Source organism: Caretta caretta, chromosome 3 (genome assembly GCF_965140235.1).
Source record: "Caretta caretta isolate rCarCar2 chromosome 3, rCarCar1.hap1, whole genome shotgun sequence".
NCBI classification, from domain to species: domain Eukaryota; kingdom Metazoa; phylum Chordata; order Testudines; family Cheloniidae; genus Caretta; species Caretta caretta.
Window position 1 is genome coordinate 101,873,169 of NC_134208.1, and position 128,341 is coordinate 102,001,509.

General features: G+C 41.5%; 1 protein-coding gene across 2 annotated transcripts; it reads right to left on the bottom strand.

Annotated features, from left to right (window-relative positions):
* Positions 1–19,458: 19,458 nt before the first annotated feature.
* On the bottom strand, positions 19,459–106,066 carry MOXD1 (monooxygenase DBH like 1). Of its 2 annotated transcripts, none has more exons than XM_048844536.2 (12): positions 105,933–106,066; positions 85,571–85,717; positions 83,246–83,413; positions 83,034–83,117; positions 57,383–57,562; positions 54,020–54,122; positions 50,395–50,561; positions 48,585–48,776; positions 42,439–42,498; positions 32,481–32,623; positions 26,484–26,652; positions 19,459–19,953 (listed from the first exon to the last, which is right to left on the bottom strand). In XM_048844536.2, exons 2-12 carry the CDS (start codon positions 85,646–85,648, stop codon positions 19,789–19,791), a joined length of 1,509 nt encoding a protein of 502 aa, XP_048700493.1. In that variant the 5' UTR covers positions 85,649–85,717; positions 105,933–106,066; the 3' UTR covers positions 19,459–19,788. The 2 variants fall into 2 exon arrangements, with proteins under 2 accessions (XP_048700493.1, XP_048700492.1); XM_048844535.2 differs by lacking the exon at positions 105,933–106,066 and adding an exon at positions 104,836–105,197.
* Between the last annotated feature and the right edge of the window lie 22,275 nt (positions 106,067–128,341).

Here is a 128,341-nt window from a genome sequence, read left to right on the forward strand (position 1 = left end):
GTTACTCTGTTAGCTCACGGTCTATAGCAGAGACACATGTCTGTGAGGTGGATTTAGGGCAAGTCTACACTACAGCACTACTGTAGTGCAGCTGAGCTGCTCTAGCGCGTGTGGTGAAGACACACTATGCAGATGGGAGAGCACTCTCCCATCGGCATAATTACTCCACCGCGGTGAGAAGTGTAAGCTATGTCCGCGGGAGAGTGTTTCCCACCAACATGGCACTGGTGTGGACAGCCCAAAACTTGCGTCGCTAAGGGAGAGGGCTTTTTCACACCCCTGAGTGATGAAAGTTGGACCGATTTAGCCAGTAGTGTGGCCCTGCCCTAAAGAATCCAAGGCGGAGAGGTCTGTGAGGCAGCTCTAGAGGTTCCAGTCCTGCTGGTAAACCATGTAGGTGTCAATATAATGCCACCTTTTTATGCCACTTTATTTTTAGTTTGCTTTTTTAAAAGCCTAGGAAACGGCACAAACGACGTTAAAAGAACATTAAGGTTACTAAAGCCAAGCACTCAACAGTTAAGAAATGTCAGAATTAAGGTTGCCTGTGCTCACAAGATATAGGTGTAATAGCAGGCACTTTATAAGACATAACTCAAAGGCAGAGAACTTTTAAAAGCTCCCATCAACCAAGTAAAGAACTCCTACAGTATTTAAATCGTTTTACTCTTTCTCCTGCCTCCTCTCCCAATTATTCTCACACTTGGTGCTATCAATGACTTTGAATATTCATAGTAAGTAAATTTTGCCCTATATTCCACTAAGGTTAGAGGGATGGATTTCCCCCCCCACCACCACCCCCTTTTTGGAGCTAATTCAATACCACAGGAGGGCACCCTTCTCTCTAACTTGGACATGTGGAATTGTTGATATAAAGAGAATTGCTCCTGTGCCAACAGAGTGAGCTTAATGTGTTTCTCCAAACAGTTGTGAACCAAAATGTTTCACCAAACCTGCTTATTTGGGACTGAGATGAAGCAGGGAATCTCACAATGATGGATTAGAAATTAACTTCTTGGAATGATCTATCCAACAGTGTGTTGCTCTTTGCTAGGCCGTAATACTCTCCTGATACCATTAGATGGCAGCTCCTTCATTCAAAGCTGTTAGTCATTATCAATTTCTTTCTAAATTTGTTTGGTAAGTTTAAATTCTGATTTTTCCAAGAAATGATCTCTTTCCCAGACCTGAAGAGCTCTGTGGAGCTCAAGAGCTTGTCTCTTTCACTAAGAAAAGTTGGTCCAATAAAAGATATTAATTACCTCACTCACTTTGTCTGATTTCAGTGTCACAACTGAATGTTAATTTTCCACAAGCCAGCAGAGAGCACTATTCACTAAGCTATTATTTGCTAGATTTCCATAAAAGGATGCAGTACAAAGAAAAACTACTACTACAAAAAAAATAATAATCAGTGGACTCTGTCTGTATTGAGTGCCCTCCATCCCCTACCAACCAACCTCTAGTGGCCAGTCAGCATATAGACAGTTATGGGACCTAAAGAGAAACGAACAGCCTTTTAGCTCACTGTGCAGTCTGTGGAGCACGTTTTTCATACCCGAGCAACTACGCTGTGTGCCCAAATCCAGCCAAATGGGCATTTTGACTTCAAGGAACTTTAAATCAAGGTCTATGGGAGTCTTTCCATTGACTTCAACAGGCATTGGATTAGGCCCCTAGTTGCCTGGAAAACCATTTTATGCTTTTACGTGCCCTATTTGAATAAAGGATTTGGGTTTTCCTCTTAGAGAGGCCAATGTGCCGATTAGGCCTCAGGATATAACTACCACCAGAAACCTGCAGAAGAATATGGAGTCAGCCCAATGAGGCTCAGAAAAATCCTCATTTTTAAGTACTTGAGGCATTTTTAGTTACTTTTTTAAACTCTAGTTTTGTAATTTAAAAAAAAAAACATTTAGCTATGGGAAGAGGGGAAAACTGTAGAAGGTGTGGATGGGTGGATAGGGGGTCCAGAGAGAGAATCTAAGGGCAGGGAATCCTCAGAAGAAAGATGAAAAGCTAGAGAGAGCCTGGGGTGGGAGAGAAGCATCAGTTAGTGAAACAGCAGGAGAGGAGAAGTAGCAGTCAGAGGGAGATCAGCAGGATGGCAAGTTAGCTACAGGGTCATCAAGTGGATGGGAACAGTGCAGGTTAGGAGATAGGTCAGGAACACAGCAGGATGGTTGGCTGGGAGGGAAGCACAGCAGGCTAAAAAAGGGAGGGATGAAGTTGCTGGAAGGGAGCAAGCAATCAGCTGTATAAACAAAGCCGATTTTACCAAAGTTAACCCAGAATCCAAGTATTTGAGGGGAGAATTCTCCTTTTCCTGTTTATGATGATTTGGAAGTTTAGTAGCTCTGATGCTAGATATTAGAAAGATGCTGCCCTCTTCTCTGAGAAAGAGGAAACTCTTTCTACCATTCTTCCCCTTACCATCACCAGGATTAGTCAAATCTACATGACATTTATTGTGAATTATCTTTGATAAAGATGGAATATACATCTATGAAATATTCTTTTTCTGCTTTAATTTGTTGCTTTTTTAACCCTGTAAAACTTTAATACCAATGACATTTAAAAATTAAATTTCAAAATGTTGTTAGTAGCAATATTACATTAGCACTTTGCCCCAATGGATTTGAGGGCCCCATTGTGAAAGGGGTTTTGCATACTCATTGCAAGAGGCAGTTCCTGCCCTTAAGAGTTTGCAATCGAAATAGCAAAGGCAGACAAAGAATGGGAGAAGGAAAATATTATAAACCTCATTTTACAGATGGGGAACTGAGGGACAGAGAGGCTAAGTGACTTGTTCAAGGCCACAAAGGAAATCATGAAAGAAATCAAACTCAGATCTCCTGATTCCCAGGCTTGTGCCTTAACTATATCACGAAATTTTCCCTCTATTTTATAGTTTAAAATGTATCCCCTTAGTAAATGTGATTGAGAAGATGACAAAGAAAGCAAAAAAACCATACCAAATTCTGTCCTTGCATGGGCACCTGAAGACAACAAAATGATTTTAAATAAATCATTCCTTTAATATTGAAATGAAAGGCCACTTTCCCCTCTCTGTCACTCCCAACTCTCACTCAGATTCCTTCTCTCCTATGAAGGTTGGGAGAGCACAGGCAAAATATTTTGGGTGAAACAGCAGCACCACTGAAGTCAATGGAAAAACTCCCACTGACCGCAGCAGGGTCAGGATTTCACCCTATGATTTTTATTGAAAAATAATGGTGATATTTTTTTTCCATTTTGCAAAGTCCACCTTTCTGCCATGAAAAGCTGATGCAAACGATCAAGCTGTAGTTTTTTTTTAAATCTGGAGTCAGTGTGACTTTTCATGAAATCTTTCATAAATATCAGCTCTGGTAAACCTATATTCCCCAGAGAAACAAGTCCTGTCACCCAGCTCTGGTGGTGAGTGAAACTCTGGCAGATATACTACAGAAATTAGACAGGGAAGGGACTTATTTAGTCACCTTGCCCATCCTCTTGGCCCATGTGGGATTATTCCATAAAACAGATTTTCTAAGATGTTGTCAAGTCTAACGGTACATATCCCAGGCCATGGAGCTCCCCCAGCTTTCCTTCTGAGACTAGTCAAGAGATCTCACCATCGGGAAATGTTTGTGTAATATTCAGCTTCACTCTTCCATAGTTGTATTTTAAACCAGTGCTCCAACAGCCCCTTCTCCTGCCCCGGTGTTATATTTTATATGCACAGTTTTCTCTGTTTCTCATCACTGTGGAATCCAAATCCCTCACACACATTAGCAGATGTAGCCCCTCCTCCCCAGCCTGTGAGGCAGGGAGATTATCACTCTACCAGCTTTAGAGAGAAAGATGAGCAATTTGCCCAGCACCACACAGGAAGTTTTTAAGTGGAGCTGGGAATTGAAGCAAGAGCTCTTTAGTCGCAGTGCAGGGCCTCAGCTGTAACGCCAGCCTTCCTCTCCTTTACACCTGACAAATGTTTGGAGCCTTAGTTCTGTATCCCCTATCCCTTCCACCCCTTCAAGTCACTGCTTAGCTAAGATATACCCATTTAGCTTTTCAAACCTTTCCTCCAACACTAATTACTCCATCCTCTCTGAGCACCTTCCAACTTGTCTACATCTTGCAGGTGTTGAAGAGCCAAATTCTCTGCAGATGTAAACTGGCACAGCTCCACGGTGCTAATTTACACCAGCAGAGAATTTGACCCGCCATGTCTAAAAATGCATTATGGGTTCAGTATTCCAGTTTCCATCTCACCAGAACTGCAATGTCTGGGAATAGCATCACACAGATTTATTACTTATTACCAAACCTTAACAGCTTTTATGGCCTTGGCACATCGCAAATTTGTAATTGCATCCAATAGCATCTCTAGGTCTCTTGCACTATTACTAACTTACAGGACCTGTCTCACCTATTAGAAAACTACATCCCCAGTAACTTCCCTCAGAGGCACAAGTGTATGCTTTTAAAACAGAATCTCATTTAATTATTTCCTGCCCACCTTTCTAACTTCTCAAAGCCACCACATGATTGGGAGGCCCAGGCTGAAACAGGGAGAGGTACAAATCAGAATTGAAATGCAATTGCTTTGCTTTCACTAGCAGGTTGCTTTTTTTTTGTTTTTTAAAGGTTGCCATGAAGAAGCAGGTACAATTGAAGTCCTGATGACAGAATTAGTGCTGGGAATGAAGAATATGGCGCAACACTCCAACAATAGTATCTCCTGCAAACCATTTGTGACAAAGACAAACATAATGTCAGACAAAGTTTGTTTTTACTGGGTTGCTCAATGCATCAATGTTTAACAGCACTTGAGTCTGAGAGAGCTGTTTTAACAATCATTCTGCATCTGCTAAGGATATCAGCAACCCTTTGCATCATTCCTAAAGGCCTCATCTTTTTCTTTTTAAAAAAAGGTAAGTCGATCAAAACAAATAATGCACATATTTAGTGGGGTGTGCTGCACTCCAGAGATGTTCTGCATTACAGCTAGCAAAGGCTTATGAAGAAGTTTTTAATCACAACCAGATACTGATCTCAAGATTTCTCCTGATAGCAAGACATTTAGATAATCTAGGCTTCGTATAAGCATCCAAATTGCTGAGCGCTTATCTGAGCTGAAATAAGCCTGAGTAGCCTGCAAACCATTTGAAGTTCTCCTGCCACTGATAATGCCTTAGAAAGAGTGAATTGTTCGCTAAATTATATAAAGTTCTACCTCTTTTTTCTCTTCCCATGTCTTTGTTCAGAGTACTGGCACTGGAAGACAGGCTCCTACACAAAGCAGAGAAAAAGATTTGCCTGAGAGGATCATTATCTGGGCTGAGTAAATGTTCATTTCGATAGGATTTAGGATTGCCAGTGAAAAGCACTGTATTAGTCTGAACTGACTTTCCTGTTCTCAGTTATTTTTAACTGAGCGTGTGCTGACAGTCTGAGAGTGTGCTGAGACAATGATTGCTCAAGGTCAATAAAACTACGACCCACAGCTGCATAGTGGGGGAAAAATACTAACTGTGCTGTTCTTTTTAGGTGAATTGGAAAACACCTGGACTGAGGCTGGCTCGTGGTTAATTCATGAAAGAACTAGATTGCAGCTCTTTGTAAAAAGCAGGAGGTCTGTGGTTCCACACCAGATCTAATGTCGGCCTCCCTGGCATGCCCGGTGCAGCTCCTTGGCTTTTACGTGGCAATGGGGCTAGTCCCCGTTTTAGCCCTTCTCCTGCATCCCCTGAGCAATCTGCTTATAGATGTAGGGTTACCGTATTTCAAGTTCCCAAATAGATGACACTACGAGGGGAGAGAAGGGAAAGCTGGGGGTACAGCAGCCGCTGCTCTCCAGCTGCCCAGCTCCGAAGGCAGCACTGCCACCAGACGCAGCGCAGAAGTCAGGGCGGCAATATCATACCATGCCACCCCGACTTCTGCGCTGCCGCCTTCACAGCAGGGCGCCCAGCCAGCAGCTGCGGCTCTTTGGTCACCCGGCTCAAAATCATGGACGTTTGGTCAGATTTCAAAAATCCACCCAGACAGATCAGAGGACCCGGGGAGGTCACGTCTGGGAAAATACAGACATATGGTAGCAGACCGATGTCCGTGTTTCTATGGCTGGATCGGAGCTATGCCCGCACAGCCTCTTCTCCCCACAGACCCAGAAGATCTAACACTACTTTTGTACTCCAGGCAGGAGCGCATCTGTAGCATGTAGCCATGGTCAGCTGGGCAGTTATCAGCTTTCCATTGTTGAGTGTAAGTGTGCTCGCTGAGCTGGGCAACCAGGAAAAGGAATTTCAAAAATTCATGGGGCTTTCTAGGGGAAGGGCAGCTTCCTGTCCACCTGGCCTCTGGGCAGCGAAGTTCACCATGGTAACCAAAGTGGTCAGGTACTGGAGGCCAGTAATAATTGACATGAGAAATGCAGTGTCTACACTGACAGTGTGTCAACCTAACTACATCAACCCTGACTCCGCACTGCTTAGGGAAGTGGTAGTAGGGCAGTTATGTTGGCGGGAGTGAAATTTAATTGTAGACTCATCCACAGCTAGATCAACATATGCTGCCTTGTGTTGACCTACCCATGAAGTGTAGACCACATCTTACTCACTAGGATGGAAGTGGCTGGAAGCATTTACCAGGTGATATACTTAACCCCATGGGGGATATGAAAAGGAGGGAACAGTTAGAAAAAAGGCAATTCACTTTGCAGTAACTCTGAATCCCCAGGGCTATTTTTAAGGGTATTGTATGTGTTTCAGAGTTCTCTCCATCACAGCCCACCTCAGTCCAACAGTGAAACCCTGTGTTCATGAAATCACAATCTGTTGCCATGGAAATGAATGTGATGTCCCAAATTCAGCATTATATGACTTCATGTCAAGGAAAAATGGGCGGGGGAGTGGGGCTGTACAAGACGACATTTGTTTAAGAGCAAACATTGATAACTAACAAAGATGACAAGGAAAGTAATGGAGAAAACACCAAAACAGAAACACAAACATTTAATTAAAGTGTTCCCTGGTACGGAATCCCCCCTTGAAGAACAACTGGCTGTGTTCTGTCCAATCCTCCTCTGCTATAAAGATGGCCGTTACAATACAGAGCCTGAGATGGACTGAAAGTGGGGAGAAAAAAAAAAACACTGGGCCCAATTTCAAGAGATGAGCCCCCACAACATCTAATTGAATTCAATAGGATGTGGAAGTGCACGGCACCTCTGAAAAAAGCAGGCCTACTGTAACTAATATAGTCCTAAATACAAAGATGTGAATTATAAAAGATACCGGAGGGTTAAAATAGAGAAAGCAGCTGCTATTAAAGGATCTGAATGGTAAATATATTCCACATCCAACTTCAAATGGAGAAATGATTAAAATTATTTAAAAAGTATTAAAAGAAGTAATGAGCTACAGCTCACTTCATCGGATGCATTCAGTGGAAAATACAGTGGGGAGATTTATAAACTCAGAGAACATGAAACAATGGGTGTTATCATACACACTGTAAGGAGAGTGATCACTTAAGATGAGCTAATACCGGCAGGAGAGTGGGTGTGGGGAGGGAAGAAAACCTTTTGTAGTGATAATCAAGGTGGGCCATTTCCAGCAGTTGACAAGAACGTCTGAGGAAGGTTGGTGGTGGGGAGCGGGAGGGGGAAATAAACATGGGGAAATAGTTTTACTTTGTGTAATGACCCATCCACTGATTTCAACAATTTCCATCCCACCATCAACCTCAGCCTGGACCAGTCCACACAAGAGATCCACTTCCTGGACACTACAGTGCTAATAAGCGATGGTCACATAAACACCACCCTATACCGGAAACCTACTGACCGCTATTCCTACCTACATGCCTCCAGCTTTCACCCAGATCACACCACATGATCCATTGTCTACAGCCAAGCTCTACGATACAACCGCATTTGCTCCAACCCCTCAGACAGAGACAAACACCTACAAGATCTTTATCAAGCATTCTTACAACTACAATACCCACCTGTTGAAGTGAAGAACCAGATTGACAGAGCCTGAAGAGTACCCAGAAGTCACCTACTACAGGACAGGCCCAACAAAGAAAATAACAGAACGCCACTAGCCATCACCTTCAGCCCCCAACTAAAACCTCTCCAATGCATCATCAAGGATCTACAACCTATCCTGAAGGATGATCCGTCACTCTCACAGATCTTGGGAGACAGGCCAGTCCTTGCTTACAGACAGCCCCCCAACCTGAAGCAAATACTCACCAGCAACCACACACCACACAACAGAACCACTAACCCAGGAACCTATCCTTGCAACAAAGCCCGTTGCCAGCTGTGTCCACATATCTATTCAGGGGACACCATCATAGGGCCTAATCACATCAGCCACACTATCAGAGGCTCATTCACCTGCACATCTACCAATGTGATATATGCCATCATGTGCCAGCAATGCCCCACTGCCAGGTACATTGGTCAAACTGGACAGTCTCTACGTAAAAGAATAAATGGACACAAATCAGATGTCAAGAATTATAACATTCATAAACCAGCCAGAGAACACTTCAATCTCTCTGGTCACTCGATTACAGACCTAAAAGTTGCAATATTACAATAAAAAGACTTCAAAAACAGACTCCAACGAGAGACTGCTGAATTGGAATTAATTTGCAAACTGGATACAATTAACTTAGGCTTGAATAGAGACTGGGAGTGGATGGGTCATTACACAAAGTAAAACTATTTCCCCATGTTTATTCCCCGCCCCCCCCCCCCCAACGTTCCTCAGATGTTCTTGTCAACTGCTGGAAATGGCCCACCTTGATTATCACTACAAAAGGTTTTCTTCCCTCCACCCCTCCCCCGGCTCTCCTGCTGGTAATAGCTCACCTTACCTGATCACTCTCATTACAGTGTGTATGGTAACACCCATTGTTTCATGTTCTCTATGTATATAAATCTCCCCACTGTATTTTCCACTGAATGCATCCAATGAAGTGAGCTGTAGCTCACGAAAGCTCATGCTCAAATAAATTTATTAGACTCTAAGGTGCAACAAGTCCTCCTTTTCTTTTTGCGAATACAGACTAACATGGGTGCCACTCTAAAAGAAGTAATGGTATTTCAATATAGACAGCAGGTGAGGATACCAAAAAGAAAGTATACTTTTGAAAGCTAAGGAAGGCTACATTATTTAGCTATAAGATGCCAGAAAGGCAAGAAAGGCTGGTTGTTACAATATTATCTGATTCAGAATTTAAACAATTAAAAAAACAAAATAAATGGCAAATTAAACAGACATCTTGATTCAAATAAAACTGATGAGCTGAGGGGCTGTTTCCTTTTTTACTATTTGTAAACTGCATCTATTTGTACCCTTTTTGTCTACTCTGAAAACCTCTAGTCAAACAACCAACCCATGAATTCACTGCACAATGGTTTAGTTGAAAATGAAGCTCTATCATGGTTTCCTTACATCTGATTCAGGAGTGTTGCCATTTGACTTTAATTGTCTTGGGATTTATAACCAACACGTCAGAGACTTTGGGCCTGCTCCTTTTAACGTCCTTTATTTATTTAGATTTTTAAAAATAACTAAAAAGACACCTATCTCTGGCTCTAAGTGCCCTGACACACATTACCAATGCAATTCCAAGAAAGCAGCATTAAATAATTACCTCAGCAAGAGTTCAAGCCAGCCAGTCACCTACAAAAACTCCTTTCATCATCATCTAGGAAGCCTAGCCAATGGCAAAATTCCCAATGGCTTCAATGGAAGCAAGATTGTGCCCATAATGCAGCTCTAATAGCCTTCATTATAAAAAGCATTTGATTAGTTTATAATGGGCTGCACAGTACCCTCTTGTATTTCAAAGAAGCCACACAATAGTTTCAGCCATGAAGTTCCCATTAAATTCAATAGGAATCACAGTTAAAATCCTTGCAATACTTTGGCAATGTAGCAATACAATCTGTTTCAGTGTAAAGTCTATGTGGGGTTTTAGAATACAGTCTTTAAAAAACAAAAAGATAATCTGACCTAATTCTTGCCATTTTCATTGAGGAATACAGAAATTTTGCATAGCATCAATGAAAACTGACAAGAATATGGTCAGTTTTAACTCTGTGACCCCTTGGCAAAGTTATAAGCAGCAGCAGCAGCTGTCTGCCTACAGACTTAGGATGACAACACTAGCTTTACATTTAGAAGGTAATCTTCAAAGCCATAAGGACTGGAAACGTAATGTATTTTAAATAACAGCTTGGGTTCTGCGGAAGTTGATGGTAGTGAACCCCACACTTGCCCAAGAAAGCTTTATACTCATGATGGACTAGTGTGTTTTGTCAAGCTGTGAAATGTCGCAGAGAAATATCTGCCAGCGCAACTTATTGCCTTAGATACTCAGAGTCTAATTCACTATTGCCCTGCACCTTCTGTGGTCATTTACACCAGCGCAAATTGGATTTAAACACTGTCAGAATGGTAGCATTTTTCCCACTCACCTTGCACAAGTGTAAAGACTACACAGGAACAGGGCAATAGCGAATAGGGTCCTCCATGAGATTTCACACTTATGCATTGACTATAGATTTATCTTACCTTGAAAAAGACTGGATGGAATGGAGAAGCAATTATGAATCCAGAAGAGAAAAATGTGTATCTATAAATAACTCAGTGAAACGAGAAAGAACTCTAAATACTGAAGCAACAAATAGAATACAAACGAAGGCAGGTAATGGGAAGACCTGAAATTGATTGTGTGGGATATGCCTGTGTGATCCTGGTTAATCCTTGCTCAGTGGCTCAGAAGAAGTGGCATGTCAGCTCTTGGAATTTAATCATGATTTTAGCATGTCTTGATCTTCTCGTAGGCAGGGAGGAAGAGATATGATTTTGTCTAAACTGCAGGCAGGCCAGTGTAAGAGCAGACAGAGTTGCCAACTCTTGCACTATGATTATGAGTCTCATATTTTCAGATGATTATCTAAAGGCTTCTCATGATGTCCTGACACATTCTTGTCAACTAGGGCTGGTCAGCAATCAAGAATGCCACGTAAAAAATTTGATGCAGAATGAAACTGAAACCTTTTGAATTTTTGGTGTGAAAGACATGAGAGGAGAAGAACAGGTAACTGAGAACCCTCCCAAATAATAGCTTGGGTGGTTCTGGTATTCACGTGGGGATGTGGGAGACCCACGTTCAAGTCTGTACTCTACCTCATTTGGAGCAAGCACTTGGACCCAGGTCTCCCACATTCGAGGTGAGTGCATAACCACCAGGTTATACATTCAGTCTCTCTTGCCCAGTGAATATTAAGCCAAAATAGAACAAATCCTGCGGTGGGAAAGACTGACTCTATAGCCAAGTGTTTAGGGCACTCAGCTAGGGTGTGGGAAACCTTCTGACTTTAAAAAAATATATCAGAAACTCCTCACCAGCTCTATTACCAGCATTTGCCCTTATTCACAAGGGCAGCAGAACCCCCTGGCTTGAAATGGTTTCCATCATATACAGGGGTTACATTTTTGTTTAATGGCTTTCAACACCCCCACTATACAAATTGTTTCAATGTCACTGACTGTCAGTGAGACAGAAGACAGGCTGCCCCTTGTGTTTTAGGAGACAGTGAGTGGACAAAGGACTGTTGTGGGGAAAGGGATGAGTTGCAGACTGTGGAAACAGACAAAGATTGTGGGGGAGAGGGAAATGTGAGAGAAGGAAAGATGGAGGCTGATGGAAGTAGAGAAAAAACAGGGAAATGGGGACAGGATGGTTGATTAAGGAGCAGGGAGAGAAAATGAGGGTCAAGAGTCTATGGTGGAAAAGGGAAGGAAAATGAGGCGGACTGGAGTACACAGGGGGAATGTGAGGGACCTAATATTACCAACCCCAAGCATCACAAAAATCTTAGGTCAGGACCCCCCAAATCAAGAAATTGGCTTAAATTTGACTTTAAAATATTTTGGGGATGTTTTAATTTGTCTAAAAATCTTCCAGTTTGTGAGCTTTTAGGGTATACTGGGTCATGTTTTCAAGCTTTTCTGCCAAACCACATGGATTGAAAACTGTTACAATCAAAGTTGAGATTTTCACATACACTCTGATTCCAGAAACCAGAGCTTTTAAAAGCCCACCAAATATTGCAAGACTCACAATAAAAGCATGTGTTTGCAACAGTTGGGGGTGGGGGAGAGAGGAGGAAGAGAGATAATGGAGAACAAAAGATTCCATAGGTTTTGAGGGGCTTCATCTACCTTGGTCTCCTTTGTCATAGTATCTGTGCACACAAAATCTTTAATGCTTCTCTAATACCCATGGAAGATCGGGATGTGCTATTATTCCCATTGGAGGCACACAGAGGCTAAGGGCAAAACTGCGAAAGGTATTAGGCCCCTAAAGATGTATGTAGTGGGATTTTCGAAAGTACTTAAGAAGTTTAGGTACTCATCTTCTAATGAAATTAAATGCCTTTGAAAATCTGGCCCTAAGTGACTTGCCTAGTCATGCAGAGTAAGAAAATAAACCCATTTTGAACACTTCAGCTTGGAAATACTGGCAGCTCTGTTTCAGCATTACCTGACTTGTGGGTATTGCAATCCCATTGCTTGTGGCATGGTGCAATAAAATGAGTACTGAAGAACCTTCCCTGTGAGCACAGGGCTGAGACGTTGCTCAGTTCCTCCCTGTAGCAGTGTAGGACTCACCACTATGGCACCTCCCGATAGCCATTCTGGAATTAACTCAAGTCCTTCTGCAGGGCACCCTCCTCCCGTGGTGTGTCATGCACCATTACTCCCACTTTGCTATCTCTACGACTCTGGGACCTGCATCACTGCCCAGACCGCAACATCCTCTTCTGGGCACAGCCCTGTGGCTGTGCCCTGCTCTGCTGTCTCCCCAACTTTTGGGGAACCCAGTAGCCTGTAGTCCAGCCACTCACCAGGCAAGTCCCTTACTCCAGTGGCAAACTGCAGTCTGTGCTAGACACTTCCATCGGGGAAGTGGGGGCAGCCCTACCACCTTATCTGCCCTTCCTCCAGGGCCTCAGTCTGGCAGCAGTCAACCATACGCTCCTTCCACCCTCTACCCCACACAGCACTACTCAAGCTGCAAATTATGGGTTTTGTACCACCTTCTCGTTTCTGAACTCTCCTGCCTATCTCCCATATGCACCATTTATAAGTGAAAATTCAACCTTAAATGCATAAATTAGGCACACCAAATTGCGGGTCCCTGATCCACAGCCCCACCCCACCTCACCTAGCATCCTCCACACTGCAAGCTCCCACAGCCCTTTGCTCCCCCAGTAGGCCCACCCATCCACAACTCATGGCTGTCTCCAGCCTACAGGAAAGGGTCTTTACCAGGGCTCCTACTATCTTCATTAATCCCCCTTTGTGCACTATGGGGGGAGGGAGGGCAGGGGAAAGAGTATGTGAATCCAGCTGCTGCTGCCAAGCTTGGTGGGGAGGGGGCAGCTCTGCTGTATTACACTTGCCTTTTCAGACCACACAAGGACTGCTGGGAGTCAGACCCCAGTACAGCAGGAAGCTGACACAGCTACCTGCAGCAAAAGGGGCCCCAAGGAGGAAAATTTCCTGTGTGTTGTTGCAGGAGGCCCCGCACGCAGAAATGCCCCCAAATCACAATCCAGTGAGATCTGGGCATAATAGACACCCATAGCACATTAAGGCACTGTTATAATAATACTGACCTCCTTTGAGATTTGCTGATGGAAAGCTCCGCATAAGAGCTAAGGCTTATTAATCATCAGATAGCCTGGTGTTCAGGCAGTCCTCCATCTTGACAGATGAGGAAGCCGGCAGGGACCTAGCCTACTCTTCCTGAGAGCCAGCTCCAGCCTCTCTCTCTCTCTCTCTCTCTCAGCATTTCCTGCTCCCTCTCTATTAAAGAGCTACAACAAACACACAGCCCATCTGACAGGACCTTGCAAGCAATATACTAACATCAAAATGCTCTCATGTGGTGAGCATGGGAAGAGGAATGGAGATTTTCATATGTTCTGCAGTTAATGTCATCAGTTTCAAAGTATGTCTAGTCACATTCTAGGTTATAGGGGAGTGTGGGAGAAAGGAGAGAGGGAATGTTAAAAACAAATAGTGGCCTCAGATTCTGTTATTTGCTAAATATGTTCCCTTTAAGCCTTTTGGACATTTTGATTATAATAGATCATTTCTATTTTAAAAAATGGGAATGTAAAACAGCCAGTCTGGTTAATTTAAAATGGACAACCCTCCCAAGAGAAGGGGGTTTTAGGCCTACCAAATCGTATCAGTTGACTTTAACTAGGGGCCATTCAGGGTCCTCACTCAACACAAGCACTTTGCACAGATGTCACTGTGATTTAATCACAAGTGGATTGCGCCTGTATCACATAACAGGCCCTTGCAATGAAGAAGTAGGAATGAGGAATGACAGATTCCTTAATAGGGGCAAAAATTGAAGTGCTATATAAATACCGAATGCCACCTTTTTTACATCTTTGTATTCTGATAAAGTGAAAAAAAACTTTCAAATAAGAATTCTAGACATCTGTGCATCCGAGTATCCCAGATGTTTAAGATGAGCCACATTTTCATTACTTGCAAGCTTTATTATGATTAAAGAGCATAACAGAAATTGATAATATTTCATTTTGCGGATGCCACTGATATATATTTCACATGGGTTCTGATGAAGGAGAGTGTTTTTATATTCTTTTCCAAAACATAAATGTTTGCACACTAAAGTATTATATACAGAGCTGTTTACAGATACAGAGCTGGCAGAGATTTACAGTCTGCTCCAGAAATTTCTGAAGTTCTCCAATCACTGATTATCACACAGGATTGTTTTGATTATATCCTCTTCACACACGTTTTCCTCTCACAGAGAATGTTTTAAGTTCAGTATTTACTGCATTTCTCATTTAACTACAACTACTATAAAACTTCCAAGTAGCTGTACATTGCAAACATATATGCTGCAGTAGAAGGTAATCGTGCAGCAAACCATAGAAATTAAAACTGTACCTTCCTTTTTGAAAGCTGTTTGTGTACAAGGCCAAAAGATCTTAGCCGCTGCCGCATATGCTTTTCCTACCTTGACCTTCTCAATGCCACGGTGTTCACTTCTGGTACTTTTCGCCCATGTTTTGGTTTTTGGCAGTCTCCATCCTTTTTTTCTCCATTGCAAATCTAGTTTGTAATACATATATACATACATGCAAATCTAGTTGGTAATACATATATACATACATGCATATTTGCTCCCATTTCTTTTCGCCGGAAGCATGCTGAATCTGTGTCGCTTCACCCATGTTTTGTTTACCAGTAAAGCCAACTTTCCATTGCTCTCCCTTCTAGCCACTTAAAAGCAGAGGCAGGCCAAGCAGAAATGATCCATTAGAGAATATGGAAACTCTTGCTGCCTGGTGTATTGGTGGTTACAGCTCACAAACATCCCTTCCTAGCCTGCTTCATTTTACATCATAGCATGACATACTGGATGGCAACAACACTGGTTAAGATATCATTAGGTGAGGTCCCCCTGGAAAAAACCCCTCTCCGATATGAAACTGCATCAAATCAGATAGGAGCCATTTATTTTGCGTGAATGGGAAATAACCATATGTTTGCTTTATTTATTTTTATTCCAAAGCAAGTCCATGTAGGCTTGAAGCCAGAAACGCACATCCACTAGCAAATGCAAGAAAGCACACTGTGTTTAGCAAGATGCACCCGGCGTCCATTTTCTTTTCTCATTTCGTGCTGTATTCTCTTTTCCAAAAGAAAAGGTGAATCAAATACGTTCACCTTTAGTGATTTATGTGGCTGCATGAAAAGTGCAGGGCATTTATGGACTTCCTGTATCACTGCTTCCCAGCTCCAGGATTAGAAATTCCTCGGGCATTTGATGAGGATTCTTTTCTCCTTCTGAGTGCAGGTTGTATCACTGAGAAGTAGCATTAGAGAAGTTCCCTTTGGAATTCTCCCTAGAATGTCTTATTTTAAATGAGGCTGCCTTGTACATTACACCCGATAGGTAGGTCCCTATACACATCCTGAACCCTAAATCAGGCTTTGGTTCACCTGTATACTCTCATCTTCTCACCCATTCTTCAGTGCTTCTCTTCATTTGGAAGTGGTGTTCACAATGGCCATCATTTTGGCTCTTTACACAGGAGACTTAGCAGCACTGCATTGCATTCTTCCTCATTGTCTTATCTTCCTTGCAGAGAAGGTGGTGCTTAGGTCTGGTCCTAATTTCCTCCCAAAAGAGATGTTATCTTTTCACAAGAGACAGGACATCACTCTTTTCAGTATCTGCTCTCATTTTAAGGCAGAAAAAGAAGCTACTCTAACCCCTTTAGGAGTATATCAATCAGCTCCTGGAATGCTGGACTGAGCCTCAAAGGGTGTCTCTACACTGACCTACACATCAGCTGACTTGGAATTGCAGGGCTTGGGCTGCAGGACTATAAAATTGCAGTGTAGGGCTCAGGGCTCAGGCTGGATCCCAGGCTTAGGGACCCTCCCCCATTGTGAAGTCCTGGAGCCCAGGCTTCAGCCCAAGCCAGAACATCTAGTCAGCTGACATAGGCCAGTCGCGGCTCTTTTATTGCCCTGTAGACATATCCTAGGGGCCCTAGCCTATGGACCACAATAAAATTGGCTCCAGAGCCTCTGGACATCATTTTCCAGCATGTTTAGAATCCAGGGCAGGGCAGAGTAAATGGAAAGCTCCTGCATTAGGAAGGCTTTTGAACATGGGGTGATTTATACAGACAGTTTTCTGGGCCAACGAGGAGACAGGACTGCTCAACCCCCTCAGGGGGAGGGGACAGCCTGGTTCAGAGACAAAGGAACAAGGCTTTTTAGGAGCAGTTTTGGCTTTTAACTTTGGAGCAGAGCAAGAAGCAGAACAGCTCAGGGAGTCTCTGCTTAGCTCCCAGTCCCCACAAAGGGTGTGAACTGCTGTGGGATCTAGTGCATGGATCAGGCAGTTCCAGGCTTGTGGAGATCAGTGGCCAGAGAGGCAGTGAACCAGCCTGGTGCCAGCTACCTAGAGCCAGCTGGGATCTCCACAAGGCTCCAGACCAGAGAGAGAACCCTGCCCATTCAAGAGTGAAAATACTGTCAGAGGGGTCCTTTTGTTCTCTAAACTGTCCGTTTGCAGTGCTGCTACTTAAGAACATAAGAATGGCCCTACTGGGTCAGACCAAAGGTCCATCCAGCCCAGTATCCTGTCTGCCGACAGTGGCCAATGCCAGGTGCCCCAGAGGGAGTGAACTTAACAGGAAATGATCAAGTGATCTCTCTCCTGCCATCCATCTCCACCCTCTGACAAACAGAGGCTAGGGATATCATTCCTCTCATCTCCATACACTCATCTCTGGACTCATCCTATGCATTCCGCCTGCCTGGGAAGATGCCAGGGGAGAGCTGAGAGCTGTGGTATATCTGTGAATGTTGAGAGGTGGGGAATTTGTTGTATTATTAATATTTAAGTATATATTATTTAACTATAACACATTATAGGGTCTAGGGACCTAATGGCTAGGCAGCAGTTCTGCAGAAAAGGACCTAGGGGTTACGGTGGACGAGAAGCTGGATATGAGTCAACAGTGTGCCCTTGTTGCCAAGAAGGCCAACGGCATTTTGGGATGTATATGTAGGGGCATTGCCAGCAGATCGAGGGATGTGATCGTTCCCCTCTATTCGACATTGGTGAGGCCTCATCTGGAGTACTGTGTCCCGTTTTGGGCCCCACACTACAAGAAGGATGTGGAAAAATTGGAAAGCGTCCAGCGGAGGGCAACAAAAATTATTAGGGGACTGGAACTGACTTATGAAGAGAGGCTGAGGGAACTGGGATTGTTTAGTCTGCAGAAGAGAAGAATGGGGGGGATTTGATAGCTGCTTTCAACTACCTGAAAGGGGGTTCCAAAGAAGATGGATCTAGACTGTTCTCACTGGTAGCGGATGACAGAACAAGGAATAATGGTGTCAAGTTGCAGGGGGGAGGTTTAGGTTGGATATTAGGAAAAACTTTTTCACTAGGAGGGTGGTGAAGCACTGGAATGCGTTACCTAGGGAGGTGGTGGAATCTCCTTCCTTAGAGGTTTTTAAGGTCAGGCTTGACAAAGCCCTGGCTGGGATGATTTAGTTGGGGATTGGTCCTGCTTTGAGCAGGGGGTTGGACTAGATGATCTCCTGAGGTCCCTTCCAACCCTGATATTCTCTGATTCTATGATTCCCTCCCTAGAGCCTCTGTTTCCTGTCACCAGTCAAGACCCCTTTTTGTTACACTGTTATTTTGGGTGTGGCATTTTATTTGTTGGGATTTGTATGACTGTATTTTGTTTCTTGTGTACTGTGTCATACTCCTTGTTAACAGTATAGTATTAACCTTGGTCTACACTTAAAATTTAGATTGACCTAAGTATGCCATTCAGGAGTGTGAAAAATTCACACCCCAAGCCACAGTTAAGCCAAACTAACCCCCATTGTAGATGTAGCTAGGTCTTGTATCAACCTAATTACCCCCACTCCAGGAGGAGGATTAATTATTTCGATGGAAAAACACCTTCTGTCTGTGTACTATGGCACTATGGCAATATAGCTATAGTGCTACAGCTGTGCCATTGTAGAATCCGTAGTGTTGGTGGAAAATCCAGCCTGGGATCTTTGCCAGTCTTTTAGAGTACCAAGTATAGCAGCCGGGTCACATTGGTCCATCCCAGGTTTTGGTATTGACTGGAGAGGGCAGTAAGCTACAAAGGAAGAAGCCGCATATTGTGTTCTGAAAGTTGCAAGATTAAACCAGTGGTCTGTGGAATCTTACTTTAAAATGATATACGGGGTCTTTGTGATTCATTCCAGAAGCTCCCAATCAGTTAGGAAACAAGTTTAGTGCAGATATCCCTTAGTTGTTTCCCTGAAACAGCACCCTTTGTGTCCCAGGCACAGAGAAGAGTCACCTTGAGTGGAGGCACCAGACATTGCAACAAAGAACTCAGGACCCAATCCGTGCTGGGAGGGAAAAGCCACTCTGATTAACAACATCAGAGAGGCGGCTTGTGCTACACCTCTGAGGAGAAACTACACTCCGTTGCCCGAAGCTGGGATGGAGGGTTCCTGGAGCCAGAGCCCATGCAAAGACAAAGTGTCTCTGCATGGATAGTTCTTGCCTCTACAATGATCCCTGGGGTTCTGCCCTGCACCATTTTCCATGGAGGACAAACTGTGCACCTTACCTCCCCTCAAAGGGACTATGATGGAGAGAGTCTGCAAGGGATTTCCCGCCGAAATTCCTTCCCCAAAAGCTCTCTCTTGGGAATTTTACCGCAGCAGGGGGAGAGCCAGCCCAAGGTGTGTATAGTTACTCAGGTTGATAAGCATTCGCAGGATCAAGCCCTACATTAGTCTCAAGAACCAAGACAAAATAATACAGCACACTCCACGTTGATTAAGGTGAACTACTTAAATTTTAGTTTATTAATATTATCTGGATACAGAGCTGTTTCTAGAAACACTGTGTGAAAAGCCAGGATAAGCTGTAACAAAACTGTAGGGGAAACAATTTTGATAATGTAACGTAGCAGTGTACCTACTGTTCTTTACACATACTGTACATTAAAAAACAAAATAAACAGAGTTTTCAGAAGAAGTCAACATTTTATTTTGGACTAGTACATTTGGTTTATTAATATGTAAAAAAATAAATCTACAATAGCAACAGTGCAAACATATCTGGAGTTGCATGGCATACAGAACATACATGAAAACAATTAAATTATTATACAAAGGGCCAACTGTTCCTAAGGGTATTGACTGTGACACACGCACTGAACAACAGGTTAAGGAATAGACTGCAATGTAAATAGGAAGATGAGATACATATTACTGGCTCTGTCCTGTACGGTCTCTCAATTTCAGGAGGTATAGCTGTCATGCCTTGGATCTACAATTAAAACAATATTGAAAATGATCAGATTTTCTGTCATATAGAAGATAGGGAGTTTCCGTCCAGTGTGTCCATCAGAAACGTTATTATTTCGTATTTATACTGCAGTAGTGCCTCCACCTCCGTAGCTGTCAAACTCAATCAACCCATCCACGTATTCTGGACCAGATTCTCAGCTGGCATAAATCAGCATAACTCCTTTGCAGCCTGTCCATTAAGGGCAACTCCACCCAGAAGGGCTGGGGGCAGGGATATTCCAATGTAGGGCTTTCTCAGTCTCTTCTGTTGAAGTTGTTCCACTTCAATTACATACTAATTGGGCCAGAGAAAGAATAAGAGTCTCTCCATGTAGCCCAATGGTTAAAGCACTCACCTGAGAGGCGGCAGATCCCAGTTTAAACCCCTTCTTCTCATTGGGCAGAGGGGGCACTTGTACTGGGCATCTCCCACATCCTAGGTGAGCACCCTAATCACGGGGCTAACGGTGATGAGGGAGGGGCCTCCTTTACGACTACCCCTCCTCCCCCCCGACTGTTTTGTATAGCGCTAGATAGCCTCTGAGCATGCCTACTGGATTGGTCCCTATAGGCAGAAGGATGTCGATCTTTCACTGATTCGTGGATCAAATTGGGGCTCAGGTGGAAGATACTGCCTTGAGTGAGGCAGCTGTGCGCGTGCCCAGAGGCAGAAACTTAGGTATCTTGGGAACTTCCAAAACAAAAAATTTAGGGCACAAAATGAGTTTAGGCACCTACAGAGTTAGGTGGCAGCTGAGTGGGGGCTTTCTAGATTGGCAGTGGTGCTTAAAACTGGGCTTTAGGTGCCTAAGTCCCCTTGGGGCTCTAGCTCAGGTTTCTTCAGGAGCAGCAGCTTTCATGCTGTCCTCACTTGCAGTTTCCTCTGCACATCCCCCTCAAAGAGTGAAATGGAAGGGACTATTGCACACAATAAAGATGATGGAGTATAATCTTCAGAGAGTCCTCCTTGTCACCTCAATGTCATTGTGATGCAGCTCCCACAACCCCCGTCTGCCCCTGCTTTGACATAAGAGTGGGATGGTGTACACTGTTTGGTTGTGTGTTTCCTGCAGTGGACTCCCCATTAAGATGAGCAACAACTTGAATTAAAAACAAACATGAATATGTTTGAGATAAATAAAGGAGTTCCATGAAAAATGAGACTCCAGCAGCTTAGGGCACACGTTTTTTAGCCTTTGGAAATGCAACAGATGGGTTTGTGGCTTGATGGGCTGGTTTTGAAGTTGCTCTCTCCATAGAGTACTGGAAATAAACAGTCACTTAATCTTAATAAACACAACATTTAAAATTAAGACAGACTGAGATGACAACCCTAAAGAGGGATTAAATATTTTCAATGAACACCCTCAGAATTAAGATTTTCTTCCTTTCTTGTATCAGATCACTGACCTCTTGGCCATTCAGCCCTCATCAGGATTAAGGAATCTGTTGATTTAGACCTAAATGGCACACAGGATCTGGTCCAAGAGGAAACTATAGCTAAACTGCTCAGTAAAGGGGATCATAATGTAAATTCAACATAGTTGTAGGGAGGATAATGCCAAAAAAACACCCCCAACCCCCACCATAGTAACATTTAACTTTACAAAGGGGAACTATACAAAAATGAGGATGCTTGTTAGACAGAAACCAAAAGGAGCTGTCACAAGGGTGAAATGTCTGCAAGCAGCATGGGGAGTATTTACAAACACCATAATAGAGGCTTACACTAAATGTATACCCCAAATCAGAAAAGACAGTAAGAGGACCAAAAGAATGCCATCATTGCTTAACAGCAGAATAATGGAGATTGTTAGAGGAAAAAAAGGCATCATTTAAAATTTAGGAATCAAATCCTTCTAATAGGGATAATAGGATAGGTGCGCAAATTCTGGAAAGTGAAGAGTAAAAGTAAAATAAGGCAGGCCAAGAAAGAATTTAGGAAGCAACTTGCTAAAGATGCAAAAATTAATAGTAAGAATTTTTGTAAGTATATCAGAAGCGGGAAGCCTGCCAAACAGCAGTGGAGCCCTCTGGATGACCAGGGTGTTAAAGGTGCACTCAAGGAAAACAAGGCCTTTGCAGGGAAGCTAAAAGAATTCTTTCCATCGGTCTACACTGCAGAGGATGTGGGGGAGATATCCACATCAGAGCTACCCTGTTTGAGTGAGAAATCTGAAGTATTGTCCCATATTGATGAGTCAATAGAAGAGGTTTTAGAACAAATTGATAAATTAAACTGTAAGAAGTCACCAGGAGCAGATGGCATTCACCTATGAGTTCTGAAGGAACTCAAATATAAAATTGCAGAACTACTAATTGTAGTATGTAACCTATCGCTGAAATGAGCCTCTGTACCACGTGACTGGAAGGTAGCCAATGTAACACCATTTTTTAAAAAAGGGCTCCATACACAATTCTGGCAATTACTGGCTGATAAGCCTAACTTCAGTACTGGGAAAATTGGTAGAAACTATCGTAAAGAACAGAATGATCAGGCACATAGATAACATGATTTGTGGGAAAGAGTCAACACTGCTTTTGTAAAGGGAAATCATGCTTCACCAATCTATTAGAATTCTTTGAGGGAGTCAATGAGTATGTGGATATGGGTGATCCAGTGATACAATATAGTTGGATTTTCAGAAATCTTTGACAAGACTCTTGATGAAACTAAGTAGTCATGGAATAACAGGGAAGGTCCTCTCATGGATCAGTATCTGGTTGAAAGATAGGAAACAATGGGTAGGAACAAATGGTCAGTTTTCACAATGGAGAAAGGTAAACAGCAGGCTCCCTCAAGGATCTGTACCAGGACCTGTGCTGTTCAACAAATTATTTAATGATCTGGAAAAGGGAGCAAACAATTAAAAAAAGTTTGTAGATGATACAAAATTATTCAAGACAGTTAAATCCAAAGATGACTATGAAGAGTTACAGGTGAATCTCACAAAACTGGGTGACCAGGCAATAAAAAGCAGATGAAATTCAACACTGATAAGTGCAAAGTAATGCACATTGGCAAACACAATCCTAACTATACATATATAATGATGGGTTTTAAATTAGCTGTTACCACTCAAGAAAGAGATCTTGGCGTCATCATGGATAGTTCTCTGACAACTTCAGCTCAATGAGCAGCAGTGGTCAAAAAGGCTAACAGAACGTTAGGAACTATTAGGCAGGGGATAGAAAATAAGATAGAAAATATCATAATGCAACTATATAAATCCATAGTACACCAACACCTTAAATACTGTGTCCAGTTCTGGTCACTCCATCTCAAAAAGAATATAGTTAGGAAGGATGTGGACAAATTGGAGAACGTCCAGAGGAGAGCAACAAAAATGATTAAAGGGCTAAAAAACATGACCTATGAAGGAAGATTGAAAACACTGGGTTTGTTTAGTCTGGAGAACAGAAGGGTGGAGGTGAGGACATAACAGTTTTCAAGTACGCCTCTACCCTGATATAACGCGACCTGATATAACATGAATTCGGATATAACGTGGTAAAGCAGCGCTCTGCGGGGGGGAGGAAGGCTGCGCGCTCTGGTGGATCAAAGCCACTTCGATATAACGTGGTTTCACCTATAACACGGTAAGATTTTTTGGCTCCCAAGGACAGTGTTATATCGGGGTAGAGGTGTACATTAAAGGTTGTTATAAGGAGGAGGTGAAAAACTGTTCTTAACTTCTGAGGACAGGATAAGAAGCAATGGGTTAAATTGCAATAAGGGAGGTTTAGGTTTGGACATTAGGAAAAACTTAACCTAACTTCCTAACTGTTAGGGCAGTTAAGCAGTGGAACAAATTGCCTATGTAGGTTTCAGAGTAACAGCCGTGTTAGTCTGTATTCGCAAAAAGAAAAGGAGTACTTGTGGCACCTTAGAGACTAACCAATTTATTTGAGCATAAGCTTTCGTGAGCTACAGCTCACACACACATTTATTATGCTCAAATAAATTGGTTAGTCTCTAAGGTGCCACAAGTACTCCTTTCCTATGTAGGTTGTGGAGGTTTTTAAGAACTGATTAGACAAATACCAGTCAGGAATGGTCTAGTTATTACTTAGCCCTGCCTTGAAGTCAGGGGACTGGATTAGATGACATATTGAGATCCCTTCCAGTCTCACACTTCTATGATTCTATGATCAAGGGTATGGAATGGCTCCATATGAGGAGAAACTAAAAAGATTAGGGCTCTTCATCTTAGAAAATAGATGATTAAGGAGGGATATGATATAAAATCATGAATGGTGTGGAAAAAGTGTACAGAGAAGTGTTATTTACCTTTTCCCACAATACAAAAACCAGGGGTTACCCAATGAAATTAATATGCAGCATGTTTTAATATAAACAAGAGGAAGTATTTTTTCACACACTTCACAATTAACCTGTGGAACTCACTGCCATGCAATGTTGAGATGGCCAAAAGTATAACTGGATTCAAAAAAAGAACTAGAGGTGTTAAATGGCTATTAATCAAGATGGGCATGGCTGCAGCTCCATGCTTGAGGAGACAATAAACCTCTGATTACCAGAAGCCAGGAGAGGAAGAAAGGGATGGATCACTCCAGCTGCCCTGTTCTGTACACTCACCATGAAGTGCAGGTATGGGTTACTGTAGGGGACAAGATACTGGGATAGATGGACCATTGGTCTGACCCAGTATGGAGCTCTTACCTTCATCTTGTTGAAGGATGGCTAACTGCAATACTAGTTATGGAAAAGAAAGAAAGAAAGAAAGAAAGAAAGAAAGAAAGAAAGAAAGAAAGAAAGAAAGAAAGAAAGAAAGATATCCTGCTCTTAGCTTTAATGGATGTAACTTGGTGAAAAAAGAAACTAATGATAAAAATATAGAGTCAATCACCCTCAGATCCTCCTGAGATCATACTGACTTGGGTCTGTAATGCTGCAAATATTGCTGTCCAATAAGTGAAGAGTAGAGAAAATAGAAAATCCTCCCCATATCTGATATAATTTCCATATATGATTTCCAGCCTCTTCGCTAGAACCCCCAAAAAATAAATAATGAAATTATTTTGGCTGTGCATTTTATGTTTACTATTGTTTTAAGTAAATTAAAGCAGCCAAGCTATTTAACCATGAACAGTGAACATTTTGCGTGTAGTGTCTGTAATTACTTTTCATAGAATTTCAGTAGTATAGCAAATATTAGGATGAAATCAGAACTATTTTACAGACGTCTCATAAAAATCTCTCACACACTATACAATTTCAATGAAGGTATCTCATAGTTCTAGTAATATCATACTATGCGTAGTTAGAGCTGTACTGATAATGAACCATGAATTATTTCAGTTCCATCCCAAAGTCACGCCAATCTGATCAATGTTAGATTCTCTTATAATGTATGAATATGATAACTCTAAGAATTCTAGGGACATTGAAGGCCGGATTCTGCATTATACTCCTGCCCTTTTGAAACTCTCAGGAGGTATAAGGGGGTTGGATTTTAGTGAGTAGAGAATTCCCCTGAAGGATGGAAACTCCCCCAATGGCATAAATCTCCTATGCCAGTTGTCCCCACTCTTACTGGAGTGGGAGATGGAGGGAGCTATTCAGGGCTGGGGCGAGAGCACTGCTTTGCCAATCCACCACTGACAGCCGTGTGCTTACAGATCATATCATCAGTGACACAGAACTGCATCTAGGCTTCTCTAACTCATGCCCATGCTGGGTAAGCACAGAATCAAGCACATAACTGGGTCCATGATGCACTCCCCTCTCATGCTCAGCAGAGCTCACATACAGAGAAGAATTGATGCATGAATCTGTTTATAATGGAGTCAGATATGCAATAGAGCACATTTATTTTTGCAATGTCTCCTCCACTGATGCTACATTGGTGTTCTAATGGTACTTTGTCAATGCAAGTTCAGTAGCCATGCCATTCATTTTTTTCCCGGAGGGAGTGTTAAAATGTCAATAGACATTTAGAGCTGCTGTTAACTCAGTGGAGGATTACTTTTTACTTTACATTTCTAAGTGAATTTAGTGCTCAGGGAGAATCAGAAAGGAACATCCTTGGAGACTGAAATCCTGCAACCGGACACAGAGAAAATATGGCAAACAATGTGAATTTCCCTTCCCTGGCCTACTAACACACCTCATCACTGAGCTAGAAGACCAACTCCTAAGGTGAGAGATGTAGACTCCATAACCTATGGCCCAGAGGTGATGAAAGGCTCCTTATTCTATTACTAATTCCATGTACTGACTAGGGTCCCGATTTTTCAGTCATTTAATATCCTGTCAGTGCTCAAGAAAGGAAAATACAGATAGTATATTCCAACTTTTCCAAACTTTTTCAACTGTTTTTCAACAGCCATGAGAAGTGGGGGGAAAGGCATTTAACCAACTTCATATTCCCCATCAATTCAAGCACAGTAACTCCCATATGCTTCGATCAGAGAGAACCCCATTGTATTCATAGTATTGTTACGTCTTCAATAGCACTTGGACAGCTAATGCAGGATTAGACTTACCGACCATTCTGCATTGTCAGTCTTTGAGCATCTCACATTCACTGGCAGTCTAAGAACAAGCTCATTGTAGGAGAGACCTGCTGATCTGGACCATTTAAACTTGTTCATCGCATCCATGAAAGAGAGATTTTTATATTGCTTTGGACTCTTGATAATGAAAGGCCATGTCCTGAATAAAAGAAAAATTCCCTACTAAGTTATTAACATTTATAAGCAAAGGTATATACAATACCCTTTTTACAAAAGCAAATTGATTATTAACCTTTTGTGCTATCATTTTTATTTTTATTTAATTTTTATTTATTTTTATTTAATTTTGAATGTGACTAATACTCAATTTATAGTCAATGGCAGAAAACTACATTAGCACAGAGTTAAGGCTGCTTGCTGGTGTGTCATCCCTCTGCAGAATGTTGAGTTCAGAAAAACTCAAAACTTTTGAAAACCAGGAAACACTCAATTAGGGTTGCCCACACAACCTTAACTCTGCCCTTTTCCAGCAGTGCCCCAGTACAGTACACTGTTAACAAACACACCTTTTACTCTGCCAACCCCCACAGTTGTTGAAATCATAAAATCGTAGAAATGTAGGGATGGAAGGGGCCTCGAGAAGGCATCAAGTCCAGCTCCCTGCACTGAGACAGGACGAAGTAAACCCAGACCATCTCAATTTGGGTCCCCAAAGATCTAGTGGGTGCCATGCACTACACTGGTTAAACTCAACAGATTGAGACCACGTTGTCCTGCATCACATCAAAAGTTTTATCTCTAGTTCTAGGCAACAAAAAACACCTAGAAACGTTTTGAAGAACGGCTGTTTTTTTCAGATCTTACATCTCTGCAGTCTGCTAGCTTTGACCCCTAATTTGGGTCATTAATCTTACTCTGCATCCTCCTCAGGCACACCGAAGTTCAAAGGAATCTGACTAAGAATGTGGATTTTAGAGGACCTAAAAAGGTCAACTTTTAAACAGAAGTCATGATACAACCTTAACTATAGTAGTGCTGCCGCACCACTGTATTATGTTACCTGTAGCCATGTGGAAACAGATCCTCAGATAATGTAAATTCTCATAGCTCCATTGACTTCGCTAGAGCTGTGACAGTTTATAGCAGTTGAGGATCTGCCCCATCAGGCTTTGGTAAAGGGAAGGAATTTTTCTCAAGTAAAAAACAAAAAGAAAATCACCACAGGTTCTAGATAAAATATCTAGAAAAAAGGAGAAAACAAATCCAGTGCAAATCTTTCCCCTCTTAATTCCTCAAAAGACAATGGGTCACATTTTCTGCTGCATGGAGCAGACACTTGGCACAGAGGAGAGGATGTGTGCTGTCAGAAAGCTAGTTACAGCTCCCTGATTCTCATCCTATTCCCAGCCTCAGAGGAAGTTAGAGCTGCATGGGGGCTGATCTAACTTGTGCCAAAGGGCCCAAATGAGGACAGTCAGAGCACAGCAGGTTCTAGACACTTTTCCTTCCCTGCTCCTGATATGTTCCAAGAAGACCCCCAGCACACACTCTGCTCCAAGGACTGTGGGAAAGGATGGCGCAGAAGTTTGCTACGCTGGCTCTATGCCCTCTGAGGACTCTTCCATGCCAGGGGGATCCCCCCCACAGAAGAGAAGGGCCTGATTCTGTCCTCTGTGCACAGTCTGAGATATGCAAAGGTGATAGAGTGGGATAGAAAATTTGGCCCAGTCAAACTGGATCTTCTGTGACTCTTCTAAGGAAGAGAGAGACAGGGTATAAGGAACTAAGAGGTAGGCATAAGGAAAATCTTTTCTATAACTTTAGCCTTCTTTAAAGGGATACGATCCCTGGTGCTGAGACAGAATGAGGGGAATGGAAAGTCATATATGGTGTATGGTATACTTTTAAACGGAAATCTGAATTTTGTTAGTGGAGAATTGATTGTGATTAAACTTTATTTAACACGGATTTATTAGTTCTTTGGATGAAGGCATGATTTCATCTGTTTAAAATATTTTAATCAGACCTATGCCTTCTACAATAAAGCGATATCCCATTTGTTATTAATACTGTACTGCCTCCTCTGCCATACTCGCACCCCACTGCCATAGATGGAAGGTCATGATTCTGCTCTCACACCTCTTTTACAACAGTGTAACAGCTGATTTCACTTGAACTCCTCCTGATTTACACACATTAGGGACAAAGAGTTCTAATCTGAGCCATCAGAGGCTTGATTCTGATCTCAGTTTCACTGGTGTAAATCACTTAACTTAACCAAGTCAGTGGAGTTATACTAGTTAAATACTGGTTGAAGTGAGATCAGCATCAGGCCACATACTCTTAGGCTGGTAATGCTTAATGCAATAAGAACTGTAAATTAGGTTATGAATACTAGGAGCATTAATAATCTCTTCTTTTAATGACTGTTCCATCTCAGGCAGAGAGTCTGCCTACTTACTTTATTCAAAACATCTTTCTTTCCTCAGGCCAAATGCGCATTTTCTTGTTAAGAACAGTGATTATGAATGAACACTCAAGATAACACTTCATTTATTAGAATATTTTGTTCAGGAGATCAGAAAGCTGGTTGTGCTAGCACTAAATTAGAAAATGTGTTTGTTTAGCTGTCAAGGAAGATTGTGAATACTGACAGCATGAGAGCAGCAGCTGGTATTGTATTGTGAGGTTCTTCTTATTCCTGTGCATCTGACAGAGTTTAGAACTGGGATCAGTAATTCTGTACATCAAAGCTCTCTGGAATAATAGTCTTAAAAGCCTTTGTGAGCGTTTACTGGATACTTTATATATAGTGAGATCACAAATTTTAAAATGTAAAGTTAATAGGACACTATTGGGTTATTAATCATATTTTAAAATCCTTACCTGTATCTTAGGTTATTGAAACTATTTTTTAATAATGGAAATTTACTTTTCACCATTTCATTATTTATTTTTCTGTAGTTCACTCAACTTGAGCAGTGTAACTAGACTGGACCATTCTCCCTTTTGGTTTATAATCACTTTCAATTTCTGACCTTCAATTTTGCTTTTCAGATTTACAACACCACAAGGAACACTTAAATGTTAAAAAAACCTGTTTATTAATCTTTTAAAAATCTATTCATAGTAATTCTAGGAACCTTCCTTCCCTCTTCTTTTAATTACCAAAACCTAAAAGTTGTGTTGTGCTGGAAAACATATAACTTTAATTTCTGGAAGCCCAATTCTACCTTACTCCTAGAGAACAATGCTTTATCTTGCAAGTTGTCCCATTGAAATCAAAAGCTGTAGGAGTCAGGTCCAATGGGATTTTTAAAAATAGCTATTTTTATTTCAGTTTAAAAGTAATGTAGAAGTTTAGTCATGATGATGAATGGCTGTTTATAGAGAATTTCTTCCCAACACTAACAATATGCAGTGAAACTTTTTTGTTTTCTCTGATACAATCATAGTGAAGCGGGTAAGGGCCCTGCCATTTTAATGGCCAAACCACAATACATCATTTAACCTTACGAGTGCCACACCCACTGCAAATTCATGGGACAGGTGGTTTACTCTCCCCCACACACACACACACATATTCCAGCTGAATCTTCCAAGGAATGTCAGGATGTTTGACAGAGGTCCTTAGTTGCTAAAAGGGCGACATTTTTCGGAGGGTGTGCTGAATATTTGTAGAGCACCAAAGTGGTTAGAACTGACAATAAAACAAGGTTACCCCTTTTGACCTGAGCAGGTAGCCAATATTTAGGGCCTTGCAGGTTGTTTCTGTTAGGAGGAGAGACAGATTTCAGTTCACGCCAGGTATTTCTTTGGTTCAGTCCTTGTTTATTTACACAGAATATATGCAGAGGCCTGTTTCCCTGAACACAGGAGGAATCAAACATCAGGAAAACAGTTCCTTTGCTCACCGTTACAAGCCTCTTTTAGCCAACACTTTACCCAAAAAGCGCTCTCTCTAGCAGGGCCGTCCCTAGCTATTCTGGGGCCCTACGCAGCCCCCCCCATGGGGGAGGGGGAGTGTGGGGCCCCAGGCCTCTGTGGGTGGGAGTGGGGGGGGGGCAGGCCTGCAGTGGGCGGGGCTGGCTTGGGAGGCATGGGGGAACCACCCCCCAGCATTCACCAGCAGCGCAGCTGGGGCCAGGTGGCTGCACTTCCCGCCACCAGTCAGTGCATCCTCTGCCCTTCTGCAGAGCTCAGGGGAGTGGAGGCAGGGCTGGGGTGGAGCAGGGGCAGGAAGAGGTGGGGCGGGGCGGAGGTCCTGGAAAAGAGCTGGAGCAGGGGCTGGAGCAGCACGCAGCTGCACAGGGCACCCCCTATGCAGCTGCATACTTTGCGTATGGGTAAGGACACGGCCCTGCTTTCTAGGCTTTGTCTCAGGGCTATATTCCCAGTATTTGTTCTTGCTTTCTCCTCGGCTGTCTGCTGTTTCTCTGCTCGCTTCTCTGGTGTTTCTGCTGCTTCTCACCCCACACAGTTCTAATCAAATCAATCCTCCGTCCCTGCATTTGTTATCAGACACCCAGGAAACTCCTTGCGCTGCATGGTTCAGCCACTGCCCAGATTTGCATGCGGTCTAGATCTTGGGTGATGATTTTCCATTGTTTCAAATGCCACTAAACAAAGGGGCATTTAGATGTTCCCTTATTTAGCCTGAATTGAAGGCATTTACTACTTCCAGCAGCTTCAATGTGGTGGTGGTGTACATAACAGTATAACAGTAACAAATTGTGGCTTAGGGGAAACGTTATTGGCAACTTGACAAAAAATAACCTTTTCTTTCCTTTTTTCTTTTTTTTTTTTTTAATCTCTATTTTTTTCCTACAAACATTTTTGCTTTGCAACACTAAGTGTGCATTTTGTTAAATCAAGGCACAGTTTATGCAGCACACACCCAAGCAAGTTTCATTTCAGAAATGGTTTGAAGAGGAACAATGTACACCAGCAACAAAAGGCAAGATTCTTGGAAGCAATATTTTGTCTTACATCACTTGATTTGTCTCCTCCTTTTGCTCCTAAACTTCCTAATCCCTGAGTGGGCTGTTCTAGAGACAGTGCCACTTGGCGGTTTCTCTCAAGAGGCACTTTCTCTACTATGATAAAAAAAATATTGCTTTTTTTGTTTCTACCTCTCCTGTTTGCTGTTTTGTTTCATTCTCTTCCTGCTGTCTTTGATCTCTTTTCCTCTACCCTTTTCATTACTACTTCCCCTGCACTTCCTCTTACTACTTGCTACTGTCCTGCCCTCCTGAGCCTCTACCTTCTCTCCACATCTCTTTCCATCTCCATTTTATCCCCTGCTATGCACCACTCTCCTGTTCTATCACCTTTCTACCTTATTATCTTTTCCATCATCATCCTTTCTTGCCATTATTTTCAAATTGTTCTTAGCTTTTGGATGTAGCAGCAGTTCTAGGGCCTGATTCTCCTCTCTGTCAATGTAACTCAACTGACTTCAGTTTAACTTGACTTCTGATTTAATCCGAGGACAATCAGGTCCCCAATGCCTTACACTAGGGCCCCTAAACACTGTGAAAATGACCTTTGTTTTAATGGTTGTCAGCAAAAGGAGACCCTCAACCCCTTCTCAGCTAGTGTTGAAAACATTTTACCTGCTAGTGTTAACTGACCTTACCATTGAATTAAGTGTAACATGGTTCCATTAGGCTTTTTGTAATGACACTGAAAATGACTGTGTTCTGTCTACACTACCCGACAAACCTTTTTCAATACCAGTGGAGGAGGTGCCTAATGACTGACAAGCATGGTCAGAAATGTGTCATTTTTTCTACTCTAAACATACCTTAGAAGAAGTGCAACAATCATGAGACATCAGATGCTGGAAACACGTAGTAACATTTCTTGTGTTTAGTTCAAGTAGTGCCAGTGATACGAGATGAGACAACATACTGTGTTATTACAAGGGATTAAAAAAAATCATATGCATGTGCAATAATCCCACAGACCAAAATGAATTAATGAATGACTACAAGGTGCACACCCCGTTATATTTCCCCTACTTACCTGACTGGTCTATATATTTCCTTCACTCCAATAAACTGGAGTTGCTCCATTATGTCTGGAATACTTGCACATCGGGTAAGATTGATTCTTGGGTAGTACAGTAGGTAAGACAGGCACATTTCGTTTCTGGTGCTCAGACCCCCCTGAAGATGAAGACGTTTTAGCAATGGAAGTTCATGATTTCTCAGAAAAAGACAGTGATGATAATTAATATGTTAGCTAGTGAACCATCATGAGAAAAGAAATAATGGACCAATATGGCAAGGTTACTCTGCATATTCAGTTATCAAGGAACAAAAGTCAGTAGTCCCTTTGTAACAAAATACATTAAAAGTCCACTCATTGCTCTGATCAGGTATAAAAATAAATGGCAGCAAAAGCAGCTATCAGTATGTTACTGACAGTGAAGTCAGAATAACCTTCCTGCTATTTTACACCTTTGTAGCCTTTCATGAACTCTTGTTTTGACACTATTTTCCAAAGTGAGATAGAAGTGAGGTAGGGTAAATTCACACTGGAGTGCAGTGAACCCTGCTGCACCAGGAAGAAGCAGTTGGCAATGGGGATGATTCAAGTGCAGCTGTGGGTATTTTATATTAACACCCGTCCATTAGTTGCTTTTCCCATTGTCGACCACTTTTAACTCACTGATAATATAAATCACACTTGTTATACTCAACAACTGAATGCCAAGTCAGTGGAACTACCGTTATAGCATCGCATTTGCTTCCTTTTCCTTCCCATACTATTTCTGTGACCAGAAAATCAAGAGAAGTAATCAAGATGTTGAAATAGAGAGTGCATACTGCCTGAATACAGGAAGCAAAATGGAAGGGGTTGAAATCCATCAATATCAGTGAGGGTTACCAGATAATATATCATGAATCAGTAGCAAAGAAGATTGGAGTAGGAATAATGGTAGCAGAAATATTACAGGAGAAGGTACCTAGACATTCTAAAGAAGAGTGACCCGCTAATGAAAGTTAGAATAGCAGTAAGCAGAGAACAAATATTTAATGTTATATGTGGATATGTACCACAGGTTGGTTGTACAATTCCGAGAAGGAGGAATTCCAGGTAGCACTAGATTAAGTGAAGTACCACAAGCTGAGTACTTGATTATTGGAGCGGATCTCAATGAACATGTGTGAGAACGCAGTGATGGCAACAACAGTTGTCTTGGAGGATGAGGCTTTGGAACAAGAACTGAAGTTGGAGAGGATATCTTAAAGATAGCCAGAGCCTGTGGTCTGATTGTTGCCAATACAGGCGCCAACTTTCCAATGTGATTGGGGGTGCTCAACACCCAGCTCTGCCCCAGGTCCCACACTGACTCTACCCCTTCCCCCAAGTCCCCATCCCTGCTCCGCCTCTTCCTGCCCCCATCCCACTTCTTCCAGCCCCTCCCACGAGTGCACCACATCCTCGCTCCTCCCGTCTCCCCCCCCGCACAGAGTCTCCTGCATGCTGCAAAACAGCTGATTGTGGTGGGTGGGAGGCACAGAGAGGGAGGGAGAGGCGCTGATTGGCGGAGCCCACTGGCAGGAGGGAGGTGCTGGGGGATGGGAAGGGGGGCTGATAGAGGGGCTGCCAGTGGGTGCTCAGCACCTACCATTTTTTCCCCATGGGTGCTCCAGCCCTGGAGCAACCATGGAGTCAGCACCTATGGTTGTCAATATATACTTTGTAAAGAGGAAGGGGCACTTAATTACATAGAAGCGTGGTCCCAGCAGGTCCCAGATTGATTACTTCCTGACAAGAAGAAGGGATTTAAAAAAACATGAGAGACTGTAAAGTAATCCTGGGAGAGCAAATTGAGGAGCAACATAGACTGCGTGTAATGGACCTCTGGGTGAAAAGACTAGTGGGGGACAAAATATGTGTTGAGGAACAAAGGATAAACTGATGGAGGCTTATGGATAGGAAAGTTAGTCTGAGATTTAAGGATGAGTTTCCACGGAGGCTGGACAATGACCAAACCTACTGCGATGATACCAATAAGGTTGGGGGGAAAATATCCAAACATATCACAGAAAGTGCACAAGCTGTTTGTGGCCAAACAAAAAGAGGGAAATTTTACGGCAAGGAGATGTGGTGGTCCAGTGATGTGCAGGAGGCACCAAAGAAAAAGAAAAGGCTTAAGCAATGGCAGAAAGTCAGAATGGAACAAAGTTATGAGGGATACAAGAAAACAGTAAAAAGAATGGTTGCAGAAGCTAAGCATCAAGCATTTAAAGCCTTAGATGCAAGGCAGAGGACTTCTAACAAAGGAAGGGGAAAAGGAATATACAGATTAGCCAAGACTAGGCAAAGAAACATAGAAGACTTGGGAGCTGTAGAAGTGTGTCAAAGATGAAAATGGAAAAGTACTGGTGGAAGGCAGTGAAATCATTAGGAGTTGGCAGCAGTTTTATGAGAAACTACTCAATGAAGAGAATGTGAAGAAACTGTTGGGGACAGTATGCACAAACAACCTCACAAGACCTCTCATCACGGTGGAGATGCAGACAGCTCTAAAGATGATGAAATGTAGGGATCAGACTGTGTACCAACAGAGGCATTTAAAGTATTAGGCCAGAAGAAGTAGTGATGATGATGAATTTTTTCAACTTAATTCTCAGTATTAGAAAAATTGCCCAATGCATGGAAGAAGAGCACATCAGTCTCTGTCTTCAAGCATAAAGGAGATGGGCAAGAATGTAGTAATTACAGCCCCATGAAGTTAATGAGTCACATGATGAAATGGATGGAAGGAATTACCGAGAAAAGAGTTTGGGAGGAGCTCGAGCTCATATAAGTGACAACCAATTTGGGTTTATGCCAGGAAGGCCAGCCATGGATGCAGTGTTTGCAACCCAAATATTGCAGAAGAACAGGGAGAAATGCAAAGAATTGCACTTAGTGTTTGTGGATTTAGAGAAGGGTTAGGACAGAGTGCCTAAAGAATTGTGATGCTGGTGCCTACAGTCACACAGTCTGCTACAGATATATTTTCAGACGATCATGGACATGGATGAGGGTAGCACAATGGTAGTGGGAAGCAGCTGTGGCTACAGTGAGGGAAAGTCTACATCAAGGATCAGCCTTAAGCCCTTTCTTCTTTGTGTCTGTAAAAGACACCCTGGGGTTGGGCATAGTGGTGCTCCTGTAATCCCTGCTACTTGGGAGGCTGAGGCTGGTGGATCCCTAAGGGGTTCTGGGTTGCAGTGCGCTATGCCGATCAGGTGTCCGGTGCCACTGACAGCCTGGCCAGCGGATGACTGAAGGACTGGCTAGAACAACATGAATGACACGTTGTGATTGGTGCTCTCTGTGAGGGCTGATGGACCAATGGACACCAACAGACTATTTCTGCTAAACAAGGTGGCAGCTCCCTGACATCCCCAGTCTTTTACCCATACGTACAATCTCCACAGGACTCTGCCAGCCCTTACTTTGCCTTGCAGCTTAACACTTGGTGTATTCCAGTCCCTGAGCTCCTCTGAAGTGTACCCCACTAGTGTCCAGCCCCCATCACTAAACACTCACAGTAATTACCAGGTCTGCTATTCTCGAGGAAACAGTACACACACAGCTTCATTGATAAGGTCCTTTATACTACCAAAGCATGGAGATATAAATATAGTGAAACAATCGTAAGTTTATCATTAAAGATTAAGGTGTAAGAGATAGTATTAATAATGGAAACAGAAATGATTATATAAAACAAAACATGCTTCTTAGAGGCTAAACTTATCTGTAACAGATATTCCTTGTCTAAAGCAGTTTCCTTCCAATATTTCCAACAGGTCAACTTGGGATCCCATTTTCATAAATATAATTGTGCTGCCCAGCTAATTCCTTAAGTGCAGGATGACAGGGTGTTATCCCTGTCCCCAGCTTATAGTCCAAGTAAACCTTTTAAGTGCACCCCCAAACAAGTCTTTTCCCCCTACTGTTCTCTTCTTCTTGTTAAATCTGCATTTAGCTCAGGTTGGTGATTGTGAACAAAACAATGCTCAATTTACATTTCAACAGACAGACTGATTTCCTGACAGACCAGAGATGTTTATCAGTTTCTCACGTCTGCAGGGGAATATCAACTTGATACAAAATATAAGGACATATTCAGTATATAGACATAACTTTTTAAATATGATCCACAAGTATATTAATGGCCAGCATGATCCTGGCTTTCATTTAAGATCCTACATGACACTCTATGGATAGATACTATGACAGCAATAGGTGTAGTGAGTTTGTCAACCTTGATAGGAGTTGCTGACAGGGAACAGGGAACCCTTTGCCAGATGGAACCAAAGGGCCTCTGTCTCTCATCTTGATGTGGGAGACTAGAGGAGAGGCTCCATGGAGCATGCTTTTCACCAATAACATTATATTGCATCATTAAGATTGTCAGGGTCCCCTCCCCACTCTGAACTCTAGGGTACAGATGTGGGGACCCGCATGAAAGACCCCCTAAGCTTATTTCTACCAGTTTAGGGTAAAACTTCCCCAAGGCACAAACTCTTTGCCCTTGGAGGGTACGCTGCCACCACCAAGTGATTTAACAAAGAATCCGGGAAAGGACCACTTGGAGTTCCTATTCCCCCAAAATATCCCCCAAGGCCCTTACACCTCCTTTCCTGGGGAGGCTTGAGAATAATATCCTAACTAATTGGTTACAAAGCGACCACAGACCCAACCCCCTGGTTCTTAGGACAATAGAGAAATCAGTCAGGCTCTTAAAAGAACTTTATTAGAAAGAAAAAGGGTAAAAGAAGCACTTCTGTAAAATTAGAAGGGAAGCTAATCTCACAGGGCAATCAGATTTAAATCACAGAGGATTTCCCTCTGGACAAAAACTTTAAAGTTACAAAAAGAAAACCAGGAATACACCTTTCTCTCAGCACAGAGAAAACAACAAGCTAAAACGAAAGTAAACTAATGCATTTCCTTGCTAGTACTTACTAATTCTAATGGCGTTGGATTGCTTGCTTTCTTGATCTCTCTCTGGCAAGCACACAGAACAGACAAAAGCATTCCCCGCCACCGCCACCGCCCCCCCTACCCCCACCCTCACCCCCCAAGGTTTGAAAGTATCTTGTCCCCTTATTGGTCCTTTTGGTCAGGTGCCAGCCAGGTTATCTGAGCTTCCTAACCCTTTACAAGTAAAAGGATATTGTGCCTCTGGCCAGGAGGGATTTTATAGTACTGTATACAGGAAGGTTGTTACCCTTCCCTTTATTTTTATGACAAAGATAAATACGAATTAGAAAAGAATCTAGAACTATAAGAGGCTGCATTAGAAGAAAATGGCTTATGAATCAGCCGACAAAAGATAGAATACATGTGATGCTTCATTAAGAGGCACAACAAGAAGACATTAAAATTAGATGGTAAGAAAGTTAAAGGCTGTGCAACATTTAAATACCTTGGTTCATTGCTGAGCCATGATGGAAATGTGGATGTTAGGAGCTGCTTGAAGAACACTTGATGTAAATGGAGGGAGTTGATGGGAACTCTCTGCGATAAGAATATGACACAAACTAAAAGCAATGTGTGTAAGATCATGATTAAGCCAGCCATGGTGTATGAGTCAGAATGCTGGCCAACAAGGAAGAGAGGAGAACTCCTACTTCACACAGCTGAAATGAGAATGTGCAGATGGACGCTGTGTAAGATGACAGCTGATAAGCTACTTACTGAAACAGTATGAGCCAGGATGCAGGAAGTCACCCTTATGGAAAAGAAGGAGTATCGACTGAGATGATTGGGTCACGTGCGACAATAAGATGTGGAATATGTTGGCCAGAGAGTACAAGAACTATAATAGTCACAGGACAAAGACCACAAGGAAGACCTAGAAAAAAGGGTGGTTTGAGATGCTGAAGTAGGACATGAAGAAGGTTGGTATCTGCTTGGAAGAGGCACTCAACAAGAGCACCTGGAAACAAAGAACAAGAGCTACTGACCCTGATCGATGGGAGAAGGGGAAGATGAAGAAGACTATTTCTGTAACCTTTTGCATCATAGAGTTTGACCAAGAGACTTACATGGAAGTTGCCAGCACTTAGTTTAGGTTTACTCCAACTCGAATGTGCTCCAAATTGCACGTGCTCCCATGTGGCACTGTCATATCCAACCACTAACTTCAAATTATAAAGGACCCAATTGTACTTCCATTCTAAAAGACATTACTACATTTGAAAAGAACAGTTGAAAGTCTCTCTCTCTCTCTCTATATGGTCCCCCTTATAGTATTATCTGAGCACCTTCCAAGTATTTGAAGATCTATCCTTAAAACACCCCTGCAAGGTGGGGTAGTAGTATTATCCCCATTTTCAGACACAGACAGAATTGAGATACAGAGAGATCAGTAATTCACGTGTGGCATTTAGCCCCAGGTTTGGCTTCGGATAGTGCAGAACTGATGGACTGGCACACAGGGGGACCACCAGAAGGCATTCAGTCTCAGTTGAACTGAAGTGGCAGCCGGGAGCACAATAATAATGTGTTAATTTGTTTTTTTTAATTTCTTTTATTATTTTCTCAGGAGAAGTACAAAACTAAATAAGAAATGCCTCTTTAAGGCCTGCAAGATACTCCCCTATAGCCTGTGTGGCCAGCTCTGCTGTCCAGTGAATAAGTGGGGGAAAGCCACGGTTCCATCTATCTTCCTCCTGTACTTTTTCTGCCAAGATCTACTGGGGGGACCATCTTGATAGTAGCCTCTGTGAACCCTAAGTTCATCCACTGCAATTCTGATCAGCCCTTACCCTGTCTGTTCAAGGAGGGCGGGGTGTGCCTTACTCCCTCCCACCCCACTATGCAGCCATGTAAGGGACACCACAATCTAACTTCAAATGACTTGCTGAAGGTCACACAAGAAATCCCTATCAAAGCTGGAATTGAACTCAGCTATCCTAATCAGCAACAAGCAAAATCTACTTGTGTCATAAATGTAAAGGGAAGGGGAAACCCCTTTAAAATCCCTCCTGGCCAGAGGAAAAATCCTCTCACCTGTAAAGGGTTAAGAAGCTAAAGGTAACCTCGCTGGCACCTGACCAAAATGACCAATGAGGAGACAAGATACTTTCAAAAGCTGGGAGGAGGGAGAGAAACAAAGGGTCTGTGTCTGTTGGTATGCTGCTTTGCCGGGGATAGATCAGGAATGGAGTCTTAGAACTTTTAGTAAGTAATCTAGCTAGGTATGCGTTAGATTATGATTTCTTTAAATGGCTGAGAAAAGAATTGTGCTGAATAGAATGACTATTTCTGTCTGTGTGTCTTTTTTATAACTTAAGGTTTTGCCTAGAGGGATTCTCTATGTTTTTAATCTAATTACCCTGTAAGGTACCTACCATCCTGATTTTACAGTGGTGATTCCTTTACTCCTATTTACTTCTATTTCTATTAAAAGTCTTCTTGTAAAAAAACTGAATGCTTTTTCATTGTTCTCAGATCCAAGGGTTTGGGTCTGTGGGCACCTATGCAAATTGGTGAGGATTTTTACCAAACCTTTCCCAGGAAGTGGGGTGCAAGGGTTGGGAGGATTTTGGGGGGAAAGACATGTCCAAACTACATTTCCCAGTAAACCCAGTTAGAGTTTCGTGGTGGCAGTGGTTATTCCAAGGTCAAAGGATAAAATTAATTTGTACCTTGGGGAAGTTTTAACCTAAGCTGGTAAAAGTAAGCTTAGGAGGTTTTCATGCAGGTCCCCACATCTGTACCCTAGAGTTCAGAGTGGGGGAGGAACCTGGATAACTTGGAATAACTAAATGTCAAATGCTGCTTGCAAGCACTCCCACTGATTTCACGGAATCACAGAAGCTAAAGATGGAAAAGACTTAAAGGAGTATCTAGACTTCAGTGAAAGTACACATGGGACTGAGTTAAACAGGAACTGGTCCGAAAACTGGTACATGAAGACAAACCTAAAAATATGTCCTAGGTGAATAATTTAATCCTGATTGGTTGCCTACAGCTGATAAACAAGATGATACTGACAGATTCAATTCTGTACAAAGATTAACAATGGTTTAGTAATTTTTCCATTTGACATTTTCTGTTCTTCTAGTCTTAAAGCCTTAAGCCATGTTTTGCTAAGACAAATTCAAATTGTGTAATTCCATACTAGCATTCCATTTCATATAGCTCCAGATATGAATTATTACTATCTTGCTCTGACATAATAGGGTGGAAGAATAGAATGCAAAATAAAATTGAAGTGTTCAGTCTAATGATGTATTTTCTCACCACAAAAGGTATGTTAGTACCAGAGAGCATAGTTTAATCATTAAATAATTACATAATTATTAAATTCTGAGTTAAGAGTGCAAAACCAAGGAATAGGTAACAGAGTGACTCATTACTTTCTAACCTTGGATGGTAGATATGGCTCAACTAAGGTATAGGTATCTTTGTAAAAGACACAATTCTCACTTTTTTGTTTACTTCTCTTTCTACTGAAATATATTTATTTCACTTGTCACGGTAAACCATCATTCAATAGCCTAATATCTATGTACTGCCTGGAGTGCCCTAACCAGGTTCCTAATTACCCTGCTCTACACACAGACATGCAGCTCCTCAGGTTTCAACTCTGGGAATTTCTGACTTACTTTACCCTCAGCCAGTGCTAGAGCAGAAAAGGTCAGAGGTTTGCACCTGAGAATCTGTGGGTAGTCTCAGTCCTAATGCTGAAGGTCTTAAGGCATCCATGTACAGTAGAAGCCCCTCTGGCACAACTCCAGACCCCACACTTCCTTCATCTTGCCAATGATATCCCTGCCACCTTGTGTTCTGGGACCCCCCTCTGATGGGACTCACAAAGCACAGGGAGACCTTCACTGGTGGAAAATCTTCTGGATTTGGAAGGCAGCATGCCCTCTGGAGTAGCTGCTCTTTGAGCTCAACCTCCATGACCCAACATGTCTCAAAAACTCATCCCCCTCCTGTCTACACAATAGTCTCATGTAGGAGTTTCCACAGGCTTTGCAGAAGGTTATCCAGATGGTGCTCCCCACTTTTACATGCACTGGCCACATCTGGACCCCAATCCTACAAAGACTTACTCAGGTACTTAGGTCAATAGGATTATTTACAATGTGTAAAATTAATCATGTGAGTGAGTCTTTGCAGAATTAGATCCTTGGCCAGTATTTGCATGCTTTCACTCTCCTCCATATAGTGTATATTTGAGCCTAGGATGATACTTTATTACTGGGTTGAGCAGTAAACACAGACTCAAAATACAACAGTCTAACTACCAAGAATTTGTAGTACCGAAACATACATACACATTTAATTGTCTAATTACTATGAGTCAGACTCTGGCTTTGGAGTCCCTATTCAGTCTTTTTATTAGGCAAAACATCCAGATGAAATCAATGGGATTTTTGTCTGAGGACAGAGTAAGTAAGGATTCCAGAATTTGACTAACATTAGGCAGTTGTGAGCACACATATTTTCAAGCACTAAATCCTAACACTTGGTAGTTAGGATTGCATATTTTGATTCTGTATTTACTGCTCAACCTAATAATAAAATATTATGCCAATCCCCCAAATTTCCCACTTTTGTATTATATGGAGAAGACAAATGCATGTAAATATCATCCCATTGTGCTGATATATGGATGTTTTGCCTGGGGATAGATTTAGTAAGGGCATTAATTGTTTCTTATTTTAATGAGGAATAAAAAAAGAGCCAGAACAAGCATTGTCCCATGAAAGATCAAACTTCCAAAGGGAAGACTGGTGCCTTAATTGCATACTGTACAGTTACAATTAGAGAACGTTAAATTATATATAGTAATCGCTGCATAAATCCATAAGGAACCTTGGTGCTATCACTTAATAATGCTTTACTCTTCACAATATCAAATTATTTTTGCTTCCAAATGAGAACATATCACTTATGTATTTATTTCAAAGAAATATGCCTTCAGTGTCAACCCATTTGAAGCTTTCCTTACCCATGTCATACGTATTCGATCTATAGTGCTGTAGCGACATTCCGTGATTAAATTATCCCCCTGAAACATAAAATATAAGAAGTTCACAGTTATGAAGTTTTATAACATTTGGTTCAGGTGATGATTTACTATTGCAAAGGTTTAACAAATAATGGTCAGAACACTGGAATCCAGGGATTTGAATTTTTGAAGGAGCAGAGGATCAGTACATTAGCCCAGACTAAAACTTTGGTGGTTTAGTTAATTCATTATTCATTATCCTCAGCGGGTGTAAATTAGTGTAGCTACATTGACTTAAATGAAGGCATGTCAATTTACACCAGCTGAGAACCTAGTCCATTATTTGTACTGCATTAGCACCCAAAAGCTCCAGTCACCACCAAGGCCCTCACACATAGGAAGATGTGGTTCTTGTTCCAAATTCCTTACACTCTATGAGTACGGATATTTTGTTTGTGATAAATCCTCTCACCAATTTCAATAGGACTATCCGTGTGAATAAGGAAAAGATTTTCCACATCATAAAAGCACCATATTGTTTGCCATGATTGGCAGTCTCTCCTCAAGAGAACCCCGAGCTTGGTATGGCAGGAGGTGTGGCGAGATATGATTGAAATATTGACAGATTTATTTGGAGAAGGTTGCACATTTTTTGTCTTTAGTATGTTCAATTAATTCTTCATTTTCATTACTACTAAATTGCTCTACCATGTTTTTAAATAATAAAAAGCAGTAGCTCACAGAGTAACTAATCTTCTATACCAAATCAAATACAGTCTACATGTCCCTATGCAAAGCAATATGGATCAGAAATTATAACACCGGATTTATGAGGGGTGCAGAAGTACTGACTGGACACATTTGTATTAGCCTTGTGGGCAATTCTTGTCTGACCTTTAATTAGAGGAGTTCAGGGCTCTCACGTGCTTGTTTGTTCATTGACTGAGTTGTTTAATGATTACTAAAAAGAGGGAAGCCTACTTTTTTTGAGGAATATTTTTTATCCCTTAAAGAAGATAGTGCCAGAGTGGCTGCAGCCACTGCCCCTCACAAAGTAGTCCTAAATTTGTGACTGAAAGATCTGAAGAATTCAGTGCCACAGGGCACAGGCCTGCTACTTAAAAAGGTGTATTTTGTTAGACAGCAATAACCCCTCTCCTCCCCCCCATCTCTCCCACCCAAAAAAAGAGGGGAAGCTGAAGGGGTTGTAAATAGAATCGTGGATTTATAAAATTTCTCTTCTGGCCTTAGTGATTTAAAAAACAAAACAAAAACAACAAAAGCCTACAACTTTCCCTGTAAGTGGAAGTAGAGAACAGGATTGAACTAGAAATATGATACTTTGGGGAATTTCAGAGCACACCAGTTCTGGGGATTTTTATGTTTATTTGCATATGGATAGCTGAGTTATTTAGCCCTTATCTGCTGATTTAATTTCTCTTGAAATGGTCAGGGGATTACCTACCAGAAGGTCTGAATCTCCCTCTCCCTATGTAGTTCTGATAGTGTGTATACCTTTACAGCTTTGTAATAAAACTATGTAATTAGTTGTGAAATGGAGAAAGTGGACTTACTGGTTCTAGGAGCAGTCATCATCTTAACTATACTCTGACTCTTTGAAGATATATATATATATATACATATATATATACACACACACACACACACATACTTGTTCTTAGGTCCAGAAGGAAGTGGGAGGCAGACCTGTAGAGAGTCTCTGAATAAAGGGTAAAAAATAGGGGGTGACGTCAGGGTAGGGATTTGCTATAGACCAAAGGTGGGCAAACTACAGCCCGTGGGCCACATCCGACCCGCGGGACCCTCCTGCCCGGCCCCTGAGCTCCTGGCCTAGGAGGGGCCTAGCCCCCGGCCCCTCCCCCGCTGTTCCCCCTCCCCCGCAGCCTCAGCTCACGGTGCCGCCTGTGCAATGCTCTGGGCAGTTGGGCGGCGAGCTCCTGGGGCAGCGCAGCTGCAGAGCCGGGGCCTGACCCGGTGCTCTGTGCTGTGCGGTGGCATGGCTGGCTCCAGCTGGGCGGCACAGTTGTAGTGCTGCCAGCCACTGGTGCTCCAGGCAGCGCGGTAAGGGGTCAGGCAGCAGGGAGGGTTGGATAGAGGGCAGGAGAGTTTGGGGTGGTGGTCAGGGTGTGGGGGTGTGCATAGGGGTCAGGCCGGTCAGAGGGCGGGAAACAGGGATTGACTGGGGGCAGGGGTCCCAGGGGGCAGGCAGGAAGGAGACGGCGTGTTGGATGGAGTGGCAGGGGGCAGTCAGGGGCAGGGGTTTCACGGGCAGTCAGGGGACAGGGAGAAGGGGTGGTTGGATGGGGCAGGGGTCCGGGGAGGCAGTTAGAAAGGAAAGGGGGGGCTGCGGGTGGCAGTCACGGGCAGGTATTCCAGGGGTGGTCAGGGGACAGGGAGAAGGGGGTGGGTGGTTGGATGGGGCAGGATTCCCGGGGGGGGGGCATCAGGGGGTGAGAAGCAGGGGAGAAATCAGATATGGGGCAGGGGCCAGGCCATACCTGGCTGTTCGGGGAGGCATAGCCTCCCCTCACTGGCCCTCCATACAACTTCGGAAACCTGATGTGGCCCTCAGGCCAAAAAGTTTGCCCGCCCCTGCTATAGACCATCAAATCAGGAAGAGGAGGTGGATGAGGCATTTCTAGAACAAACAACAGAAATATCCAAAACACAAGACCTGGTAGTAATGGGGGACTTTAACTACCCAGACATCTGCCTGAAAATAATAGGGCAAAATACAATATTTCCAGTAAATTCTTGGAATGTATTGGGGAGAACTTTCTATTCCTGAAAGTGGAGGAAGTAACAAGGAGGACAGCCATTTTAGACTTGATTCTGACCAACAAGGAGGAATTGGTAGCAAACCTGAAGGTGGAAGGCAATTTGGGTGAAAGTGATTAGGAAATGATAGATTTCATGGTTCTAAGGAAAGGAAAGAGTGAGAGTAGCAGAACAAGGACAACTGACGTCAAAAAAGCAGACTTTAACAAACTCAAGAGAACTGGTAGGTAAGGTCTCATGGAAAGAAAATCTAAGGGAAAAAGGAGTTCAGGAGAGCTGGCAGTTTCTCAAAGAGACAATAACTGCAAGCTATCCTGATGTGAAGAAAAGACAGGAAGAATAGTAAGAGGCAAAAATGGCTCTATCAGGAGCTCTTTAATGACCTGAAAACTAAAGAGAAATCCTACAAGAAGTGGAAAGATGGACAAATTGCTAAGGACGAGTACAAAAGAACAGCACAAAATCAGAAAGGCTAAGGCACCAAATGAGTTATACACCTAGCAAGAGAAGTAAAAGCCAATAAGAAGAGGTTCTTTCAATACATTAGGCACAAGAGAAAGATGAAGGAAAGTGTAAGTCTTCTACTTAGTGGCGAAGAAGAGTTAATAATTGATGACATCAAAAAAGCTGAGGTCTTAAATGCCTATTTTGCTCCGTCACTAAAATGTAAATGTGATCATATACTTATCACAATTAATATTAACAGCAAGGGGGAAGGAATGCAAGTCAAAATAGGGAAAGAACAGGTTAAAGAATATTTAGATGAGTTAGATGTATTCAAGTTTTCAGGACCTGATTAAATTCATTTTAGGGTACTTAAGGAACTAGCTGAAGCAATCTCAGAACGATTAACAAGTATCTTTGTCAACTCCTGGAGGATGAGTAAGGTCCCAGAAAACTAGAGAAGGGCAAACACAGTACCTATCTTTAAAGTGGGTTACAAAGAGGACCCAGAGAATTATAGACCAGTCAGTCTAACTCTGATACTTGGAAAGATATTGGTACAAATTATTAAACAATCAATTTATAAGCTCCTAGAGAATAATAATGTGATAAGGAATAGCCAAAATGGATTTGTCAAGAACAAAGCATGCCAAACCAACCTAATTTCCTTCTTTGGCCTTTGGCATAAGGGGGAAGCAGTTTACATGATATATCTTGATTTTAGTAAGACGTTTGACACAGTCCCACATGACAGTTTCTTAAACAAACTAGGGAAATGTGGTCTGCATGAAATTACTATACGGTGGGTGCACAACTGGTTGAAAGGCCCTACTCAAAGAATAGCTATCAATGGTTTGTTGTTTAAACTGGGAGGATATATCTAGTGGGGTCCTGCAAGGGTCAGCCCTCGGTCCAGTACTATTCACCACTTTCATTAATGACTTGAATAATGGAAATTGGCAACACTCCATTGATGTCAGTGGAACTATGCTGGTTTACACTAGCTGAGTACCTGGCCCTTGGAGTACAAGTAGTTACAGAACATCCAGCAAAGCTTTCTTTGGTTGGTGATTAGCTCTTCGGGTTTCAAATGCATCAGAAGCTTCTAATACTTGCAGAGAACAAATACTATGAATTCCACAACTCCAAGGAACAGCACATGCAGGAACAGACAGAGAGACTGATAGGAATGTCTGAGGAGAATACTTTGAATTAATTGTTCTACCATACTGGCAATAAGCAGTATTATTAGTTATTATTATTATTTATATGTATTGTGGTAGCAGTAATATTGGAATCATTGGTAGCAAATTATGAGAATTTAGATGCAGGTGATTCATATTATAGCCGGCATAGCCCACTTTAGAGAAGGTTGAATTCCAACTTTCATTCCAGCCCTCTCTTTTTGAGTTGCTCATAATATACTCGAGCAAATGTGCTTTTCAGTCTCTTTCCTATCTATTTCTGTTTATTCTTTAATCTAAAAGGGACTTTTCTCTATAATTTGCATACTAGCTTTTTCTATAAAGGCATCCAAACCTCTAATCCTCTCTCAGCCTCCACTTTCTCCTTCCCAAAGCCCTGTACTCCTTCTCTGGATGTGGAAGTAGTGCTTTCTCTTTTGAAGTCCCACTGGATTGTTAGCAGTCAGACTTCAAAAGGAAAAAAGCTGCTCTCCCCTGCAAGCACAGCTGCACCTGAGAAGTGGCCAGGCTTTGCTGTAGAAATTGAACTGGAAGCTAGACAAAGGTTCCCATTTCAGTTTCTTACCTTAGAAGGGCAAGTATCAAAGAAGCCTGATGTGGGGGAGGAGAGATAGAGATGAAGAAAATTGAGGGGAAGACTGACAGTTTTAAGCTATCATTCAGTCACTTCTAGTGACCTTTTCTTGCCACTTTCAACTCACTTTCTGTAATAGGCTTATTCTGAAAAAATTACCACGTGCTTAACTTTACCAATATGTGCCATCACATTGAAGTCAATGGGACTGCTCCCCCTGCATGAAGATAAGCACATGATGAAGTACTTTGCTGGATCATGACTGGAGTGCTCAGAGCCCTGGAGCCCTCAGTCTGTAGCCTCTCTGCCAAAAAAGGTGCCAATCGGAGGTAACAAGAGCTGAGTGAATAATATGTAATGAATTTAGACTCTTTCTTCTCGTGGAATGTCTGCAAATAGATGGTGATTGAATTGAATATATTTGTTATAAAAAAGTTGATGATTTTTGTATTTTTTTAAATTGTGCATTATTATTATTATTTATTTTACAATGTTCAGGAGTGTGCTAAGTGCCTCAGTGAAAATAAGACATCATGATTTCTTGCCCTAAGAAGATTCAATTACTCAATGAAGGTCAATACAGAGCATGATGGAGTAATGAAGTTTTTCCCCTTTAGCAACAAATAAAAAATTTAAAATAAATGGAAGACTTAGTTGACTGATTTCCTGTTGGTGTGTAAGGTTGAATATAAACAGCTCTTTGCAAGTACTTGATAGTCAAGATGTGTTGTGTTAGTTACAATTGGTCAGAAAAGCCATATGCTATTGTTTCCTTTCCCTGACTGGATTAATGTGCAAAAAAACTGGCACACTCACATATGAGAGTTTAAAATGTGCTTTCCACAAACATTTGTGACAGTAAAACTCAATTGCTCAAATGTTTGTGGAAACCAAACACAAAAGAGATCAGAATATGGTCAAAGAAAATTATTTAAAAATTTAGGTACATATTCATGGGATATTGTTTAGAGTATTTTCCCAACTCTAATGTGACTTTGGGAAAGGCGGGAAGTGAGTAAGACAGCAAAGTCATTTCACAAGCAAAATTAGTCCTAACTATGAACAAAATATTAGTCACTGTGGCTCACAAACTATGGTAAGGGGAAGAACGAAGAGATTCATACAGGCAAGATAGTTCTTTCTTCCTTTAGATACTGAAACTCCTGAAAATTGAAGTCAAACTCATCGTCATAAGCAAGCAGCTTCTGTTCTTCACCCTTGCGGAAGTGACGCATCCTGATGGCTCTGCCAGCAAGATGGGCATGGAGAAGAACAGCAAACACATGAATCCCACTTGGCCTCTCAGCATCCAAGGCCTGACAAAGGGAAACCAACAAAACTGTCAGTACATCACAAGCACAAAAGGTAAACAGATGAGTGAGAATGTTAAATATATAAATGCACTGTATGTTTCCTCAGTTTATAATAATATAAGCACTGTGCAATATGGAGAAACAGCAAATCTAAAACACCAAATGAAAACCAAATTGCCATTGTACAATAAAAACAATATTTAAGCAATATTTATTAGTCTGATGTGCACATGTAGCTCTCATTAAAATTAACTGGAGTGCCACATCCAATGGAGTACACAGCCAATAGAATCTGACCTTTAAAAATACAGTTTTTAAAATGGTATGGTCATTTCATGGCTATGGGCTGCTGCTGCTGCATGAGTGTGTCTTTTTTGTGACAAATGATTTGCGGTGTTTTACCGCATTACTAGAAAGGACATGCATAGACAGGCAGTTTAAGATGAAAGTTTGGAAATACTGCTTAAGACGTTCTTCTGCCAAACTGCAGGTGAGCTGATACCAGAATACTGCAGAATTAAGTCTAAAGTTTTCATTCCAGGCCAAAACAATTTTAAGGCATTCTTCGACAGATTAGCACAGAAGATAGGACTGAATCAGATTTTACAAATCTGGCACACACATCCCCAAATTCCAAGTGGTGTGAGTGTTTCAAACACAGATCCAAACCTACCCTGTAGTTCTGATTTTGGTTTAGATCCAAAACTGGAAAGCACATGTTTTCCAGATTCGTTTCACATGTGGCCTTAGATGGCAGCAACCTCGCAAGAACAGATCTTATCGGTTTTAGGCTGAAATTTGCTACAACCACCACCACCACCACCACCACCACCCCATCTTGGTACTGTCAGTTGCACACCCAAATCCTAGCTCTAGTTTGGCCTTAAACCCAAACCATAGCTTAAATTAACTATACATTCAAACTTGTCCCAACTTTAGATAGGACAAAATATCAACAAGAGTATGATATAATACCTTAATCACTGGTTTCATACCACATCTCAATAACACAAAGTGGAACAGAATCCTCTCCTCAAAACTACATTAAAGGTCTTTTAATGAAACTGAGACTGAACAATTTAATACTTTGGGACACACAGCAAAACCTCAGTACCTGTATCTTAACCAGTCTTCATTGATCAACCTAACACTGTTTTTCAGACTGTGACTTCAATACATAGAACCTTTAGCTTTTGCAAAGATCTTAGTTAATCTCTGTCCACAATTCTTCATGGTTAGCTTTCTATACAATGATGTCTTTGCTCTGCAGAGTGAAATGTTTTATCTAGTATTATATTAAAAAGTGTATAAAATAATTTAATATTTTATATAATACTTCATTATATGTATCAATATATACAACTGGAATATTGAATATTACAATATCAACTTCATAGAATAATCTCAGCACAGAGAAAATCATAATTTAAAAAATACTAAAAATTATATTGTTTGAAAAGGAGGTACTAATATACAAAAAGATCCAAAGTTTTGGTGCCTAGTGCCTTTGCTCAAGTGACTTTAACTAATATTTGTTATTCTTCCCAAGAAGTTAATTTAAAAATGCCATCACAAATTAGTATTGAGATCGAAACCTAATAGTATTAGACAGGACACATACTTCTTCCAGACATTCCAGAGTGCAGTGACCTTCTGACATGAATTCAGGCATGCCTGGTGGGATATTGTGGAAGAGGCTAACCCAAAGACCGGCTTCAATAACACCAGCATCATATTTCCGTAAATCTGTAGTATAAAATAGCCTCAGTCCAGAGTTATCTATCAAACCTGCAACAAAAGAGCACTGTCAACTGTGGCTATAAATCAGGATTTTAAAAAAGGTCAATCACAGAGTTTCTCTCAGATTTGTTCATAATTTTTACATGAAAATAATGCAAGGGAGGTTTTAAATTGGAAATGGGTTAAATATTTTACAAGAATCAGGGAAGCAATAAATAAAGGTAACTTACAAGAAAGTTGTTAAATAAGGTATGTTGATATCTGAATCAAGTTAACCAGTATGAAAAATGTTTGTCATGCTCCTCTTAGTCGTTTACATGGAAATTGGAGGGCACAAAGGTAGATTATGGGCAATCTATGAAAGTGAATAATAAAATCTCAAAAGGCAGGATGTGTGATTTTAAAATAAAATATTTGAAAAGCAGTTAAACTCATTTTGGGTTTTTTTAGGTAACAGACATCTATTTTCCTCCACTTATAAGTTTCTTTATCCCTTCACAACACCAGTGGTATTTTTCCTCTCTGTTGGTTTGACTGTAAAGAAGCCTTTTAAGATTGCAGCATGTCATTGGAGACCAAGCAAGCCTCTTTTGCAACCTCTCTGATCCCTGTCACCTCAGGGAGCCTTTAATGATGAACGAGCTTATCCACTGTATAAATCCCAGAGAGAGGAGGGAGAACTAGATAAGGATTTTTTGGTGCTATAATCAGGGACATTTCTAGATTTTCGCTATACTCTGTGTACACCATTGTTTTCTGGTAGTGAATGTACTGTGTGTGTTGAGCTTTCTGTGGAAGTGCTAGGGACATGTTGTTTTTCTATCCTGGCACATGTCTACATAAATATGAAGTCACGGAAGGAAGCTAAGCCTTATGTATAAAGACTGACAATTTATAAGAGTCAAATTGATATTTGTCCAAGGCCATTTCATACATCAAAATGTATAGTCACATTTATGTATTTTTTATGATCATTTCTGTCACTTCCTTCTTTGATTTCTCCCCCCTTTTGAAATATTTGCTTTAGAAAATTAAAAATCCAAGTAAATTAACAAGAACGTCAAAGAAGGCAAGAAACTTTCCAGGGACTTGTACAGTTCTTCTAAGAAACATAACAGACATGATGACTGCAACCATATATTACGTCAATACAATATTATTAGCTGGATATGTTAAGACAGATCTTTCCCTATCTACCAATAGTTTTTCTAAAGTGCCCATTCACCAAAGTATGCAAGATCTAAACTGTGTAATTATTTGGGGACCTGGAGTATCATCTTGGGCACCAGTTCTGACAAGTTTGAGTTAGCAAACTGAGTATAAGATATGTACTGATTTCTCCATTTCTATGTTATACATAACCAGTTACTATTGTTGATCTACAGTACAGTGCATGACTTACGACCTCATCAGAGATAACAAGGGACCCAGCAACATATTGATTTTTAATACTTCTAGGACTTGGGACTCTAAATTGATTTTTCTTTCTGAGCTACTTGTAGGATCTCATCTCTTTGGAGCACCAATGTATTCTGGGTTTGGGTGGGGTTTTTTGGCCTCCTTCTTCTGAAGCATCAGAGATGGCTATGGCTGGAAATGGGACACTGGATAGGGTGGCCCAATGCTCAGAGGTGGGTCTGAGCATTCTCTCTCTCAGGGGCTTAGCTGGCTGGTTCTTGATCACATGCTCAGGGTCTAACTGATTGCCATATGTGGGGACAGGAAGGAATTTTCTCCCCAAGTCAGATTGGCAGTGACCTTTCGGGGGGTTGGGAGGCAGGTTCCCTTCCTCTGCAGCATAGAGTGCAAGTCACTTGCCAGGATTATCTGGGTATATCTCAGTTAATCATTTCCCTGCCACTGCAGGGGCCTCAATCACTCAGTGAAGGCATTGGCTAAGATTCTGTTCTGCAATGCCAGCAGGAACTGCATAGAAGATATAGTATAGAAAGAGGGAGGACAGACGTGACTTTATGACAACTCTGTGCCCTCAAGATTCTAGTCTGGTCCGGTAGCCAGGAGTTGTCCTAATTGACAGCATCCTTCCCATAGCATCGTGCACTATAGGCCCTCACCCCTTTGCTCTTTGCATGCCTCCTGCAGCAGGGCATGCAGTAGTGATGGGCGGGGGGGGGGGGGGAAGGGTTGGTGGTGGCAGCACAGGGCCACCTTTGGTGGTATCCATACTGTGCCTCCACTGGGCAAATTTTCCCTTGTCCTTTGCTGGCTGTTTATGGCAACATATAGGGGCCAAAGCAGGAGGCACAATCCTTCCCATGGCTTCCAAAGTTAAATCATCATTCCAGTCTGCCCATGTCCTTTTTTTTTTTTTTTTTTTTTTAACAAGTCATTTAGAATAAAAACATAAAATTACACAGTGTGGTTAATTAAAACAAAACAATGGTTCTGTGAGGAATAATTAACATTAAGTGCTCTCCTTGGAGCCTGAAATCTCTGATTTTCAGCTGATATTTAATGGAAAATCATTAAATGTCAATGATATTAATGTGGACTCTTGTATTCAGTGCAAACTGGTTTTCACAATATCTGAGAGATTTGCAGAGGTTTGCAGAATGGAGAAATTGCTCAATTAAATAAATGTATTTTAGGTGGACTTGATTGTATTAATACAAAAATAGGAGAGAGAGGGTCTCTTAAGCTATGAGCAGAGGATTTAATAGGGACATGAGTTTACTAATGATGATTCATCTTAAGAGAATTAAAAGGGGCTGTGGTACATTTTACCCAGTTAGCATTTTGCCAGTTACAGTAAATTCTCAGGTAACTCAGCACATATTTTTTTAAGATCCAAAATGAATTACTAATCTTGTCAGAAGTTAGCTTTGAAATGTCTTAGATTATTCTGGAATGTCTCTGGTTTCACAGCAAAAATTCCCTTTGCTTCTATTTAACTTAAGTAACTTTCTTCAACTTTTTGAAAGAAATACAAAAAATAATATTACAAAAGGAGAGTAAATCTTTCAAGATATGCATCCTTTAATCTGTGATTTGTCTAGCATCCTGAATATTCAGTTTTCAGAAACTGCCTTCAGTTGTGGTTGCTGACTTATTCTTTTTTTAATCTTGTTCCCTGATTCCTCTACTGAATTTTTGTTTGCTTTTACATTATGTATGCTTCAAGGTCACTCGATGCAAGTGAATTAATGCTAGTCATCTTTCAGTAAGGCTAAACTTATCAATGTAAGGAACAGGATACAAACAGACATAATATGAAGTATTTAGTGATAAAACAGTTATTTATTGTTCATGATGGGCCTGATTCAGAATTCTTTGTGCATCCAAAACTTCCATTAATTTCGATTGAGACTTCTGGTGTGCAAGGAATGAAGGATTGGATCTGATAATGAATAGGGACAATATCAGAGGAAAATGGATTTCTGTTTTGCTGTTAATTTGGTTCTCCTGTTCTGGTGAAAGGATGAGATATATCAACATGCAGTACATTCTGAAATCCTGAATATTATGGTTAGGGTGAATGAACATACCTTCTAGATATGATGGATTGTCATAATGGACTTCCATAAGCACATACTGAGGGTCTGTTGATGTGCCAATGGATAAACCAACATGAGGAGGGTATGTAAAGGCCTGTAATTTGAAACATGCACATCTGGTTAATAGGGTTCCTGTCCTGACCACATGTCAGTTTTGTTTTGATCAATATACCTACTGATTTAAAAACAATGATATAACAATGTAAATAAGAATTATGTGACCTATGGACAAACAGCAATTCTTTTTAAAAACTTACTGGACACGGCATCATGGAATGATATATCCCATTAAATAATAATGAATGCATAAACCAAACCACTAAACCTATATAAAATATTCAGCTCTGTTGCTCACTAGCAGATTATTCATCCTACATTTGTTGACTGAGCTGCAAAAGGAAATTAAATAAAAAAGTGTCAGTATTGCACCATCAAGCGGGTTAGTTGGAAAATACATTTTTTATGAACATTTGAATCTAAAGTAAAAATGTTCCCCGTTTTTAAAAGCAACAATTTCCAGATAATATGTTGGCTATATGAGTTTAGACTGTTCTTAGACAAACTGCTGCATTCTCAGTAAAATTATTTGAGCCTTAAAACTGATCCTACACCAACTAGAAGAGGTCATTTATCAAACTTCAGACCTGTCGGAAGCCAAGTTACACTGTTTCTCATATACAAATAGTATTTTTGCACTTCGCATTCTAGGATCTCAGCATTCTAGTGGTTTACATTAACGAACTAAACCTCACAACACTTCTATGGGTAGCAATAAATATTACCATCCTTATGTTGCATATGAGGAAATTGAGGCACTAAGGGGTTCAGTGGCAAAGCCAGAATAGAACCCAGATCTTCCCTTTCCTACTCCAGTGCATTAACAGGATTATCCTTGCAAAGACTGTGATAAACCTTGTTAAACTAGATTTTATTTATATGGTCTTCTTACTTCACTTGGACCAAGGTAGAGGAAAGTTACAAATATGATGCTAGAGTGTAGAGTTATGGCCAAAATGCACAAAGCACATGTCAGGGGTGATGTGCAAAAGTGGCCTAAAGTTGTCCATTGGACTGCTCTGATTCTGGTGCTAGAGTGGGCTTGGAAGTTCCAGCTGCACAGTGTGACAGTACCATTAGGACTGCCCTAACTTTAACATTTGCAAGGGACTGAAAACATAGCCTAGGACTGATATGACATCAGGATTGTGTCCTCTTTTCCATAGTCATAAGAACAAATGAACAGCCATATTGGGTCAGACTAATGGTCCATCTAGCCCAGTATCCTGTCTTCCAATAGTGGCCAATTCCAGGTGCCCCAGAGAGAAGGAACAGAACAGGCAATCCTCAAGTGATCCATTCCCTGTCACTCATTCCCAGCTTCTGGCCAACAGAAGCTAGGGATACTCAGAGTATGGTGTTGCATCCCTGCGTATCCTGGCTAATAGTCATTGATGAACCTATCCTCCATGAACTTATCTAGTTCTTTTCTGAACCCTGTTATAGTTTTGGCCTTCACAACATCCCCTGGCAAGCAGTTCCACTGGTTGTGCATTGTGTGAAGAAGTACTTCCTTATGTTTGCTTTAAACCTGCTGCCTATTAATTTCATTGGGTGACCCCTAGTTCTTGGGTTAGGTGAATGAGTAAATTACATTTCCTTATTCACTTTTTCTACCCAGACCTCTATCATATCCCCCCTTAGTCATCTCTTTTCCAAGCTGAAAAGTCACATCCAATTTCCACAGCTATTATAGGTCACCAAGTCCAGCCCCCTGCTCTCAGGCAGAACCAGGTAAACCTAGACTATTCCTGACAGGTGTTTGTCCAAAAACCTCCAATGACGGGGATTCCACAACCTCCCTTGGAAGCCTATGCCAACACTTAACTAACCCTATAGTAAGAAAGTTTTTTCCTAATATCTAACCTAAATCTCCCTTGCTGCAGATTAAGCCAATTACTTCTTGTCCTATCTTCAGTGGACATGGAGAACAACTGATCACTATCCTCTTTAGAACAACCCTTAACATATCTGAAAAATGAACATATCTTCCCTCTTTTTTCTCAAGACTAAACATGATCAATATGCTTGCAGTAGAAAAGGTGTGTGGCATATAAGCCCCTATCTTGGCTTTACACTCGTGCAGGATCACCCTCTCCGTGATACGCCCTGGTCTGGGTATACCAGAATTACGGCCAAATTACACCTGCCATGTGGTGCAAAGTAACAGCAGTGCACACAAGGATCTGTGCCAGTGTGAAATTAATCTCTATGTTTATTTGGAGAGAACCCTCCTGTCCTTACCTAGTTTTCATCACTAACTATGGGCAGTTTGGTTTTCTCCATCTTCTTCTGAAGCATTAGGTGGTGGCCATTGCTGGAGGCAGGATTCCAGATTAGATGGGGCAGTCTGATATGGCAAAGCCGACATTCCCAAATCATTTTTTCCACAAGCGTTGGCACTTTCTACATTATTTTCACTACTTTTAAACTTAGCACTTAATATCCCTATCATGTTCTTTACAGAAAAGGTCAATACAATTTAACATTGTATGGTGAGACACTTGCTATTACGGCTATATATGCTTTAAGAAAAAGAGCTTAAGGTCTGGATCTATATAGGAACTTAGGCCTTCTGACACTGAGCATCGCAACACCTAACTTTTAGGGTGCCTAGAAAATCACTGGTATGCACAGCAATCCACAAAGCCTGAGTTACGTGCCTAGACTCCCTATCCAATGCATGGGGAGAGATAGGCGACTAAGAATGGGCTCCCCAAAATGGCCTCCACTCTAGGTGGGGAGGATCCTAAGTAACTTTGTAGTTTTAGGCCTAAGTGACCAGCTAAGATAATATGTAACTTCTTCCCGAAAAACTGTATTTACATCTTGGCTATCAAAATAAGAACCACGGGGCTCATGTTCTGTTGTGAGGGGTGTTGTTTATAACAATCATTTAATGACTTTATGAGAGAGCCATGATTCCGCTTGCTCCCCATCCCCACTCTCCCAACAGCTGCTCCCAAGAGGGAGCCATACTCCACCTAATCCCCACTCTCTACCAGTTGCTTCCTGGGGGTGGCATTCAAGGCAAAGCCCCTGCACATCCTTGAGTGCCAAGGCTGCACTGCATGTAAGGGGGGAACACACGTTCTCACTACCTATTACACCACTATGCAGGTGTGTAATGGCAGAACACAATCTCACACAATTTGCAAATATGGTAAAAGTCCTAGTGACCAAAATTCTGTAATATGAAATCCAATTTACTAATTGGCAGCATGGAAAAACCTTCACTGTGATGCACATTCCTTTAAAGCTTTATTGATAAATCATCCCAGGAGCCATTCATCCTACCTCTCCTCCAATGGCCCAGGCAAAAATGACTGTCTCACAAGTGAGAAAAGAATCTGGCATGTTGGGGTGGTAGCATTCATGGCCATAGTCCAACACACTGTCATTCAAACTGCTGCTACACTGATAAAGTAGGATATGGTGCACCAGATTCCCATGGTCCTTCTGTATCAATGGTTCGACCTGTTAACACACACACACAAAAAGATGACATTTTGGATGGAATCATTTTCAGTAACAGGAAACAACTAATATAGATATGTAGACTGCATCCAAAAATATGGTGGATTCTTATTTTAATGGAGAAGGCTTTGTCATAAAATATAGCCTGGTTATAGTGTTTGAAGAGCTACTTCAGTGCTGTGCAACTCCAAGAGGCACTGCTGGTAGGATAAAGAACATGATCGCTCAACAGTATCCATGGAACACTAGACCCATGACTGGTCAGTTTTGATACAGAATCTTCCATAATTTGCATACTTCTAGAGTGAGAGTCTTGGAAGCTGATTACCATGAAATAAACCCAACATCTTTCAGTATGTAACCAAACACTTTCCAGTTACCATGGTATTTGTTACCCACAATGTTTTACATGAAGTCACCCATCACAGAATAGATGCTGCAGTATGTTTGCTACAGTGATGTGCTGGAGGGTTCAGGAGTGCCTGGGAGCCCTTGGTTAAAATTCTGCCACTGAACTTAAGAGAAGGCTAGAGTGATTTCACTGCTGTCTAATGGAGTTCTTCCTCTATCTGGGTGCTATTAAATCATCTCTCTCAGAGATGACATCCCTGCGGAAAACATGAACGTTTCTGAAGAGCAAATTTTTTTGCTTTTTGAATAGACCAGATTCCACTAAAAGTCAGGCTATCCAGAAATATTAAAAGGGAGAGAACCTCCCCCACACTACCCTTTCAAGGTATACACCCCACTCCGTCCAAGCCTTTTTCAAATTACACAAGAGAAGCCCTGTGCCATGCTATCAATATACTGTATATATATTTCAGGGGCAAAAATATAATCACTTCTGGCATGTAGTGCTTAATATGTTTGTTTGCCTAGTAGTGTTGTCTCCTTTTAATAGTTATGAGAATACTTTTTTTTTTTAAATGGGAAAACAAGTGAACACATTCCCAAGTCCTGCAATTTCACCTTGCAAACATATGCCTCCCTGTTACAGCTGGCTCATAACTGGCTGAGAACATTTTTTGTCAGAGCGTCTTGTTAAAATATTTGGAGCCAGTCTCCAGAAATGTATGTCACTGGCCCTTATTCAAACTATTGAAATGAATGCATACAAACCAGGCCACACAGAGTCTGCATATACCAAAGCCAAGTCCCCTGTTGATGTAAATTAGCACAGTTCTATTGAAGTCAATGGCACTATACTGATTTACACCGGATCTTCAGGTAGTGTATGAGAGTTTACTATTGACGGCAAGCCTTAAAGTCTTCCTGGGGTGGAAGCATCTTCTGCATTATTTTCCCCTTTTCTCTCCACTTTGCCACTTCCCCAAACCACTGTACAAATACAAAATGTATTTATTGGAAAAGGAGTGACGGTAATGCAAGCAGTTTTCCCACAGTGATGAGATTTTCACCCCATTATCTTTCCAGGACTAAATGATTATATTATGAGAATTCTACCTCAACCTGATGTTTCCCGGCCCCAGCTCCATGCAGAGTACCTGCATATCTGTCAAGAAGTGCAAAAACCCAAAACTGCCCACACCACTTTGGCTCAGAAGTTACAGAGGAGTAGGTGCCTCCAGCATTCAGAATCTCTATATAAATTATGAATGGATTCAGTGAAAAGCTTATGGGAAATGTTTTCTCTGTATATGCCACGAAAATAAAGGTACTTGTCCAAACATGTGATACGTCCGCCTGCTGCTGCAGGACCCCAGCACCTGCTGTGCTTACACTCACTACTTCAAAAACTATTTCTCTTCAAAGCAATAGGACATCACTAAAGTTAGAAATCCACATCCTGTCACTGACATCTTGTTATCTAAACAATAACATTATTTCAAATAGATATTTTTGGTTCAGCTTTGAGCTTTTTTAAAAAAACTTTCAAAAACAAACCATTTAAAAATCCTTCAGTTGTGTCTCTGCAGTGCATTTTGTGAGAGGTTTTATACTCCTCAGACAGAATTATGAATATACTGTACATTATTAAAAGTGTCAGTGCAATGATAATTATATGCTTTTCTCATTACAATTTAGATAAATAAAAAAATAAGGATGAGCATGAGGTGGATGTCATTTAAAGTCAGTTATGGAGAAATAGGACATAAACACTGATGACCAAAATTTTCAAATTTGGGCCCCAAATCCAGCAAAGCATGTAAGCATGTAAACAGTCCCATGTGTTTGAAGTTTAAGCATGTGCTTAAGTGCTTTGCTATAGTAGGTACATAAAGTTAGGCAGCTGAAACCGTAATTAGGCACTAAATAAGAATGGCCTGCTGAGTACTTGCAGCTCCCATGAACATCAGTGTTAACTTTGGTGCTCAGCACCTTTGAAAATGGGGCCATGTTTATTTAGATGATTAAAAATGGACTATAATGCCTAATTTTAGGCACACACACTAGAAACTTTGGACCAATTAATTTATAAATTCTGATTTCCCAATTGTTTGAACTTTTTAAAGTGTAAAGTTAAAATTTGGTTCTATGCCTTTTAATCCAAAAGCCAAAGAACCTGAAACTAAGCTACTTAGGTTCAGTTCTGCCTTTACAAAACACCGGTCACAGAAACAAAACAATTACTCCAGCAAAAGTGTTATGCTCATGAGTGTCGAAGGCTACTAATTCATTATGGTGAATATGAGAAAGGAGAAACCCAAATTTTGGAATAATTTAGGAAAAAGGGGGTTTAATTTGTCATAGTAAATTTGGGTAGAGGAGTAAAGTCCTGGGAAAACTTATGAAAAGTCAGTCATATTCTGTGATGACTAAACAATCTTTGCAGACCTATGTCACTAATTAATTTTAGATCTGATTTTCATTTACACAAAAGTCCTTTTACTGTGCTCTCAGACTGTAAATGAGCCTTAAAATTGCATTTAGGCCCCACTTCCTGGTACATATGCACTGCCAGAGCCATGTGAAGGGGCTGTAGCATAAATGAGACTCTGGGCATTTATTTGTAACATTTTAGGCACAACTCGACTTGGCTATTTGGTTCCTTCACCTTTCCTTGCTGATTCTTACCCGATTCTTGTAGCAAGATTTGGCCATCCATTAGTCATTATTATTGAAAGAGAAAGACGAGATAGAGGGGGAATTCATTTATAGTTACCTACAATGTTACCATCCCCACTTTGCCTATTCTTTAGTTGTTTATCTGTGGTATTTTAGCAGTTGCTGAAATGCAAGTGAGAAGCAGCTGTCAGAATTGATCTGTAAACTGCGTCACGAATAGGCCCGCAGGAGATATTGTACTATCAGAGCATGTCAGTCAGTTCTCTCCCCCAAGGCAGAGGAATTTTCTGCTTCACATACCCTACCACCAGAGGCTTGGGGAATGAGAGTCTCACATTTACCCCAAATCAAAATGCCTAAAACCCTTAGGAGTGTATAAAGTATTTTAAAAAGTCCTTAATCACGCCTACTTTTCACAAGAATTAAAAAAAATTAACTGCCACTTCCTTATTGCTGCCACTCGTTCATGCTCACTTCCTTTCTCCCCTTCTCCCCCCTGTAGCATGCATGTTTGGGCACAAGGTTTTTCTGAACGACCACACTAATACCCATGTACATGTTTTATACCCCACTACCTGAAAGGGAAGGAATTCCTTTCTTTAGAGGGATATGTAATCTCCCCCGCCACCGGATGAACGGATGGACACACACACACACACACACAAATGAAAGAAGGAGATTTTTAAAAAATGGTTAACTTTGTATAACATAGTAAGTATATATACACAATTAAATGTTCCTTTTACCACCCATTACAAATATTATTTGATATTGCAGTGGTTTTTCAATTGTTCTGATTTTTTTCTACAATAAACCATGGGAAGTTTAAGGCTCTGGATGGATTTATGCCAGCTACTACTGTAAATCAATACATCTTCAGAAAATTACACAGTACGTATCAGTATAATTACATTTATTAAGCTTCAAAAAATGCTTTAGTGATGAGCTCTTTACATGCCACAAGGTATCTTTTTTGAATCTCACATTTTCAACATTTCACTAAAATTTCTTGATAATGGTTTGTAGCAAATTTTGTTTATACTGCGGGGAAAAAAAGGCTTATATCTTTCTTGGGAGCTTTTCCCAAGAAGATTAAAGTCTTTCAAGTGAATGCCCAGGGCATTCTATTTACTCTAAATAGTTGGGTTATGATGTTTGACCTGCATGACCTGCCTTGATTGGGTAAATGAAGTTTTTTTAAATTGTTCACATAGCCACACATCTGAACTTTGTAAAAGTCCATCTTTGTTACAGGATTTAATAAGAACATAAGAACATAAGAATGGCCATCCTGGGTCAGAACAAAAGTCCATCCAGCCCAGTATCTTGTCTACCGACAGTGGCCAATGCCAGGTGCCCCAGAGGGAGTGAACCTAACAGGTCATGATGAAGTGATCTCTCTCCTGCCATCCATCTCCACCCTCTGACAAACAGAGGCTAGGGACACCATTCCTTACCCATCCTGGCTACTAGCCATTAATGGATTTAACCTCCATGAACTTATCCAGTTCTCTTTTAAACCCTGTTATAGTCCTAGCCTTCACAACCTCCTCAGGCAAGGTGTTCCACAGGTTGACTGTGCACTGAGTGAAGAAGAACTTCCTTTTATTTGTTTTAAACCTGCTACCCATTCATTTCATTTGGTGGCCCCTAGTTCTTATATTATGGGAACAAGTAAATAACTTTTCCTTATTCACCTTCTCCATACCACTCACGATTTTATAATATACCTCTACAATATCCCCCCTTAGTCTCCTCTTTTCCAAGCTGAAAAATCCTAGCCTCTTTAATCTCTTCTCATATGGGACCTGTTCCAAACCCCTAATCATTTTAGTTGCCCTTTTCTGAACCTTTTCTACTGCCAGTATATCTTTTTTGAAATGAGGGGACCACATCTGTACGCAATATTCAAGATGTGGGCATACCATAGATTTATACAAGGGCAATAAGATATTCTCTGTTTTATTCTCTATCCCTTTTTTAATGATTCCTAACATCCCATTTGCTTGTTTGACTGCCGCTGCACACTGCGTGGACGTCTTCAGAGAACTATCCACGATGACTCCAAGATCTTTCTCCTGATTAGCTGTAGCTAAATCAGCCCCCATTATGTATGTATAGCCCCCATCATGTATGTATAGTTGAGGTTATTTTTTCCAGTGTGCATTACTTTACATTTATCCACATTAAATTTCATTTGCCATTTTGTTGCCCAATCATTTAGTTTTGTGAGATCTTTTTGAAGTTCTTCACAGTCTGCTTTGGTCTTAACTATCTTGAGCAGTTTAGTATCATCTGCAAACTTCACCACTTCACTGTTTACCCCTTTCTCCAGATCATTTATTAATAAGTTGAATAGGATTGGTCCTAGGACTGACCCTTGGGGGAACACCACTAGTTACCCCTCTCCATTCTGAAAATTTACCATTTATTCCTACCCTTTGTTCCCTGTCTTTTAACCAGTTCTCAATCCATGAAAGGATCTTCCCTCTTATCCCATGACAACTTAATTTATGTAAGAGCCTTTGGTGAGGGACTTTGTCAAAGGCTTTCTGGAAATCTAAGTACACTATGTCCACTGGATCCCCCTTGTCCACGTGTGTTGACCCCATCAAAGAACTCTAATAGATTAGTAAGACATGATCTCCCTTTATAGAAACCATGTTGAATTTTGAGCAACAATTTATGTTCTTCTATGTATCTGACAATTTTATTCTTTACTATTGTTTCAACTAATTTGCCCGGTACTGACGTTAGACTTACCAGTCTGTAATTGCCAGGATCACCTCTAGAGCCCTTCTTAAATATTGGCATTACATTAGCTATCTTCCAGTCACTGGGTACAGTATCTGATTTAAAGGACAGGTTACAAACCATAGTTAATAGTTCCGCAATTTCACATTTGAGTTCTTTCAGAACTCTTGGGTGAATGCCATCTGGTCCCGGTGACTTGTTACTGTTAAGTTTGTCAATTAATTCCAAAACCTCTTCTCATGACACTTCAATCTGTGACAATTCCTCAGATCTGTCACCTACAAAAGACGTCTCGGGTTTGGGAATCTCCCTAACATCCTCAGCTGTGAAGACTGAAGCAAAGAATTCATTTAGTTTCTCTGCGATGACTTTATCATCTTTAAGTGCTCCTTTTGTATCTCGATCATCCAGGGGCCCCACTGGTTGAGCAGGCTTCCTGCTTCTGATGTACTTAAAAAACATTTTGTTATCACCTTTTCAGCTTTTGGCTAGCTGTTCTTCAAACTCCTTTTTGGCTTTTCTTATTACACTTAATTTGGCAGTGTTTATGCTCCTTTCTATTTGCCTCACTAGGATCTGACTTCCACTTTTTAAAAGATGCCTTTTTACCTCTCACTTCTTCTTTTACATGGTTGTTAAGCCATGGTGGCTCTTTTTTAGTTCTTTTACTGTGTTTTTTAATTTGGGGGTATACATTTAAGTTGAGCCTCTATTATGGTGTCTTTTAAAAGTGTCCATGCAGCTTGCAGGGATTTCACTCTAGTCACTGTACCTTTTAATTTCTGTTTAACTAACCTCCTCATTTTTGCATAGTTCCCCTTTCTGAAATTAAATGCCGCAGTGTTGGGCTGTTGAGGTGTTCTTCCCACCACAGAAATGTTAAATGTTGTTATATTATGGTCACTATTTCCAAGCGGTCCTGTTATAGTTACCTCTTGGACCAGATCCTGCACTCCACTCAGGACTAGATTGAGAGTTGCCTCTCCCTTTATGGGTTCCTGTACCAGCTGCTCCAAGAAGCAGTCATTTAAAGCATCGAGAAATTTTGTCTCTGCATTTCGTCTTGAGGTGACAGGAAAGGCAGGCAATATGGGGATAATTGAAATCCCCTACTATTATTGAGTTTTTTATTTTGATAGTTAGCATTTCATCATCACTATCACTGTCCTGGTCAGGTGGTCGATAATAGATCCCTACTGTTATATTCTTATTAGAGTTTATTAATAATTCACTTCAAACCCCTTAGAAACCTCCTCTAGTAGCAAACTTCTTTAACTAGGGAGCCATTACACCTCTTTATAGCATCGTTCATCATAATGTATCCTCTTAGCAATGGCCACAAGACTAACTCCAAAGAACTGTCAGTGTAATATGAAACTAGAATTTGGGGCCAGATTCTGACCTCAATCACACCTGTGCAAATCCACAGTCACTTAATTAAAATGAATGGAGTTACTCTATGTTTACAAAGGAATAACTGAGACCAGAATCTGGCCTTTTGATTTTCTACTCATCAGGGCCCGATAATTATTCAGATAAATTCTTGTTCTTTTTTGCATAATTATCCACTCACATATTACAAACACAACCATACTGTTTTTCTTTCTATATCCTGATTTCTTTTAACATAGCATTATTAACAGGGGTTTTGGATTCAACTCTGTTGCAAACCAGCTTCAAGGTACTGATGGGATTAACATTAAACAGGATGAATTTTCAAATTGATTTAATGTGCCAAGATGTCAGGACTCCTACTAGGAAGAAATCTCACAAGAAAGCTTACCCTTGTTTATAACTATTTTCTGTCTCTTTTTGTTTGCTTTGCTTCCTTGAAGTTACAGCTGTAGCTTGTTATTAATGGCTGTTTCTCCAAATGATCCAAGCCAGAAAACTGTATCCCATCCTCCACCTCAGAAATGTCTCACTAGCAAATCTGGTCAACCAAATTTAGCAAAACAAGTTTTGGATTTCTTTGTTGTGTAAAGAAATGTCAATCAGTTTTTGTTTTTGTTCCAGTGGTGTCTTCACACGAACATGAAAACAACATCAACAAAAACTAAAGCTAGTCTATTCATTTCTTCAGATTCAAAAGCTGGTTTCCATTTAATTTTGATGTTTTAAATTCTTGAGATAAAATGTTGTCATTATTGCATATTTCTGTAGTCACTTCTGGCCCAATTGGCGAGGAGCTAAGTGGTGGACTGAGTACCTGACTGGATGTAAGCGGAGGATGCAGGCAGTTTCAACAAACTTTGTCCAACAGACCCTGCCAAAAGATATATCTTAGCATAGCTCAGCATATGTTTGCTTGTAAACAAGTTAGTTTGTATAACAAGCATGAATCATACATGTAAGAATATAACCAGCTGTTGACCCCATGTAACCCCGAGATAAGTGCGGAGAATATAGCGCCACAGAGGACTCCCTGGTCAGCTGTCCTTCCTAGTCAGCTGTCCCGAACAGCCAGAGTCCCCTGCAGCCCCGCTGCGCATCCTAGGGGCTCCCTGCACAGATTGGAATGTAAGTTCTTCCTTCCTTCCTTCCTTCCTTCAATAAAGCGTAGTTTACTATTCTTCGGCCTGAGTGTCCTCCTTTCGCTGGTATCTCTCCACACACACCCCCGCCCCGCCCTCACGGGCACAGTAGTGTTCCTAAAGCACCAGACTTGCATGGGACTCCACATTCGTTAGCCAGATGCAGAAGCACCTCCACACTCCCTGCACTAAAGCAAGTGATCTTGACAATGCAGGCTTCAAAAAGGGGCTTTTCTTTTTGCTGTAATGGAGTCCACGTTGCACCCCCGGGTATTCAGCCCCTGTTCCTCCCTCCTCAATGAGTCAAGGACACTTCAGTCTGGTGCAACACCTATGCTCTTTATTCTCTAAAGGTTTCCCACCACCAGTTCACAACTATATACAGGTGTCACAGCTACTTTGCCTACAACAGGCTTGGCCAGCAACGGACTCAGGGGCTCCCAACTCCTTCTATACCTGACCTTTCTCTTTACCTTCCCCTCTTTCTTTGGCTTCCTCACAGCCTTTATAGCTCTGGGCTAATAAGACTGGCAGATGCAGCCAGTTACCAGGGAAGCACAGGGCTATTCACCCAGCCCCAATCCATTCCCCTTGATTGGGGCTGAAGTGGCAGGAGCTGATGAAGGACTTCTCAACCAGCACCCTGCCACACTTGCACAGAATAGGTGTGTCCTGTGTCTTATGAACCATGAACCATGCACCATTGTGAAAGTGTGTACAGCAATGCTTCAACATAGAAAAATGAATTCAGGTACTTCCCTGGAGTAACAGTCCCTCTACAGCATCAAGATTGACAAGAGACCCATTACTCCATGGAGTACATAGCTGTATAAATCACCCACATCTCATTAAACCATGTAATACCCAGAACCACTGCTAGCAAGGCACTATAGGAGGATGTACTCTCCATGGTAAATGGCACTTAGCAAGGCGATGGCCTTGCACAAAAGCTCTGCAGTGGATAGGTACAGTCATTTCAATGTGGTACCATCAGCTGCCCATAGTGTTCAGCTCAGTGTCCAGAATACTATTCTACGGTCTGAAAAATTGGATTAGAAAAAGTGACATGAGATTTTGTGTACTTACTGTTGGTGTTCAGGATGGTTTAGGATAGTTATTTTATCTAATCATAGAATCATAGAATCATAGAATCATAGAATATAAGGGTTGGAAGGGACCCCAGAAGGTCATCTAGTCCAACCCCCTGCTCAAAGCAGGACCAATTCCCAGTTAAATCATCCCAGCCAGGGCTTTGTCAAGCCTGACCTTAAAAACCTCTAAGGAAGGAGATTCTACCACCTCCCTAGGTAACGCATTCCAGTGTTTCACCACCCTCATAGTGAAAAAGTTTTTCCTAATATCCAATCTAAACCTCCCCCACTGTAACTTGAGACCATTACTCCTCGTTCTGTCATCTGCTACCATTGAGAACAGTCTAGAGCCATCCTCTTTGGAACCCCCTTTCAGGTAGTTGAAAGCAGCTATCAAATCCCCCCTCATTCTTCTCTTCTGCAGGCTAAACAATCCCAGCTCCCTCAGCCTCTCCTCATAACTCATATGTTCCAGACCCCTAATCATTTTTGTTGCCCTTCGCTGGACTCTCTCCAATTTATCCACATCCTTCTTGAAGTGTGGGGCCCAAAACTGAACACAGTACTCCAGATGAGGCCTCACCAATGTCGAATAGAGGGGAACGATCACGTCCCTCGATCTGCTCGCTATGCCCCTACTTATACATCCCAAAATGCCATTGGCCTTCTTGGCAACAAGGGCACACTGCTGACTCATATCCAGCTTCTCGTCCACTGTCACCCCTAGGTCCTTTTCCGCAGAACTGCTGCCTAGCCATTCGGTCCCTAGTCTGTAGCTGTGCATTGGGTTCTTCCATCCTAAGTGCAGGACCCTGCACTTATCCTTATTGAACCTCATCAGATTTCTTTTGGCCCAATCCTCCAATTTGTCTAGGTCCTTCTGTATCCTATCCCTCCCCTCCAGCGTATCTACCACTCCTCCCAGTTTAGTATCATCCGCAATCAGGTTCACCAAACCCATGAATGCTTTTTGAAAATGAGCTCTGGCTAATTTTCACCAGACAGTTTCAATGAGAGACGTACAGATGTTTTGCTCACCTCTTGCTTTTGACATCTAGTATTACTTTCTTGTTTACTTTTACCTTCTCATATATCAACAATATTTTTTTCATTATCTGTTGATCTGCCTGTCCAACTTAGATAATAAGCTCCTCAAGGTAAGGTCCATGTTTTCTCATTAGAGTTGATTGAAGATATTTTTGTTGAAACTTTTTTCAACCAAAAATTGGGTTTTAAGTAAATAATAATTTTGATGGAAAGTATCTGCTTCCCTTGAAAGTTCTAGATTTGTCTTCAGAAAATTAAAACTGAAATGTTTTAGGGATTTTTTGACAAAAAGTTGACATTTTCTGCTGAAAATTTTGATTAAATGTATTTTGTTGTTTTGGTCTAATTTTTCTACACAACACCCCCTTCCTCATTTTCTGATCAGCTCCACTTCTTATACACATATGTAAAGCACCATGCAAGCCAGAGCAGGTCAAATGAGCAGAAGCCCTATGTAGCTGGATCTGCAGAGCTGAGGTGGAATCCTGACTCTACTGAAGTCAATGGGAGTTACATCATTGATTTCAATAGGGCCAGGATTTCACCCCTGAAATCTATTTTCATGGCAGTTCCTAGGAATTCAAGGATTTTGGGGACCACACTCCTGTCCCCATTGTAGCCCTGCAAACACCTCCACCCTGTGGAGAGCATTTGTCAGAAGCTGTGAAATTAAACTCACAGAATAGCCAGGGCATCTGTCCATGTCCCATGTGGTATGCTGAAAAACATGTTTCAATACTGAATTTTTACATAGGTCTGAATTCTGCATAGACTTAAAACACATGTTAATTTTACACACTGTGAGTAGTTCAATGGATTAATCACTGTGTGTAAAGTTAAGCATGTGCATATGTTTTGGTGACACTGTCATGCAGTCCACGTTAAATTCAGTCCTTATTTCTAACTAATCAGTTCTGAACTCTGCCCTCCAGAAAGAGTTCCAGAATTTATGAGGTACCAAATATATAGGCATCTTTAAAAAGTGTGTGATTTTTGGAGTCAACAGTGCTAGGCATAACAAAGTCACTGTTATAGTTCCACTCAGACCTATTTATATATGACACTGAGCACCGCTATGTATCTTGATATTTTTTCAGATTAAATATTTTCTTACATTAGCCATACCCTGGATGTGGGGAAAATATCAATTACATTTTGTTGTTACTGAAATAAATTGCTTCTTACAACAATTTAATTCAAAGATCGCTTAAATAGGAAAAGGCCCAGCCTGCAGGAGAAAGAGCCAAATGATGAGATTAGGTAAATTTCCCTTGGAGGATGGGAAACTTTCCATACGACAACTCCAGACATTTAAACTTGAATGATTCCTTCTTAGTGCATGCAGAGTGTATTCAGTGACAGTTTCAAATGAAGAACATAATCCTGAATTGAAATAACAGTGTTGTTTGTTTATTTATTTTATAAACTGTTGTTGAGTCTGGGTTTAATTGCTTCTGAGGGTAATTTAAACCATCTAGCAAGGTTACTGAACACAAATTCTGTCATCACTGTGGGGAACAATGTCCTTACCGTCTGAATGGAAAATGTTATTCAGAGCATTGACATTTCCTGTTTATGGTTAAAAAGGAGACATTTGTTTGCTGATTGACCATGCTGCTTAATGTAATAAGAGACACTTATTTAAATTTCACTATTATACCTCATTAAGACTTGATTACTGTACTGTAGCTTGAAACTGTAGGATTTTCACTTGAATAAATATGCAGTTGCAGCTAAATGCTGCTCTGTATTTTGCATTTCTAAATTCATGCTGTTCCCCCCATTTCCTCAAAGATTATCATAATTAAATTAAATGATTCTAAATTCATGCAATCCCCCCCAAATCATCATAATTAAAGTAAAAAATCTGAATAACTGTTACACCTCCATATACCCAATTAGCAGCCATGCAACCATAAACTAAATAACTTTAATTGGGTAAGAAGAAACAAACAAAAACAAAATAGTAACAGCAAAGATTTCAAAATAAGCACAGGTGGACAACAATTACAACTGTCACCCAGTCCACTCCTAAATTTCTGCTTTTAGTTCCAACTAACCAGTTTGAACTTACTACCTAGGAAGAGTTTCAGAACTTAGAAGTGATCTCAATCCAAAAGAAACATACATCACAATGAGCACTCACAAAGACTTGTTTCCCCCTCAGGTATGTCCTCAGACTGTTAAGATAACAGATTGCAGTAACAGAGTAAAAAATGCAACCCTGAGGAGTAAACTGATAAAATGTTTGGGTCAAGAAAATACATGTTTCATTCAGTTATCTTACTTTGCCATCCTGTCATTTCTTTCTCAAGCATGAGGCATATTGGCATGGTAGCTGTGATACACATACAGTACGACCACAGAATCTTAGATTTCAGTGCAGCTCACACACACCACACAAAATTAATCTGTGAAAATAATGAAGCAATAAACTTCTTATGTTTCAGATCCAAAAACCAGTACTGTAATTTATTTGTTTGCTGCTAAACAATATTTGACTTTTTTGTTGGGGGGAAACTTTTTTAAAAAAAAAAAACTTTCTGGAATGACTGCTGACAGTTCTCTGTGATCAGTCTGTTTAGGCACATGGTATTTTTTCTGTTCTCTAAGCCAAAACTATTTCCCAAATCAAAGTGAATTCATGAACCATTTCAGTTGTCCTGAAACAGCGTTTTTTGGTAAGTAAACTATTCACTTAAAAAGTTTCACCCATCTCTAATCTTTCTGTAACACTAAACATTTACTAGATACTGTTGCAAGTAAAAAATAAAGACATGGGATACAATTTTCAAAAGCACTTGGGTTCTTGAACATGGGACTTAAACTCTATCCTCAGTCACTCAAACACTTTTGAAAATTTTACCCATGGTCCCTGCCCTCCAAAGGCTTAAAGAAGTAACATATAGAAAAGAGAAAGGGCGCAAATTGTATGTGGCTCAGTAGTGTGGTAAAGCATGTTAAAGTTAATTAATGTTAATTAATTCCATGAAATTCACATTCTCTAATATTAGACCAGATTCTGATACCCTTGCATAGGGTAGCTCCTTGCTCCATAAGTAGTCCCATTGACTTCAGTGGAATAAAGTACTATTCAGCATCAGTGGAAACATAATAAGGGTCAGCTTCAGATAATACTACTCTTTCAAAGTAATTAGTACTATTTGAATATTGTTATTATCATTCATAACTTTTCCAGCACCCAAAATTGTGATAGGCACCTCATTAAACAAAGAGGAAGACACAGCCCATGCCTAAATATCTTAACATCTAAAATTAGTCCATACATAATAAGAAGGGAAATGAAAGAGAGGGATGGGGCAGAGGATGTAATGATGAAGGGTGCATCAGAAGCTTTATAGCAACTTTGTCTTTATATGTTTCATCGGGCCAGAGGTAGTTTTTGTTTTTATATTTTTAAATATGTTATGAGCTAGAGCATACTTAGCCAGGTATAATTTCCCTTGGGTCCTGGTGCAAAGGACACTCAGCAGCCAACAGTGATCCAGCTGTCACCTGATGTGTATTGAGATGTTATATTTGTGTGACCTCAGCAGGAATTTGACTGATGTGGCAAAGTGGTTTTGCCTGAGTTTTTTTCCATGGTTATATTAACGTAATTTTGTTTGTTCAACTTTAAGCGTTCATTGGAACATATGGATCCGCATTTCAGTAGCAGTTTCATTCACTGGCCCCTGAAATAAGCAGTCATTGGAAAGATGAGTTTACAACTGGATTTTGGGGTCACTATGACACATCATTCAGAGGATACTCTGGAAGCAGCTGTTCCCATCTCATTACCTGATGGATAGATGGGTATCCTCCAATCATAATTGTTCACTCTGTGGAGGATAACCAGATAACTAGGATTTGACACCAACTGGAATTCCCCAGGTTGTGATACCTATAAACCTGTAGTACTCAAAAGTGCTTCTAAGGAGGCTCTGGCAAGGATGCTAAACCTACCTGGCTTGTCTGATCTAGAAAACTGATCACCAGGGAAATAGGCACAGTATTATTAGGACTTAGGTGGGCATGCTATTCAGTATGGTCCAGATACAACCATCCTTACTCATGCTCAGTTGTCTCATTCATTGGTATTTTATTACCTACTTATAGCCTAGCTATGCTGGTATTTACACAAAGAGTGGTATACACCTGACCACTGCAGCATCATTTTGGCGGATATATATTTACAGACTATATATTTACAGGTTACAGGAATGTTTTATTACCTACCATGATGGGGAGAATAGTCAGACTAATTGCAGACATTCCTATAACAGGATTTCCTTGCATCTTTGGTGCATTGGTTCAGTGATGTAGTAGTAAAAAAAGACATGGGTAAACCCCTAAACTAAACTCCATATTCTCCCAGTAAGAAGTGGGTAAATTCTGTTTACCCTCAACTACACTACTGCATTGGTTAGTCACTACCATATCCCTGTTGGAGAAAAACACAGTTCTCCCTCTCAGGTTGGGTGCAGCAAGACAGATGCACTTTATTATCTCAAGCAATTGCACAGAGGGAGAGAGTGCACTAGGACACAGGGTTTCCCCCACCTAGTCAGGTCTCTCTAAGATAAACAATTCGAGCAAGCATTTATACCTTTATTACAGACAATAATAAGCAACAACTGCATATTGATTATACATATTCCTTCATGATCTCTTATTTTTCTCACCAATTTCTCTTATAGTCTACATTCTATTCTTAATACAAGGTCACAACAGCCTCTTTCACAGTTCTTTTCCACTCGCTTCGCACTATCCCCGCTTCTACAAATCTCGCATTATTAAAGCTAGAGTTAGCCTGACTCCTGCTCATTTCAGAGGCCTGAATCCAAATTCCCTTTATCTACTTCCACGTCCCCAAAACCATACACAGAACAGAGAGTGGGGGGAGGAGGGGAAACAGATGGAGTAGGAGATCAAAGGTGGGAATGGAGCCTTAATATCAAGCATAGATAGATGATGACCCCACAAAGCAGACAAATTCTTCCATCATGGAAAGGGGCAGTTAGAAGATTTGGGGATTAGGGAGCTGAATCCCAGAGGATCAGGGCACACATACTTGTGTCCCTTCACTATGCTGGATTTTAAGAAAAAGTTTAAGTTATGATACTGGTCATTCTCTTAAGAAGAAGTTGTGGTCCATGTGAACCAGAAAGCCTGTATAGAGTATGTAGTTGCCTACTGCATGATCACATTGTGAGTGCATCAGTATAGAGCTTGGGTCATCATTTAGTTAGAAAAGAAGACCAAGGTGATAGGAGTGGGTGAATTCAGATGTTCATGTTCTGCAGCTAGCCACAATGGAATGGGGTATCAGTGTACAGTGTAATATGGGGCTAAATAGAAGGAGCTGCACCCTTTACATATTTCTTATTAGAAAGGAATACAGACAAAACTTCAGGGGAGGATTACACTCCACTGAGAAATGTGGAGTTTGGCTGCACAACCAACTCTGATGTGGCTATAGATGCTACTATTTTTGCTCACAAGTCTGAGGCACACAATCACCTACAGCATGAAGGGACAGTGCTTGAAATGTGCCAGGTGTACATTTAAGGGGGTTTTCTTGGAAAAGTTTGAATCTTCTGCCAGTTCAGTGGAGTGATTTTTGACATTGCATAATCTAATGTGCCTGTTCAGGCTTGCAATGAAGTGAGAGCCCACCAGGTCAAAGGCCAGATAGCTTGCAAGCTTTGTGGCACAGGATGAACACTTTGCAGACAATCTAATTTTACAGGGTTGAAATTGTTGTGCACATGCAATGTACATGTAAAATACAGAACTTTTTTGTTTCAGACTGTCTGATGCAATTTTCCAGAGTTATGACATTAAGCAAAACGTAAAAGTTCAGGCCAGAGAACAACAAGAAGTTACTGTCTGGTATCATTCAACATAAAAATCAGTGCCCCCATTTAGGTACCAAAGGCTACAAGCCGCCTCTCTGGCTTTTAATCAATCAGTCTCTTAAACTGGAGTCCCTTTGTGTTTTTCACACTGGAGTCTTTGGTATTACTAAAGCATTCCCATGTCCAAAAGCCCAGTCTCTCTTGGCAACAAGATTTTTGAGGGATTCTGCTTTCTAATAAGAGATTACTATGAATCTGAAAATGAAGTTTAACCAGCAGCTGCTAGCCAGCTCCAATGCAGATAAATCTTAGTTTAAAAGGCATTCCCTTCTAGTTGTAAGACCAGGATTGGAAAACTGGTTACATATGTTATGCAACAGTGTACTTCAACATTTTTCAGTGTTCTATAACTAGGCTTTTCCTGGTGAAATATATGGCCTGATTTGATTATTCTCTCACTTATCCTTTGATGATTAAAAGAAAAAATAATTGCCTATGCAAAAAATCCAAACCTCCTCAAAGCAGACTTAAAAAAAACAACAGGTTTTTTTATATTTTGAAGTAGGATACATCAATGGGACTCAAAGTGATTTACTTCCCTAAGAAATTTGAGTTAAAAATCCTTTATCACTACCTTCTCTATCACCCAACATATTAATAATGATGAAAAAGGTTTATTTGTGTCAATATGCTATTTGTTTTATTGTATAAGAGACACTCAGAGATACTTGATATTTGACCAACCAGATGTATTTTTGATTGTGTCTTATGTGTCTACCCATATAAACCCTAAACATTGTACTTTCTCCCATTCCATCACTGGTCAACATGTTTGCTCCATTCTCATGAGTGATACTGCACAATGAATGGAGACACATGAAAGAGATGGTCTGAGTACGTATCCAAACATCATCCATACTCTCTGAATCTCTGCAGAGTCTGCAAAATTGTGCTGCAAATCTCATAAAAGCAGGCTCTCTGATGGGATTTGTAATACTTTCTGGTGCCATTTGGTCATGGAAATAGCGCAGCCTTTCTTCCAGTATTTTGGCTATTCTGCTTCTGGTCCCAGACAAAACCTCCAAGCAGCATGAAAATTAAAAATAATGGCAGGGGGGATGGGTAAGAAACACATTGGCTGATTTCTTTGTATCTTCAGCAAGGCTGGTTCAAAGTTCTGGGTGAAGGTTCCAAATTCTGGGTAAGTTAGTTCTTATTTTATACTACTTGCTTTGACTATCCTTAATACTAGAGAGACAAGGTGGGTATTGGACCAACTTTGTAGGCTTGAAAGCTTTTCTTTCACAAACTGAAGTTGGTCCAATAAAAGATATTACCTCACCCACCTTGTCTCCCTAATATCCAGGTACCAACATGACTACAACACTGCAAGCCATGGAAGATATCCTTAATACCAATATTCAGTCTCAGACAACTTTTTTCTGCCTATTACTACTATTCATGTAGAGATTATTATTACTAGGAGTTGCAAGATTGGTTCCATAAATTTTAAAAAAGATACTTTAAGGAGGTTAAGCAAATAAGAAGGAAAAATGGATTGGGTGTTGAAACTAGTATGGTCATGTTACACTTAGTGCTGAAAAACCTTCAAGCAAAGTGATTATGGAGTTCCTGGCTTCTAAAACACACATTCTTTCATCAACAGATGTTATAAATTGACAGAAGTGTGTATACACCACTCAAGTACGTGAAGGGAAACAGAGGTATGCCAGGTGTGTTGGGAGAACATTTGTATAAAGCAGGTAATATTGTATTTAAGTTTTTTAATTGCAGTAGGAAATACAATGCTGCATTTGGGAGATCTGAGGTCAGCATTTATACCTAAGAAGCACAGGTCCAAAGTAATGTATAATATAATTTTGGCTGATGCAGTTAAATTAGTAAGTAATCCACTTAAAATAAGTCTTAGGGAGAAAGAAAGCACCGAGGCCTAAGCTAAAAACTGTAAAAAAAAAAAAAATGTTACTGAAGAATCATGAACAGAAAGAGATAAAAGCACTAAAACACGCTTCAAAAATATAGTTTCTGTAGAAGCGTTTCTAATGAATTTGAAACTGTCATTTTCATGACATATGTATGGCAAACATCTGTATGGTGCAAGCTCAGAAAAAGAATCAAGAAATAAGGTCACCAGATAAATTGAAAAATAAGACAAAAAATAATAGATATACGAAGCATTAATAGTGAAAGCGATCTGGTAACATTTTTATATATTGTGACAAAGTCAGACCTGGCAGTTCTGGAAGGGTGGTTGAAGGTAGGTATAGTAGTCTTAAAATGATTAAAGCACTTTTTCCTATGAACTGAAAGAGGTTATCCTCAAGTTAATTATCGACACCTGAGTTTAATGAAGGGCAGCCTGTGACCTTTAAAAATCTCTTCCATTGAGAGGGATAAGAGAGGATGGATGACAAACACGCTGCAGAAGGGTTGCATGCAGTGAAGGGAAAAGGTTTCTTGTAGTGAAGAGCTGTTTTCCTCTATAAGCGGAAATCTTTTGTTTGGGGTGGGGGCCTTGGTTCTCAACGTAGCTGGACCCAGAGAGGGTGGCTGGCAACTGGTAGTGACATAAAAAGAGGCAGTACTCCAGCTGGTGTTAGGAAATGTAATTTTTTTGTTTTTGTTTAAAGATGCTTTGGGGCCAACTCTGTAAATATTGTAAATAAACCATGTGAAATATTAAACCTCCAGTGTCAGCCTGTTTTACCCCAGGCCTCCTCAACACCACAGGGAGAAATGCTGAGACCTGACGTGACAAAAGAGATGTGTTGTCACACGATGTAGATAAGCAATGGAAATCAGAGTACACGATGGTACTTAAATGGATTTCAGAAGTTTCAATGTGCCTCCAGGGGAGAACTCTTACATAGAATGAGAAATAATAAAAAGAATTTTTAAAAAATGTAATCTTTGACCAGATAAAATGGCATAACCTAAACTAACCCTTTCATTACCCGCAGAAAACCTGAGTATTCAGGCACCAGGCAGGTGGCATACAGAGCAATTGGGGGAGTGGAGCTGCTCGCTCTCTCTCTCTCTTACTGACATAGCTCCTACCCCAATCTAAGGGTTGGCATAGCACCAGTGGCCCCTCTAGGCCAATTATCCATGCACACAAAATCCATGCTCAATGTGGTTTATGCAAGACTGATGCAGAGACCTTTTCATAGGGCAGTGGGACTACCCAATCAGCAGACACCCCCCCCCACCCCACTCATTTCCTGTGAGAAGCTTATGTGGTGCAGAGGACTTTGCCTTATGAATATGATACTCTTTGTGTACTCATTTCAATAAAAGCACATTTAGAAAAAGAAGTGAGACAAACTTTCATTTTCAAGAATGGCTAGTTAATAATTATCTAGAGCAGTGCAAGAATCTGAATAATCAATAGACTTAAACTTATATTTTAGAAAGTCTTGAATAACAAATACAAGACAAAGCCTGAGCCCCTGCATTTGAGAAAACTCAGGGCTAATTTCTATGTATAGGAAAAATAAAAACATACTGCATGGCCGCAAGCCCCAAGCATATGCCACATCTTGGAGCTGCAAGCAACAAGACAGGCAAATGCACATCTAGCTGTGGGAGGTTTTTGCACAGAGGTGATGTACACTGCTCTGATAAACAAAGACAGTTTCATCTTGGGGTTTCAGAGCTACTGTACAGCCATCTTACAGGTCCAGCGTGTGGATTAGATGATGCCTGACATACTCTATCCCCAACATGTCCCCTTCTTCAGTTCTACCTATTGCGATTTTTAAAATTGGCCTCTTGCACTGATATTTGGTTCTGCAGCCAGAAAGTTCATAATGGGATCGAGTGGGTATAGATGAAGCCTGAACAAACCCTTAGAAGTTTAGTGAAACAAGAGGAGGAGATACTGTTCTACTGTTTGAAGCTGTATACAAATACAGTTTAGTGCCTGGTACTGACTCTGGTTCAAATAGCTTCCTCTCTATGTTGTTGAAAGTATACTTTGTATTTATGACAGGTAAATTGATCATTTATTATTATTTATTATTATATTATTTGTATTGCAGTAGCTCCTACAGCCTTCAAACAGGAGGGTTTAGTAGAGCCTGCACAAATATATAGGCAGACATAGTCCCTATTTCAAGGAACTTAAAGTTCCAAGAAATATAAAATAAAGGAAAATTAAAATGAGAAATCATAACCCTGATTATACCCAGAAGTTACCTACTACAGGACAGGCCCAACAAAGGAAATAACAGAACGCCACTAGCCATCACCTTCAGCCCCCAAACTGAAACCTCTCCAGCGCATCATCAAGGATCTACAACCTATCCTGAAGGATGACCCATCACTCTCACAGATCTTAGGAGACAGGCCAGTCCTTGCTTACAGACAGCCCCCCAACCTGAAGCAAATACTCACCAGCAACCACACACAACACAACAAAAACACAAACCCAGGAACCTATCCTTGCAACAAAGCCCATTGCCAACTGTGTCCACATATCTATTCAGGGGACACCATCATAGGGCCTAATCACATCAGCCACACTATCAGAGGCTCGTTCACCTGCGCGTCTACCAATGTGATATATGCCATCATGTGCCAGCAATGCCTCTCTGCCGTGTACACTGGCCAAACCGGACAGTCTCTATGTAAAAGAATAAATGGACACAAATCAGACGTCAAGAATGATAACATTCAAAAACCAGTCAGAGAACACTTCAGTCTCTCTGGTCACTCGTTTACAGACCTAAAAGTCACAATTCTTCAATAAAAAAACTTCAGAAACAGACTCCAACAAGAGACTGCTGAATTGAAATTAATTTGCAAACTGGACACCATTACATTAGGCTTGAATAAAGACTGGGAGTGGATGTGTCATTACACAAAGTAAAACTATTTCCCCATGTTTATTCCCCTCCCCTCCCCCACCCACCCCCCACTGTTCCTCACACGTTCTGGTCAACTGCTGGAAATGGCCCACCTTATCACTTTGATTACCATTACAAAAGGTTTTTTGTTTGTTTGGTTTGGTTTTTTCCTCTCCTGCTGGTAATAGCTCACCTTACCTGATCACTCTCGTTACAATGTGTATGGTAACACCCATTGTTTCATGTTCTCTGTGTACATAAAATCCTCCCACTATTTTCCCCTGCATGCATCCGATGAAGTGAGCTGTAGCTCACGAAAGCTTATGCTCAAATAAATTTGTTAGTCTCTAAAGTGCCACAAGTACGCCTTTTCTTTTTAAGGTGCCACAAGTACTTCTTTTCTTTTAACCCTGATTCAGTGACCCTTTATCGTACTTATGTTCTCTTCTCTGTTAGCGGATATGGTGTAAGGCATAGTTACTTGCTCCTGTCCTCATTGTAGCTAAGTGTTGAATACAGAAGTAGTTTTATCTGCTACATAATTTACCTGTTGTATGCAGTGCAATTGTAGCCATGTCGATTCCTGGGAGCTTAAATTCATAACTCTGCTAGACACTAAAAGTCATGGACTGAACACTGGATTTATGGCTTATTACAACCATCCGTAACCCACTAACTCCCTCTTTTTGTCCTATGATTGCAGAGGTGTTAACAGGTCACTCTACCTTGAATGGTCCCTTAAAATATGTGCTAGCTACTTATGCTAAATCTGTTCCACCTTGCATTTAGCTGTGACACTCGGAGTACCTTTCCCAGACCTGAAGAAATGTTCTGTGTAGCTCGAAAGCTTGTCTTTCTCACCAACAGAAGATGGTCCAATAAAAGATATTACCTCACCAACCTTGTCTCTCACGTAATTTACCTGTCACTTGGTGCATCTTGTTCTAAGATATAGAGGCAGTGGAGAAATGCTGATTTCTGAGGATCTGGCCCACAGAAAACAAAGTGAATGTTATGTTTTTTTTTTTCTACATATGGCAAAGTACCAGATAATGAAAATAGTGCAGGTGGCATTTTACATTGTGTGTGAAATCCTGAACTAATAGAAAGAACTGTTAGTTCACTAACATATGTTATTTCATTACCGTACCTTGTAGTAGGAATAATGGCCCAATCCTGCAACACCTTACCCAGACAAACAGTCCCACTGGCTTCAATGGATGCCAGTGTAGATACTTGGATGAGTAAAGGTTTGTAGGATTGGGCCCTAACTTCCTTAACATGCAAGTCTCCAAAACAGCACCTAATGCAGTCTTAAATGCCTTTGAACTAACAGCCAACACCATTCAATTTGGCAGGCTCTTCACCCAGAGAAAACCATATTTCCTAAAAGCGGTTGGGGTAGATTGTGGCTTTCAGGCCTATAGTGGGGGTGAAGCAGAGCTGCACTGCCTGGAAGGAACTCGTGAAGCACATAGCTTCTCCGGGGAATGCAGGGAGAATGAACACTGCATCTTTTAGAAAGATGGAGCCTACTCACCACCAGCAGAGTTGGACTGTTCTGTGTGTGGGAACGGGGGGCTGATGTCTCCTACTGTGGGTAACTAGAACCACATCCCAGGTTTCACAGGTTTTTTTTTACAATAATCACTTCCCTTTCTTTACCTCTTTCAACTCAACCGTCTACAATCAGAGAATCTTGACATTCTTCACTACCTAGCTTTACTTTTATCTCTATTTCCCTAAGGTCTTGTCTAGAGAAAATATTGTACTTTACAATGAAAATTAATATATCTGAAAATAAATTAGTCAGAGGATAATAATAATTAACAAAAAGAAATGAAAGAGAGAAAGAAAAGGTGTGCTATATGAACCAAATTCTACTTAACTTGGAGCTGGACCACCTTAAGGACTTAAACCAGTAAAGTACTTAAGCATTTGTACATAACTAATTGTTTAGTCCTTCTGAAGCTGATGAGACTGCTTATGTACTTAAAGTTATGCACATGGCTTTTTCTCTTTCTAAAAGTGGCATGCCTTGTTTGTGCTGAATGTATACAACAGAAGAAACCATGAATCAACATCTACTTATGCATCCAAATAGCCCAATCAGTTTGTTGAAAGCAAATAATGCATTTGGCTTGTCCTTTGTCCATTTCTATCTTTGTTTGCATGGCCCATGTCCTTTTTGGAGATCCATAATCCCATTCCTTTGTGTAATCAATAAGCATTTGAAAATGCACAATGTGTTTGCAAGAATACATCTGTATAAATCCACAACAAGCCTGTATAAGTCAGCTATATAGCTGTGTGACATATCTGAAAATTCAAGTTCTACCCTTAGAAAGAAATGCTAAAACAGGATTTTCACAATTCCTTTTCTCTCCTTCTCTCTGTAATCAGTTTAGCTGTCAGTGAGTACTACAACATTTAAATTACAACATTGCTTTCTTCCCCAAGTCAGAAAAACATTGAAAATAATATTAAAATTGTCAGCTATTTATAATAAAATATCAAACAGGAGACTTTCAAAGTTTATGAGATTCTAATATTCATTATAAATCACAGCATAAATACAGAATATGAAACACCACACTTCTGTGAAAAAAAATCAACCAATAAGTGAATTTCAGCTTAAGTTCTCAAACTTCAACCAGCCACATACTACATTCACATGGTGCACCTATAGTAGCTGTCATCCAAAGCATCTTAAGGCAAGTTACACAGTCTTTTCAGTGAAGCATACATGTGTACAGTTGCTATTAAGATCAGCATTGAAAGACGTGCATAGGTGCTTAATATTCTGAGCTTATATCATTTGAAAACACATAGCAAGGAGTTTTCACACATTAATATTGCAGGCCAAATTCTGTTTTACATATACCCCTGTATGACTGGTTACCACCTACTTCAATGTGATTTACATGCAAGTAACTGGCAGCATCATTTGGACCTAACGATTTATCCACTGGAAAATTGATTAAACCCATGGTACCGCAGAATAACCATGTCTCATATACACATTTGAGATAATGGGTCAAGTTCTCTTAGGGTATGTATACACTGAAAAAGAACCCCACAGCAGCAAGTCTCTGAACCCAGGTCAACTTACTTGGGATTGTGTTACCGAGATAAATATAGAAGTGTAGACATTCTGCCTTGGGCTGGAGCCTAGGCTCTGAGATCCACGCCTGTCGCTGGGTTTCAGAGCCTGGACTCCAGCCGAAGCAGGAATGTCTGCACTGTTATTTTTAGCCCTGTAGCACAAGTCCACAGCCTGACCTGGGCTCTGAGACTCTCTGCTGGGGGTGTTTTTTGCAGTGTAGATTACCTTTTGTTTTTAGACCCTTACAATCTCACCGAACTCATTGGAGATGCATGAACATAACAGAGAAGCCCAACAATAGTAGTAACATCTTCATGTTTTTACTTGAAACATCAATGGGCTTTAGGAAAAATTAAAACCTTGGGCCTGATCCTGCAACCCTTATTCATACATAATAATTGTATAGTGCCACTCAAGTCAAGGACTACTAACTGCAGGATCATGCTCCTTTTAACTAGCACCATCTAATTTTGTTTCTCAAGACTGAAATTTCTCTCAAATAATTCTTACTTTGTTCTTTTAACATCTATTCACACTGACACAATAATTTTATGATTACATATTACATACCTTAAATTAATGAGGAGTGAATCTAAAAAGTGTTTGTTGATTCAGATAGGCACCCAAACAGATGGATATTTATTTAAACTATCTACTTCACTTTGGTCTGGCAAAGTAGAACAGAATTATTATGAGAGTGGGCTCTTTTGTGAAATCTAAGGTACATCACATTATTGGTTTTGTGAGGAAGAGTGTAAGCACCATCTTTCTCAAAGTGTTTTTGTGCTTCTGGGTTCAGCCTGAACCAGAAGTTACAGAGGCTAAAAAATATATAATATAAGGAATAATGCTAACTGGTTGCAGTTTTGAAATCAGTTTGAATTTGCTGTGAGCTTTGGAAAAAAGCCTGTGGCTTTTTGTTTTTTTTTTACCCAAATTAGTTTACCCATTCTTTCTCTCTCTCTGTCACACACACACACACACAGACACACACACACACCCTTCCTTACTCCTGTTTTCACAAAACCAGTTGAAAGATCTTGTTTGTTTCTTTGTTTTTGTCCAAGTGCAGAACAAAAACAAATTTGAAAACCTTGAAAGTTGCTGTGAAACAGAATTGCTGTCCTCTGGACATCTCTAAACAGGAGGGTATAAATTAGACTCTTCAGACTGAGTCACATACCTTTATCACATGATGCTTTTCATGATGTATAGGTATCTTAAACATTTGGCACCAATATGTTGTGTCTTTGTCCGGTATAGGCACCTGTCTTAATAAAAAGGGAAAGAAAACACTAATATAAAAGTCAAACTTTTTTCATGTTGCTTCAGTCCCCGCCTCTCACCCCCACCACTACGTATCTCCAAATAAAAACAAAACCCAAAGTAACTTACGTCTTGGTTTGTCAAGTCAAAGTATGGCAAAGAGGCAGATATAACATTCTTTTTCTCAGGGTTCAGTAAACGTAGACTCTTTGAGCCGCGATTTGATCCATGATAATTTTGGCCTGCTTCTCCTATGTCTTTGTGGTGATAGGCCCATATCACCCTTACTGTGCTCTCCTTGAAAACAAAATCTTTTCTGATTAGGTATAGGAAGAAGTCCTTCCCCACAGTTTAGTTCACAACATTCCCAAGGCAGATCCAGAGCTGTAGTGACTTGTCATTGCTCTGCTGGTGCCACCCTTTCCCTGTTTTTATAATCCACCCCCATGTATCTACAACGGCTGTCCTCCAAACATGTTTCACAGAGATCTCCTTGCAGGGCTCAGCTGGTCTCAGTTGGAGGTTTACTCTGCCACTGAGAAATGAGTGCCATCAAGGTATATGTGTCTTTCCCACAAAGGTTAGTAAGTTTTATGCACTGCCACAGGAAGCAGAATAGATCCCTAAACAGCAAACAAACAAGCAAAGAAGGCAAGTCTTTTTTTAGAGGGGTTACCAGTGCTTCTCCTGCGATCAGCTGCTAGAATGAGAATGTCTGCACCGCACTTAAAGCGGGGCAAATGTTGGCTGGGTTTGCCAAAGAAGGGCAGCTGTGGAGGGGAGGGGGGGGGAAGTGAGGTCAGAGACTGCTGCAAAACGTGAATGGTGGTCAGCTTTGCGGGCGCTGACTCGCCCCCCAGGAATGTAAGGTCTGAAGGACATAAAGGTGCAAACCCTGGGCGTGGGAAGCCCGTTTGTTCCATGCAGCAGGCAAGGCAGCACCCACCCATCCTCCATCCTCTAGTGTCAAATATCAGGTGGGTTAGGACCTGCTTTGGGCATTGTGCTAGTCACTCCTTTTTAAGGGGGGCTGGGAAGGAATTTTCCCCACACTACCAGATTGGCTTTGGTGGAGTCAGGTTTTTTGGCCTTCCCCACAGCGGACATCAGGGATGACCTTTTCTGGTAAGAAGAAAAGGGGGTAGGCTATATGTCGTAATTTATTTTGTAAGTGTGGGGCAGATGTCCAGTGCAGTTACCCCATAGGGAAGGCATCCAGTGACCCCAGATAAATGGCCTGGTAAAGGACTTAAAAGGAGGTGCTGGATAAAGGAACAGAGAGGGGAGGGTAGTTGGGGAACTCCTATGATTGGTACATCAAGGAGCCACGCTCCCACAACTCCCTTCTCATAGCCACCTTAACCCTCCTATGAATGGGTGGATGGTAAGATCCAAGCCACGGGTTGGCTGGGGGGACCTGGATGGAAAATGAAGGGGGGCTGGTGGAAGCCCCGGGTAATGATTTTAATAAATATGGATTTGCCTGCACCGTACACCTTATCTGCCGGGTAGTCCCAGACATCTATATAATAAAGTTGCAGCCTGATTAAATCCACATCAAGTGTCTCCTGTCCTTCTTTCGGTATACCCAGACAATGCATCTCGGTCCCTCCTGTTCTCTGCTTGTGGCACACAATAGTTTAGTGTCCTGCAGGCTGTAATACTTTGTTCTAATTCTGGTTGTTGGGCTCAGTGTGGGGATGACTGGGTGGTGTTTAGTGGTCTGTGATATATGATGTCAGACTAGATGATCCCATAGTCCCTTCTGGCCTTAAACTCTACAACACTGATTAAAAAAGCATTTCCTATCATAGCAAACTTTCTAGAGTTAGAAGATTAACATACCAAAGTGAATGACTTGATGCAAGTCTTTTGCTTGTTCAGTCATCTTTAATGCTATTGTCAGTGAGTACATATTTTAAAACTGCATAAAAAGAAATAAATAGACTATTGCAGCTACCATGCAGTAAATAAAAGAACTTAACTTGGACAATAAACATATTAAAAAAAAATATGCTCTGCTTAAAAAAAGAGAAAATACAGAAAATCAAATATAAAATATGTTTATCCTGCTATATGCACAAATTTTCCAGAAACTCATCTTTCTGTACTGACGTCAAGCATGTAAGACTCAGTACAAAAGAAATTTGGGAAAGGTCTGAGAAACAGATAGAAGGGGAGGGAAAGAAATTCGAATTTGACTTTAACTGCCCATGCCTTCTAAAATACATCCAAATATTGAAATTTTACATGATTAATCGAAGCCCCAAAATGGAAAGTTTGGAAAGTTTGGAAAGTCAAATAGCTGGATAAACACATTTGGTAGATTAATTTCTGTAGTTCTTTTTCTTTTTTATAATCTGAGGAGTTTTTGATAACTGGCTTCAATGTCATGGTATATTTTTATGTACTTGATCTATGTGTGTCTCTCTATATAAAAGGAAAACACCTTACCGTTATACTCTTATCATTTGTGTCACAAGTGTGCAGCTCTCTGCTAAAAGCCAATATTGTATGTGTACTATTTTCCATAGCATACTCAAGATGGTAATCCTGTTGAGAATCTTTCTTCAATGCTCTGTTTGCATCTGTAAAATAATCCTGTTGAAAATACAAAATAAAACCAACTTGCTATAATTCATTATAAAATGATCTGGTATTAAATCCAAAACATGTCTTTATGTAAAATATTGAAACTACAACAATTGTTTGCTAAAGGATTTATTGTAGATGAAATTGGGTAATTTTCTGAGTAAAAAGTCACCTAAGTCTTACTAGTAGACAGCTGAGGCTCAGAAACTTAAAGCAGATCCTTCTTTAACAATGGTATAAATTTACTGCTTGTGCCCAGACACCTAGAAAAAACAAATAGGATACTTAAAAGATAATGAGCAAATTCATCTTTACTGTAACTCTACCGATTTCAGTACAGCAAGAGTTAATTTCACTTAATGTTTATATCAAAAGCACTTCCTTTTCCTCTCTCCCCACATTTTAGTATTTACTATTTTTTCTTACAAAAAATAATTGGAAAAAAAATCTAAAAGAAATCTAAAAATCTAAAGGAACCAGCCACTCTAGCTTTAACTAGTGTGGGGTTTTTTTGGAAAATTATCATTACACAGCAAAATTTATCTTACAATGGCATAGTCTTGTTTACACATCTATCAGTTTAAAAAGCCCACTCTAATGTTTGTAGTGACTATTTTAAAAGAAAGAAAGATCACAGTCTTCAGTGTAACAGATATATCATATAATTGCAGAAATCGCTTCAATAATGTCACATCATTAACCTCGTCACCCCTGACTTCTTTGCTGCCATGTGCAGCTGCTTGCTAGCTGTGCCTCATTCCCTCAAGATGACACAACCTCTCATATTGACAGAGCCCCAACCATGTGGTGTTCATAAAAAAGGCCTTCCGTAGGCTCAGGAACAAGGGGAGCAGGATATTCTTAGATGCCCTTCTTTGAGTTTTAGGCCTGTTCTGTGCAGATTTTTTGTTTTTTGCTACTCTGTGCACTGAACCTTGGAGGGGAGCAGCTGGTCTGTGGTTAGGAAAACATCAAGAGAAAACTGCTTTCCCAGCACATGCTAGTGTTCTCTCTGTTACCAAAGGATTTTGTTTGAAGCAAAATTTTTTAACTAGTAGATGTGCTTCTGGGGCTAAATGAGTTTTATGTGGTTTCTATGACTTGCATTCTCCAGTCTCCAGAGGCAGAATCTCTCACCTGAATATGCAATTGAGAGAGTTTTAAAAGTGCACATGCAAGTGTTTAGAAATTATATTCAGTGTAAAATTTGAGGCTGAACTTGAAATCCCTTTGAAAATTTGGCTCCTGGTCAACAGCAACTAAATCAAAATCTTAAGTGAAATCTTGGCCTCAGAAAAACTCACATTTAATTAATGAGGCCAGGATTTCACCACTCATTTCTGAAGTGTCCCTTTTTCTCTCATTATCATCATAGCATCCGAGAGTGGAATTTGGCTTATTATGCATGTTATAGATTGATATGCATAAATATGTATGCATCTATAGATCTTGAATGTGGAGCACTCCAAAGTTAGGACATGCCAGATTTAACGTTGTCTGTGAAAACTTAACTGGTCCCTCTTGTGTGTATTCACTATGCTATTAATTACAGGAGCATATTATTTTTTCCACAGGACCCTTGCCTCATTCAGTGCACAGGATGGACCACGTTATGGGGATGAATCAAGTCTGCATAGTGTTGCTCGTAGGAACCCTGCTTCATTTGTTACAGAAGTTGGATGGTGTATAGCAAATGTGGAAGAGGGCAGCAGGAAGAGAAAGGATGGTCTCTTGGTTAAGGAAGTTGAATCTTCCCTGGAGAACTGGATTCTATCCTTGCACGTGCCACAGAGTTTCCATGTGATGCTTGGCAAGTCAGTTACACCAAACTATTCGTACATGGACATTGTTTTTTATTTTATGGTGTCCAAGTTGAGTCCCTGAGGTTGACAACTTGCAATTGCAACTGAAGTCAGCATAGCTGTGCTTTCAAATTAAAGTGTTTGATAATGGAGATAATAATGTTCCCCTAACCTCACAGGGCTATTGTGAAGATTAATTAATTAATGTTTGGAAAGCATTCAGATACTATAGTGATGAGCACCACAGATAAGTCCATGAAGAAATTCACAGTTCTGTATGCACAGCAAGGTTTGAATGGTGTGCAGAAATAAGGCCTGGAGCCACACACTGAACAATGGGGAAAACACAAATTATGGAATAGCTGCTTTTTCATTGACCACTGTCCGTCCTGTGCACTGAATGAGGCCAGGGTGCAATCCACAATAAAAACAAATGTTAAAACCTCATACATTGTCACAAAATGAAATAGTTTTCCGGCCAGCCCTATGCATGGCTAGGTGCAAGTGAACGAGTATATGTTCAAAAACAGGTATGTGAGTGTGTGTGGATGAGAAAAGTCACAGAATCAGAACAATCGTGAGCTGAGAAGAGGAGCAGAGGATTCAGCTGAGAAATCTGGGGCCTATATACATGTGCTGAGAGGAAGGGAATAGATGGATGGGTTGGGTTGGGTTGTGTGGTGGGGCAGAATTACTGGATTTGTTTTACAAGGTGGAATTAATGGACCTGCTTTGGGGTCTGTATTGGGGGAACAGATGGGTGGGTGGGTGTTGTGTGGAGGTTTGCTTGAGGAACTGGGGTGTTGTGTTCAGTGATTAATATATTTTTGTTGAGTGGAAACTATGTATTTTTTTCCATTGAGACAGTCACAAGGGATTAGATGGATTTGCAGCGGGGTGGAGGTCCCACTTCCAAGTTTTGCTTGAGTCCCATCCAAATATTAAAATCCTGTCCTCTGCATCACTGAATTAGGCATAAAATATGCCAATAAGGATAAATGATGACAATTTAAATGTCAACCTAACTATTTCATTCACCCTGTATGAATGGAGAGGGATGGTCACAGATCTCCGCAATTTACAGTGAGTGATGTCTCAGTTTGATTCTACAGGGGAATGGTGATTGGGTTAGTCTCTGAGGTGCCCCAAGTACTCCTTTTCTTTTTGCAGATACAGACTAACACAGCTACTACTCTGAAACCACCACATCAATGTCTTTTTCAGCATCTAGCAAAGGAGAGAAAAGCTGGTTTCAGTCATTACCTCTACAAATCCATTCACTCATTTACCACTTTTGGCATGTAAAAAGCCCAGTATTTACTAAACAAATGTATCCAGCCATTAGCTTGGGAACAATTTATATTTTTGGCTAGATCTTTTAGTCCCATGGCTCTTACCTTTCCAAACTACTGTACCCCTTTCAGGAGTCTGATTTGTCTTGCATACCCACAAGTTTCACTTCACTTAAAAACTACTTGCTTACAAAATCAGACATAAAAATACAAGTGTCACAGCACATGTCATAAATACAAAGGGAAGGGTAAACCCCCTCAAAATCCCGCCTGGCCAGAGGAAAAATCCTCTCACCTGTAAAGGGTTAAGAAGCTAAAGGTAACCTCGCTGGCACCTGACCAAAATGACCAATGAGGAGACAAGATATTTTCAAAAGCTGGGAGGAGGGAGAAAAACAAAGGGTCTGTGTCTGTCTGTATGATGCTTTAGCCGGGGACAGAACAGGAATGGAGTCTTAGAACTTAGTAAGTAATCTAGCTAGGTATGTGTTAGATTATGATTCCTTGAAATGGCTGAGAAAATAGCTGTGCTGAATAGAATGAATATTCCTGTCTGTGTGTCTTTTTTGTAACTTAAGGTTTTGCCTAGAGGGATTCTCTATGTTTTGAATCTAATTACCCTGTAAGGTATTTACCATCCTGATTTTACAGAGATGATTCTTTTTTATTTCTATTAAAAGTCTTCTTGTAAGGAAACTGAATGCTTTTTCATTGTTCTAAGATCCAAGGGTTTGGATCTGTGGTCACCTATGCAAGTTGGTGAGGATTTTTACCAAACCTTCCCCAGGAAGTGGGGTGCAAGGGTTGGAAGGATTTTGGGGGGAAAGACGTGTCCAAACTACGTTTTCTCGGGAACCCAGATAAAGTTTGGTGGTGGCAGTGGAAGTCCAAGGGTAAAATAGTTTGTACCTTGGGGAAGTTTTAACCTAAGCTGGTAAAAGTAAGCTTAGGAGGTTTTCATGCAGGTCCCCATATCTGTACCCTAGAGTTCAGAGTGGGGAAGGAACCTTGACAGCACACTATTACTGAAAAATTGCTTACCTTCTCATTTTACCATATAATTATAAAATAAACCAATTGGAATACAAATATTGTACATACATTTCAGTGGATAGTATATAGAGCAGTATAAACAAGTCATTGTCTATATGAGATGTTAGTTTGTACTGACTTTGCTAGTGCTTTTTATGTAGCCTCTTGTCAAACTAGGCAAATATCTAGATGAGGTGATATACCCCCTGGAAGATCTCTGTGTACCCCCAGATCTCATGTACCCCTGGTTAAAAACCACTGTTTTAGTCTTTGGAAGATCTGCCGTCACAAACATGGAGGACATATGGATCTGAAGATACACCTCTTTAGGGTGGGAGAATAAGAATAAACAATCTAAGGCCTGTTCCCACATTACCACCAGAATCAAAATTCCCATTGGCTTCTCAGGTTACTAGTGTGGAGACTGCTCTGTAGCACAGGATTTGTCCACACTTACAAGTTTACTGGTAAAATTATGTCAGTTAAAGGGGCGTGATTTGTACCTACCCCTGGTGTGGACACAGTTATAGTTGTAAAAGGATGTCTTATACTGATATAGCTCATTCTAGTTCCCAAACTAGAATAAGTATACCGATATAAGCAGTTTTATGCCAGTATAATTGTGTCCACAGTAACGGGGTTTTACCACTTAACCTATACAGCTATAGTTAAAGCAGCTAAACTTTCTATTGTTGACAAGCCCATATTGGTACATGCTATTCTAAATTTTAGAGAGCTGAAGCACAGATCTGTAGTCAGAATCAAGCTCTCAGTATAAAATTTCTGTATCAATCTTAACAGCATGGAAAAGATATGGTCTGGTTTGCTGATTCTACACTTACTATTCATCCATTATAATAAGGGCTTAAGGCCTGAGTCTCTATTTCTTTGCACCTCTGGGGATATTGCCATGCAAAATAAGTGAAAAGTGCATATAAAAACACTATCAAATCAGACTGGTAGTGTTTTATACCCACTTTACTAAGTGTAAATGATTGTAGAAGGAGGAAGCAAGTGGAGAATCAGGCCCTTTATTTCTTCTGTGAAGTCTAGCTCCCTTGCCCAATGGTAAACCAAGTTTTGGTTGTTTATAGAATTTCTGTTGAAAACTTGCAGTACTATAGATGAATCCTTCGGAATTAAATATTATTAGTCTTGATACGATAGCACAGACTTTTCTTCTTTGGGATATTTTATACCCTTTAAAATAATTTAAAGTATCTTAAATATAACACAATTTTCCTGCATTTTCTATAGTAATATTGCATTAATCAGTCTAAGCAAACCTTAGCACAGACTTTACATCAGTTGAATACTTAGATAGCATTATCACAATATGCTGTTTAGAAATTAAAACAGTTTATGGAAAGTTAACAATCACACAGATTATACAAGTTGTTGTGTATCATTTACAACAGATGAAGGCAATGATGTTAAATTGGTTCTCACATTCTATTGACCTGTATCACTTTCGTATAAGAGCTTTGCAACAGACATGTTTCTGATTGGCACTATACAAAACAGTATGGAGAGTAATTTCTTATAGATGTAATAAAAGCTGCAAATAGGCTGTTTTATCCTTGAAGAATGTAAGCACAGCTGCACAAGGAATCTTGAGAAAAAAATATTACCAGCTGTCATCACACACTTGAACAGGTGTTTATAAAGAAAAAAGCAACCCTCAACATCTTTACAATGTCCAAGACTGTTTTGTTTATGATATCCATTTCCTATAATAAATTTTACATAGCACCTTTCAATCCAAAGGATCAGAAAACAATTTACAGACTATGGCCCTATCCACGGGTTCAATGTGTGAGCAAACTGCACCATTTATAAAAGTTGCCATGTTCTTCCTCAGAGATCACCAAATTTCAATGTTCATTAGACTAGTATAAGGGGGCATGTCAGGGTCAAGCGATAGGAAAGAGGCATGGACAGAGCTAGATGCACTCCTGCTATTCCCATCTTAGAGACCATTGTTAATTAGAGATTGCTTTATCTTGGGACAGAGTTGGAGATGAGCTGGGGAGAGAAGCAGGGAGCTATAACCTAGCAGGAAGTAAGTACAGCACAGAATCTGGCTCAGAATATCTAGGAACGACAAACTGCTCTTGAAAAAGTAAGAACTGACCAAAACTTTTGTCTTAAATCTGCAACAAACCAGCCCTTTTTTTGGAATTCTAAATCACATGGTTAATCTTTTTATTATTAATTACTATTATTAATATTATTTTTCATTCAAATGGAATCCTGGAGTTCTTGATTCCAGCAGCCAGTGGATAATATCACAAGAAAAGCTGTTTTCACATGGTATCTGACAGGAACCAGATAGAACATAATTTTACAAATAAGCAAAACAAACTTTTTTCAATCTCACATGAGTTCCAGCTTGAATTTAGAGCAATGACTCTACTCAGTTCTTATTTTATTAAAAATAAAGTAGAGTGACCAAGAGAGAGCTAACAAGAAGGAAAAGTCTGCAAGCCTCAATCACAGTAAGAACATTATGAGATCATTCTGGTTGACTGACAATGATGTAACGGGTCCCAAATGAAAAAGAATATTCCATAGAAAGCCTAGACTGACAACAATCAAGCAACTGTAGGAGGTGTCCAAAGTAACTGTCCAATAGCCAGTTCATTTGCCACCTATAACCAGTTCGTTCATGATTAATTATCGATGGCTGTTTACAGAAACACTAGATTAAATAAACTATGCTTCACTACTACAAAAGCCAAATCTTATTCATATGAGCAGTCCCAGCAGGCTACATTCATTACTGGTATAACTCTGATTAAGTTAGTGGAAGTATACCAAGGTGAATGTGGCCCACCTACTACAGCGGAACTATCATTTGGGTAAGGAAAGATTTTCCCGCAAATAAATATGTTTTTAAAAAAGAAAGAGAGAAAAAGAGATACATGAACTTCTTCCAGTTTTTAGGGTTATTTGACATATTAGAAGGATGTTTATAATATGTATGTGTGTGTGTGCACACAGACACAAACACAAACAAAATATAAACAAACCATTCTTATATGTCAAATAAACCTACAAACTGGAAGGTGTCAATAATTTTCATTCTAAATCCAATTTCTTTTATCGAGGTAAGTTCTGTCAGGGATCTGCATGCTCTGCAGCAAGATGGGCCTAAATTCTGCAGACACTCCTTGGTTTCTGTGGAACCCTGTGGCAGTTGATGAAATTTTGCATCAGACTTAGATATTTTGATTATTATCTGCAGAGAGGGAAGATATTGGATACTGGAGGGCTCTTTGATTTAGCATACAAAGGCATAATAAGATTCAGTGTTTGGAAGTTGAAATAAGACAATTTTTTAACATTGAGGATACTTAACCACCAGAACAGGTTCCCAAAGTATTTGGTAAATTCTCCATCACCTGGAGTCTTTTCATCATGATTAGCTATCTGTCTAAAAGATATCATCTTGTTCAACCGTAAGTTATAGAGCTGGATGCAGGACTGTCATTAAAAAAAAACTAGACTAGACAAAGCATGTGACAATATGCTTTAGGGGGAAAAACTTCACTGGGTGGGGATGCACAACAACCTAGGATTCTTTAGTCTGCAGATGAAGTAAATGCTAGTCAAATAGCATCTGAAGTGACTATCTTTCAGGTGGACTTAAGGGTGGAGATTTATGCATACCTCTCAGCTGTCCCTTATCATTAGGAATATCCCTCATTCTGGATCCAGATTTATACAGGTAGATGTTGTATAGTTTTTAATTACTTGAAATTATTATGAGGAAGACTTTCAAAAGCACCCGAGGGATTTTGGAGCACAGCTGTCAATGAGACTTGTGCTCCAAAACTCCTTAGGTGCTTTTGAAAATCTCCTCCATATATCTAAAATCCTTATTTTTAATGCTAACTAAATCATATTATATATATATGATATCATATAACTATATTTCTTGTGTTCCCACTTAAGTGTTTTTGTTCACATTGTGTCCTATGTATGAAACTGTATGGGTTAATAAGGAACTGTAAGAAAAATCTCATCTCCTCCTTGTTTCATAAAGACAACAAAAGTACTATAAATAAGGATACAATTTGATCACGGAGGATATGGAGGTCACTAATTCTGTAACTTTCCGGGACCTCCGGGACTTCTTCCACTGCGGCAGGACTGAAGCAGCTGTCAGCCCTGGATCAGCCCCAAAGCTAAAGCTGCGGCTGAGGTTAGGTCAGCCCCCTCCGGGATTGTAGCAGTGGTGGTCAGCCCCTGCCACAGGAGCAGTGGCGGGGCTGGAGCAAGTGCAGGCAATCAGCCCCGGAGCACTGGTGCAGATGGCTGGGAGTTGGCCCTGGGGCCGCCAAAGCAGTGGTCCTTAGGGCTGCTGGAGCAGCTGGCCAGTAGGCTGACTGCCGGAGTAGTGGTCCCCGAGCCACTGAATCAGTGGCCCCAGGGCTGAAGCAGAAACTCAGGTTGGGTCAGCCCCTGCTGCAAGAGCAGCAGCAGGTGCGGAGCAGCTGACAGAGGTCAGCCCCTGGCAGCATTGTGGTTGTTAGCCCTCTTCTCTTCCCCTCTTCTTCTCTTTAGTTTTTACTAAAAGTCAGCAGGCTTCCACTAGTTTTTGTTTATTGCCCGCGATCTGTCCCTGACTTTTACTAAAAATACCCATGACAGAACCTTACCCTTCATTATAAATAACAAAATAATCTAGGTCTGCAAGGAGGAAAATGGGGTTGCATCCCTGACCATCTTGCTTAATAGCCATTGACGGATGCATCCTCCATGAATTTACCTAATTCTTTTTTTTAATCCACTTATAGTTTTGGCTTTCACAGCACCCCTGGCAATGAGTTCCACAGGTTGACTGTGTGTTGTGTGAAGTAGTACTTCTTTTTCTTTGTTTTAAAGCTGCTCCCTATTAATTTCATTGGGTGACCTCTGGTTCTTGAAGAAGTAAAAAACACTTCATTAAAAGGAGTACTTGTGGCACCTTAGAGACTAACCAATTTATTTGAGCATAAGCTTTTGTGAGCTACAGCTCACTTCATCGGATATGCATCCGATGAAGTGAGCTGTAGCTCACGAAAGCTTATGCTCAAATAAATTGGTTAGTCTCTAAGGTGCCACAAGTACTCCTTTTCTTTTTGCGAATACAGACTAACACAGCTGTTACTCTGAAATACTTCATTATTCACTTTCTCCACTTATTCATGATTTTATAGACCTCTATCATCCCCCACCCCTCAGTTGTCTCTTTTCCAAGCTGAAAAGTCCCAGTCTTTTTATCTCTCCTTATATGGAAGCTGTTCCATATCCCTAACCATTTTTGTTTCCTGCTCTGTGTCTTTTGCAATTTCAGTATATCTTCTTTGAGATAGGGCAACCAGATCTGAATGCAGTATTCAAGATGTCGGCATGCCATGGATTATATAGTGGCATTATGACATCTACTGTCTTATTATCTATCTTGTTCCTTACATTCTCTTAGCTTTTTTGACTGCTGCTGCACACTGAGCAGATGTTTTCTGAGAACTATTCACAATGATTCCAAGATCCCTTTCCTGAGAAGTAACAGCTAATTTAGCCCCCATAATTTTGTGTGTATAGTTGAGATTATGTTTTCCAATGTTCATTACTTTGCATTTATCAACTTTGAATTTCAACTGTCATTCTCTTGCCCAGTCACTCAGTTTTATGAGATCCCTTTGTAAATCCTTGCAGTCTGCTTTGGATTTAACTATCCTGAGTAATTTTCTATTTCTATTTCAGTAATTTCTGCAAATTTTGCCATTTCACTGTTTATCCCTTTTCCAGATTATTTGTGAATATGTTGAACAGCACTGGTCCCAGTACAGATCCCTGAGGGACACCTCTATTTAACTCTTGCCATTCTGAAAAAAGACCATTTATTCCTACCATTTGTTTCCTGTCTTAATCAGTTACTGATCCAGTCCACGACTGCTTACTTTACTTAAGAGCCTTTGGTATGGGACCTTGTCAAAGGCTTTCTGAAAGTCCAATACACTATATCCACTGGATCACCTTTGCCCACATATTTGTTGACCCCCTCAAAGAATTCTAATAGATCAGGGAGACATGATTTCCCTTCCCAAAAGCCATGTTGACTATTCCCCCAAAAAACTGTGTTAATCTATGTGTCTGATAATTCTGTTCTTTACTATAGTTTCAACCAATTTGCCTGGCCCTGAAGTTAGGCTTACAGGCCTGTAATTGCCAGGACTGCCTCTGGACCCTTTTTTAAAAAATTGGTGTCACATTGGCTATCCCTAGTTATCTGGTACAGAAGCTGATTTAAGTGATTGGTTACATACCACAGTTAGTAGTGCTGCAATTTTATATTTGAGTTCCTTCAGAACTCCTGGGTGAATACCCTCTGGTCCTGGTGATTTACTACTCTTTAATTTATCAATTTGTTCCAAAACCTCCGCTATTGACACATCGGGGACAGTTCCTCAGATTTAAAAAGAATGGCTCAGGTATGAGAATCTCTCTCATCCTCTGCAGTGAAGACCGATGCAAGGAATTCATGTAGCTTCTCCACAATGGCCTAATCTTCCTTGAGTGCTCCTTTAGTACCTCGATCATCTAGTGGCCCCATTAACTGTTTGGTAGGCTTCATGTTTCTGATGTATTTAATTTTTTTTTTTTTTGCAGTTAGTTATTGTGTCTTTTGCTAGTTGCTCTTCAAATTATTTTTTGGCCTGGCTAATTATGGTGCAGTGTCTCCTTATGTCCCAAACTCAAGCTAAGAGGGGCTTAATAATCATCTGGAGATTTTTCCACGTTGCAAGAAATACCTTCAACAAAGCAACAACTGAAATATGTCAGGGTGGTACACAATTTGCATCTCTTTTGCTGCCTTTCAACTTGTTTTCTAAACACATTTTTGTTGCTGTTAGCATGAGTGCACTTAAAAGCAGCATATCGTTAAGCACAGAGAATGCTCACTGTTTTTGTCTTTTAAAATCCATTCCAAGAACTTTCCTATAAGCAAATAAGCTAACTCTATGGGATACATTTGATAACAGATATTCTTTAGTTTGGGTGAGAGTTAACAAGCAACTCTGTAATGAATAATGAAGTACTTTTTAGTGACACATAGCCACTATTCACTAATGATTTACACCCTGAGTAAGGACTATTTTTGTGTAAGTTCAACAGATGAATCTTACAATGCAACCCTCTTGTATAACTTGCATAAAATAGGCATTCATCAAGGAGGATTACTCAAAATGGGGCTCTAAGCTGCTACGTGCTGTGGGTCAGGATGCACAATTCCAGACAGGGGTGGAGACCAAAGGAGAAGGCTTGGATTTAGCATGAAAATCCATGCTGTGTCAATTCATGAGCACAAATGAGAGAGGCGCTTTTTTTAAAATATAGCTAGATCCAAAAGTTAAGGCTGCCCCAAGCACTTTCATGGCATATAATCCAGGTTGAAAGTGATCTTGGCAATATTACTGGGGTAACATTTTTACAGGTTCAACAGTTTCTCCAATGGAGTCATAAGGAGCTCCCAGCCTTCCCACATCAGGCACCATTGCTTTATTTTGCTGTTTGCTGTTTTTTAAAACAAGCATGTTCATTGTAGTCCTGTACAATCTGCAGCTATGCCACTGCAATGCTCTCTGCAACATGGCAGAATACGGGCTGTAACATTCTTATTGATAACCACAGTTCCCCACCTCTTCTCCTGCCTTCTCTGTATCTCTCTCCCCTTTCTAGTTTTCCAGTCCCTCATACAAGTATGCTAAAGTGACCATGCCATGAGACTTGTTCTCTGCACCTTCCCAAAATTGTTTACTAGGCTCCCACTCCAATAGCTGAACTCCTGAAATGCTTGGCCACTAATGTATTATTGCCCCATCATTCAAATCACGTAGCCACACTTTTTCAAATCATGTTTCCTTCTATGATATAATTATACTCTTCAGCCTGATTGATCTACAGTACTTAGAGAGAGTTAACAGAATTGTCTTTCAAGTCCTTTTAGCGCTACCCCACCATAAATCCCTTCTGTTGCATTAAGGCTCAGTGAAACAAAAGTTGTAACGTCAAAGTCCAAGAGACATTTAAAAATATACAAAGTAAAATCTATGTTGAATAGCCAGGATTTGAAATGCTATTTTTCAAAATATATATATATTTTTTAAGGAAAATGCTTCCCAGTGGTGGGGTGGTGCCTGTGGAGTGCACATGTAGGGATGAAGATTGTATGGCAGGCAAAACATTTTTTTCTGCTCTCTGGAAACCCTCTGCAGTCTTCTTCCACCCCAATGAATTGATCTTTCACATGGCAATAAACAGAACCTGGTTTTACACTTATTGACTACAGTCGTTTTGCTATTCACTCAAAAGTTCTGAAGGAACTCAAATATGAAATTGCAGCACAACTAACTGTGGTACATAACCCATTGCTTAAATCAGCCTCTTTACCAGAGGACTAGAGGACAGCTAATGAAAAGTCAGTTTTTTAAAAAGCTGCAGAGGTGATCCTGCCAATTACAGGCCAGTTACAGCTTAACTTCAGTGTCAGGCAAATTGGTTGAAACTATTGTAAAGAATGGAATCATCAGACACAGAGATGACCACGATATATTGGGGAAGAGTCAACATGGCTTTTGTAAAGGGAAATCATGCCTCATCAATCTATTAGAATTATTTGAGGGAGTCAGCAAGCATGTGGACAAGGATGATCCAGGGGATATACTCAGTGGTTTGAGCATTGGCCTGCTAAACCCAGGGTTGTGAGTTCAATCCTTGAGGGGGCCATTTAGGGATCAGGGCAAAAATTGGGGATTGGTCCTGCTTTGAGCAGGGGGTTGGACTAGATGACCTCCTGAGGTCCCTTCCAACCCTGATATTCTATGATATAGTATACTCAGACTTTCAGACAGCCTTTGACAAGGTCCCTCACCAAAGGCTCTTAAGTAAAGTAAGCTGTCCTGGGATAAGAGGGAAAATCCTCTCATAGATCAATAATTAGTTAAAAGATAAGAAACAAAGGGTAGGAACAAAGGTCCAGTTTTCACAGAGGAGAGAGGTGAATAGCAGGCTCCTCAAAATGATCTGAATTGGGACCAGTGCTGTTCAATGTATTCATAAATGATCTGGAAAAGGGGGTAAACAGTGAACTGACAAAGTCTGAAGAATATACAAAATTAGTCAAGGTAGTTAAGTTCAGTGCTGACTGTGAAGAGTCACACAAAACAGAGTGACTGGGCAAAAAATGATAAATGAAATTTGGTGTTGATATGTGCAAAGTAATGCACATTGGAAAACATAATCCCAACTATACATACAAAATGATGAGAACTAAATTAGCTGTTAACACTCAAGAAAGAGATCTTGGAGTCATCAGGGTAGTTCCTTGATAACATCCACTCAATGTGCCAGAGCAGTCAAAAAATCTAACAGACTGTTAGGAAATGTATATATAATAAGACAGACAATATCATAATAATACTAATATGTAAATTTATGGTATGCCCACACCTTGAATACTACATGCAGTTCTGGTTGCCTCACCTCAAAAAAGATAGAATTGGGAAAAAGTACAGAAAAGGGCAACAAAAATGATTAGGGGGGTGGACCAGCTTCCATATAAGGAAAGATTTAAAGACTGGTCTGTTCAGCTTCAAAAAGAGACGACTCAGAGCGGATCTAATAGAGGTCTATAAAATCATGAATGGTGTGGAGAAAGTGAATAAGGAAGTGCTATTTACCCCTTCACAGAACACAAGAACAAGGGGTCACCCAATCAAATTAATAGGCAGCAGGTTTTAAACAATCATAAGGAAGTGCTTCTTCACACAAAAGACACAGTCAACCTAAAGAACTCATTGCCAGATCATAAGGAAGTGCTTCTTCACACAAAAGACACAGTCAACCTAAAGACAGTCAACTCATTGCCAGGGGTTGTTGTGAAGGCCAAAACCATAAGTGGATTGAAAAAAATCATTAGATAAGTTCATGGAGGATAAGTTTATTAATGGCTATTAGCCAAAGGGTCAGGGATGCAATCCCATGCTCTGGATGCCCCGAAGCCTCCAACTGTTGGATCCTGGTGCTGAGTGACATGGAATGGACCACTCAATAATTGCCCTGTTCTATTCATTCCCTGTAAAAACACCTGGCATTGGCCACTGTCGGAAGACAGGATACTGGACTAGAGGGAACCATTGGTCTGACCCAGTATGGCCATTCTTATATAAGACTCTGCCCCATTTTACAGAAAGGTTATAGGATGCAGCACTGGGGAAAGGATGATGGAGAAAAAGAGATGATGTCAGCAAGCTAAATAGATACTGGCATTTCAGCAAGACTCTGTTTCATACTGCAACAGAATAAGTCATTCCACTTGGCTTAGCCTAGGTTTATGAATAAAATGTGCAGTTCCGAAAAATATTAGGAAGTTGCTTATATCATTTTTTCATCTCAGTTGTAATTTATTGTGCATGACAGCGAACACACTCTTTTAAGGTTTACTGGAATACTGCATATAGTTCTGGTGTCTTCATTTTAAAATGGATGTTGAAAAATTAGAAAGGATGTAGAAAAGAGCCACATAAATTATTTCAAAACTGGAGAAAATGCCTTACAGTTAAAGACTTGAAGAGCTCGATCTGTTTAGCCTATCGGAAAGAAGTTTGACCAATGACTTGATAACAGTATATAAACACCTTCATGGGGAGAAAACACCTTGTACTAAAGGGCTCTTTAATCTACTAAAGAAAGATATAACAAGAACCACTGACTGAAAACTGAAGCCTGACAAATTCAAAGTAAAAATAAAGCACACATTTTTAACAGGGAGGATTACATTATTATTATTATTAATTATTATTATTAACGGGGGGAGGGATAGCTCAGTAGGTTGAGCATTGGCCTGCTAAACCCAGGGTTGAGAGTTCAATCCTTGAGGGGGCCATTTAGGGATCTGGGGCAAAAATTGGGGATTGGTCCTGCTTTGAGCAGGGGGTTGGACTAGATGACCTCCTGAGGTCCCTTCCAACCCTGATATTCTATGATTAACCATTGGAACAGACTGCCAAGGAAGTGGTCTTGAAATCAAGACTACTGGATGCCTTTCTGGAAGATATGCTTTAGTCAAACACAAGTTATTGGGTTCAATTCAGGGGCAACTGGATGAAATTCAATGGCCTGCGTTATACAGGTCTGTCTAGGTCAGGGGCAGGCAAACTTTTTGGCCTGAGGGCCACATCAGGTTTCCAAAATTGCATGGAGGGCTGGTTAGGAGAGGCTGTGCCTCTCCAAACAGACAGGCATGGCCCGGCCCCTGCCCCCTATCTAACCCCCCCCTGCTTCTTGACAGCCCCCCCTGGATCCCTGCCCCATCCACCCATCCCTGTTCCCTGACTGCCCCCGGACCCCTTGCCCCTGACCACCCCATCCAACCCCTCCTCTCCTTCCTGACTTCCCCCCCAGAACCCCTGCCCAATCCAACCACCCCTTCTCCCCGACCGCCCCCGGAACCCTTGTCCCTGACTGCCCCCGCCGCCCCATCCAACTCCCCTCTCCTTCCTGACTGCTCCCATTCAACCCCCCCGTTCCCTGCCCTCTGACCACCCCAACCCCATCCACACCCCTGCCCCCGAACTCCCCTGCCCTCTATCCAAACCCCCCCACACCGTTCCCTTACCGTTCTGTCTGGAGCACCAGCGCTGCCCCAGGAGCTTGCTGCCCCGCCACGCAGAGCATTGTGCCGGCGGCGCAGCGAGGTGAGGCTGTGGGAGAGGGGAGACAACAGGGAAAGAGCTGGGGGCTAGCCTCCCGAGCCAGGAGCTCAGGAGCCAGGTAGGAGGGTCATCCGTAGTTTGCCCACCTCTGGTCTAGGTGATCCAATGGTTCCTTCTGGCCCTAAAACTCTATGAACCTAGGACATACATTTCCAGATAACTAAACTGGTCTCTTTTGGTTTTGTGTTTTATTCAGAGACAGATTTTATGTAAATCTATCTTCAGTTTGAAAGAGCAAAGAAAATCCCTTTTTACCTGAAATTATCAATTAATATATGCCTGTACTTCATGCAGTAAAATAACAAAATATTCCTAATGTTAAACATGTTACTAATATTCCAAAATTTAGTTTAATTTTAGAAAATCTGATTATTATTGGATTATTGAGTTGACGCAACAGAGAAATTTTAAACTTGGTTTCTACTGCTGAAGTTTTAGAGATGCCATATGCTTAAAATAAAAGCACCTCTGATTTGTATGAAGTCACTTCAATGATCAAATGCTTCTAGTAAATCCTGGAGGAGAAAAGAAAGGCTACGATTATTACACCTAGGGGAATTCTGCACCACTGCGCATGCACAGAATTTATGTCCCCTGTAGATTTCTTTGCTTCCCTGCAGAAAAATGACTTTCTGACAGGGAAGCAATGGGAAGCCACAAGAGCAGTCATGTGACCCTCCCCAGCAGTATGTTTCGGGTGCCCAGGGCAGCCAGCACAGAGGCAAATCACTGTGGGGCAGGCGGCAAGACTGGGGAAGAACCGGCTGGTAGCTCCTACCCTGTGCCAGGCTCAGCTGCTAGTCTGGGATGGAGAAGATGGGACTTCTTCTTCCCCTGCATAAGAAGTCCAGTCTTCCCCAGCATGATATCCTGGGCCGGATCAGACCCATCCCCAGATTTCTCCCCCCAGCTGCAGGAAGCTCTGCAAACTCCTTCCTCCCCCACTGCTTCCTGCACCCATCGCTCCTCAGCTGCAGGGGAGGAATCCCTGTACAGGGAGCTGCTCCCCCATTGCCCAACCCCCATGCATCCAGACCCGCTCATACTCAGACCCTCCCATTGAGCCTCACCCCCACACACACTCAGAACCCCCCCGAGGAGACCCTGCACCTGGACCACCCTGACGAGCCACCCGCACCTGGATCCGCACCCCACCAAGCCCCAACCAGTTGCACCTGGATCCCCACCCCACTGAGTCCCACTCCCCTAGCATCTGGACCCCACTCACCCCCAGACTCCCCCACCTCTCGCTGAGCCTCAACCACCTTCACCTAGACCCCCCTGCAGATTCCCATTACCACTACATCCAAAAAACCCCCAACAATCTCCTCTGCATCCACATCCCCTCCTCACCCAGATCCCCCACTGAGCTGCCCGCACCCAGATTGCCCCACACAAAACCCTCTCAACCCACATGTGGATCCCCCCACACTAAGCCCCTCCATACTTGGATCCTGCCTTCCTGAGCCTGCCTGCTCACATCAGGTGCACCTGGCATAGAGGGGTAGGGCCTTTGGGTGTTTCTGGGGCAGGCCCAGTCCTTGCAATGTGTCAGGGTTGGGTGCAGCCTCACCACTGAGTCTGTGTCCCGGGGGGTGTGGGGTACTGCACAGTGTTCTCCCACCTTTGTGCAGCCAGTGGCCTGTGCTCCCCAATGCCATGCTGAAACCTCCACATTTATTTGACAAATAAAATTTGCAGAATTTTGCAGAATTTTAAAATATTATGCACAGAATTTTTAATTTTTTGGCACAGGATGCCATCAGGAGTATATTATAGGGCTTGATTCTTCCACTCCTATTTGCTTTGGCTAGTACTTTACTCCATGAGTAGTCCCTTTAAAATCAATGAAGTTACAGGGAGTATAAATTACTATTCAAGGCAAGTAAGAGCGGCAGAATCTGGCTCATCATTTGTAGATACCAGGCTTGATTCTCCTCTCACCCCAATTTTACATCATCTAACTTCATTGGGTTCAAAATAGTTCCTTCAGATTTACACTGTTGTGAATGGATTGTTGTTTGCATTATAAATCGATCAGATGACCATTTTGCAATAATTTTTGATACACTTCTATTAGTTTGCAAACACCAGTTATGTTAGGGGGATGTGGTCCTGGACTTCTGTTTCAAAGTCAGGCCTCTTAGCATTACCTAGCAAATGTTTCCACCAGGCTTATATTAAAACAAGTGGACTGGAGAGATTCACTGAAACCATCTTGGGAGCTTGTCTTACCAGGAGGCACATTTCACAAGTACAAATACTCATATAACATAAAGTTGCTGCTGTTGAACCCCATTGTGAGAACAAGGTCAAAACATTACTGTCTGCTTCCAGCACATAATGACACGAACAGAGATGGGCAGAGACAGTTTATGCTCCAGTTGATGAGGCTGGATCTGGGACTAAAAGTTGGGGAAGTTACATCCCGATTATAAAGAGGTCATAATGTCGGTGGGGTCCCCTAGATTGACTAGAAAGGAGAAACTCTAAAGGCAGGAAGATTATAATACACGGAGGCTGCGCCACCCGCAGGAAGCATAGTTAACTGTCGCTCAGTTAACTGTTCATGGGCAGCAGTGTGCCAAGGAAAGCGCATCCCGCTGGAAGAGGCCCCGCCTTTGCACCTCACTTCTCCAAGCACAGAGCTCAGCCCCGAAACGCAACGCGGAGAAAGTAGGAAAGGGGGAGAAAAAAGGATTGTTACCTATTCTTGATCCTGGGGCGGGGGGGCGGGAGGAGGAGGACCCTGACAGCTTTAATAAAGGAAAAGTTGACAGAGGGACAGAAGGAAGGAAGAAAGAAAGAAAGAAAGAAAGAAAAAGAAAGAAAGTTAGTTAGTTAGTTAGTTAGTTCTAGCGAAAGGAAAGCCTGGGAAGCCTAAAGCAGAGGAGCGGGGGAAGAGGAGAGACCCGGAGAGACGGAAAGGCTGGAAGGGGAGGGAAAGACGGAGCGGAAAGGGAGCTCAGCGAAGGGAAGGGAAGGGCAGAGGCTCGCAGAGCAAGCAGGGTGTGTGGAGGGAAGGGGAGAGACGCAGAGGCGAGAGAACTAGAGCGGGCACAGGCAAGGGCAGAGCGTGACTCGGTCCGCAGCGCTTCGTCCTCTCCCGCAGCCTCGGGCTGCTCCCAGCGCCGCAGCAGCGGGCGGTGGTGCGGGGCACCCCGCGAAGGCAGGCGCAGCTCGCAGGCTGGCTGGAGCTGGGGCCGTCGGCCAGGTGCTGGGGGCGGCGCGGTCCTTACCTGCAGATAGGGCTTGCCCCTGGCCACGCCTCCCACCACGATGTCCGCGGACGCCATGGCCCCGGTGGGGGAGAGCCCGAAGCCCACGTAGCCCTGAGTGCGCACCTCCAGGCGGAAGGAGATGCTGCTGCCCTGGTGGCCCCACAGCAGCCGGTATCCGGCCGCCCCGTCCAGCACGGCGCTGTGCGGGTAGCGCCCGGCGGCCCCGGTGGCGGGGAGCAGCAGCCCCCACAGCAGCAGCGGCCAGCGGAGCATCCTTCCCGGGCGCCGCTCGCTCGGGCACAGGAGGGGCTCGGTGCGGGGACGTCGCCGGGCTCCAGCCAGCCCCTCTCAGCCGGCGCTGGGCTCTGCTACTGCTGCAGCCGCCGCCGCGCACTGCACTGGGGGGGTGGGGGGGTGTCCTGCTCAGCCCGCCCCCGCAGCGGGCGGCACCAGCCCCGGCTGGGAGCAGGGGGCGGGCTTTGTCCCCCCCCGGAGCGGCGAGGTGATGGGGCGGGTGGGCTGCAGGGAGGGAAGGACGGGCGGGGGGCGGAGGCGGGTCACTGAGGGGAGGGCAGGGGCTGGACGGACGAAGGTGGGGCTGGTGGGGGAGGGACGCAGGGGTAAGAGGCAGGGCCGGGGGGAAGGGGTCAGGGAAAGGGAGGGGCTGTCACTCGGGGGGAAGGGAAGGGTCCTGGAGGCCAGGAATGGGGGAGAGAGGGGTTCAGGGAAGAAGCGGCTGGGGACCCACGTGGAGTTTTGTCCCCCCACCCTTTGAGTCGGTGAGTCAGGAGCCCTATCCCCCCCAACACCACACACACGCCCAGCGCATGAGCCCCTGGCCGGCCGGCTGCGGCTTCTCCTCCTTTGGGAGAGGCCGGGCGGCCAAGACACTCTTGCCAGTGCCGGGGCAGCCCGCAGGCACCACACGTGCGTGAGCCGCCTTGCCCGGCTAGCTACCAGCCCCGGCCTGACAGGACAGATCCCAGCCTCCCTCAGCCCCGGCGCCTGCCCAGGCCCTCCGGGGCTGGAGCCTCCCTGCAGCGGAGCGGATGGGTGATCCTGTGAGTGTTTGCGCTCTCGTTTACCAAGACACGCGCTCTCCGCTTGAAACCAACCTGGTTTACACAGTCCCAGCCTCAGAGCAGCCCCTCGGCCGGCCACACGCTTTCCCCTGCTCCTGCTAATAGCTTGTGTGTAAGCTCATCTGATACACTGGGGTAACAGCGGCGAAGCTCCAGGCACTGCCGAGACTCCGGTGTAAGGCCACCAGCCCGTGTAAATGGGAACGCTGTTCGAGTTCGGATGCTTACTGGTCACTGTTCAGGGCTGCGACAGAGTGACCGAGCAGCTGGGAGGAAGGTGGATTCTAAAGAGGCCCCGCGAAGCTACATAGCGGCTGGTGCTCGGCGGGTGCGGTAGCCTGCATGCAACGCCTGCTTAAAATGTGCATCTAAATATCTCCGTAGTGCCGCCCCTTCCCCCCCGGAAAAGCTTGTACGGAGACAGTAGAGAACATGTAAGCAAGGTGGAGAACGCGACTCTTATGCAGAAGGTGAAGGCTTCTGTGTTTGAATGGGAAACACATGCCCTACTACCATGTACACATTTGACGCCCGATTCGTCAAGGAAACCCAAAGACAACGTGGCACGCCTTTGGAAAGGTGCGCAGGTTGAAGAATAGCATGACTTGACGAAGTGGCAGAAGCAGGGAAATCGTTCTTCTCCACCGGGGAGGAAATCGGTGGGTACTCTTACAGGGAATGTGCCTAGGACCTAACCCCCTCCACCCGCCAACCTTATGCCCCTTTCTTATTTATGGCTAAAATGAGGCATGAGCAATAGGAATGCCTGAAGTCACGTTGTCATGTGCCCCTTTAACGCAGAGTCTAAGTTTTCGAGTTCGTCTTGTTTTTCAAAAGCTGCCCAAATACATATTCCCATATAGGAAACGTTCCTGTTCCAGGGCAGCTCATCTTCAGGGTTCTTTATCTGAAAGCGATAGTGCAGGCTCCCTTTTCTCGCGGCTTCTGGTAGGTTCATCACACAGGGCAGATGTTCTCAAATGGAAGTCCCATGAGGCTGTGAAGAGCATTGCCTCCAAGCTACCAGGCTTGCGCTCACTTTTAAAACTCCATATCCTTCACTGGCCATGTGTGTTAATTCGTTTGGAAGTCAATTATCATGCAGAGAGGTATCCAGAGATGCGGCAAAGAGACCTCTTAAAAGAGGAGACTGGTAATTTCAGGCCGTAGGGGGAGGGAAAAATTGAAAGATCGCATCAGAACTGGGCTGGCATGCTAGTACAGGAAGGTAATATACTTATTCATTCTCAGTGTTTTATCTTTTTCTTCTGTCTTTCCTCAGCAACATTCCAGATCCACTCACATAGAGGTGTTGGGGAGATATACAACAGCCATGACTTGACTATCCAGGGTATGAGTCCAAGAATACCTATACAACCAGATTTCAGATCACTCTGGTTACAGTGTGTATGGTAACACCCATTGTTTCATGTTCTCTATGTATATAAATCTCCCCACTGTATTTTCCACTGAATGCATCTGATGAAGTGAGCTGTAGCTCATGAAAGCTTATGCTCAAATAAATTGGTTAGTCTCTAAGGTGCCACTAGTACTCCTTTTCTATACAACCAGACAATAACAAAGAAAATTAATTTAAAAAAACCCAAACCCTACCCCAGTTTTACTCCAAAAAGGGAGAAGAGCCTGAGACTCCATGAGGTTCACTAGGGACTTCACTACTGCTATTGATTTTAAACATTCTAAGAGCTCAGATACCAGGATGATGGGCAGCAGTTTAAAAAAATTAAGAAAAGATAACTATATTCTACTTTCATTCCCCCACTACTCTCCATTGTCTAATATCTGTGCAGCTTACACATATATTACTGGATTTATCCATACAGCACACCAGGGTGCATCATTATCCCCATTTAACTGGTGGGAAACTGATGAGGCACAGAGATTGTGTGACTTGCGCAAGGTAAAACTGAAAGTCTGTTGCAGAGCCAGAAACTGAACCCCAATATTTTGAATCCCAGGCCAGTACCTTACCCACAAAGCCATCCTTTCTCCCTAATAAAAATCCCGATCCCAACGCTGTCAGGTGAACCTGGATGCTTTAATTACTTCACAAATTGCAATCAGAATAGAGTACTGGTAGATCAACTTCCATCCCTCTACGGTTAGAAATGTCTCAGAGATTGCAAAGTCTACATTTCTCTTGGAGACATGTTACACCCACATAAAGGCAGAATTAAACAGAAAAGAAAAAATACAAAAGCTCAGATATGGCAAAGTCTACACTTGAAATGCTGCAGCTGCGTCACTGTAGATCTTCAGTGTATACCCTACCTATGCTGAGGGAAAGAGTTCTCCTTTCAGCATAGGTAATCGATCTCCCTAATAGGCAGTAGTGCTACACCGGGAATTAGGTAAATTTACCTGTGTAGCTCAGGGATGTGGATTTTTCACACCTCTGAGTGACATAGCTGGTAGACCTAACTTTTTAGTGTAGACCAGGTCTTAGTCAGCCATATAGTCCCATCTGGCCTTTAATTTTCTGTTGCTAGAAAATAAATTTAAAAATTGAATTATTCTATTTTGTTTGTTCGAAATAGTTTGTATCTGAAAATGACAAATTCTGAAAACCCAGAACAGAGGATAGGATATTACTATAGAGAGACACAAGACAGTACAGGTAATCCTGTGCAACACAGTGAGTATATATGTAAGATTTCAAAATCTTTTTAGGTAACCAGTGAAATGAGGGAATCCTTTTTCAGAAGTTTAGGGGTCAGATCTTGAAGTTAGTGTGAGTTTAGACACTGACTTTAATGGGAACAAGACTGGACTCTTAGAATCTCTATACAAAGCTCCATGTACAATCACATGGCTGTAGAAAACATGAAATCACTGTCTACACCTCTGTTTGACTCCCCAGTCAAGCCAGAACAAATGAAAACAGTCACAGCGCTCACCACAACTCCAATGAACCGAAGAACTGGGCCCTCTCAGGTCATCTCAATAGACTCAGCCAACACTGCTGCAGCATCTGGAGCCTGAGACAAAATGCCCAAATTCATAAGAACATAAGAACAGCCATACTGGGTCAGACCAAAGGTCCATCTAGCCCAGTATTCTGTCTTCCAACAGTGGCCAATGCCAGGTGCCCCAGAGGGAATGAACAGAGCAGGTAATCATTAAGTGATCCATTCTCTGTCACTCATTCCCAGCTTCTGGCAAACAGAGGTAGGGACACCATCCCTGCCCATCCTGGCTATTATTATGCTCCATGAATTTATCTAGTTCTTTTTTGAACCCTGTTATAGTCTTGGCCTTCACAACATTGTTTGGCAAAAAGTTCCACAGGTTGACTGTGCGTTGTGTGAAGAAATACTTCCTTTTGTTTGTTTTAAACCTGCTGCCTATTAATTTCATTTGGTGACAACTAGTTCTTGTGTTATGAGGTGTAAATAACACTTCCTTATTTACTTTCTCCACACCAGTCATGATTTTACTGCTATCTAAACTCAGATACAAACTAATTCAAACAAACAGAATAGAATAATTAGGTAAATTAGGGGCTGTAAATTAAGTATAACATTGTTTGCCCTCTACCCAGTAGTACTGAGAGGCTAAATTAGTTAATGTTGGTAACATTAAGAAGAGTTCTGTGTAGCTCAAAACCTTGTCTCTCTGATCAACAGAAATTGGTCCAGTAAAAGACTTTACCTCACCACCTTGACTAATGTTAATAAAGCACTCAAACTCATTGGATAGAAGATACTATGGGCCTGATCCAAAATCCAATGACTTTTTCAACTGACTTAAATGGGCTTTGGATCAGGCCCTATACAAGTGCCAAATATTTTTTTTTTTTGACAAAAAACAATGTCAACAGGAGCAATTCAAAATCCTTAAAAAAAAAATTCCTTCATATTAGCCAATCTTTGAAGTTGTTTTCATATTTTGAAAGTGAAAACATTTCTCTTCACAGGGATAAATCAAATTGTATGATTTTTCCAATGTAAGATTAGGGGTGGGAGCCTATTTTCACTTACCAACAGGGAAAATAAAACCAAACAGACTATAAAAAATCATCAGAGACTAAAAGATGAAACAGCAGAGCAAATTTAAAACAGAACAGATTAACAAATGAAATTTATGGGATCCTGTATCTCAAGTACATTGCTGTTTCTGCTTTTAGATGGAATCTTTTCTCCACAAACTTAAAGAAGCCAAATATTTCTCCTCTCAGAGCTAGTCAGTGCCCTCTTCAGAACAAAGGTAGCAGCTAATGGGAATGTAATATATATAAATAAAGTTGATTACATACAACATATAATAATGTGGCAATGTAGTTTTTCCATGTTTAGTTTTAATAAGCTCTGTTATAAATCAATGTCACACCCTTTTCCATTCCCCCAGCCAGGCAGAATTTTTTGGTAAGTTGTTCCAAACTGCAGGAGATTTTCTTTAATATTAAATAGCTTAAACAATTTTCTGACAAATTTCCTAATTCCTATTCCCAAGGCAGCTGGAAGCTAATTTGGTGATGGTGTAAATTAAAATAGTCTTAGGCCTCCTCTGGTAGTAACAGCCTCGAGGAGACTTCCTGCTGGCCCAGCATTGTTGGAAAGTAGAGCAATGTCCAGCCATATCCCTTCCTCCTCTTGTGATATCCTTGGCAGCTCCTTTATGTTGGTGAGGGCCAGGAGTAAGTATTATAGAGTTAGCTATGTTGGCTTTACTCCACCCAAGGGCTCCTCTGTGCAACATAAATATCCAGCAGGATTTTTAAGATGGTTCTTTATCCCCTTTGCATCACCAAAGTGGTGCACAAGCATCAAAATCTGGCTTGATATAGCTAATTTTGTTGGGGGAGACTAAGTGTATAAAGTTAAAAGGGTAATGAAAGGTGTAATATAGTATTTTGAAAAATGTTTACCCTAATAATCTAGGATCACATCACTGCTAGAGCAATACAGTTATTTGGTTAAATCAATGTGCTTCGATATTTTATTTTTCTTGAACTATTCATGCTAATATGTATATATTATAGCTAGCTTGTGGTTGTACCAGCTACTGCGTGCAACCAGTGGTATGTGCCTAGAGGGCCATCAGGCCAGTGGCAGCAGTTGGAGGCATTTTGCCCAAGGAGGAGAGAGGCAAATGAAATGCATCCAGTGTTCTGTGGAAGCATAGGCAAGTGCTACACTTATTAAATGGGTATCTCAGAGTCCAAGATAGTACAGAATGCAGAAAATGAGTAGGATGATAGGGCTGCAGGCCTGTTTCCCGAGCCCAGGAAGGATTAAACCCCACACCCAGAACTCTTTCAGGCTCTCCCCTTAGTGCAAGTTTTATTCATTGAAACAAAATAACTCCAAAGTTACACAAAACAAATCTATTACCCTCAACAACACAGGCTGCTGGGCACAGATACAGGCTGGCTGCCCAGACCCCCACCTCTGTCTCTGCTCCAAGGCCAGTTATAGGAGTAAAACTTGCACCTGCAGTTCCCCTCCAGCTGAGGTGTCTCAGTGAGTTACAGGAATCACATGACCTCTTCCCAGCTGGGTCTAAATATTCATACAGGACTGGCTGGCCACAGGCCCTCTGACCCTTAAAGGAGCAGACCACCCTGTCACTGCCATGACCTCACTTAAGTACATCCAGCCACCTCTCCTTGGGGCACACTAGTGCTCCAAACAGCATTATTAGTCTCCTGTGCCTTGTAGTCAGGATACTCAAGCACCAGAGTTCTAGCTGCCCTCTCTGTGATTGAGCAAGGAGGGAAGACATAAGTGCATCCTCTCCCCCTTTTGTAACAACATACAAGAGCAGCCAGAATGTGCTTATTAGCATGCAAAACAGCTAGCATCAAAGTTGGAAGAGTTTTTATTTTTCAAACTTTCATATCAACTGTTAAAACTAAATTAAAATATTCCAGGAAGTATTCCACACAGCACTAAATATTTGCCAAATTTAGTTTACATATGGCAGCTGCCAGCGCTGGCCCTAGACCGAATGGCACCCCCCTCCATTTGTTAAAATTTTGAATACCTTTTTTTTTTATTGCATTTGTAGCCCATTTCACCACTTTGATGCACAATTTGCCCTTTTCATATAAGATGATACATTTGCCAGGATCTGTAAATCTGTATTTATTCATGCCGTATATAATCAAATAAAAAAATGTTTCCTCTAGGCTTATAGAAACTTTTTAATTCTAAGAATAACTGAAGCGTACTAACATCAAGAAATTGAACGGTGCATCAACATTGGGTGGACCAGTCAGGGCCGGCTCTAGGATTTTTGCCTCCCCAAGCAAAAAAACGTTTGGTCGCCCCCGCTTTTTTTTCATGCCCCTCCTGCCCCCAACTCCGCCCCTTCTCAACCCCTTCCCCAAATCCCCGGCCCCACCTCTTCCCCCGGGCGTGCCGCATTCCCCGCTCCCATTGCTTCCTGCGGCAACCGCTGCCCTAGCTCCTCTCCACTCCACCTGCTCTCCTGAACATGCTGCCGCTCTGCTTCTCCCCCCTCCCTCTCAGGTGAGGGAGAGGCAGCGCACTCAGGGGAGCAGGTGGAGCGGAGGTGAGTGTGGGGGGGAGCGCAGGAAGTAACGGGGGGGGGGGGTTAGAGGAACAGCTTCCCGCCCTAGCTCACCTCCGCTCCACCACCGCCGCCTCCCCCGAGCGCGCCGCCGCTTGGCTTCTCCTCCCTCCCTCCCTCCCACTCAGGCTTGCCGCGCGAAACAGCTGTTTCATACGCGGCAAGCCTGGGAGGGAGGGGGGAGAAGCGGAGCAGTGGGGGTGGCGCACTCAGGGGAGCAGGCGGAGGCGAGCTGGGGCAGCGGGGGCACATTTCTAGGGGCGGCATGGCCGGCGCCGGAATGCCGCCCCTAGAAATGTGCCACCCCAAGCATCTGCTTGTTTTGCTGGTGCCTAGAGCCAGCCCTGGGACCAGTATTAAATAGTGTTACAGTAGGTGACAACCTTAGAATGTTAGCTCTAGTCCTTTGGTTCAAAAAGTAGCTTTTCTCACCTTCAAGTCTCAAAACACAAGTATACTTTCACAATTACACAGTAAAATAAGGCTCACAATATTGCAGCTGCGCTCTCACTTCATTTCAATTCGTTCTTATATCTCACTGACTGACTGGCGAGGGCGTGGCTGAGAAAATTCTAGGAGGTTTGAGGCAAATGTAGTTCTCAAAGTCTGGAAGGTTCCATGAGATTCTACAAAGGTCCAGAACATTCTAGGAGGTTTGTGAAAAATGAATTCACATACAGAATACCTGAAACATTTTACTTCAAACATTCTATTTTCCCTTTTGTCGTTAACAAAAACAACACCCCAAGCCCAGCACCCCCCAAGCCTGGGTCACCAGCCCCTAAATCCAGCCCTGGCAGCTGCAGATGTAATACGCAAGGTTAACGAAAACTTCATATTAACAGGAGTGTCATACGTAAGAGGAGATAACTGTCCTGCTGTACTCAGCACCAGTGAGGCCGCAGCTGGAATACTGTGTCCAATTCAGGGTATCGCACTTTTGAGAAAGATATGGGCAAATTGGAGAGTGTCCAGACAAGAGTAGGATAAATGATAAAAGGCTTAGAAAACCTGACAAAAGGTTTAGAAAACCTGACCTATGAGGAAAGGTTTAAAAAACTAGGCATGTTTAGTCTTAAGAAAAGAAGTCTTAAATATGTTAAGGGATGGGGATCAGTTGTTCTCCATGTTCACTGGCGATAGGACAAGAAGTAATGGGATTAATCTGTAGCAAGGAAAATTTAGGTTAGATATGAAGGAAAAAAACCTTTCCAATTATAAGAATAGTGAAGTAATGAAATAGGCTTCCAAGAGAGGTTGTAGAATCCCCATCATTGGAGGTCTTTAAGAGCAGGTTAGACAAATACCTGTCTGAGATGGTCTGGGTACACTTGGTCCTGCCTCGACGGAGGTTGCTGGATTAAATGACCTCTCAAGGTCCCTGCCAGCCCTACATTTCTATGATCCTATAAAAGGAACTGAAAGTTTGCAGTTTAGAGGAAATTTCTAAAATATTTAGTTTTAAAAGCACACACAAAATTAGGTGAAAATTTTCACCACACTCATAATGCCTATATTTTAACGTTAGAACCACATGCTTTAAATTTTCAAAAGTAACTAGTGATTCTGGGTACCGCAATTTTTGGGTGTGCAACTGATTTTAGAGGGTGACTCGGTGCTTTCTGAAAATTTAGACCTCTGTAAGTTGTGTATCCAAAATCACTAGTCACATTTGAAAATGTAGGCCACATAACTTTAAGTAGCAATAAAAATGTCCATGGAAAATGCTTAATCTCTGTGTGAAACACTATGAAGATGTCCCTGCCATTGTTCCATTCCTACATATAAAATTTGATTCCTGTACTATCACTTCTGTGCAGTGAGAGATGTTCATTTTCAACATAAAATTCTGAGTAAAGGAAGCCAGGCAGGGTAGGAAGAAGAGTTGGCCGCCAGGTCGGTTTTCCTCAAAATGAGACTGGGGAGAGAGGAGAGCCAAATCACTATAGGGGACTTGTCATGATTAATTAAATGTTATTTATTGCTGCTCACAGGTAGTGCTGTCCTTTAAGGTTCTCTCATGATCTAAGGCTTTAACTGCTTACTAATGACACAATATTAAAACCTCTGTCTTAATTTTTTTAAAAATGCAGGTTGGTTGTAGTCAGATTCATGATAGAGGCGTAGTTTATTCCTTGGGCAGGCAGATCTCTAGTTTACCTGAGATCAAGTTGGAAAGCTGGATCAGAAGTAAGCTCCATTTGTTAGACACCGTTTCTTCCCCTCTTCTGGTGGTGGGAACTAGCAGAGACATTGTTGGATGAGCAGACAAAGACCAAATCCAGGATCACCTAGGGTATATTATTGAACCCAGAAAGATTGTCGGTTTGTGCCTACAGAGAAACCTACTGCCTTAGAGTCATTCACATTCCTTGTCTTCTTCAGATGCTCACTCTACAGGTTGCTGGCCAAGGTCTCAATCCAGCAAAGCTCTTAAACCCATGCTTAAATACTTTGCTGGCTCAAGGCCCGAGACAGTAGTTGTCAGAAGTCTCTCCCAGTGCTCTCTGATGATGTTGTACTTCAGTGAATTGATGAATGGCTTTACTGAACATGAAGGTGTGTAACTTTAAGGTGATGGAGGAGGACATCTTTTCAGGCTGTGGCCATCACACGCTTTTATGAACATCTACTTTTTAAAAAAAAAAATGGACAATCAGTGATTCTTGTGTTTACTAATAAAAAAACATATGGACTGTTAGCTACAGATTTCCTCTGGATTTGAGTTTCCATGTCTTATTTACACACTACAGTTAGTAAGGTTAAACAAACAGTAAGGGAGGTTGAATTTAGGTATATATTCTCTTCTGGAGAAGCCAGAGGAAATTATATGCTTTATTACGCAAGAGCTGTGAATACGCCTGTAAAATTGTTTGAAAGGAGGAATCATAAGTTATTGTATCCCTTGGACAAAACTGGCAGCACCTGACTTACTGACAAGTTAAGAAGACTAACATATAATTAGTCTGTCACATAAAAGTTTCCAGATTATTTTAAAAGAAGGTAGCATTGCTCACAATCCTGCTTCCAACGAAATCAATGGTAAATGTTCCAGTGCAAGCAAGTATGGAACTTCCTTTTATCTTTGAGGACAACAACATTCTAGAATATTTTGTTTTTTTTTAAACTTTCAGTATCTGTTGCACTAAGCACTTTTTTTCCTCCAAAAAAATTTATACAGTACATTTTTCCTTCTTGATAAAAGGACAATTGGGGGACAGATTACATTTATGGAAGGAAGGAAGGAAATAAGGAAATATGGGTTTAAAGGAGAATTATATAGAAGTGTATACATGTTCATGAGAGACATTTGTCTGCTGGCTTGAAGGCATGCTTACTTTAACATATCCGAAAGGTGGTATAGGCCCACATGCAGTGTTCATCCCTAAAAAGTCAGCGTTCACTGTCCCAAGTACTTGCAGTAACTTGAAATTTTCAGGAGGCACATGGTCATAGGTGGTTCTGACAGGTTCCTGCTTCGAGCCAAACTGTTCACCCACTTCTGCAAGAGAAAGTAGAGTAGAAGAGAAACACTAAAAGTGACAGCGGGTTCTGAAGAGTTAGAAACTGAACAACAAGAGAATCTAAGCAGACAGCCGGCAAACCTATCAATGCAAGAAGGAAAATAGGGTGTTTGAACAACAACAGATAAGATAGAAAGAAAATGAGTGAGAGGCTGGGGGTGTCTAGTAATCTGCATCCATTACAAATTCTGGATCTGACACTGAGCCCTTCTGTGAAGCCGGGGAACTCACTTATCCTTCTTATGTCAGTTTCCCCATTTGTAAAATGGGGACAATATTAGTTACTGGCCTCAGACAGCTGGAACTGCGAAGAGGCATAGGTGCTGACTCTATGGATGCTCTGGGGCTAGAGCACCCATGGGGAAAAATTAGTGGGTGCTCTGCACCCACCGGCAGCCAAACTCCCCTCCTCCCCACCTTCTCCTCCCCCCATGAGCGTGCTGCGTCCCCGCTCATCTGCCTACCTCCCAACGTTTCCCACCCAGCCACTGCCAAACAGCTGTTTGGAGGCGTTAGCAAGCTCGGGGGGGGGGGCGCAGGGGAGGAGCTGGAACATGGCATGCTCAGGGGAGGAGGCGGGGAAGAGGCAGGGCCAGGGATTTGTGGAAGGAGTTGGAATAGGGGCAGGGAAAGGGGGGAAGAAGCAGGGCCTCATGGAAGGGGTGGAGTGGGGGTGGAGGGGTCGAGCACCCACGGAAAAGAGGGGAAGTCGGCGCCTATGCAGAGAGGTTTCATTAGCATGTGGATGATTAAAATGCTAAGCATGACTATTAAAACGGTAAAAATAAGGCAAAAGAAGAAAACAGTCAAACAAGTTAAAATCCCTAAAATTAAATAAAAAAGTGACTACCTGTTGACATTGACTGACATAAATAACATCTCTAACTTCAGGACTGGTAAACTGGGCTCATCTGAACTACATGCATTTTAACATAGCTAAACATGAGGTCATACATCTAAAGGAAAAATAATGTAGGAAGATAGGGACTGCAACCTGGAAAGCAGTGACTCAAAAAGGGACTTAGGGATTGTGACAGATAACCAACTAAACATGAGCTCCCTGGGTAAGGTGGCAGCAAAGAGAGTCAACACAATCTTTGGATGTAGCAACACAGGAAAATAAAGTAGAAGCAGGGAGGTGGTGACCGTATTACTAATGTGTATAAGGCTGAAGGCATTATGAGTGAGACCATTACTGGAGCACTGTGTCCATACTTTAGAAAGGATATTGAAAAAAGTTCAGAAGAGAGCTACAAGAATTATTCAAATTCTGTAAAACTCTTATACTAAGAGACTAAAGAAACTACCATGGGAGGCTAAGGAAGCTCAATCTATTTTGCCAGTAAAAGGTCTAAGAGATGAGTTGATCATAGGCTGTAAATACCTACAAGGGAAGAAAATTTCTGATAGTACAGTGCTCTTTACTCTAGTAAAAACATAACAAAATCCAATGGCTGGAAACTGAGGCGATACAGTTCAAAACTAGTTCAGTCAGAAGTTGTGTGCTAGATGCAGGAATTAATGGGTGGTAATCTATTGCTCTCATAGTCCCTTCTGGCCGTTAAATCTGTGAATGATATGAAGACTTCAATATTTAATTCAGAATCCTTAATTGAAAGCTGAATGCAAGTTGGTATATCAACTTCATCGTTACAAAACATGTTTATCAATACAAAAATTGTCAATTTACACTTCGCTTTAGATTATATTTTCCTAGCAGGAAGGCACTGTAGTACAGGGGGTAGGGCACTGACTAAGGAGGCAGGAGACTTGCATTCTGCTACCAGCTCTGCCCTCACCTGCCATGTGACCATAGCCAAGTCCCTTTCTCTCTCTCCCCTCCTACCCTTTATCTGTTTTGTTTGTTTAGACTGTAAGCTCCTCAGCACAGGGACTGTTCTCACCATGTGATTGAGAGAGGGCTCCAATCTCATCTAGGGTGGCACAGAAGAACCTAACACAAATATTGGTGATATGTTTTTATTCTTAATATTTTATGCTACAATTTTGATAAATGTACTGACAAATTTGTATACACTATTTTAAGAATCTATATAATATTTTGAGGTCCTGTAGCAAGAATATTAATAGAGATGCTATGCAGGGAATGATCTGAAACACTATCAGGAAAATTAATCAAAAATCTAAACAACAAAATTTAGACATTTGTGGAGAATAGGAGAAAATTCTAAATTTTATGAAAAAGATGAGTGACTCAGTTTACCCCTCTCTTTTCCACAGAGACTCCTTGTGCTAAGACCAGGGAGGGGCTACTGAGTGTTTATCTTTGAAAGAGAGTCATTACAGACTATCAACAAGTCAATAGGCTGGGCTCTGACGGAACAATAAGAAGGCTGCAGCCTCTGTGAAACTGGATCTCTGTTCATCTGTAGAGGAAAAGTGGAAAATCCCCAAGAGGGGAACAAAGGAACTGGTGTTCATACAGCCCTTTAAACCCACAGAGGCTGAGAAGTTTGGGGGAGGAATAAAAAGGGGCATATTTCCTGAGGGAGAAGGAACTTTCTGAATGCTGGACTATCTGGGCTGAAGGACATTTGGCTGCAGGAAACGGAGGAAGGGAAATGGGTACACATGTTCATTTTGCATGGATCTATATATCTCATGCTTTATAAAGTAAAAAGTGATTGTTTTAGAAATCTATTTGCAGTCTTTGTCTATTTACTTCAATTATCATGTGTCCTTGAAGGGATAAACTATAAACCAGAGTGCCCACAAGACTGGGGCTCTGGGAAAGGGTATGTTTAAGCTTTTAGGAGGCTCAGCACTGGTCTTGGGATTGAGGGGTCCCACTTCCAAAAAGGGACACGGGGCAGAATCTGTGCCCAAGAAGTATGTCAGAAAAGCCAACAACAGTGCCTAGAGCCCACTGAGGTGCAGGGGAGCTGTTAAAAAAAACCAACCAAAACAAAAAACCAAAAGTACGTGGACCGAGCATAAGTCCAAACAGAGCAGCCTGGTGCCTGTCCAACAGGAGGAGCTTGACCAGGGATGTGACAACATTTTGCTAAAATCAGAAGAAAAGCAGCTGTCTAATGTTGTGATAAGAGCACTGAGGAGGCAGTTGCACATCTTTAATGTTCACAAGCACAAATATTTTTCAGTCAGGGCTCAGCCAAAGCCAGAATCTTCCCAGCAAAACTAAAAAAAATGATTGCTTGTAGGCACACAATATCAGTCCAAAGCATGAATACATGCTATTTCATTTTTCATCAAGGACAGATTTTCTGGTTTAACCGTAGAGTAGAATCTTGCAACCCTCACACAGGTATCCTTCCCTATGTGACTATACCTATTGAAGAGATAAGGTGCGTAAGGAAATATCTTTTATTGGACCAACTTCAGGTCTGACCTGAAGGGAGCTCTGTTGTGTGGCTCAAAAGCTTGTATCTTTCACCCCCAGAAGTTGGTAAAATAAGAGATATTACCTCACCCACTTTGTGTCTCGAATATCCTGGGACTGACACAGCTACGACAGTGCATATGCCTATTGAAATCCATCTGGGGATACTTATATTTGTAGGGAGTGCTGAGTTGAGCCCGTATTTAATACTTTGTGGTGGAGATGTGAGTTGATTTAGGTCCATGTCCATTGTATAACCCATCAGATGACTAACCACAGAGAATTGCAGGGGGAAGAAAAGATCATACAGAGGAAATTGACTATTTTGCTGGCTGCTGTTGTAACCAAGGCTTTAAATTCTTCATATATTAGTCATAACATTAACAGAGATATCTCATTTTGCCAAAATACTGCAAGGTTGTGGAGAAAATTCTGTTCTGGGAAGAGGTGGTTCTGACTTAGAAGTGCCAGGGCCTGCAGTTCTTTTATATAAGAAGCCAACAAATAAAAATAAAGATTGAATATTTATTTTCCAAGAGGATATTTACTTTAAAAAATGCGTATCAAGAAGTTATGGCTTCAGGTCAGAGTCTGCATGGTCCCTACATGATTGGTAATGGGGACTGAGGCAAATGAAACTAGGAGCCTCTCCACTCCTGCTCTCTTACATGAGGATCGAGTGTGGGGACTGTCCTTGCTTAGGGCAGTATGGGAACTTGTATCTCCCATTCCCCAACACTGCAAAAATGAGAAAGAGAGAGAGAGAGAGATACACACAGAAGGCATATGGTTCCCATCCCCTTCCCTCTGTGCACCTGCCAGTGGAGCAGGCCCTCCTTGTAGTGGAAAGAATCTGCACCCTACAAAAGTAGTTGTAGGAGCAAGGTTGCGGAAGATTGGCGAGGAGCTAAGTGGTGGACTGAGTACATGACTGGATGTAAGCGGAGGATGCAGGCAGTTTCAACAAACTTTGTCCAACAGACCTTGCCAAAAGATATTGTAGCATAGCTCAGCATATTTTTGCCCGTAAATAAGTCAGTTTATGTAATAAGCATAAATCATACATATAAGAATGTAACCAGCTGTGACCCCATGTAACCCCGAGATAAGCGCGGAGAATATAGCACCGCAGGGGACTCCCCCCGGCGGAGTCCTGCCTGGTCAGGTGTCCCTAATGGCCAGAGTCCCCTGCAGCCCCTCTACACTGCCTAGGGGCTCCCCACACAGATTGGAGCGTAAGTTCTTCCTTCCTTCAATAAAGCATAGTTTACTATTCTTAGGCCTGAGTGTCCTCCTTTCGCTGGTATCTTCCCCCTGGCCCTTGTGGGCACAGTAGTGAAATGCTCCCTTTACACAGCCAGAAGCTTCAGGGAGGCACTCCAAAAAATGCACGTTCAGCTGCACGCACAGTCACTACAACTGCACATGCAAACAGGTATTTCAATTTCAAAATATCCATTGTGCATGCAGATGTAGGCATGAAAATGCAAAAGAGAGTGGGCATGCGTAAGTGGGCCTCTATCCACTGGAAAAAAAAATCCCTAAAAACTGTATGAACATTTTTCAAAAGGGCTTTCCATTGTCCTAGACCAAAGTGTCTGCTTCTCTCATTCCTGTGTAATGTTTTCACTTCTTTAGCTTATGCCCAGGCTTGGCAGAGTTGGATTTGATTTTTTGATAATTTTCACAGATAATATTGATGAGACAAGGTGGCTGAGAAAACAGTTTTTAATTGGACCGACTTCTGTTGGAGAGAGAAAAGTTTTCGGGCTTACACAGAGCTCTTCAGCTGATCCAGTAAAAGAGCTCTGTGTGGCTTGAAAGTTTGTCTCTCTCACCAACAGAAGTTGGTCCAATAAAAGATAATCCCTCACCCACCTTGTCTCGCATTTATCCTGGGACTGACGCAGCTACACCACCACTGCATACAAGTAATATTGATGTTTATTATTAAAGATTTTTAAAGATTTTTTTTTATTGATATATATTCTCAGTTATGGGAAATGGGGGGAAGATGATTTAATGACGATAGATGTTGAGATTCCAAAAGTTAAAGCTTTAAACTATTGAAACATGAATTGTCAACATCACATGTCAAAATATACAAAGTAAATATCCCTAATTCAAATGAATACTTTTTTTTTTTTTTTAAACTTGGCCTGTCTGTAAATTTAGATAATCATTCATGGAATTTTTTTTGTTGATTTGTTTGTGTGCGTGGGGGGAAATTACATTTATCAACATTTACAGATAAAAATCTAATCCTTCCAAGCCTGTTTACAGTCCAGAGAGGCTGCATTTCATTGGCCATGTGTGATAATATAGCTTGTGAAGTATCTTGGAGACAACAGACTCTGTAAGAAAAGTAGTTCATGCAGTACACAGTGGACAGAGCAGAATCTGTCACAGCATGAGAGAAATGACAGAGTCAGCCTAGCTACAGCATTTAGAAACCAGTTGCAGTGGGGTGCACAGACCCTACACTGGGCCAGTGCAGGAGAAGGTAGCAGCTTAGGGCTTGTCTACAGTGGCAAGCTTTGTTGGCAAAAACTGGCTTTTGGCAACAAAACAGAGACAGGAGGGTAAACTCTTGGCCCCATTAAAGGCAATGAGAGATTTGCCACTGATTTCAGTGGGACCAGGATTTCACCCATGGACTTACATCTGCCTTGTCCTACAACACCTACCAGAAGTGTCAGTCCTGGAGGAAGGTCCACCCAGCTGCATTTATTAATCAGGAAGGGAGAAAGGCAAGCCTTGGAGGTGGCTGCCCTATCACGGGGAACACACATCACTAGAGAGTGTTTGATTCAAAGGCCTGGGGACCAGAGTCAGCAAGCAGGACAAGGTGCTTTCCTGGAGGATGAAAGGGTCCATCAACAGACTGACCATTTGGTGTCCAGCTCTCCCTGAGGAAAAAGAAGGCCTAGATATGGACTAGATGGATTCCTTGCCCTCCCCCACACTCCAGAGCTGATACCAGTTGGTTGCTGAAGTTGGGCACTGGTACTTCAACTGTTTGAGTAGAGGAGATTTTCCCCCACCTTGGCAGAAGTGGTGTTTTTGGGCTGCAGCTTTGGATAACTGGCACTGTACTGCCATGACACCTGCACACCAACCCAGACTGGTTCGTATCTTTGCTTCACCCAGTTAGTTTGTCTATTTTATTCCATTGCTCACAGCATACACTCCAGCATCTATTAAGAGCAAATTAGTACTTTGACAACTTGCAAGCTCTTATAGTACTGTTCAGAACAGTATGAAGTTATTCCCTAGTACAAATTCACAGAGAAGAGTTAAATTCTGGATAAACAGAGTGACTCTTGAAATAGCTATGTTGAAAACTTCTCTATGAATTTGCATTCTCAACTTGGAATTATTTTCCAGAACCCTATTCAGGAATTAAACAATATTTTCTAGCCAATGGTGTTTGATAATGCTGTTCTTTTACTTCCACTAATTAGACCCTTTGTGACTAAGTGGTGAATTCATCTTAGGACATTTTGTTGGAGAAGAAAAATCTCTCATCTGTACCCTAAAGTAAACCTTCAGGGGCCAGCAGACTGCTATGGCACCATGTGAAGTTGATTTGCCCTACCCTTCTGGGCAGTCATAGCAGGGTGCTACTAGGATTGTAATCACAATTTTTACACTGTTGCAATAACACAAGGAAAGCACAGGACAGGAACAGGTTCAGTCAATTTCCTTCATCAAACCCATCTGACAATCGCTTGTGGAAAGAGAGACAGAGGCAGAATTGGAGGGCCAAGAGGGAGATATAAGAAAGGGGATTAGGAAACAAACAAAAATAAAGGAGTACAAACCATTACTTCTGTATTTTGTGCCACACCAAGGATGCTGTCCGAGCTTAACAAATAAATAAGGGGTCCATGATTTTTTTTTTTTTATGTAATTTGGTTAGGTTAAGTGAATAAATTTTGGGACCAATATATTTTGCCTTATGTTCATTCACTGGGTAATCAGATTCTGAAATAAATTGGTTTCTTGGAGTTGAAATGGTTGTCATTAGCGCAGTCCTCTTAATGCTGCCACATGCCCCCAGCACTATTTAAGTCCTTATAACATTTTAATCTTTTCAATTAGAAGGTATGTCTGTCATACAGCAAGGACATAAGCAAGAGAGAAGTCAGGAAGAGTTCAGGGAACTGAGCCCTCTTCTGTGATCATAACAGAAATGATTACACCAGAAAACTAAAGCCTTTTCAGATATACATGAAATACAATATGCAGAAATGCTATTGTAGTTTTCCTCCCCGAACCATAAAAATAAAACCGCAAGTATATTTTCTGGCTGCAGAAAAGGGTGGCCTTTTGAGACCATCCAGAAAGGGCAATTTTCAACATTTGACTCACCTCTAATGGACAACAGTCAGTCACTGTTTTGTGCAGTAATCAACATCCCTTAGTGTTATACAGAAGCTTCTGGAGCCACATGCAGTTTCTAGACACTTTTTGTTTGTTTCCACTTTTCTTTAAAGTAGAAACTACTAGAAGATTGCTTCCTCCTTCCCCCGCGTCATCTCCTCCCCAAATAATTGTCCTCTTTCATTTAGTCTTGTGGTCTTTATTGAATATTTCTGGGGTTTAAGAGCCCTCCTGGTTTAGGCATATGGTTAAAAAATATTATTTGAACATTTTTATCTAAAGCTGGGTTTGTAAGTAGGTGAATCACAAAATTAATCCACTAGCTTTTTCCTTATGAAATATGTTCTGCTTGAATCTTTCAAGCTCCTTTAAATCAACTAGAGTTATTATAAAAGTTGGGGGGAGGGGTGGGGTGGTGGAAGAGAAGAAAGTATTGAGGCCTAGTTTCTATTCAGGTATTAATACTCCGTTTTATCTGGAGACGGGGGAGAACCTCCAGAGTGTTTTACAAACCAAATTCATACGAATTCCCCAGATAGCTCTTCCCTCCAATACATAACACTCCACTTACAGACTGAACTGAGATTAAGAGGCCAATTTAAAAAAATCTGTTAAACCCTAAAGATGTATAAACACAAAATTCCCAAGCTAGTTAAAACAAGTTTCATCTTTGGCTGAAGCTGGAATTTTAAGAGACGCTAAAACACTGTATGGGAAGCAATTCCTGTCACATATAGTCATATATACATCAAAGAGAGGAAAAATATTGGAAAATGATTAAGAAGAAACTCTTAAGGGCCCAACCCATCTCAAGATATCCTTGGCATTGGGAGTTGCAAAAGCCCTGGGAGGCAACAGATACAGAGGAAACCTCAGTCTCCTATGAAAGCTATTTCAATAATACTTTGCTGGCTTGCACATTTTAGAGCTAGGCAGCAGCTCAAGCTAATCAGCCGTTTACTTCCCTGCACCCCAACTCCAGGACATTCAGTCTCTCCCAGTATTCTCATTTAGGACCACTTAGTAGGCAAGAGTTGCAGTGACTTTAGGGCTGGAGTAACTATCCTTTTTTGTGGACTGAGCAACTGACCAGGCTCTGAAATCAGAGAAGAGAATGCTTTCCACCTCTTCTTCTGCTCAATCATGGGCAATTCCTGACAGGGCTTCCATGTACAGTTGGTTGGGAATTCTTTGGAATGGAAATACTGGTCAAAATGAGAGAATGACACACCAGAATAGCCAAATAGCTAAATCACAGCAATGCAATTATTCTTGAGGCACTTATAAAAACACTTGTTACACTCCTTATCGAATACCACCAGGGCTTGGATGAAATGAGGGAAAACCATGACTGTAAATCACTATGGTTTGAGTGGAGAAACGATGGAGTAAAGAAAAATAAAATGCTGCTGGCCATTTTCAAAATTGAATTGCCTTGTTTTTTCCACCTGCAAAGATGGGTTAAAGCAATATGCGAATTAAGAAAAAAAAAAGGCAAATGTGTAATACTTTCTTGCACTAACAAGCCTTTGACGCTAGACTGATTCCCCGATTTTATCAGAGATTCCAACCTCTCCCACACAAATTGCTTCCTCTACTGAATTTTTGCAGAGGCAAGTTTTATATATTATATATATGACGGACAGTCACCATCACTCTACTGTCCCCTATGCAAAACATTGCACCCTTGCATATGGAGATCAGAACACATCTTGCTGCATTTCCAACCCCAGCACCTTCACATTATTTTAACAGCAGCTAGAAATAGTATTGCAAGATGGGAAAGCACCAAAGGAGTGACTCTGTACACCCTGAAATGGACACAAATAGACAGCACCTCACTAATGGACAAGCGTCTAACCAATGGTATAAAGAAGAAAACCTATGACAAAATTTGGTCCTTTTATGATGACCTATTTGAAGACATTACATGTTCCTCTCCACCTTTTAAGTCAGAATTTTGTTACAGTTATGGACATCTCTAGTTACAGCTTTTGTACACTTACAATGTTTGAATAAAAGTATGACCTACTCATCTTCAATGAAAAGAAAGTAAAGAAGAAAACTTAATTATTTGCTTGCTTACACTCTGAAAACGGTTGCAGTTTCTAAGGCACGGTTTGCTTTTGTGGTATGTCTTGGGCATTGTTTTCAAGGAAATTGAGTGGCATAGCTATTGATAATTAAGCTATTCTGCAATAGCTCTTCCAGAAGAGCTCCCTGTGCGGGCATTCTATTTCAGAATAAAACTCACTAACTCTGGAGTAATTACATATTCTGTAATAGCTATATTGGTCAATTTCCCCATGGAGACAAGGTGTTACACTTTAAGTGACAGATATTAAGATTCAATTTCAAGCTCACTGAGGAGGCACTGTGCCTGCCTTTGTTTGTACTGCACCGGGCACATTGTGGATACTATCAGAATATAAATGTGCAAGTGAGAAATAAGGCTGGTACTGTATGGGTTCATGTCTATGCCCACACACTCCCCTCTCATTAACAGTTAATGCTTGCAAGCCCCAAAAGCGTTTTAATGAAAATGCTAAATAAAGTGACTCCAGAACACAGAACTTGTTCTCTAGCACACTTCAGAACAGCTCTAGAACATTGCTATTTCCAATGCCATTAGCAGCTGGGGATATAAATCTGATAACCAACTGTATTTTCACTTTTAGATTACTACCCTCCCACCCCACCCCCTGGACTAAAAACAGTTTAAAATGCTTAAAAAAACCAATTCATTTGATAGCCAACTTCCAGCCAACCCCTTAGTTTCTCAAACAGTGACATTCCAATATATTTGCTGATTTTATGCACACAGTAAGGGGGCCTGCCAGAACAGGCTGTTGGATAATAAGTTAGTTTGCAGATACTGTATAATACAAAGAACAATTTCCAAGAAGGAAAAAAACCTCACAAAAACCTCTGGTGTTGTGATTTTCACCCCTTTTGAAAAAGCAGGAAAGAAAAGAAGCTCTCCTGGTGTGTGGTTAAGATAACTACAAAGGAACTATTCTTACAAGGTCTCATCAGTGAAACTGAAATATGCTTTGATTGCCTTTTTTTTGGCCTTGCTACTCTGACATGTTGATGGATAATGCAGAACAGTGAATGTCTGTGTTCTAGAAGACACTTAGGATCTATATGAGACTATCCAGATGTTTTGTCTGATTATCTATTAAGAACCTAAGCTTTCTTTCAATACTTGGGGATTACATTTTGAGAGAGAGAGAGAGCGAGCGCGCGCACACGTGTGTAGGGGGGGGCTATGTCTATACTGGGAAAAAGATTAGGAAAAGTAGCTCCATTAGAATTTGTTGTTTAAAGTAATTGCTGACAGACACCTAAATTGTGTGCCTTCCATCACTGAATTGCTTTAAAAAAAACCCCAAACAAACAAAAAAACCCACACCGTCCTCCTCCTCCCTATGCCCCCTTGGTTTTGTCAGGCTGAAGGCCCTGAGCTAATCTGCAATCAGGCACTTGTCCAGTGGGGCTAGGTTTTTATATTCAGTTTAGGGGGGTTGAGTAGGCTATTCCACCTCCCAAGAGAGTGCTGTTTGGCTGAATCTGGTGGGCAGCTCACCCTGTCTGATCTACTCCAACCGCAAAGTGACTGTGCCCTGATCAAAGGCTTGCACTACATGGTTTCGGACAACTCATCCCCACTACTATGAGTAGAGGGAAAGGAGGAATCCTTCCTGCTTCCCCCTCCTTTATCACTTGTGCAATGGGGAACAAGATCCTTTGCTCACTCCCTTCCCTAGTACCTAAGGAGAGAAAAGGAAACATCTCCCCCAACCCTTTCCTAGGAGCAGGAGAATACAAGTAACGCAGACACTATGATTACTGTATGCACAAAATAAAATTTAGTATCTAAGTTATACTATGAAAAGTAACTATGTAAAAATGGCGCTGTGCGATTCATCAGATCTGCCCAGTGCAAGCATTCAGAATGCCGTCTGCTTACAGCTAACTCCTGCAAATGAGAGTTAGATGGCATGCAAGGTTTAAAGTACCCACACAGTGAACAGAAATGTGACAGAAGGCTCTTCAATCTAGCAGACACAGGTATAAACAAGATCCCATGGGTGGCAGTTGAAACTAGACAAATACAGACTACAAGTTAAGCACACTTTTCTCTTTTTAAAAGCAGTAAGGGTAATTAACCACCGGAACAATATACCATGGATTTTAGTGGATTCTCCATCACTGGAAATTTTTCAATCATGACTGGACGTTTTTCTAAAAGATATGCTCTAGTTCAACCATTGCTATTGGACTTGAAACAAAATTAATTTGGGAAGTCATATGGCTTGATCACCATATTTGGGGGTCAGGAAGGAATTTCCCCACGGTCAAATTGGCAGGGATACGGGGTTGTTGGTTTTTTTTTGTTTTTGCCTTCCTCTGCAGCATGGGGAACAGAGCACTTGCAGGTTTAAACTAGCGTAAATGGTGAATTCTATGTAACTTGAAGTCTTTAAACCATGAATTGAGGAGTTCAGTAACTCCGCAAGAGGTTATGGGTCAATTGCAGGAGTGGGAGGCTGAGAGTCTGTGGCCTGCGAGGTGCAGGAGGTCAGATTAGATAATCATGCTGATCCTTTCTG

What these genes read in the sequence shown, in the direction of transcription:
- MOXD1 (XM_048844535.2), bottom strand. Translation starts at nt 105,090, where the DNA reads ATGCTCCGCTGGCCGCTGCTGCTGTGGGGGCTGCTGCTCCCCGCCACC. An exon ending in CAAATGATAAGAGTATAACG is followed by an intron (nt 83,414 to 85,570) that starts GTAAGGTGTTTT and finishes TTTGTTTTCAAG; the next exon opens with GAGAGCACAGTAAGGGTGAT. An exon ending in ATCGAATACGTATGACATGG is followed by an intron (nt 32,624 to 42,438) that starts GTAAGGAAAGCT and finishes CTTCATCTTCAG; the next exon opens with GGGGGTCTGAGCACCAGAAA.